At 41.9% G+C, this 144,179-nt stretch overlaps 2 protein-coding genes across 9 annotated transcripts in view; both read left to right on the forward strand.

Annotated features, from left to right (window-relative positions):
• Nucleotides 1–23,782: 23,782 nt before the first annotated feature.
• On the forward strand, nucleotides 23,783–111,869 carry SHLD1 (shieldin complex subunit 1). 8 transcript variants are annotated; one of them, XM_042931576.1, is made up of 5 exons: nucleotides 23,809–23,843; nucleotides 31,030–31,129; nucleotides 32,307–32,481; nucleotides 33,421–33,605; nucleotides 108,916–111,868. In XM_042931576.1, exons 4-5 carry the CDS (start codon nucleotides 33,428–33,430, stop codon nucleotides 109,356–109,358), a joined length of 621 nt encoding a protein of 206 aa, XP_042787510.1. In that variant the 5' UTR covers nucleotides 23,809–23,843; nucleotides 31,030–31,129; nucleotides 32,307–32,481; nucleotides 33,421–33,427; the 3' UTR covers nucleotides 109,359–111,868. The 8 variants fall into 8 exon arrangements, with proteins under 8 accessions (XP_042787513.1, XP_042787509.1, XP_042787517.1 ...); XM_042931579.1 differs by lacking the exon at nucleotides 31,030–31,129 and having other exon boundaries at nucleotides 23,783–23,843; nucleotides 33,424–33,605; nucleotides 108,916–111,869; XM_042931575.1 differs by lacking the exon at nucleotides 31,030–31,129 and having other exon boundaries at nucleotides 23,783–23,843.
• A 27,423-nt stretch (nucleotides 111,870–139,292) lies between these two features.
• The window catches only part of CHGB (chromogranin B), a 12,859-nt gene continuing 7,972 nt past the window's right edge, over nucleotides 139,293–144,179 (forward strand). Inside the window, exons 1-3 of the mRNA XM_042931572.1 lie at nucleotides 139,293–139,448; nucleotides 143,603–143,649; nucleotides 144,162–144,179. The exon at nucleotides 144,162–144,179 is cut by the window's right edge and continues 76 nt beyond it. Coding sequence (XP_042787506.1) covers nucleotides 139,400–139,448; nucleotides 143,603–143,649; nucleotides 144,162–144,179 — 114 coding nt within the window. The 5' untranslated portion in view covers nucleotides 139,293–139,399. The remainder of the gene's footprint in view (nucleotides 139,449–143,602; nucleotides 143,650–144,161) is intronic.

Raw genomic sequence — 144,179 nt, forward strand, 5'->3', positions numbered from 1 at the left:
CCATATAAATGAACTATATTTACCTTATAATTACTTCGAACCTCCCACTTGACCTTAGCAATAAATGCACAACCACAAAGATGGTGATATGTGAACTTATAAATAGAGATATGATGGAATGATATAAGTGATCAAAGAAGCCCTCTTAGTTTGCTTCAGATGTTCGTGAGAAGTTAGCCATTTCCTGCTCTCTGCATATTTCTGGTAAGAACATTGTCTCAGGTTTTGTTTCAGAAGCCCTGGCGGCTTCTGAAAAAAGACTGTGTCACTGGAAACTGTTGTGCTAACCAGATCCTGCTGTCCTTTCCAAGAACAGACTCTCCAAAACAATGTGTCCTAATGCTCTTTGGGTCAAAATTAACTATAAAAGTTTAGAATTATTGCTTCTATCGATTAGTGGGTAGGTGAGTCTAGAACAAAGACCAATGCATCAGCAGTTTTGTTGTGGAGTTTTGGTTTTTTCTTTTTAAATAAAGAAGGATACAGACTTTCAATAGTATCATTGTGTAGTGGCTAAGACCGTGAACTCAGGACCCAGGATTCAGAGTTCAAATCCTGACTTTCCCACTCACTATGACTTCGGGCAAGTTACTCAGCCTATCTGTGCCTGTTTCCTTTTCTTTAAAATGGGGTGTAATCCTGGTATCTTCCCCAGTAATTGTTACAAGGACTAAATGGGTGAATAATTCTGGAGTTCTGACCCCTGCTTGAAATCAAACCAATGAGACACAATCTGAAGCATTTTTAGAGATGTCAGTGTGTTACGAAGATGATTATTCATGTCCCTAGTCATCATCAAAAGGGACATCACCTTTTTTCTTGCTGAGTGACAGCAGCAGCAACAGCAGCTCAGGGAGAGGAGGGCAGGCAAATAGTACTCAGACTATTTGCAAATTGCATTTGCGGTATAAGGCTCAGGGAAGGAGGTGGTCAGTGGCAATACTGAGGTTTAGAGAATGTCAGAGGATTTCAATCATCCATGTTTTCGTAGCCTTTTCTAAGTTGTGTTTTTAAGTGAAGTCAAGTGTTAACAAATTGTTATGAAAATCACAGTCTATATCCATCAATCCACACATGCAAGCCAGCGTTGGCATTCTTGAGCTATCCTTCAAAAAGCAGCGACTTTCAAAAGAATAGCTGATATTAAAAAGAATAAGTGCCTGATGTAATCGTTCAAGAGGCATTAAATAAGCCAATTCTTTACTTTCCGTTTTTAAAAAGGGTTTCAAAGAAATCAAGAGAAGTTTAAATGACTCTGTAGAGGAATAAGCAAATTCCTTGATGTCAGCATCGGAGCACTTAATTAAATCATATGACTTTATTTTTAGGTTGATTGAAACATGTGTCTGCCCCACCTCAAATGACCATTTCAACCATCATCTCATCTTATCATCTCTCCTGTCCACAGAGCCAACACAAATATTTGCTGAATGAAATAATGAATAGCTTCCTCTATATAGCTGATCCAACAAAACACTTTATCAGGAAACGATTACTCTCTGAACTCTGAGTCTACAGATATTTTTGAACGGCGAGCAGATATTTGAGGGGGATTTAACTTAGCAACATAGATCCAATGAAGGCTCTGCTTGAATAGATTTACGGTTACTAATATTCTCAGAATGCAGAAACCACAAAGAACTGAAAAATAGGATTTTTTTTTTTTTTCTGATTGGGGATCATTTGCAACCTCACTCTCAACCTTTGTCATCTGGTTCTTCCCTTCTCCCCTCAATCCCATGCCACTTCCCCCACTTAAGGAAAAGGGTTTCCTTTTTGCTTTGTTGCCTTATTGACTACATTTTACAAAAATTGTTTTTAAGAAGAAGATTCAGTCTATCCTCTTCGATGAGATTTGTTTCCGGCTTCTATGAGGTTTCATGAAATCTCTAGAGCACTGAGCTCTGACCACATGAGTAGTTTGGAAAACAAGATGAATCGCGTTGGAGGAAGAAGGAAAGGCCAGTTCTGGATTAGATTAATGGGGTTGAGACATTTGTTATTCTTAATAAACAAGCTAGAGAAAAAAATGGTAAGATTCAGGAATTTTGTTAAGGTTATAGTGTTTGCTGGCAAGAATGACTGTGTCCTCTGACGTTTGTATCTACCCAAATATTCCAGTTACTCTCACTGTGACATAGGCTGCGTCAAGCTTAACGTAAAACAACTATCATTTTACTCTGGTTGTGGCTCTCATGGGTCAGGAATTCAGAGAGGGCACAGTGAAGACAGCTTGTCTCTGCTCCTTGACATCTGGGACTTCATTTGGGAAAACTCAAACAGCAGGGAGTGACTTGAGAGTTTGAGGCTGACATCATCTGAAGGTCTGTTCACTTATAAGTCTGGAGGTCCGTCCTGGCTGTTGGCTGGGAACTCAGCTGAGCTGTTGGCTGGAGCACCAGCATATGGCCTGTCCATGTCACTGCTTGAGCTCCCTCACCGCAAAGTGGCTGGGTTCTAAGAGTGAGCATCCCACGATGACGTGGGTGAAGCTGTGCTGTCTTTTATGATCAAGACTTGGAAGTCACACATAGTGTCAATTCCACCATAGTCTCAAACTCACCCAGATTAAAAGGGAGAGAATATAGGCTACATCTTCCCATGTCAGTTATACTGAGTGCCAGTTAAGAAGAGAGAGAAGGGAGATATTGTGGCCATCTTTGCAGAATACGAGGTGCCACATTGGGCATAAAGTATGTTTTAATTTTTCTCATATGGTAGTGTGGAGAATAAAGTTCTCTATGGCCCTTGAATCTAGTTGGAACAAAATTAATCATGTCCTTTTCTCTGTAGACTGGTGAGGAGGGAAAATAACACAAACCAGATAGAGAAAGTGGGATTAATTGATAATCATGAGTTCTCCTTGAAACCCAAGAATATACTAAAACTAAGCCAAGAGTGTTAGGGTGAGTGGGAGAAGATGGTTGATCAGGATCAACAGAAGCCTTGGAGAGAAGCTGGGGGAAAAAAAAACCCAACTTGGTAAAGCCAACTATCAGTGAAGCAAGGAGTCTCTCTGGAGAATCAACACCAAACTAGCAAATGAATCCTTGAGTTTAATGTGGTGGTTACGTCTAACATCCTTTCATCCCTCCCAGAACCAAATTTGGTGTTTAGAAGGCTCAATGCAACTGCTCTTTGCAGCCAACCCAAAGAGGTTTCTCTGCCCCTATTTCTCCTTCATCTTTTTCTTCTCCTGCTTTCTCTGGCATCCAACATTATCCCAAGTTCAATCTCAACTCCAAAAATGCACGTACTTCTGGTGAATTGCTGGGAGAGAGCACTTTTTCGCTCCACTGCATTTTTGTATTATAAATTTCTGCTGGGGGTGCCTACATAGCTCAGTTGGTTAAGGGACCCTTGATTTCAGCTCAGGTCATCATCTCCTGGTTCTCCTGAGATCAAGCCCGCATCAGCTCTGTGCAGGCAGTGCAGAGCATGCTTGGGACTCTTCCTCTCTCTGTCCCTCCCTTCCCCTCTCTCTTTCTCAAAATAAATAAACTTAAAATTTTTTTTTCAAGTTTCTGCTGGTAGACTTGAGATTCTCCCTTAAACACTAGGATATTTCTACCATCACCTGAAAATGTGTAGAGTGATAGAAGTCCTCCTTCTTAATTACTTTGGGAGATTTATAAACTGCAGTATGAAGGGAATGACCCTAATAGCAATGTGGTAGGCAGAATTATGGCCCCTCAAAGATATCTATGTCCTTATCCCTGAGACCTCTGAGTATGTTACCTTACATGGCAAAAGGGACTTTGCAGGGGTGATTAAGTGAAAGATCTAGAGATGGAGAGATTATCCTGGATTATCTGGTTGGGACCAATGTAATCACAAGTGTCCTTATAAGAGTGAGACAGGAGGGTCAGAATCCAAGAAGGAGATATGATGATGGATGAAGAGGTCAAAGAGAGAGAGAAAGAGAGAGAAGAAGAGATAGAGAGAGAAAGTTGAAGATGCTAAACTGCTGGAAGATGTCGGAGGGGCCACAAACCAAGGAATGCAGGTAGTCTCTTGAAACTAAAAAAGGCAAGAAAACAGATTCTTCCTGAGAGCCTCCAGAAGAAATCCAATCCTGAGACCCATTTTGGACTTCTGATATCCAAAGCTATAAAATAATAAACGTGTTTTGTTTTAAACCACTAATTTGGGATAATTTGTTATAGCAGCAGTAGGTAACTAATACAGATAGACAACTTATTTTTCTTGTTGTCATTTGTTTCAGAAACGACAGGAGGCTTTTGGTGAAAGCTGCTTGGGGAAGAAATGTTTCTACAAATCTGCATGGACTGAGTTTGAATCAATATGGAAGGAGTTTGAATGAAGCCTTGAACAGTAGCTTCCAGAAGCTACACAGGAAGATACAGAGAAGAACAAAATTTGATATCATGGTTCTCTTTTTGTAATGTTTATTTATTTATTTTGAGAATGAGCATGAGCGGGGGAGGGGCAGAGAGTGGGAGAGAGAGAATCCTAAACAGGCTCCACACTCAGCGTGGAGCCCGACACGGGGCTTGATCTCACGAACCTCAAGATCACGACCTGAGCCCATAGTGACCTGAGCCAATATCAAGAGTCAGATGCTTAAATGACTGAGCCACCCAGGCATCCCTGATATCACTGTTCTAAAAACAACTTTTCTCTTGCTTAGGACACAACTATTTATATGGAGTATAACATAAACATATTGTATTTGAAATATGTATTTAACATATTATCTTCAAACATACTGTATTTAACTGATTAAGTTTGTTATGACAATCCAGGATCATATTTATGTAAATGTAAATGTGCTTAAAATTTGTCTAGAAAATTATTGATACTTCTGATCCCAGGTTGTATGAAACAGTGATAAATGCCAAGTATCAATAGACTATTCAAGTCTCATGAGTAATGCTATGAAATTAGACATGGCTAACTGCTACAATTACCTGATTAAAGAATGGAATAGTTTATTTTTTCATATCTTTGTTAGGGTACATAAATAACACGATTCTCTCTTTTAAAATGTTTTTAATGTTTATTTTTGAGAGAGAGAGAGACAGAGCGTGAGCAGGAGAGAGGTAGAGAGGGAGGCATAGAATCCGAAGCAGGCTCTAGGCTCTGAGCTGTCAGCACAGAGCCCACATGCGGTTGAAACTCACAGACCTGTGAGATCATGACCTGAGCCAAAGTCGGACGCTTAACTGACTGAGCCACCCGGGCACCCCCTGTTTTTTTTTTTTAAAAATTTAATGTTTATTTTTGAGAGAGAGATAGAGTATGAGTGGGGGAGGGGAAGAGAGGGAGAGGGAGACACAGAATCTGAAGCAGGTTTCAGGCTCTGAGCTGTCAGCACAGAGTCTGACATGGGGCTCGAACTCACAAACCTCGAGGTCATGACCTGAGCTGAAGTCGGACATTTAACCGCCCGAGCCACCCACTAAATAACATGATTCTCTTGAGAATTGTCTGAATCATGTCTTCATTTGCCCCTTCAGATTTACTTGATACTCTTCTTCACCCTGCTCTGTGCCCTGGAAGGCTGGGCCAACATGGGCCAATTCAATAGGCTCCCTGGCTTCCTTGCCTTCTGGCTTGAGACTTTGGCAGAGGTGTCCAATGGGTGACCAAAGGGAGTAAGAAGGGTGAGGTGGGAGTATATGTTCTTCCGATATCCTCCTAAATAAACTAGTACTCAAATCCTTGATTTAGAGTCTGCTTCAGGGGATCCGATCTGAGAGAGCATGATATCTGGGAACTACCCCATCTTCAGGGTGGACCCCTGCAAGCTTGCTTGTACTTCCCATAGCTAGCTGGACCCAAGCTATACCCGTCAGCTTCTCCTTCCCTGGAATCTTGTATTGGAACAGAGAGGATATAGGTCAGTGTCTGCAGGAGGCTAGGGCTCTCACATATGAACTCAGGAGCTTTGCAAGTGTACCAACAGGTAAGGGAAGCAGAGAATGCCAGTCTGCAGGACGGGGCAGAGGGGTGGTACAAGGAGGCAGGGGAGAGAGAGAGTGAGAGAGAGGGAGAGAGAGAGAGAGATAGAGAGAGAATGGCCCTGAGAATCAGAGAAGAGATGTGGCTTCTTGATCCAGATCCTTCCTAAAACCCTCCTACACCTGGCTCCTGCTCTGTGAATTATACCGATATGGGTACAATATAGGTATAAATTCTCCATTGTCTCTCAAGGTAGCTCAAGTAACTTCTATAACATACCATCAAAGAGTCAATTAACCCAGCAAATCATCGTAAAATTACACTCACACTCTCAGCGAACCAGAAAGCTCTGCTCCACTACACTCCCTGTGAGAATTTCCTTCTTGAAGGCTTGAAAGCACAATGATTGTTAATCCCCCACAGGTGAATGAACAAAGCTTCAACCACCCTCGGGCATTTACAAAATCTGGCCTAAAGACCCGCTTGGCACATACAGCGAGGTGTTTGTGGTCCAAGACAACCCAGAAAGGAACAATTTATTCCCTAATTACTCTCCTGGAGCAGCACAAGCTCACCAGGGAGCCCCGATCTAGAGATTGGTGGTAGGAGGAGGAAGTTGGAGAAAGTCAAATACGCTTGAACAGGAACACACTGTGACACCAGTTCTGCAAACTCCCCGGTCCCTACTTACTGCCTGCCAGGGTTCTGAGTCCTCAGCTTTCTTGTCTTTACTTCCTGGGCCACCTAATGTGTGGGTGTCATAGGCCGCTCCCCATATGATACTGCTATTGAGGGAGCAAAAGTATCCCCTATCTGCCAGCCTGTCACAATTCATAAATTCTCATTATCAGGTTGTTCTTCTGGTTAAGCTATTATTTCTAGAATATCACTGCTAAGGCACAGATGTCCTATAAAATACAGAAAGAAGACTGGAAATGTCGTCGTTACCTTGCTGTTCAGGGTAGGGTGGCAGCAGAAAGATTTTTTTTTTTCTTAATGCTTTTTGGTGATCAGAGGGAGATACCAGAAAGGGATTGGAGAAGGAAGCATTAAAGGACCTTAAATCCCTTTGGAATTAGATTCATTTGTGGAACAAACATCTGTTGAGTGGCTGTAACAGGCATTGGGAATACAAAAGAACCAGCCTCCTGCTTTTATGAAACATAGAGATTAAAGAAAAAGATGGTTAGAGATCAAAGAGTCAGTCCAAGATGGTGGTTCTCAGCTAGGGGCCATCTGAGAACTCCTGGAGATGTTTTTGTCACAACTGGAGGAGTTGTTCCTGGCATCTATTGAGTAGACGCCAGGGATGCTGCTAAATGTGCTGTGACGTGCAGAACAACTCCTCCACAGTAAAGAATTATCTGGCCCAAGATGTCAATAGTGCCCTGGTTGATAAACCCTGTAGTAAGACAGTGATTCTCAAAGTATGGTTCCTGACAGGCAGCATCATCGTCATCTGGGAACTCATTAGAGATGCAAGTTCTTAGGCCGTACCCTAAACCTGCTGAATCAGAAATTCTGGGGGGTAGAAGCCAGCGTTCTGTGCTTTAACAAGCCCCCCAGGGGACTCTGATGCAAGCTCATGTTTGAGAACCACTAAATTAAGGAATGAAGGAACCTATCGTTACAAGTGAAGGCAAATGCTCTGAAGGAAAAGAACTCTGTACCAATGCTACTCAAAAAGTGGTTTACCCACTATTGGTAGCATCACCATCAGAGAGCTTGTTAGGAGAACAATTCCTGGGTCCCACCCTAGACCTGCTGAATCATGGAGAGATGTGTAGGGGTTAGATTGAGAGAGCCATTGTGGGCCATTCTAAGTAACTAAGACCTTAGATGATGGGAAATCAGAAATTTTTCGACTCTGGGTGGATCAAGTTCTGGCAATAAGCAGGATTAGGTTGGAGAAAAGATTAGAAGGAAACCAGATGGAAGGTTGTTGAGGTAGCTCCATGGGAGTGTGAACAAAGGCAGAGGTCGCAGAGATGAAATGAGGGAAGTACCAGTGGGAAAACCACAGGAGGAAGAGTGTATAGGATGTGATGACTGATTGGATTAGGGATGAAGGTATGCCAGGAATTCTTTTGACTGGAAGTAGCAAAAAAAATCCCAATTTAGAGTGGTTTAAACGGAGGAGTTAATTTTTCCCCATAGCAAGAAGTCTAGACCGAGGCAAATGCTGCCTTTGCTTCATGATTCAACAATATCAAGGCTGCTGTCTCTCTACTTCTCTTGGCCTTTTCTTAATAGTTGTCACCTCATGGTCACAAGATAGCTGCTGCAGTTCCAGATGTCTTGCTTGCATTCAGGGATGGAAGGAGCAAATAAGAAAGACAGGGTCTGTTCCTTTCAATAAAATAGCAAAAGTGGGGCGCCTGGGTGGCTCAGTCGGTTAAGTGTCTGGCTTCGGCTCAGGTCATGATCTCCTGGTTCTTGAGTTTGAGCCCTGCCTTGGGCTCTGTGCTGACCGCTCAGGGCCTGGAGCAAAAGCGTTTGTAAAATCATTCAGAGACTTCTAGTTATTGGCCAGAACTGCACCCCATGACCACCTATAGCTACAAAGTAGTGTGAAAAAACATTTATCATTGGCATCTCCATGGCAGAGAAAGAGGTTTGGAAGTTGGTATTAAGTCCTCCAATCTACAGCATCTGTAAGGGAGGAAGGAGTAAACTAGACTGACTCTGGCTTCAGCTAATATGGGGAGTCTGGCACTATTCTGTAGGATAGGAACATGGTGGGAAGAAACAAGTTTGGAATGGGAAGGACATTAGGGTAGATTGCCTACTGCAATAATTCTATCCACTGTTGTATATATAGCTCTTTGTTATGAGACTGCTACTTTTTAAAATGTTTTTATTTATTTTAGAGAGAGAGACAGCAAGGAGGGGCAGAGAGGGAGACACAGAATCAGAAGCAGGCTTCAGGCTCTGAGCTGTCAGCACAGAGCCTGACATGAGGCTCGAATTCACAGACCTGTGTGATCATGACCTGAGCCAGTCAGACGCTTAACTGACTGAGCCACCCAGGCATCCCTAGACTGCTATTTGTACCATCAAGAAGTAGAATTTACTTCTCCACCCTTTGAGTTGGGGTTTGGCTGTGGGACTTGCTTTGGTGCATGGGACATTAGCAAGGGTAACACAAGCAGGGCCCTGAAAAGCACTTATACATGGAAGCCTGATCTCTTTCAACCAGAGGAGGAACACTGAGACCATGATGTGCATAAGCCTTTAGAGGAGAACTGAAGTGCCCCAGCCAGGAGCTAGTATCAACCACCAGATACATGAAGCCCTTTTAGGCCAAGATGAACCACCAGAGACTATAGCTTCATGAGTGAACTCCGGTGAGATCAGCAGAATTGCCCAGTTGAATCCAGCCCAAAATGCTATTCAAAGAAATATGAGCAAATTAATATCCTGGTGAAAACATCCCAGGAACTACCTGAACTTAAAAAAAATTAATTTTAATTTTTTTAATTTTTATTTTAGAGAGAGAGAGCAAGCAGGGGAAAGGGGCAGAGGGAGAGAGAAAGAGAGAGACAGAATCCTAAGCAGGCTCTGCACTGTCAGCATGGAGCAGGACTTGGGGCTCAACCCCACAACTCTGGGATCATGACCTGAGCCGAAATCAAGAGTCAGACACTTCTACCAATTGAGCCGCTCAGGTGCCCTGTACCTGAACTTTTTGATCTGAAGCTGCAGATCGGGATGCAGGAGTTATCAGCGTAGAGGGAGTACATATTTGAAGTTGTGAAAAGGGATGAGATCGCCTTGGGGCACCTCAGAAGCACCAGTGAGAGGTGGAAAAGAAACGGGCATAGAGCTCATAAGAGCAATTTCCAGAAGAAAAGTATCAACAGTGCCATGTGCCAAGGAAATATTAGGAAAGATGAAATCTGAAAAGAGAATGTTGGATTCGGCAATTAATGATTGGTCATCAGAGATCTTGACCAGAGCAGTTTCGGGAGACAGGAGGGCCCAGAGGTCAGGTTGCAATAGGATTACAATGGGTTGAAGAGTAAGCAGCAGGTGGGAAGTAGACTGTTTTTCCTGGGAGTCTGGGCTGTGTAAGCAAATAGAGGGAGAGGGGGCGGGGTGGTAGCTTGATGAAACCACACAGTCAAGGGAGGCCTGAACCTTCTTTTTGAATTTCAAGATAGGGGAGGCTTGAAAATGTTTAGAAAGTGTTGGGATAGGGAGGATATTAAGAAAAGCCATAATATCCACTGGGACTTGTTTCTTGAGAGGCAGGGTTTCTTTTAATCAGGGGAAAGGACGCCATAACACACAGAATGAAAGAAAACAAACACAAAACTAGAGGGTAGGCGTTGTGGGGGTGAATGAGAGAGACAAGGTTGTAGATATGGGAGTGGGAAACTGAGGTACCCAGGCTTGACAGCATCCATTTCCTCTGGGTTGTCAGAGATCCAAGAGGCAGAAGACAGGCTTTAAAAGAGTAGCAAAGCTTTGGAACAGGCTCTATGGGCGTGAAGGAGGGAGCTGACCGGGCACCAGTGTGGGATTCACTGGGATGCTGAGATCCATCTGAGGTTTGATGATCACTCATCTGGCCACTACCTGTGCCAGCTGTGTAGCACTTGGCAGTCTATGTGTACGAACTAGCAATGTGAATACTGGCTTACTCCATGGATTTCCTCCTAACTTCATTTCCTGCAACACAAACTCTTCTTTTAATTTTTCTGATTATTAAGTTTTACTGGGCATGTGGCTTTCACGATCAAAGACTGCATTCACAAGCTTCTCTTGCAGCTAGTTGTGGCCACTTGACTAAATACTGACCAATGGGATATGAGTGCCAGTAAGTGTCCCTAAAGGACTAGGCATGGCCATCTTTCTCTCTTCCTGTTTCTCTCTGGTTGGAATGCAGATATAATGGCTTGAACCCAAGCAACTATTTTTGGTTATGAGGGAGAAGCTACACATTTAAATGGCAAAGCAACAAGATAGAAGGGATCTTGGTCCCAAATGATCACGGAGCCAATATATCAGCACTGGACTAGCTACTAGCCAAAAGTCATTTACATGAAGAAAAATATTCTATCACATTTAAGTACATTTTCTGTTTTATATAAATGAAACTAATTCTAAATTTCCATACTCACTGCTCTCTTGAAGAGCCTCACCTACACTGATATTCTGTCAACTCCAGATGCCTATATATTTCTCAACTCCCTATTTAAGTTTCTTCTAAGGTCTTTTTTGAACACCTACTACATGCTTTGACCTGGCATCAGCTCTCCTTATTCAAATCTCTGACCAAAGACTTACCACATTTGGGCACTTCTGTTTATATTTTACTTCTGATTAAACCTAAGGGGAAATACTCTCAATTCTTACTCAACTATTTTTAGTATTGCATTATTTTCACCGTGCTACAAAAAAAAAAAAAATCATGCCATCCTGTGTTACACATTTATTAACTCATTTATTCAACATTGATTTGAACACTTTCTATGTACTTTGAAGTGATGGACTTCACAGAGACACAAAAATCAGTGTGGTATCCCATCAAGAACTTGACCACCCAGCACAAGAGAAGAATATGAAAGTAACTAAAATAATGAAATTAGAAGTGATGCAGCCATATTTTGCATGTTTTGGAAAAGTAGGCAATATTTGAAATATTTTCCTAAATTTCCCATTGTGGTTTGTAAGACTGGATTTAGAACTAAAATTTCCTGATTCCCAATATTCTGGTCCTTGTATCAGACTCCACCCTAAGCCATGATTCCAAGTTTCATAAAACCATCTTAAAAAATTTTTTTTTAATTTGTTTAAAAGTTTAAAAAAAGAAAACAAGGGCTGTGAAAGAAGTAGGAGTTGATTTAAGTTTATTCATTTGTTTCCCAGTGTCAGGGCCCGAGGTAGATGTTGAGATAAAATTGAAACAAATGACTGATGTGGTCTTGTCCTCACAGATACTAAAAATAAATCTCCCATGTAAACATCAAGTGCTAACTGTGATGAAAACATTTCCAAAGGGAGGTCCAGAGAGGATATGATGGAGCGTTGGTCCTAGACAGGAAAAACATGGCAGGGGGTGGGCTGGGGAGGGGAGGTAGCCTAGCAAAGGCATGAGGAAAGGCCCATTAACAGGAGAGAATAACAAAGACACTGAGAGTTGGCTCACTTCCTGGAGCTCAGAGAGCAAGGGGAAGTGAACGTGGTGTAAGAGGAGATGGGAGAGGTAAGTAGGCGCCAGACTGCAGAGGCTCCTGTAGACCACATTACAACTTTGGCTTATTTTAAGAGCAACAGGAGGCAAGTGAAGTGGTTTGCTTTCAAACAGATCCCTCGGGCTGCCAAGTGAAGAGAGAAATACGGGGATGAGGAAAGAGTAGGAAGCAGGGAGACCAGTTTGGTGGCCATGACGGGAATGCATCCGTGAGGTGAGAATAGCCTGGACAAGGGTGTGCTGTGGGGGGAGAGAGACTGATAGGAGAAGTCTTCAGGAGGACTTAGCAATAGTTTGGAGCTGGGATATGAGTAAAGAGAAGTCAAGGAGGACACTTGGGCGTTTGGGTTTCTTCACCTGATGGATGATGCTATTATTCAGGGAAGAACACGAACCAGATTTGGGGATGAGGGCAAAATGAAACAGGTCTTTCTTGAGTCCAGTTTTGGACATGCTGACTTTAAGATGCCCTTGAAATACTCAAGTGAAAATGTCATGAAGGGGGTCAAAAAAATGGGTCTAGATTCACTTAGGAGTGGGACCTGGGTGGGAGAGAGGGATGATGAGTTACCTGTGGGTCGGTTCAAACTGAAGCTACAGGCAGGGATGAGACAACCCAGGCAGTGTGTGGGCATTAAGGGGGCAGGGGGTGGGGAGTGAGTGGAGAAACACCAGGGCTGGGTGGCTAGGTAGGGCAGCAGGAGCCCAGGTAGGAACTGGCTAAGGAAAAGGAGGAAAAGCCGGAGATGGTAGAGACTTGTAGGCCAGTCAGGAGAGCATTGTTTTCATTTTATTTAAGTTTATTTATTTATTTTGAGAGAGAGACAGAGAGAGAGAGAGAGAGACAGAGAGAGAGAGACAGAGAGAGAGAGTCACAAGTAGGCTTTGTGATTGGGAGTGGAGCCCAATGTGGGGCTCAAACTCACAAACTGTGAGATCATGACCTGAACCAAAATCAAGAGTCAGATGCTTAACTGACTGAGCCACCCAAGTGCCTCAAAGAAAACATTTCAAGGAGCGTTCAACAATGTCAAAAGCTGCTGGGAGAATGAATAAGATGTGGCCCAAAATCTGCCTGGGGAATCCAGTGTCATGGTGACGATTCAAGTTCAAAATGCTTTGATGGAATGAGAAGGGTGAAAGCCAGTCTGGAGGGAATTGAGGAGTAAACGGAGGTACGGAAATGGAGGCAGAGTATAGATAATTATTTTGAAAAGCTTGACTGCAAAGTGGAAGAGAGAACTAGGGCAAAAGCTAGAGAAGGATGTGGGCTTGAGGGCTTTTTTGTTTCTCTTTATGGTAGATTCATAAATAGAAAATCCATAAATTGATTCAAATACACACAGAAATTTAGAACATAATAAAAGTGGCATCTCAGATCTCTGGGGCGAAGACTTTTTACGAAATGGTGTTGGCATGCCTGAATAGCCATTTGGACATTCTAAAATTGGATCTATACCTCATATCACATATGAGTAAATTCCAAATGAATTGGATCTGTAAATGTAAAAATGAAACCATACAATTCTAGAAGAAAACGTGTGAATTCCTTGATATCTTGAGGGTGGGGTAAGGCTTTTGTTTGTTTGTTTGTTTGTTTGTTTGTTTTTAGTAATCTCTATACCCAATGTGGGGCTCAAACTCAAAACCCTGAGATCAAGAGTCACATGCTCTTCTGACTGAGCCAGCTAGGGACCCCTTTTATGTATGTATATATGTATATATGTATGTATGTATGTATGTATGTATTTAGTAAGGGAAAGGTATTTTTAACTCAAAATCCAGATACAATGAAAGAAGTGTTTGATAAATGTTATTATTTAGAAAGAAACCTTTGCATGCCAAAAAAAAAAAAAAAAAAAAAAGAACAACACAAAACACAGTAAGGAGGCAAACAAATTAAAAAAAAATAAACAAAGTTAAAAGGCAAATGACAAACTTTTGTCTTCTTGGGGTAAATATTTGCCTCATGCATTATATATATTATGCGTATTACCGGTAAAGCAATAGATATATAGATATAGATATAAATATAAAGAACCAGTGGAGAGGGAATAATTGGCCAGAGAAGAAAGGGGAAGCGAAGAGAAGGGAAGGGAAGGGAAGGGAAGGGAAGAGGAAGAGAAGATCAATAGTGTGAGTGTCCTGTGAACAGTCCAGGACAGAGGATAGGGCATAGAAAGACAAAAAGGGACTGCCAGCAACTTCTGTGTTAAATCGACAGGAAGATAATCTGGATGTGGCTAGATGTTTAATAACATTAGGAAGCCAGTTAGCAGCTGAGAGAGAGAGGAGAGAAATTTAAAATAATCATGGTGGAGGGCAGGAGCCTGCACTGACCAGAGAAATGCCCAGAAAGACCAAAGCCTGTTGAATGAGTGCACTTGGCGAAGGTGAACTTACAAAGGAGCCATTGTGCCCCATGAGTGGCTTTTCCCTGGCAGTCCTTGAGAGCTGAGTTATTTGACTTTTTATTGTCTTCTTGGGGCAAGGACTTCCTCCTGATTCCACTCTATCATCCTGGGAATTTTTTTCCTACAGATCCAGGAAGAGGGAGGAAATGAAGGGAGGCTCAGAAAGAAGCAGTTTAACTTATATGAAAAATATTTTGACTAACTCATTGAGTTTGTCAAGTAAAACAGTGAGCAATGTGAGACCTGGAGAGAGGCAGAGAAATTCAGAAGATTCTGAGAGAAATGTTAAGGACAACTGTTAGAAGAAGACTAGTGGTAAGTTTATCTTATCACCTTAATTCAGAGCTTGCTCTCACTGCATTTTGTTTTGTGGATGAGTGACGAAACCCTTGCTCAGAGCTCAAAGTCCTAACACTTCCTCGAGTTAATTTCTGAGATGGTTCTCTGAAGGGGATGGTACATAGGGTGTGTCTGTCTCTGCGATTTGCTAGCTCCTTCCTCCTTGCTTGCCACTCCTCCCTCCCCCCAGTTCCATGCTGTCTGCAGATTAAATAGACATTAAGAGTTTTCTGTTATGACAACCTCTTCACAGCCAGGGCTGGTGGGAACGGCCCTTAGTTTAGTGTTGCTGGCACTCAGGGGATAGTAGGTAATATGCTAAGAGAAAGAATGTGAGTGTAGTGAGTTCCTTTTGCAGAGGGGGGGGAAAGCATTCCTGTCTAGGACCTTGAGATCCTTAATCAGAGCAGAATACAGACTCATTCTCCATGGAAAGGATTACAAAATCCATGATGACAATATAATTTAAAAACAAAAACAAAAAAGCCAGTTTTCTGGGGGTCAGGAATCCATCTTGGAAAGATCGTGTCTGCATCTAGGCACTGACCATAGCCGGCTCTGTGTGTCTACAGAGTCTCAAAGCACAAGAGAGAAATAACGCCAGTGAGTCACCAAGTCTAGCTATTTGCTGGGAAGGTGACTTCAGAGGGAACCCAGCCAAAGCTGGAGGCATTTGTGCAGTTGGAAACTAGATTACCAGCCTGGCCCTGTTTATGTGGGACATACTGACCTGGGAAGGACTAGAGCTCCTTTAGTCCTAGGGGTGGTCAAAGCTGGGAATAGTAACTCTGATTCCTTTTAGAATAATCACATTCTTTGCAGTTTGTTTATATTAACATCTTTTTGTGTCTCTCTCCTGGGCAGGCCCCTCCTAACCTCCTAACTTGACTGATTGACCTTCTAGGTGTTACTCTCAATGACCCAACTTTGAACTAACTGCCCATGTGGCAAGGTGATGTGAAGATACTTTCATTCTGAAGGAAAACTCTAACAATACAAAGGAATGAATATCTAATGGTGGAACTTCAGGTACATAAAGTGTCCAAAGATGTTTTCGGCCAGGATGCTCTACCTTGTGCTGTTCAAATGATCGACTAGGTAGCCTCCTACTTTACCCTCTTGAGAGGTTGGCTCTGCCCTTTGGAACTTCAGAAACATCTGGCTTATTGTCTTTCTCAAAGGTTAGTGGATTTCAGTTCACTCCAAGGACTTACTGATAATGGGTATTTATAACTTGATATTATCAGTGGACAGTAGGTAAGTGCTTTTCTCATCACTTTGATAGCAAAGGGAGAGTACGTTTACATGCTGTCTTCAGGTATGGCGGGGAGGTGGATTTTACTACCTCCTTTTATAGAACAGGAATATTAGGAACCCCAGGAGCTGAGGCTGCGAACTCTCAGAGTGTCACCACAGACATGAAGTGAGCACTCTGCCTCTCTCATGAGTCTGTCTGGCTATCCACAACAAAGGAGGCAGCCAATTTAAGATAATAAACCCAACGAAGGGGCTGTCTTCACATTTTTATTTTCTACATCAATTGGTTTGGAGCATTTGAGCTTTGTAATTACACATTTCTCCTCGTTTATGCTTTTGCTAGTGATTTGCCCTCTCTTGGCCTTTAAACAAGCCAGTTTAGCAACCATGCATTCTGACTTGGGGTTTTTATAGCACACACAAAGGATATTTCTAAAACACACAAAGGATTTAGGTCACAGATATCCAGTATAAGGCTGTGTCTGCTCTATTTTAATAATGCTCTTAAAAAATAATTTATGAGTTCAATGTGCTCCGGTTCATTAGTTTAAATGAAAACTTAGATCATTCCCTAAATTATAAATTATTTTTGACTTATTTTCTAAAGCTAGGAATAGTACCACTGATTCTTTTTAGGATAATTGTATTCCTTTACAGTTTATATATTTTAAAATCCTCTTAGCCATTTACGAGCTTTGTCTCTGTGTCTCAGTTTCCTCATCTGTGAAACAGACATAATAATAGTACCTTACCCACAGCATTATTACTAAAATTACATGAAGAAATTCATGTCATTAATGCCCTCAGCACCGTCTAGAGTGCTCTACCAAACTTAGCTATTGTTAGCATATTATAATTATTTTGAATTACAGAAGTAATGTGTGTTGTTGTAAAAAAAAAAAAATCCAAAGAATTTGGAGGTTTATAAAGTAAAGAGTAATTGTGTCCACTCTTCACCAGCCCTACCTGGTCCTACTTTCTAGAGATAGCCACTGTATATCGACTGCAGTTTTTCTCTGCGCTGTCTTAGAACTTTGCTTGCCATCTAGCAACTGGCCATGGACATCCTTCCAGAGCAGGTTCCCTGGAGCCCCCTCTTTACATAAGATGGGTATTAGCTCCTCACCCGATTTGTCTGTGGCTCTGATATGTGTTTAGGTCAGCTTTGCACATTTCTGTGCAGTCAAATCCTTGCTCTTTCCTTACACCTTCTGGGGTATGTACAATGCGTAGGAAGACCTTCTCAGGGACCAGCATTTAGAAATACACTTCCCAGAACTGGAAGGGCAAAACAAAGACTTGCACAATTCAAGAGAAATTTTGGAAGATACATTACACATTAGTGTGAGTGTATTTTGCTTTTTACTGGAGAAGTTCAAAGACTGAACTGCTTTTATGTGTCATGGACAATGCTACCTTCAGTTAAAGATGAGAAATACAGGAATGAAGACATCTTCCAATCTGCACAGCCTCTTCGTGGCACCTGCAGGCTTTTTAGAGGTCATGGTGTGGAAAGAATGGGGGGGAGAAGTCAGTAATTTGGTGCTCAATGTAGTTCAACCTGTGATTTAAGCAGCATGGAGTGTAAGAAAGTGGCTTTACCTTATTTCAATTCAGAAGGTTGTTGTCAAAGATCATAACAGCAAAATCATTTGGAGACTCAAAAATTACCAACAAAGCCAGCTGAAGCCAGCAGCTCTTGGCAAGTTCTGTCAAGTTCTCCGCATTCTGCAATCCAGGCATTGAGACACTATCTTTGAGAGTATTTTCCAAAAAGACAAGTGGATATTTAAAAAGAAAAAAAAATTTGAGTGATTACTATATCTTCGACAGTGAGGTATTTCCATAAATATTTCGCTACTCATGTTTTTCCTACATTTTTCTTTTTTTCTTAGTAAACACATACTGTGTCTATGTAAAGTCAGCAGAACTAGCTGAAAAATATGAGGCCCACTCTTTCAAAATAATTTTGTTAGGAGTTGTGTGGGATTTTTGAAGATAAAAAGATAGTCTCCACCCATAATCTAGTTATTTATATTCTTCCTATTTTCTAGACTTTTTAGGGAATAATTTAGAAAAATACCAGGCAATTAGGAGTAGAATATCTTATATTTTGAGATAAGGACAATTCTCTGTGTGCTCTATCATGTTAATCAATTGGTGTGCTGCTCAGACATATTATTTTTAAAGGCACGGTGTAGCAGTGTCCTCCGATGCTCCATGCCTTTGTGTACTCCTCTCCCACAATGAATCAAGCCCTGAATGACTAATAGAACACATGGGAGGGGATAGTGTGTGACTTGGCAGTCTAAGTTTTTGAAGATATGGCAGCTTCCATCTTGGTCTCTTGGATTGCTTACTCTAGGACAAGGACTGGAATTAGGGCTAATGGGCAAAACCCAGCCTGCAAATTGTTTTTGCATGCCTGTGAGCGAAGAGTGGCTTTCTTATTTAAAAAAAAAATTCTTTTTTAACATTTATTCATTTTTGAGAGACAGAGAGAGAGATCGTGAGCAGGGGAAGGGCAGAGAGAGAGAGGGAGACACAGAATGTGAAGCAGGCTCCAGGCTCTGAGCTGTCAGCACAGAGCCAGAGGTGGGGCTCAAACTCATGACCTCAGCTGAAGTCAGACGCTTAACTGACTGAGCCACCCAGGCTCCCCTCCTATTTTTAAAATAGTTTTCTAGGGGCACCTGGGTAGCTCAGTTGGTTGAGCATCTGACTCCTGGCTTCAGCTCAGGTCTTTAGTCTCACGGTTCATGAGTCAGAGCCCCACATCAGGTTCTGCACTGACAGCACAAAGCCTGCTTGGGATTCTCTCTCTCCCACTCTCACTTCCCCTTCTCTGGCTCATGCTGTCTCTCTCTGTCTTACAAAATAAATAAATAAACTTAAAAACAAAAAAGCAAATACGGTTTTTTAAATTTTATTATTATTATTATTTTTTTTAGAGAGAGAGAGAGCGTGTGCACTGGGTAGAGGGGCAGGGGGAGAGGAAATCTTAAGCAGGCTCCAGGCTCAGCACGGAGCCCAATGTGGGGCTTGATCCCATGACCCTGGGATCATGACCTGAGCTGAAATCAAGAGTTGGACACTCAACGAACTGAGCCACCCAGGTACTCCTAAAATAGAGTTTATTAAAAAGGGGAGAATATGTGGCAGACTGGAGGTGGCCCACAGGGCTTAAAATATTTGCTGTCTGGTCCTTTACAGAAAAAGTTTGCCACCCCAGATCTGAGGAATGCAGGCAGCTTGCTGTGAACACACTTATCTGGAGTGCCCTGGGCCTCAGGTGGTCCTATGAAAAGGCCAATATGGAGAGGAACTGAGGCCTCCCATCCAGAGCCAACACAAACTTCCTCGTCATGAGTGAATCAGCAGGGAAGCGGAGTCTTCAACTCCAGTTCAGCCTTCAAAAGATTTCAGCCTTACCTGCTATCAGCCCGTATCCTCATGAGAGACACCCAGCCAGAACCATCTAGTCAAACCACTGCCAAATAACAGAAGCACAGAAAGCATAAGAGATAATAAAAGATCAAGTGTTATTTTAAGCCTCAAAGTTTTGGGGTAATTTATCATGCAGCCATAGTAAATAGAATATATTATGTATTGTCCCCAGGTAAAATGCTCATTCACTTCCTTTAAAAGTTCTTGGAGGTAGGAAGAATATAAACACATAAAAATCTTCATCACCCTATTATATCTGATGATTTCAAAGCTTTGCAATAACTACTAAGACCTCAGACATCACATTCCAATAAAGGTATAGGAATCAAATTATTTCTTTAGTATTTATAAATATCATCAATGTTTTCATCTATGTTCTCTACAAACTGCCTTTGTTCCCTGCTGACATCATACTTTCATTATACCTGGTGTTCTTCAAATCACTCGTTTGCAAGGAAAGTGAATTTAGAATTGCTAGCCATCAGTCTGTCAATGATGCCATCAAGCAATTTTGGTTTTTTTTCCAAGTAGTCCTGGAAGGCATTTATTGTTCCCTTTTCACAGGCAAGGAAGTTGAGGCTCACAGAGATTAAAGGGCTACAGCCACATAATTGGTTATTGAGAGCTAGGACTGAAGCTCAGCCTCCTGACTCTACACTAAGAGATCTTGTTTTTTCACCTCTGAGTATAGATAGTCCAGAGTGGCTTTGGGTTATAGGTCAGACAGTCTTTACCATTGTGCTAGTACTGACTCTAGAAATTAAGGGCCAAGCTTATGTTCATGATAAATATACACGGTCCAAGTGCTGGGTATCTATTGGCAAATAAAACCCACATCTTCACTTTCATGGATCTTCCGGTCCAGTCTAGGAGCTTACAGTCTATCTGATACGTATTTTTTTCCTTGGGCATCTATTTGTTGCTTAATTATGGGTTTATAATATTGCATGAATGAAAAGAAATAGGATGCCTTGAGACTCATCAATTACTTAACCCTTGAACTTTTGTAAGGTTTTCTTTCTTTCTTCTTAAAGCTAAATCCCCAGATGGGTGAGTAATTAGATCAAGGTTCAGAATAACAAAGACAGATAAGGTAACTGCAAACATAATCATCCCACGTTGAAAGAGCTATTCTGGTCTTTCACCTAAAGTGACTTCTTTCTGCTGAAAGAGATTTGGCAGCAGCTAGCTTAGCTGATGGCAGAAAAATCAACCATGAAATATAAAGGTTTCATAAGATTGTGACATAACCCAGTTTTTTACAGCCATTATATAATCAATGGCAAAACAGCAGGGGGACCAAAATAACTTATACCTTACTTTTGGAATGCAATAAAATCTCTATTTTGCTGTCTCCACAGATTTAAAGTCCCTATTTTGTTTTGATGATGACTTCAATTAGTTTTCATTTCTTATGCACTAACCAATTGAAAGTGGTAAGAAAGGATGGTCAGAGGCATGCTATATGGCAAAGACAAGTCATTTCAGAATTCAGAAATTTGCTCCAGGAAGCCCATCAGAAAGATAAAACTTATTATGGAAAGGCCACAGGAGAATAAAGAAGAATTAGTTTATAAGCAAACAAGTATGTTTTTTCTTTTATTATTATTATTTTTTTGTTTATTTATTTTTGAGAGAGAGAGAGAGAACATAAGCAGGGGAGGGGCAGAGAGGAGAGGGAGACACATAATCGGAAGCAGATTTCAGGCTCCAAGCTGTCAGCACAGCCCGACACGGGGCTGGAACCCATGAGCCGTGGGATCATGACCTGAGCTGAAGTCGGACGTTTAACGGACTGAGCCACCCAGGCGCCCTAACAAATGTGTTTTTCAAGGAAAGGGTGACAATGGCAAAATGTTCCAAGGTTTGTTTCACTGATAACAGGTCAGGAAGAAGGTATGTTTTTGAGACTTCTTGGAGAATATAAGGGTTGAGTCAGATGGCAGTGGGGAATGCAGGACACCTGGGAAGAGACTTATTAATTCATGCATATAAAAATGCTTTTGAGTCACTGGGCTGGGATCTGGACTACAAATATGAAATAGACACAGTCCTTGCCTTCAAGGCAGTTACAGTTAGTGGGAGAAACAGAAAGGGCAAAGGAATTTAATCATGGTAAATGGAGGAATGCAGGGATTCTTAGGAGGGATAACTAACTTTCATTTGAAAAGTCAGAGGTTTCCTGGAAGAATTCCCTAAAGCTGAGATCTGAAAGATGAGAAAGACCAAAGAAGTGTGTCCCTAAGGAAGCAAACTGTCTACGTAAAAAGCTCAGGGGCGAAAGCAGGCAAGCACAGAGTATTTAAGGAAAAGAAAAGAGTGTACAGGTGGAGGGTTGGAGGATAGTGGTGGGAGATAAGGGATAAGGGTCCTCTAAATCTAGTAAGGAAGTCTGAGCTTTAGCCCCAGCGTAAAGGAGTGGTGTGCTTAAACTTCATTAAAACAAAACAAAACAAAACAAAACAAACAACTGGCTGCAAGAGAGTTGGAAAGCTGTTGTCATCCAGGTGGCAGATAACAGTGAGCTATACTCAGAAAGTTGCTGTGTGGATGGAGAGAATTAAGAGATAGTCAGTAGATCTCTAAGAGAAAGAATCAGCAGGGTTATGGTTGTATACAGGACATGCTGAAAAGGAGGAAAAAAACGTTCTGTCTTTGGCAACTAAATAGTCCAACTCACTGAGACAGGAGACACTGGGGTAGGAGCAGGTTGACTGAGAGGTGGGAGAAGTTTGAAATAAAGGTGACTGAAGGATATGTTGATTTGAATCTCAGGAGGAGCCTCTCAGGAGGCTTAGAGGTTTGGGAATCATGAGCATAGATGGGAAGGAGAAGATTCAAGACAGAATCCTGAGAAAGGCCCACAACGAAGAGAGAGAAGAGCTTATAAAGGAGATTTAAATGAATTTTTTAAAGAGGAAAAAGAAAAATAGGAAGGTGGTATCAGGGAAACCCAGGAAAAAACATTTTCCAGAGGGAAGGCATGATCAACAGTGCTCAATGCCATTGGAAACCAGGCTGAAGCATCAGACAAACTCCAGTTGAGGGACATTCCACAAAATAAGTGACCTGGAATCTTAAAAAACATCAACACCAAGAAATACAAAAAAGACTGAGGAATGGAGATTCGAGGAGACCAAAGAAACATGGAAACTGAGAATGCAATGCATGATCTCAGATTTTTTTTTTTTTTTGCTGTATTTTCTATCATCTTCAATGGTTGTATAATAATCCAGATAATTTCATTTAATTATATTTGAGTTTGTCATTTTATGAAACAAACAGGAAAGTAACTTAGTATTATTCCAGGCTTTCTCTAATCACAATTTGTGTTACTTTAGAAGAATGTTTTTAGGGCACCTGGGTGGCTCAATTGGTTGAGCGACGACTCTTGATTTCAGCTCAGGTCAGATCCCAGGGTCCTGGGATGGAGTTCTCCCCACAACCTCCACACTTAGTGTGGAGCCTGCTCAAGATTTTCTCCCTTTCCCTCTCCTACTTCCCAGCTCACACACATTCTCTCTCTCTCTCAAATAATAATAATAATAATAATAATATTTTATAAGATATATTACATGAGAAAGGGTGAAAATTGAATCTATACACTTTGACTAGCAATGCTGGAAGAAAAAATGAAATTTACAGTTGCTGTGTTAGGTTTGTCTGAATATGTTTTTACTTCTGCTTCTATTTTTATTTGCCTTCAAATTCAGCATGTGGTTGGCCAAACCTCAGCATTATTTAAAAAATTCTTCTCAAGTGAAGGACTCCCTAAATTATGGGATTCTATTCTAAGATAGGAATCTGTAGGACGATATGAGTGTACAGGACTCTTTCAAGAAGATGGTGAAATGGGACAATGACCTTCAGTCTCCTTTCTGTGGTCCTGCAATTCTGGCACTGGTGTATGGCTAAGTCGCATGCAACATACTAAAATATTTTCATTCTCTTTGTCAATTTCTCTCTACTCTTTATGTTTTTTAAAACGTAGGCATTTAAATTTTTAAAATTAAAAATGTTTCCTGTCCTCTTCAACGTCCACCAAGAGCATTTACCAATAAGCCTTTGGTAAAGTTCAGTCAAGGGCGCAAAATTTCACTGGCTTGGCCAATGCCCTTAGCCAAGATGGCGGTAGCTACATTCTATTGCCCTTACTTGCCCTCAGCAAAGGTGGCTCCAGTGACTTCCTTTCAAACCCTCTTTTCCCATAACAAATATGGCGCCTCCGCTTCCGGATTTGGATGTGCTGCTGTTGCCGGTCGGTGAGTGTAAACGGGATTTTGCAGTTTTTCTCTATCAGTTGTCTCCGTGGAACAAGGAGTGCCCTGGGATTGGGAATCGGCAGGGGGTCTAGGCAATGTATCAGATCAGTCTCATAGTTGGGAAGTTATGGCGGCTTCCCCTGGCACACTTCCAATTTCCCCTACCACCCCTCCTCCACCCCAACAACACATGGCCTCTGCAGACACCTCTTTAGGGAAACCCCGTAAATTTGCAGGCAGTGTGACCGGATGCCCTTGGGTTCTTCTCCTTTTTAAAAAGCAGCTTTTTAAAGCAATAAATACATATCATAAAATTCGCCTGTTTAAGATGTAAAATTCAGTGGCTTTTCATATATTCCCAGAATTGTGCAGCCATCCCTACAATCTATTTTTATCTTTATTTTTTAAAGTTTATTTATTTGGAGAGAATGAGAGAGAGAGAGAGCGGGAGAGAGAGAGTGCACGGTCAAGGAGGGCAGGAGCAGAGAGAGAATCCCAAGCAGGCTCTGTACTGTCATTGCAAAGCCCATCAGGGGTTCCAGCCCATGAACCGTGAGATCATGACCTGTATATGACCTGAGTCCTGAACCAGAATCAAGAGCGGATGCTTAACTGACTTAGCCACCCAGGCACACCCCCCACCCCCACCCCAATCTAATTTTAGAACATTTCCATCACCCCAAAGAAATGCCCCTTAGCAGTCTCCATTCACTTTGACCTTCCAGTTCTAGGCAGTTACTAGTCTACTTTCTATAGATTTGTCAATTTGGACATTTGGTACAAATAAAATCATACAACATGTGGTCTTTCTTTACTAGTGTTAAAAGATAAACTGAAGCATATTTAAAATTCTAAGTTAATTTGAGACAAAAAGCAATTTGAATTGGGCAGGATCCAGTCTAGCAGATAGAAAGGAGCTCTGAGGAGTTGAACAAAATGAGAGACTTATAGGCAGAAGGGAGCAGGAACAAGAAAGTGATACTAGGCCAAAAAAGCAGGTTGGTTATCGCATGGTTACTCCTCTTTAGGGGATGGCAAGGTTCTATCTGGCAGATTACCCAACTAGTGCTGATGAGGCGATTCCTGATTGGTTGTGGGGTTTAGCACAAGCAAAACCATTTTGGATCTGCTGTCTTGTTTTTTAACACTAGGTTTTTATCACTAAGTATACATGTGGCATGTATTCGAACTTAATTCTTTTATAAAGCTGAAAAATATTCCATGTGTGCATATACTACATTTTATTCATCCATTTATCAATTGGTGGACATTTGGATTGTTTCCATTTATTGTCTATTGTGGATAAAGCTGCTGAGGGGTGCCTGAGTGGCTCAGTTGGTTAAGCGTCCAACTCGGGCTCAGTTCAATTATCTCATGGTTCATGGGTTTGAGCCCTGCCTTGGGCTCTGTGCTGACAGCTCGTAGCCTGGAGCCTGCTTCCGATTCTGTGTCTCCCTCTCTCCCTGCCCCTCCCCTGCTCACACTGTTTCTCTCTCAAAAATAAACAAACATTAAAAAAAAAATTTTTTAAAAAAGGCTGCTGTGAACATTTGTGTAAAGTTCGTGTGAACATATGTTTTTTTAAATTTTTTTTTTAATGTTTATTTATTTTTGAGAAAGAGAGACAGAGTGCAAGCAGGGGAGGAGCAGAGAGAGAGAGAGACACAGAATCTGAAGCAGGCTCCAGGCTCTGAGCTGTCAGCACAGAGCCCGATGCAGCGCTTGAACTCATGAACCATGAGATCATGACCTGAGCCAAAGTTGGATGCTTAACCAACTGAGCCACCCAGATGCCCCTGGATATATGTTTGTATGTCTCTTGAGCATATGCCTAGCAGTGGACTTCCCAGGTCCAAGTGTAACCTCGTTTAACCTTTTGAAGAACTACCAAACTGTTTTCCAAAGTGCTGGCAACTTTGTATGTGGATATCCACTTGTCTCAGTGAAAAGACTGCCCTTTCCTTTTCCTATGTCTTGGCACCCTGTGGAAAATCAATTGACCATAACTGTACATTTTACTTCTGGATTCTCAGTTCTATTCCATTGATCTATATGTCCATCCTTATGCCAGTACTCACAGTCTTGGTTAGTGTGGCTTTTTACTAACTTTTGAAATTAAAAAAAAAAAAAAATGAGTCCTCCAACTTTGTTCTTTTCCAGGATTGTTTTAGCTATTTTGGGTCCCTTGAATTTCTGTATGAATTTTTTAAGTACTTTTGTCAATGTCTGCAAATAGAAAAAAACACACACACAACTGAGATGCAACTAAGAATTACATTGATCTATAGATCAATCCAAGCCATATTGCCATCTTAAAATATTAAAATATTAGATGTGTTTCCATTCATTTAGATTTTTAATTTCTTTCAACTCTTTTTAAAAAGATTTTATTTTTAAGTAATCTCTACATCCAACGTGGAACTCAAACTTATAACCCCGAGATCATGAGTCATATGCTCCACTGACTGAACCAGCCAGGAGCCCCTCTTTCAAAATTTTTTTTTTTTCAGTTTTCATTGTGCCTGTCTCACATATTTTTATTAACTATATTCCTAAGTATTTTATTCTTTTTTGATGATTTTTTTTTCTTAAGTGTATTATTTTTGGGGGAGAGTGTGAGTATGGGAGGGGCAGAGAGAGAGGGAGAGAAAGAATCCCAAGCAAGCTCCGCACTGTCAGCACAGAGCCCCTTGAGGCCCTCAGTCCCACAAACTGTGAGATCATGACAGAGTCGAAATGAAGAGTCGGACACTCAACCAACTGAGCTACACAGACGCCCCTTAATCTTTTTTGATGCTATTGTAAGTGGAGTTATGTTCTTAATTTAATTTTAGGATTATTTATTGCTAGTGTATGTAAATATTTACACAGTATTTTTAGATATTTTTTATTGGCAGTGTAAAATCATTTGCATATAATTTGACTATATTGATCTTGTATCCAGTAATCTTGTTTAACTTGTTTCATGGTTCTACCAGTTTTTTAAGTGGATTCCTTGAGATTTTCTACCCACAAGATCACACCTTCTGCTAATAGAAATAGTTTTACTTCTCTCTAATATAGAAGACTTTTATTTCATTTTCTTGCCTAATTGTGCTAGCTAAAACCTCCAGTATAATGTTGAGTAGAAGTGATCAGAGAAGACATCATTGTCTTGTTCCTGATCTTAGGGGGAAAACATTTTACCACAAAATATGCTGCTAGCTATGCATTTTTTTTTCCCAAAAAATACCCTTTATCAGACTGAGGAAGTTCCTTTCTATTTCTAGTTGTTGAGTGGTTTGATCATGAAAGACTGTTTGACTTTATCAAATGCTGTGTGTGTGTGTGTGTGTGTGTGTGTGTGTGTGTGTGTGTGTGTGTTGTGGTTTTTGTCCCTTATTCTTTTTGTCCATTATTCTAATATAGTATATTACATTGATTCATCTTGAGATGTTAGAACAACTTTGAATTCCTAAGGTAAGTTCCACTTGGCCATGGAGTCTAATCCTGTTTGTATTTTGCTGGGTTTGGTTTCTTAGTATTCTGTCAAGGATTTTTGTGCCTGTATTCATAGTATTGGCCTGTAGTTTTTTGTGGTGCCTTTGTCTTGATTTAGTATCAGGCTGATGCTGAGCTTAGACTAAATTGGGAAGTGTTTGCTCCTCTTCCATTTTTTAGAAGAGTTATTTAGGGAAGGGAATGACAAGTGTAGTGGGAGGAAGTGGGGCTTATTGGAGAAGCTGAAGAAAAGCCATTATGCTTGAAGCCTGGAAAGCAGTGGGGCCTGGCATTGGAGGATCTGGGCTAGAGAGAAATTTCTGGATGGTGATTAATGTCTCAGAGGAGGAAAGAAGAGGAGAGAGCTTTGGGCTAAACATGGAGAAAGTCCAGTTGCGGATGGAGGATGAGCCACAGAGCAGGATGAAAGGAACAAAGGCAAAGAGATGGGAAGACAGGAGAGTGGTTCCCTGGAAAGCAAACAAAGAATGGCAGAAGAAGGAGTTTCTAGAAGTCATATGCTAGAGTGATTGAGTTGGTGGAGATGAGGAAATGAACCAATTTAGACTTTTGAGAATTTTGTGGATAGGAGAGGAGACTGGCTGTGGGGAGTGCAGGTGTCAAAGATTTCCTTTTCACTTTTCTTTCTTTCTTGACAACCTTTTTTTGAGAGAGAGAGAGAGAGCGTGTGCTTGCACATGGGAGCCAGGGAGGGGCAGAGAGAGAGGGAGAGAAAGAATCCCAAGCAAGCAACGTGGAGCCCAATGTGGGTCTCAACTCATGAACCATGAGATCATGACCAGAGCTGAAGTCAAGAGTCTGTTGCTTGACCAGCTGAGCCACCCAGGCACCCCACTTTCTTGACAACTTTTAAAAAAAAGTTTATTTAATTTTGAGAGAGAGAGGGGGAGAAAGAAGGAGTGGGAGAGGGACAGAGAAAGAGAGAGAGAGAGGGACAGAGGATCCAAAGCAGGTTCTGTGCTGACAGCAGAGAACTCCATGCAGGGCTCGAACTCACAAACCATGAGATCGTGATCTGAGCTGTAAGTTGGACAGACGCTATAACCAACTGAGCCACCCAGGCACCACTTCTTGACAACTTTTAATGTTGATATGATTTTATACCTTCAAAAAATTGCAAGACTTGTACAAGGAACTCCCAAATAGCATTTTCCAGATTCACCAGCTGTCTATACTTGCCCCATCAATTTACTTTACCATTCTCTCTCATACACACACACACACGCACACACACACACACACACACACACACACACACACACAGCGCTATTTGAGAGTGCTCTTTCCCCCTACCAATTAATGTTTGAGTGGCATTTCCAAAGAACAAGGACATTCTCTTACTAGGTTTTGTTGAAAATGGGAGCAATTTGGGCATATTGAAAAATCTAAGTGAAGATCCAGTGGGAGAGAAGTGAGAGAAGGGGTTGTTGTCACTGAGGGCTTGTTGAAGGGTCTAGAGAGCAGGATTTAAGGTGCAGGTGGAGGGGTTGGACTTTGCCACAGGAGGGATAGCTCTGTGTTGTGAAGAGGAGTGAAACAATGTGCAGACGTTGGAGACTTTGTTCTGCTTGACGGATGGTGGAGGAAGTTCCTCTCTGCTGGATTCTGTTTCCTTTGTCAGTTAGGAAGTGAGCAGATCTACTGAAAAGAGCAGGAAGGCATGTGACAGATGGGAAGCGTCTGAGTTGAAGAAGACAGGAGAAAGCACAAGAGTCAAGGAGAGGGGAAGAGGAAGTAATGAGATAAACATCTCAAGATTCATGTGGCCAAACAGCCCATTTCTAGTTGATGTTTATTCAGTCAGAGTGAGCCAGCTTGCTCTATTCAGTGACTCATGTCTAGCCCTGCAGAGTGGGGAGATAAACTGAGTTCATCTAGGCGAGGGTTTTGCCAAACGGGTGTGATAAAAGAACACAATGGTTCGGGAAGGGAAGTTTAGGGTACTGACAAGATAATGGACTATAAAATACACTGGATAAGAATGAAAGAAGTAAGATGGCTACTGAATGGGAAATAGAAGGGCAAATGGATAGGAGGTAGACTGGGAAGATGGAAGCCTGTAAATTGTTTTCTAATTATTACTATTTGACTTATTGGATCTAGATATTATTGAGCTTGCATTCTCTACTGAGTATTTTCCATCCATTAATTTCATATAATTCCTATGACAACCCTATCAGGTAAGCACAGGCATCAAGCCATTTTTATCGATAGAGGAAACAGACGTTAGTGACTTGCCCAAGGTGACACAGCTAAAAAGTGAGTCTCTAACTTCAGAGACCCTGTGTAACTCTGGACTGCTCTGCAGAGCTTCCCAGCTGTGCTCCTTGCTCCACTTTGACCCTCCTCTGACTCACGCTTCACTTAGCTAACAGTGTGAGCATTTGGAAATGCAAATTGATTGTACCGGGCACTAACTCAGAACCTTTCATTACAGGTCACTGGAAATAGGTAAAAAAAGAAGAATTAACAGATGAATAAAGACTTGGACAGGTGGATAGTTTTATGATAAAGAAAATCATAGTATGATGTTAATTGTGAAATCTAGACGGTAGCTATAGGAATGTTCATCAGATAATTCTTTCCAGTTTTCTTTATGTTTGAAACTTTTCACTGTAAAAACATGAAGGGAGGGAAGACCTTTGGCTGAAAAAAGAGATGAAGCTAAACAGCTTTTTATCTGAGGACCCTGACTGGATTTATAGGTTGGATTTACAGGTTGGTAAGAATCTGTAGTCATGGGAGAATGGCTGTCTTCTCTCGGTAAGCAGGTTTTGATGTACCGAGAGACGTCTTGTGCCTGTGCCCCTATGGTATTGGAAAAGAACACTTAGATTGTATAATTAAAGCCTTTTTTGTTTTTTTAAGTTTTATTTATTTATTTTGAGAGAGACAGAGACAGGGCAAGTAGGGAAAGGGCAGAGAGAATCCAAAGCAGGCTCCACACTGCCAGCGCAGAGCCCGATGGGGGCTTGAACCCATGAAACCATGAGATCATGACCTGAGCCGAAACCAAGAGTTGGAGGCCTTAACAGACTGAGCCACCCAGGTGCCTCGGCACTTTTTTTTTTTTTTTTGAAAGATCCTTTTAAGGAATCTCTACACACAATGTGGGGCTCAAACTCACAACCTTGAGATCAAGAGCCACATGCTCTCTTGACTGAGCCAGCCAGGCACCCCAAGTACTTTTAAGAGAGGAAAATAAGCTCTTCTGGAGAAGAAAGTGGAACCCCATGTTAAAAGTTTTAGGGCAGAGATAATCATTGCATCGTACTTGTCAGCTTAGGTGGTTACAGGCCATAGGAAGGGTCTCATCTGTACCTATTACTTGCTTTCTCCTGGGCAACTTCGGAATTCCAAAGAATGTTTTGCATGCACAGTTTCTTACTTTGCAATAAACCAGATTCTGCCTTTCAGTAGACTTTCTTTTTTCTTTCTTCCTTCCTTCTTTCCTTCCTTTCTTCCTTTTTTGTTTTGTTTTGTTTTGTTTTGTTTTGTTCAAATGCCCAGTTTGGAATATATTTGACATTTAATACCAGTGATTTCTAAAAGGAAAGACAGATATCACATCAATCTGCTGCTTGTATCACTAATGACACTCTTGCTTGATGGTCAATGTCAAGGCTCCTTTTCAGGCAGGCAGGATGTACTGCTGTCCTTCACTGAACTATTTTTTCCCTTCCAGAAGCCTCCAGAGCAGTGTTTGTTAACACGAGGGGAGAAGGAAGAGACACAGATGCCTGTGGCGGAGGTGTTTGATGAAACTTCAGGCTTGGTTGGCTAATGTAATATGTGTGAAGAGACAGGATGTTCTTGCTTCTTTGGGAACCTTGATCCCTCTGCTTCTTTCAGAAGCAATCAGCTGCTTGCTCTCTTGGCTCACTCTCTGCATGGGTGAATGTCCACAACAGCATGCGACCGTTGTCCTCAAACAAGAAGAATCTTGCCAGGCTTTTCTGTTGATATGTTTTTATACACACCCTATCTTTGCCTGATAGGGTGGTCCTTTAGGCTGTGCAGACACAGGAGGCTGGGAGGTCTGGGAGGTGGGTTCATTCCAGATTGGCATTTTCTAGATGAAGTTTCTTTGGGCAAGTTACTCGACTTCTCTCTGTGTCTGACTGTCTGACTGTAAATGAGGGTCGTGGTAGGATTGCCTGCTTCATGGGGCTATTGCCGATGAAGCTCTTCACACAGTGCTTGACACCCAACAAGCACTGGATAAATGTTATCTACCCTTATTATTATACTGTTCCTGTTATTCTGAAATTGCTTGTTTCATTCAAACATATGTCTTTGAGATCTTTCAGGTTCCAACTGTCATCTTAACAGCTGTACAGTATTCCATAATTTGGAATACCACCCCCTCCGAAAACTATTCCTTCTCTAACGCAGTTAGATAAAGCAACCCAGTCATTAAAGCTGCCATTCCTCATTGACTCTCTTTCTCTTTAGCCCCTTTACCTGTTCAGTGATGAAGTTCTACTCTCATTTTAGTTCCTACATATGTTCTTAATCTGCCCCCTGCTCTTGATTACCCTACCCTAGTTCACATGCTCCTTGTCTCTCACGAGGACCATGGCAGCTGAATGAATTCCTGTTGCTTCTAAGATTGCTGGCCACTGGGCTGAAGCCCTATAAAGTCATTTCCCATCCAGCTGCCAAATCTGCAGATATGACCGTGTAAACTCCTCTGCATGGCACGTGGCGGCCCACGGCAGTCATGACGCGTAGTGTTGGCTACAATATGATTTATTGATGACAGAAATTTATGAGGCAGAGAGTTGCAGAGGGTTTAGGCTCTCCCCAGGCCCGTAGTTATTTTATAGAGAGGTGGGCAGAGCTGAATGCACTGTAAAGAACCTTCCAACAGAGAATCCAGTACCCACAAGTAAATCGGGGTCTACCTGGGGAGGGAGGATGAGGAACACCTAATTTTAATTTATTTTTTTTTTTTTTTAGGAACACCAATGTGACAAGAAATGTCCAAGTGATGAACCCAATAAAGCACCTTTGTGGTCTCGAAAGCTCAGCCGGAGCGTTTGTGCATCCAAGTGGCTATCAACAGCCAAGCCTCGCTGTCCTTTCCAGAGCTGGGAACAGAAGAGCCCCACGGCCATCCAGCTGAAACCGCAAGGTTTGTCTCTCCCCAGTTACCCATGTGCTATTGTTCTTTGACTCTCACTTTAAACTCCCAGCACCCATGGCACTTGGGTTGCCCAAGCTGGTTCTACTTGCATTTGCACTGTCCCCCAGGCATTGGCCTGGCCTGCCCCATGCTTGGAGACGACCTTCTCCAGAAAACTTACTGTTGCTTTCTGGGTTCTTCTCTGTCTTGTCGTTGTGTTTACATGGTATGTTGGTGCGTTTGCATCATCCCAAACTGTGAGCAACTTGAAGGAAGGGTCTATTACATTCACCTTTGTATACCCAGGGCCTGGCGTGTTAAATCATTGACTGAATGCATGTTTGACTAGGCCACAGATAAAAATACACGTCACCCATCATCTCACTAGTCAGCAATTAAACCACTGAATTAATTACCATTGAAGTTTATTTGGGATTTATCCTTCCAGATGCTTTTTTTCTAGCTATAGATATGTGTATTTCTCACTTACACACACACACACACACACACACACACACACACACACACACACACACCCCACACATGATTCTGCATTTTATAAAGTCTGGATCAAACCCTACCTATTGTTTAAAAATCTTGTTTCCACGTAATGCATCATAGACAGTCTCTCTTCTCATTACATATTCTTGTAGTCCTTGGATTATCGTGTTGCACAGTGCTTCATCCTTATCAGACATGCGGTTTATTCTCCAGCTGAAATTGTTAATCTTTCTGTGTCGAGAGTGTTTGTTTCTCATGATGAAGAAACATGGTAAACAAATACTGGGTCTAAAGTAAGCACAAGGAAGACTGTTACTGATGGGAAAGTATTCTGGCCAAAGTATTGTTTGGCCTTTAAGGCGCTGGGACTTTAGTCCTTCAAGCTGTGACTGAAATGGGGGCGTCCTCTTAGGCAATGCCTCTTGTGTTGAATTATTTTTTCCACAGCAGGACTATGGCGACCCAGGAAGCGACTCCAGGCAGCCAGTCCGAGGAGAGCAGTGCCTTGGATTTGCCAACAGTTTATGACATAAGAGATTATGTGCTGCAGAGACCCCACCAAGAGGCCGACAGTGAGGCTTTTAGTTCTGTAGAAGCCCTTTCTAGTCCTTGCTCTTCTGATGCAGATCCAGGTAAGAAACAGGGTTTAAAACAAGCTAACACTGACACCCCCGCGCCCCCCACCCCCCATACATACAGGTATGTGGTTGTTTGTTTCTCTCTTTTCCAATAGCACCTCTCTGAGGAATGATTCATTGTCTAGGGTAGAAAAACATCTTATCTAAGCACAACTGTGGGGAGAGACTTCAAAGGACAAGCTCCCTGGTGTAACCACAAGGAGCTATTTCCTGGAGGCCTTTTTGTCTGAGGACCTTTCTCATCTCCATCCAACTGCATTCAGAGGCTCAACAGGGAGAGGGTGGAATTGAATTTTGTTTTGTTCTTTTAAAACTTCAGAAAGTTGGGGTGCCTGGGTGGCTCAGTGGATTAAGCATCTGACTCTTGATTACAGCTCAGGTCATGATCTCATGGTTTGTGAGTTCGAGCCCCACGTTGGGCTCTGTGCTGACAGCATGGAGCCTGCTTGGGATTTTCTCTCTCCCTCTCTCTCTGAACCTCCCCTGCATACACTCGCATGAGCACATGCACACTCTCTCTAGAATAAATAAATAAATTAAAAAATAAAATAAAAACTAAAACTTCAGAATGCAGTAATGTGGGCCTGTTAAATGTTACAGGTGACAGTAGTAGGGCACTCAGTATTCCTCGTATAGAGTATACTCTGCATTTGGGGAACAACTTTTCTACAAGTTTCCCTGACTGAATTGCCAAAAAGTTTACTATTTAAGCTTAATGATGATTGTTGACGTAGTTACTGACCATCTCTGGTTGTAAAGCCCTTGTCTTTCCCATTCTTTGCCCAGTCCAGACCTGGAGGTCCACAGACCTGGGCCCAAAGCTCTCCCACTTACTGGCTCTGGGACTTGGGGCATGTTTCTTAATGTCTCTGAGCTCTGTGTACTTGACATCATCACTTAGATTTCTGTTAGACTTCTGGAATTTGATATATCCTAAATCAAATTGCTAATTCCTCCACCCTCTCCCCAGTCCATTTCCCCTTGTATATACACACCTGTTTGTTGACCCTTTCTCATCTCTAAAAAGCATTTTTACCCATCCATTCACTTAGGCCCAAACTTTGGAGTCATCCTCAACCTCTCTCACATCCAGTCTATCACTGTCAGCTTTACTGCCAGAGTAAGATCTAGAATCTAAACCGTTTTGCCACCCCCTCTGCTGCCACTATTGCCTGTCTTCTGGATTATTGTTACAAACTCCTAACCAGCTCTTTCCATACCTGCCCTTGACCTCCTACACTCTCTTCTCAACACATCTACCAGAAGATCCTTTTAAAAATGCAAATCAGATCATGTGAGTCCTTGGTGCAAAACTCCCATGGCTTCTCATCTGTCTTAGAGCAAAAGCCAAAGTCCTATGGCACCCATGCCCTCTGGGCCCTGGGTCTGCCACGTCTCTGCCCTGACCTCCTACTGTTCTTGTCCTCACTGGGCGGGGCCTCTGCCTCCCACCTCTAAGAGCCAGCCACCCTCCTCCCTGCTGACGTTCTTTGTTGTACCTTTCCCTGGCTTTATTCTTTGCCTCGGCAGGAATGCCACTGGGCACCCTAGATTTGACTTTAATTGATTCATCTCCTGGAATATAAATTCCAGGATAGCAGGTACTCAATAAATACTTGTATGAGGAATGAATGGGTGAATGTTAACTGCTATTGGTATTTCATTAAGAGATATTCTTGTATGGAGGTAGGGCTGAAGCTGATCCCAACGTAAAAACATCTCTGGTCCCCTCTCCACTGCCCACACACGTAGCTTAAGGCTGGTTAGGAGTAACTTTGGAAAGTTCCATGTATAAGGAGTGGGAGTCATAGGCAGCACTGAATCAGGTGAAGCCTGAATTTAGCCCCATAGCACAATCCGTGTTGGAGGAGATTGTCAGATTGTATCTGCCTCCCAGAAGAAAAGTCAAAATGTGTAATTGATGGAGACATGGCCCAACTGTCAGCCATTAACGTGTGCAAAGTGCGTTATCAACTATTGTGCAGTGATATAAATCCTGAGCCACTTCTGCTAGGATAGAACACATGCACCCCAAACCCAAGTGGGTCCAGTCCAACTGGAGGCCCAGTTCTCACTTTGTCTTCTCCTTGCTTGGGCCTCCACCCCATTCCTACGTGCCCTGGGCCTTCATATGTCACCCTTCAGAGCATCCCCAAAAGACGATTTGAAACTTGGACTCAGAGACAAATAGCTTCAAGTGTCAGCTTTTCCGGGATGGTCTTCATTTAAGAATACCTAGCCTTAACCTTAAAGAATGGTTTAATTTCAGGAATCGAGGATAGGTAGAAGAGAGATTGGGAAACTCTGTCTGTCTGATGTTCCTAAAATGCATCCTATTTATGTTTTTCACCCCTACACATTCTCACACCCCCCCTCTGCACCCTACCCCCCAATTTGACCTTTCCAAATGGAGCCATTCCTAGCATCCGGGAGTCTTATCTCCTCCTTCTTCCCTGTGGCCATGCCTCCTGATCTGCAGCATGTGTTTAAAACACTAATGTTGGTTTGCATATACTACCCCAACGAAGGTTCTGTGGTTACTTTTCCCTGCAGAGCTAGACATCGGAATGTCTTAGAATACAGGAATAATGATCACTCCCATTTATGGCAGCCTGGCTGCCTGTCAGGTTTTTTGTTGTTGGGCTCCATGCTAAGTGGTTCACAAAGATTGCTACTTTTAATTCTTACCACAAACCTGAGAAGTAGAAAGCAACCCTATTTTATAAATAAGGAAATGTAGATGTGGAGACATTAGGAAGCCTGCCCAGTGTTACTTAATAAATGGCGGAGCTGGGCTGAGCCCAAAGGCACTGTTTTCAATCACATTTTTATTGGAAAAAAGTTGCTTTTTCTAACCTGGAAAACAACCAAATGGATGATATCACTGAGATAAGGAATTGCTCAGAAATTAATCTAGGCAAGTTTGTTCGCTTGACACAGCAAACAACTCATTTTTGGAGGGGGGCAGTTTTAGGGAGGAATATTAAGTTTTTGATACTATTTTATTCAGACTTACATATTTAAAAGCAATCTTAATTTTGTGTTGCAGTCCACCATTCTGCAGTACTTTTGTATGCTATACCATTTATTACTCACGATACTTGTTATGGTTGCTTAAAATTGGACCAGATCGGGGCATCTGGGTGGCTCAGTCAGTCACGTGTCTGACTTCGGCTCAGGTCATGATCTTGCAGTTTGTGAGTCTGGCCCTGCGTCAGACTCTGTGCTGACAGCTCAGAGTCTAGAGCCTGCTTTGGATTCTGTGCCTCTCTCTCTCTCTCTCTCTCTCTCTCTCTCTCTCTCTCCCCCTCCCCCGCTTGCACTCTTTTTTTCTCTCTCTTGAAAGTAAAAATAAATATTCAAAAAAAATTAAAAAATAAAATAAAATAAAGTAAAATTGAACCAGATCACCTAGAGCTTCCCAAGAACTGAGTGGAAATGATATCCGAAAGATATCTTGATGGGAGCAGGGATTACACTAGGATCCAATGGAAGGCAGCCACCTTTATATTTAGTAGCTTTGTAGCGGATAGCTTATGGTAGGCAGGAATAAATGCACTCAGGTGTATCCACCACAAAAGGAACTTAATTCTGATCTCACTAAGTGAAATTTACACAGCATGGGAAGCTATTTATTTTGTTGTAAACATTTCAGAGTTGCCTTTTGTGAGAAAGAGATTTTTACTAAGTAAATTTAGGAAAGATTGTCACTGGTAATCCGACCATTACCAGCCAGTGAAATGGCTGAGGTGGACGGTCCTACACTGTGGGGGAAATCACTGCCCTAACCACCCAGCCTGATTTGCTCTTGGCTGACCATCTTGCACCTCCAGTTTCTCAAAACTGTCTATGGTCTTGAGTTTTGATTTTCTATTTATAAGGAGGACCCGGGGTGGGGGGGTGCCTGGGTGGCTCGGTCAGTTGAGCCGCGATTTTGGCTCAGGTCATGATCTCACGGTCTGTGGGTTCGAGCCCTGCATCGGGCTCTGTGCTGACAGCTCGGAGCCTGGAGCCTGCTTCGGATTCTGTGCCTCCCTCTCTCTGCCCCTCTCCCGCTCATGCTCTGTCTCTCTTGCTCTCAAAAATAAACATTAAAAAAAATAAAAAAATACATAAAATCTTAAATAAATAAATAAATAAATAAATAAATTGGATCTGGGGCATCTGGGTGACTCATTCAGTTACAGGGCCGACCCTTGATTTTGGCTCAGGTCATGATCTCATGGTTCGTCATGGGCTAGAGCCCCGTGTTGGGCTCTGCACTGTCAGCATGGAGCCTGCTTGGGATTCTTTCTCCCTCTCTCTCTGCCTCTGCCTGGCTCTCCCTCTCTCTCTCTCTCAAAAATAAATAAACATTTAAAAACTAAAATTTAAAGAAGTATGTATAAGTAAGATCCACTTTCCTTCCCTTCACTGCATGCTCATAGGTAGTTATAATTACAGATTCTCTCCCCCACAGCCCTTCAGCAGATTTTGCCCACATTTTAATCTAGTTCTGATAACTCTGGATCTGTTGTTTGCTCAGAGACATGGCCTACCTTTACATTGGTCTCCGTTGGTGTTCTGATGGCTACTTTTCTAGCTCTGCTTTTTAACATATCCAGCTCCCAAGCCAACCTGCATTCTTGGCTTGCTTGTTTGCTGTTGTGTTTTGTAAGGAAGTTGATCTTCTAGAGATTGGTGAACACAGTCAAAGTTTTCCAGCTGATAGTCACCCAAGGTATCTCAGCATTGGGCTGCACCCAGCCCTGGTACTCCCTTACTGTTGGTTGCACTTAGATAGCCTGTGCTTACCTCAGAATATGGTTGAGTACCTCAAGAACTGATGGAGTATGGCAGGTTGCTTACAGAGGTCTGAGGGTGAACCCAGGACCTGGCTTCTCTAGCTACTGGGTGAAATAGGAGCCAGGAGCTGACCCTTAAGACCCTTAAGATTTAGTCAAATTAGCCCAGTTGTCAAAACCTATGGTTAAAATTCAGACACACAGTTAGCAAGGAGATGGGGTCCACGGTGATGGTATAGAATAGCCTACTGGTAGCAGAGCACAGCCCTGCAACAGGTAATGCAACGAGAGTACCCAGAAATCCCAGCAAGTGGCAGGCAGTGTGCAGGTGGCTTATCAGTGAGTGGGAAGGTCCCAACTTCAAGGTCGGAGACAGCATCACAGTTGTAACCTCTGGAAGAATAGCAGGCAAGGGACGAGTGGCCTCAATTTTAGGAGATGGCAGAGACCACTGGAAAAACCAGGTTTTAAGGACAGGGACCTGGGCTGACGCCTAACTTTTATAAAGGATCCCCCATTTCACCATGTAGCTGCCTCTGGCTTTGCCCATCACTGACCTGTTCTTCCCAGCCAGGCTTTTTGAAGGGGTTGCCCATATTCCATTCTACTTCCTCTTATGATTGTTCTTCAATTCTGGGCACATGTCCTTCACCCCTACTACCCACTAGACTAAGCCCGCCCTTGCTCAGATGCTGGTGATTTTGCCCAGGAGCTAAACCTAATGGACACTTCTCTGCCCTAATCTCGTATGCCCAACTGCCATATCACTGTTCATGCCCTGGAGGAGGATATTAGCAGCAAGGGACATGAGAGTTCAGAGCACTTTCTAGGAAATGAGTTGATAAGAATCGGAGAGTATTAGTCAGGAAAACCTCAAAGCCTTGGTCATTTCAGTCTGGGTACCCAAAAGCGGGTGAGTCTGGGCTGTGTCTCTCTAGATAAACACCGCTCCTCTGTCTCGAACTGGTGTCTTGAGCAAGCATTGTCTAGCTACTTCTTATGAAGTAACAGTAAAACAAACAACAACTTGTCACCTAAGCCAGGCATAGGAGTGCAGAACTCCCTCCCTTCTCTTCCTGGTGAGATCTGACAGAAGAGCCACACTGCCAAAGAGGTCTTCCTGAAACAGCATTTCCATCACGTTCCTCTATTTAAATCCCTTTGAGATATCATTGTACACCCCCACTTTCCTTCCAACTCCAAACAAGGCTCCTGTGCCTCCTTGTCAGGGCTCTGCATAATCTCATGTCCAAAGCATTTGTTCAAGATTAAAAAAAAAATTATTTTAATGTTCATTTGCTTTTGAGACAAAGAGAGAGAGACAGAGTGTGAGTGGGGGAAGGGCAGAGAGAGAGAGAGAGAGAGGGAGACATAGTATCTGAAGCAGGCTCCAGGCTCTGAGCTATCAACACAGAGCCTGATGCGGGGCTTGAACCCATGAACTGCGAGATCATGATCTGAGCCAAAGTCGGATGCTTAACTGACTGAGCCGCCCAGGCACCCCTGTTCAAGATATTTAACAGCCAGTTCAGCAGTATTTGCAATATTTTAGTAACTGGCAAGGCACCAGGTAACATACAGGTGCATGCCAGCCGAATGCAGGCCCCTGCTGGTGTCTAACTACTCATTAGCACAGGCCTGCTACTCCTGTTGGGCTTGTTTTTATGCTGAGTCAGGCCTTAATGCCTCAGCTGCATTGTTCCTGTCCTTGAAATGTGCTCCTTCCTTCCTGGTCAGCTCCAGGCCACTCCAGAAACTGTTGAGCTGAGTCCGTCAATTAGTCCCCCATACACACTTAGCGATGGGCTTGGATTCCCTGCCTCTTAGATACTTGTTTCCTTTCTCTTTTGTTACTGGGCTGGAGAAAAGCATAAACAGAATGCAAGTGCCAAGTGAGATGGTCAGTGGTCTCGGATAAACCCCTCAAAAACAAGGTCACCAGGGTTTCCTGGAGTGAAGTTCTGTGTGTACTGCTATAGGTTGAGAAAAGTCTGAGATCGGTGGCTGATCTCATCAGGGCCCTCTGCAGCCTCTGTTCTGGAGATGCATTCTATTAGATGCCTTCTAATACAGGACAGAGAGTTGCTCTGGAGTTGTTTGGCTTAGACGTTGCAATATGGAGTTGGTAAATGTTTCTTTTTGAGCCCTTTCCTCAAACTTTGACTTCTAAGAGCATTTGTTGAGAAAACCGGTTGCATGTGAACAACAAACTGAATGTTTGATGATTAAGTCTTGATGATTAAAAGCCCTAGCTGGTAGCCCTAGTTGTATGTCTAAAGTAAATAGTGATTTAATGTCTCCTTTTTTTTCTTCTGGAATCTGTCAAAATCCCAATCTTCAAAGACCATTTTGTAACCTATATAAATATATAGGCATTTCATCCAAGGAATTTGCGATTTAAGAATAGATAAATGTGTCCTTTTTCCTTTCTATGATTCCTATGGTATCTATTTGTAATTCTGGAAAATTTTATTTCCATAAGAAACTTTAAGCTCTTGGGGCGCCTGGGTGGCTCAGTTGGTTAAGCGTCCGACTTCAGCTCAGGTCACGATCTCGTGGTCCGTGAGTTCGAGCCCCGCGTCGGGCTCTGGGCTGATGGCTCAGAGCCTGGAGCCTGCTTCTGATTCTGTGTCTCCCTCTCTCTCTGACCCTCCCCCGTTCGTGCTCTGTCTCTCTCTGTCTCAAAAATAAATAAACATTAATAAAAAAAAAATTATAAAAAAGAAACTTTAAGCTCTTAAATCTAAAATTTCAAAATAGAATTTATATATAATAATTATAGAATTCTGAATGTGGTGTTGCCATCTTAAATAGGAGTCAGGATATATTCTACACATGTAAATAATGGTAAAGACATTTTTCTTAGAGGTGACATCCAACCTAGAAGTAACATCCATCCTAGCAGCTAATGACCCAGCACCCTTTAAACCTGACCTGAGATATAGGGAGGAAGGGAAAGAAGGAGATTGAGGAACTAATTCTCTGAGAAATCAGAGAACAAAATCTGGTGCTTACTATCCCATGTCCAGTTGATGGGTTTTATTTGGAAAGTTTGAGTGTCCTGCATGCCAGTGCATTTCTGATTTGTTACCACTCATTGGGGTGAGTTCTACAGATTCAGCCATTGTAGGCTTCATTTTCAGGTCCAAAACAGGATGTTGAATTCTTTGCTTGCTACTATTGGAAGGAAGCAGTGCGTCCTAATTGTGTGGCCCAAGCAGTGAAGGATAAACTCTCCGTGTATATGACTAAGGCCCACAGAATTACAGAATGTTACAGCCCCTGGGCCGGTGGTTTTCAAACTGTGTTCTAAGCATCCCTTTAGGAGCTATAAGGTCAGGACTGAACTTATGGGGGCCCTGGACTCTCCACTCTTGCTCTCCATATCAACTTATTTGCATCATAGGCTTCTAGATGAGCAGTCATTGGAAGAAAGGATGTCAGGGCCAAACAGTTTGAAAATTGTCAAGCTCACCCAGATGTGTCATTTTCTGCAAGAGAGTGTCAAAACCCAGGATAATGAAGAAAATCACCCAAGGTCACGTAGCAACCTGGTAACTTCTATTTTTAGGTGGCCCTCTCTACAGACTACTTCTAACTGTGACTTTTCTATCCCTTTTCTGAAAATAGAAGAATATTCTTCTCTAGTTTAGACTGCCAAATTGTAGATAACCTTAAATAGTCGTTAGAGATAGTAGTTTAAGAGGAGAGTTCTTTTCAAAGGCTCAAGAATGCTATTTGCCATCTGTGACATCTCTCATTGCTCCTCACTTTTGAGTTTCAAGAACACCTGCTATGGGAGAAGAGACTTGTTTACTTCTGTGTACTTTGCCTATAGTCACAGGGTTTTTTAAATTTTAGTGTTCATGTATTTATTTTGAGAGGGGAGGGGAGGGGCAGAGAGAGAGAGAATCGCAAACAGGCTTCATGCTCAGTGCGGAGCCCAATGCGGGGCTTGATCTCATAACCATGAGGTCATGACCTGAGCCCAAATCGAGAGCCACATGGTCTTCTGACTGAGCCAGCCAGGTACCCCAAGAAAACTATAATCTTATCACATTTTATAGCATTCTGAATTTTCCTGCTCGCAAAATAATGGAATTGAGTGGAAATTTTAAATAAATTCTAAAAACCGACAAACAAGCCAAGAGATTTAACCCTGTTTCTTCACAATATATTCAGTCGTTAGATCCAGAATTTTCTTCTGTAAAGAACTCTTCGAAAACATTAGGGAATGTTAAGCGCAGTGCAAGTGAAAACATGAAGAAGTTACCCGTGGGCCAATGCCATTTTAGAACATGAGTTTGAGGGAGAATGGGTTAAAATAATATTCTGTGTTTTCAGCCAGCAAAACCCAAACAGCTGCTCCGGGTCTAGATCCTGGAGATGGTGCTTGGCAATTGCTTGCCATGGGGCAGCGTTCGAGTCTACTGCCCTCTAGTGACTATTTTTTACATATTCCTGAGCGTTACTGAGAACAAGAATTTCAGTGTACCAGATGTGTTAAGCCTTTATAATTCATCCTTTGCAGAACTTTTGTGCCTACTAGAAATAAAACTTCAAGTTATTAGAGATTTTTTTACTCGAAATCTGAGACGCTAACTTGTCTTAAGGCCACCAGTGTTAAGTCTAGTTACTGCAAGTGCATTATATAATTTGAGGACACCTTTTCATTTATGTTGCTTGATTGATTGCAGGTGAAAATGTAAACATAAAAATAATATCTGATTTTTTGTGTGTGCATTTGCCAAGAAAAAGTTGCGTTCTTCTGCAAAGATAAGACCAAAGGATTTAAATTTGCTTTATTTGATGAAATTATAGTAGCATTAAAGGGTAATGAGATTTTAAAAATCTTTCGGGATTTCTGATCTGATAAGATGGCATACCCATGACTCTCTGCTAAGTACAACTATAAACCATGGAAACATGAGAGGTGATCAAGGAATAGTGGGCAGTGGAAAGAAGAGGAATTGGTTTCAGGCCCCAGGACTGAAGGAACAACACAGAGGCAAAGTGTCTTCTGTTCTCCCACCCACCAGAAGAAGGTGACCAGAACTTGGTGCATTTCAGCCTGCAACCTAGCAACAAGAAGGGGCCTGGGTAGGCTCATTTCTCCACAGTACTGACCAGTGGGTCATCCCACATCACTAGGAGAGCCCAGCACCCAACAAGGGGGCATCTATAGCAAAACCCATCATAGTAAGCGGCGAGAGGAAGCACTCTCCTCCATTGGGCCAGAGACTTCACTCCTCTGCTAAACCAGACCCAGTCGGCCCGCAAGCACAAGTGAGGGGATTCTGCCAACTCAAGTAGTGACCTGGGCCGAGAATCCCCTTTGTCTTTGTGGGCGTGAGATTCCCCTTGCTCCCTACCTTCTTACATTCACTGGGGCAGCTGGAGGCACTGGAAAAGGGAAATCCCACAACAACAAGCAGCCCATCTGGAAAACCTCCTCTTCCCAGGGGGCCTGAGATCAACCCCCTACCAAGAGACACCCACGGGCTGGGTCAGTCCTGCAGGCAGTTCCAGCAGGGTGCTATGGGAGCCTCAACAGTACCTGATAAACCAAGGAGACCAAGATAAGCAGCAGAGGCTCTGAAAATTAAACTGTCATTGGAACCATGCAAAAGTAGGCCACAACCTGCGTGCTAAACCTGAACAAGATGGATGTGTGCTAAAGTACAGGACTTAAATAGCGCCAAGGTCACTCGTCATACCAAGAACCAAAAATCACAACATGAATGAAAACAGTCACAGACACCAATCCTGAGATGAATCAGACACTGGAATTTGCTAAGGATTTTAAAGCAATCACCATAAAAGCACTTCAGCAATCAGTTATAAATTCTGTTGAAACAAATGAAAAAATAGAAAACTCAGTAAAGAAATACAAGTTATAAAAAAACCTAAATGGAAATGATGGAAATGAAATAGACCATAGCCAAAAAATTGATAAATTGGACTTCATCAAAATTTATTAAATTTGTGGGGTGCCTGGGTGGCTCAGTTGGTTAAGCTTCTGACTTTGAGTCAGGTCATGATCTCACCACTCGTGGGTTCGAGCCCCACATCAGGCTCTGTGCTGACAGAGCCTGAAGCCTGCTTCAGATTCTGTGCCCCTCCCCTGTTCACGCTCTGTCTCTGTCTCTCTCTCTCTCTGTCTTTCTCTCTCAAAAATAAATAAACATTAAAAAAAATTTTTTTTTTTAAATTTGGTCTCTGAAAGCCCACATAAAAAGGATGAAAAGATAAGGTACACACCAGGAGAAAATACTTGCAATTCTGTTATCTGACAGAGGACTAGTATGTTGAGTATAAAAGAGCTGTCAAAATTCAGCTGCAGAAAAGTAAACACTTCAAATAGAAAATGGGCAAAAGACATGAAGAGACATTTCTCTGAAGAGGGTATCCAGATGGCAGATAAGCACGTGAAAGTATGTCCAACATCAGGAGCCATCAGGAAAGTACAAATTAAAACAATAACGATACCTACAGAAATGGCTAGGATAACACCACCAAATGCTGGTAAAGGGGTAGAGAAGCCGGACCACTCACGCATTGCTGCTGCGAGTGTAAAATGGCACAGCTACTCTGGGAAATGGTTTAGTAGTTTCTTGTAAAACTAAACATGGAATTACCATATGACCACCTGGCATTTATACTCTTGGACATTTATCTGGCAAATGAAGAGTCACATTTGTGCAAAAGCCTATACATGAGTGTTCGTAGCAGGTCTCGTCTTAACACCCGAAAACTCGAATGTCCCAGATATCCTTCATCAGGAGATCGTTAAGTAGATTGTGGTGCATCACTGGTATGGCCAGTGAATACCGCTCAGCAGTAGAGTAATGAACCATCCAGACACACAACTTGGATGAATGAATCTCCCAGGGAATTCAGCTCATGGGGAAAAAAGTGAATTCCAAAACTTGACGTACTGTCGTCCATTACACATTATTTTTGAAGTGCAAACATTTTTAGAAATTGGAGAACAGACTAGTAGATGTCAGGGTTTGGAGTTGGGGTGGGCAGAAGGGAGGTGGCTGTGGTTCTAAAAGGGCAATGCGTGGGATCCTTATGATGAAAATGTTCTGTATCTTGACTGTGGTCATGGATGGGTGAACCCAGATGCGTGATAAAATTGTAGAGACATACATAAATGCATACAAGTAAACTGGAGAAATCGGAATAAGATTGTTGGATTTATCAATGCCAGTATTCTGTAGTTGGAAGTACATTGAGGGAAAGTAGGGAAATGTTCACAGGATTTGTCTGCATTGATCTCTAGCACAGCATGGGAGTCTTAAATATCTCAAGAAAATTTTCAACCAAAAAATCTGTTGGGCATCATAAAAATCCTGGCCCTTTTTCTTTAAATGCTTGTAAGCTCACCTTTGTTTTCTTTTTTTTTCTTGTGTTTCTCTGAAATAGTTGCATTTTTCTCTGAAACAACTGTAAAAATTGCTATACCAATAAACAATTCCCTAGCTTTGATCGTTTTCATTGTTTCTAATGTGTTGTTGTTATAAAGGGCTGTGTTCAACATCCTTCTGGTTAAGCCCTTGTATTTATCTTAAATTATTCTTCAAGCTAAATTCCTATAAGAAAAATTGCTCTATCACATTAAAACTTTTTTTTGACATGTATTACTAGTTTGTCCTTCCAGAAAAGGGAAGAAAACCATTTTTTCCAAGGCTCTTCTCAACACTAATATTATAATTTTTTGAAACTTTGCTAATTATGGGGGGGAAAAAGACTTTTGTTTTAATATGCATTTCTCTGATTATAGTGTAAAGAAATACTGTGTTTTCTTGGACATTTTCTTTTTTATGAATTGCCTGTTTTCTATTAAAATTGTCATCTTTTCTTACTAATTCGTAAGAGTACTTTATACATCAAGAATACTAACTCTTTAGCATTTCTTGCAATAATTCATCCCAGTTTTGCCTTTTAATTTTTATACACTCTCTGATTGAAATTTGTTTTCTCTAAAATGACCAAAGTAATGGGTACTTTAAAAAAGGTAAAATAGGTAGCGCCTGGGTGGCTCAGTTGGTTAAGCCTCCAACTTCAGCTCAGGTTGTGATCTCATCATTCATGAGTTCAAGCCCCGCATTGGGCTCTGTGCTGACAGCTCAGACCCTGGAGCCTGTTTCAGGTTCTGTGTCTGCCTCTCCATCTCTACATCCCTCCTCCACTTGTGCTCTCTCTCTATCTTTCTCAAAAATAAATAGACATTAAAAAAAAAAAAGTAAAATACCACAGATGAAAAGGAAGCAAAAAGAACATTCTCTATTCTTCCCCTCCCTTTCTACTTCCTGGTGGTAACCAGTAGTGTTGTGTATATTTTTAGGGAAGTGTACCGTAAATATATATATCTCAGTGTTGGTAAACTGTACATGTAAATGTGTGTATTTTAGTACGGTTGATTATGCATAGCTTTTAACCTGTCAAAGTTCAGGAAAAAAAAAAAAAAGAAAACAGAAGTAAAACCAATGAATCACTGAAGTAGTAATTAGTTTATTGTGCATACACTAAAAAGACACTTTGCAAATTGGGAGTGGTCAAACCAAATCACAGAATGAAGCTCAGAGGTATATTGTTATAAAGCAGCTTATGTAGTGTGGAGGCAGTGACTGGCTTTTGCAGTAATTGGTTACAATATTAGAATTTTCTTAAATGTAAGGGTTTGGTTAGTGGTTACCTCCTATGAATTTGGGGGAACAATTTAAGTTTTGCTTATGATTTTCAGACACATAACCAAGAAGTGTCCCAGGTCAAGTTAGCCTCTCTTATCTTGCAAAGTAAACTAAATTAAGCTTTACTTTACATGTATGACTAACTGGTTGTGTCCATTCAGGGAATTTTCAAGTCTGGTCTCTGTTTGTGTTTGATTTTAGCAAACCAGAAATCTCTAACAAAAACATACTGTTTTCCAACTTACCTTCTTAAAAATTTATTTATTTTTTATTGTTTTTAAATGTTTATGTTTGAGAGAGAGAATGAGCGGGGCAGGGCAGAGAGAAAGAGGGAGACAGAATCCGAAGCAGGCTCCAGGCTCTGAGCTGTCAGCACAGAGCCCCACACAGGGCTCGAACTCACGAACTGTGAGATGTTGACCTGAGCTGAAGTCAGACACTTAATCAACTGAGCCACCCAGGCACCCCTCCAACTCACCTTTTAAAATTCCATGTTCTATCACAATCATCTTTAGATGTTAATAGCTCAACCAAAGGTCTGTGTAGTATTCTGGAGTACAAATACACTATAATCTTTTTCACTGTCCCCCTGTTAATGACCATTAGTTTGTGTCCCAGTTTTGGCTACTACAAGTAAATGTGTTGTTTCTTTGTTGTTGTTGTTGTTGTTGTACAGATTTTAAATTCTTACGTAGTTAATTTTATCCATCAATGCTTCTGCTTTGGTATAATGTTTAGAAAATCATTCCCTCCCAAGATTATATAAATTAGGTATCTCCTGGTAATTTTACAGTTTAAATTTTTTTTTTTTTTTTAATTTTGAAATGTGTTTCTTGGTGTAGAATGTGAGGCAGGGTGATAGCTTTATTATTTTCTCAATGGGAGCCAGTTGTCTTAAAGCTACTTATTTAATTGTATCATTTTCACTTAAAAAGATCATATTCTGGGGCACCTGGGTGGCTCAGTCGGTTGAGCGTCCGACTTCGGCTCAGGTCATGGTCTCGCAGTTCGTGGGTTCGAGCCCCGCATCGGGCTCTGTGCTAACAAACAGCTCAGAGCCTGGAACCTGCTTCGGATTCTGTGTGTGTCTCTCTCTCCCCGTCCCCTGCTCATGCTCTGCCTCTCTCTGTCTCTCAAGGACGAATAAATGTTTAAAAAAAAAAAAAAGATCATATTCTGCATTCTTATTTTTGGTTTTGGAGCTAGACTGGTTTGGGTTTGACCTTGATTCTGACCTGGGGCAAGTTGCTACACTTTGCGTTGTTCAATTTCTTCATCTGTAGAATGAAAATGATAATATTGCCTGCTTCTTAGGTTGTCATGACAACTGAATGAGGCAACAGAGCTTAGAACATTTAGTAAAGGCTAGTGGTCGTTACTGTTGCTGCTGTTATAGCTAGTAGTGCCCCTGTGGATGTTTCTAGACTTCTACTTCTTTGTTGAACTCCTTTCAAGAAGCAACTATAAGCCTTACCCTTTATGGTGCTCAGTAAGGGGCAAAAAAAAAAAAAAAAAAAAAAGATTTGTACTGGCACAGAGCCTTTACAGGGAAGTTATTCTGATTCATACTGACCCAAAGTATCCACAGAATTACTTCCTAGAATTTGCTGTTAGTATAGATGTTTTCTGCTAACTCAGCGTATAGTTGTAGGCAAATTATCTAACCCTGTTCTCATATAATCTTTTCATTGCAAATGTAGATGTCAACGGATGCCTTCTCATTTGCAAAGTGCTTTGATTTGTATTTGAAGAGGCTTCCGTGCAGTTTCCACAAATCATCTTATGGTGAAGGATCCCCATTAATTTCAGGTGGCTTTAAGCAGAGCCACGTCTGTGAGAATGTGTTTTATGGCATGCTTTTTTTTTTTTAAAGGTTTTATTTTTAAGTAATCTCTACACCCAACGTGGGGCTCAAACTCACAACCCTGAGATCAAGAGCTGCATGCTCTACCGACTGAGCCAGCCAGGCGCCTTTATGGCATGTTTGTTAGAGGTCTATCCAACCAGTCAGTGAAACATTTTTTTATTGTCCTCTTTGCATCTATCACCATGCTCTAGGTTGAGGGTGACATAAAACATGAAATCGTGTGGGAGCACATGATTTCTGTATGCAGGGAGTTGAGGCTACTTGGGAAAATAAAATATGCAAACTTAAAATAAGAGGAACAAAATCAGGCAGGGTAGGTATCATAGCTTCACAGAACAAATAAATAGAATGAACAAACTCATTTAAGAAAATAACATCTCTTCAGGAAAGAGCAGATATCTTATTTCCCATGTCAGAATTCTCTATGAAAAGAGTAGCTGTTGAAGCTATTACATTCTGAGGATGCTAGAGAAATATTACTTAAGGAATAGAAATTAACATGTTATTTTACATTTACAGTTCCCCAGAGAAGAACAATAATACAAAATTTAATCAGATCTTGGAGGAAACATTTTTTATAACCATTTATTACTAGACCTCAGAGTTTCCTTATTTATTGTCAGTACTTTTAAACCTGTAGAGTTTTAAATTATGCTTTAAAGTTGCTCTGTCAGCCATAGTTATTAATAACATTATTAATATATTATTAATGAGATATAGAGAAATAGTCATAATAAGAAACAGGGAGTTGCTCATTTGTGATTTCAGCTGGTGCCTGTGGAATTTTTCCTTTCATGATGCATCTGAGAAGTACCCTACAGTTTCCCACTGCTTTATCTCTGGCTATAAATTCTCAGCTAATTGCCTAAATTTGAATTTGAGCTACTTTGTGAAGATGAGAAGATCATTGGTCTTTGTGACCAAGTCTGTGCCTTCTTTCTTCAAAGAATGAGTTGATTGAAATATGTTGTCTTTCAAATCTGGACTTCATGAATATAGATTATGTGGTAACTTCCTACAGGTCCAAGGCAATAGCAGCCTGAGCAAAAGTATGAAATGGCAAGATTTAGAAATTGGGAAAAACAAATTTGGAATTATCTACATAATGCTGTAAATGAGAATTTTTTAATGCATTCAAATGCATTTGATGCATTTTGCGGGCTCAGTATGAACCAATAATATCAGATAATCCTACCTTACTTATTTTACACAGTGAACACTGTTTAACATTATTTTCAGACATTCATATTACTCTCTATTTAATGTTTTTTATTCATCCAGTAAGCGTTGAGTAAGTGCATGCTCTGTTTTGAATACCGTGCCTGCTGTTGGCTATCCAGGTGCCTTACAGAATGGTGGAAAGGAAATGAGTTTCCTACTGCCAGTATGTCCATCCAGGTAGAATCTTCCTACTTGTAATCTGTTTCTGATTTCATCTACCGAGGAGGTAACGTGGCATTTACCCATGTGGTGGACACTCCGTAAACATTTCCAGGGTGTTAGAACATGGGAGGTGAACTGAAAGGTAACTGGTCTCTGCCAGTAGTAGGCTGTAAACCTACATATCACTTTTCAAATATTAACTCAACCTTCAACAGGCGTGAGAAGTTGAAGTTGTTTGCAACTAGCCAGGAAGTAGGAAGGATATTGAATTCATTTCAGCATATTAAGAACTGGGAAGAAACAGCCATAAAAAAGAATGCAATCTTGCCATTTGCAACAAAATGGATGGAGCTAGAGTATATTATGCTTAGAGTATTAGAGTATATTATTAGAGTATATTATAGTATATTATTATATTATAATTATGTAATATACTATTAGTATAATATACTAGTATATTATAGTAGTATATTACATAATTATAATATACTATAGTATAATATACTATAATATAATATTAGTATAATATACTAGTATTAGAGTATATTATTAGAGTATATTAAGTGAAATAAGTAAGTCAGAGGAAGACACCACATGATTTCACTCATACGTGGAATTTAAGAAACAAAACAAACGAGCAAAATAAAAAAAGAGAGAAATGAACAGACCCTTAACTATAGAGAACAAACTGATGGTTACCAGAGAGGAGGAGGGGAGGGGTGAAATAGGTGAAGGGGATTAAGAGTATGTGTATCATGATGAGCACTGAGTAATGTATAGAATTGCTGAATCACTACATTGTGCACCTGAAACTAGTCCAATACTGTACGTTAATTATATTGGAATTTAAAAAAGAAAGAACTGGGAAGGAAAAAAAAAACAGCTCTGGATTCTATTTTTTGCTCAAAGTTTAACAGGAAGCTTTCTTACATCTAACAATGTATGATGTGATTTAGAAAAAATTTAAACTATCTTTTCTGATGAAAGAAGGAAGCAGGAAAGAAGAGAGGGAAGGAAAGAGGGTTGGGGGGGAGAGATAAATATTCTTATTTTTCAAGACTGTTTTGAGGAATAAGGACAATGCATGGAAAGTACCGAGCACCATGTTCACGCACACTAAACACACTATTAATAGTATCTGCCATGATGATCATGTAAAATTGTATGTTCCAGGAAACAGTATTTGACTGAAGGCACATCTACATTTGTTTAAGAAGTCACGTTACAATGACTTTGTTACTCATGAACTTACAATGACTTGATATCACTGACCTCTCTGGAATTATACACCCCTGGCCATGTGACAAGACTCTGCCATTGTCAGAGACCTCTCTGCTCCCTGTTTCCTGGGCTACTCCTTGGACTCCTGGCATGTCACACATGTACATTGGACCCTTCTTTTGTTATTGTTGTTAAGTTTTTTTATTTATTTAAGTTTTTTATTTATCTCTATACCCCATGTGGGGCTCGAACTCACTACCCTGAGATCAAGAGTTGCACGTTCTTCTGACTGAGCCAGCCAGGCGCCCCAATATTTGCCCCTTCAGGCCGCTGTCACCAACCGTGGTTCTCTCTGAGATTGTGTTTGGGTTATCTGTTGCAGCCTAACTCCTCCAAAACATAGTGACTTGAAACAACAACCATTTTATTAACTCTCACAGTTGTGTGGGTTGACTTGATTCCGCTGGGTAGTTCTTATGCCCAGTGTGATGTTGGCTGGGGTTGCAATCACGTGGGAGCTTGAGTTGTCTGAAATGTTCAAGATCTTATTCACATCGCTGACAGTGGATGCTAGCCATCAGCCAGAAGCTCAGCTGGGCTGTCTACTGGAACACCTCCACGTGGCCTCTTCATGACCCAGGCTTCTCACAGCATGGTGGCTGAGTTCCTAAAGGGAGGATCCCAAGAGGGAGCCTTCCAAAAGAAGAAAAGCAGAAACTGTTAGTCTTTTAAAGGCTTGCCTCACTTCTGGTTTATTCTGTAGGTCAAAGCAGTCACAGACCAGCTCAGATTCAAGGGGTGAAGGAATCGATTCCACCCTTAATGCAAGAATGGTACATGCACACAAGGAGAGGACGGGGTTAATGCGTGGCCATCTTACTATAGAGTAAATACCACATTCCTTTAAATTTGTCTTAACTAAAGTTAAGTAATAAATAAAATAATTAACTAAAAGACTTAACTAAGTCTTCAGTTATTTAGTTATTATTTCGTTATTAACTAAAAGACTTAGATCATTTATTTATTTTTATTTTAGAGAGAGAGAATGAGAGTGAGTGGGGGAAGGGCAGAGGGAGAGAGAATTTTTTTTTAATGTTTATTTATTTTGAGAGAGAGAGAGATAGGGCAGGGGGAGGGTAGAGAGAGAGAGGGAGAGAGAGAATCCCAAGCTGACAGCGCAGAGCCCCAACACTGGGCTTGATCCCACGACTGTGAGATCATGACCTAAGCTGAGACCAAGAGTCAGATGTTTAACAGACTGAGCCACCCAGATGCCCCGAGTCTAAGTCTCTTAAAAGGACACTCACAGGCTCAAGGTTCATGCCCTGGAAGTAATTCTGGAAAAGGTGGCCTAACCTTCGGAACCCAGACCGATTTGTCTTGGATCCAGTTCTGCGGCACTGGGGCAACACTTGTGTCAGTATATAAACATGACACTAATCTTCAAGGAAGGAAAATTGATATCCAGTTCTGTGGGAGAAAGTTTAAGTCCATTTGTGATTATAGCTAGCTCAGTAATTCTCAACTGAAGGTGACCTGTCCCCAGGGGATGTGTGGCAATGCCTAGAGGCATTTTTGGTTTTCGCAACTGGGATGTGAGGCAGTGCTACTGCCATCTGGTGAGTAGAAACCAGACGACAGTAAACATCCTACAACGTATAGGACAGCCATCTTTCACAACAAAGAATTTTCTGGCCCCAAATGTCAATAGTCCTGAGGCTAAGAAACCCTGAGCTGGAGCAAAGGTTCTTCCTAGACTGCCTTGTAAGTTCATACAGAGTGCACTGCTTTTTATACTCCAAGGCATCATTTGTGCCTTTCATCTTGTGAAGAAATTTCGTATCTATATATTTCCAGATTCAAATTGTGAGATTTCTCTAAAGGCTCTCAAAAGCTGCAACTTATTTTTATTTTTAAGTTCATTTAATTCTTTTTTTAGTAATCTCTACACCCAATGCGGGGTTCAGACTCAAGATGCCAAGATCTCATGCTCCTCTGAGCCAGCCAGGTGCCCCGCTGCAACTTCTGTTTACTTTTGTATGTAAATAATTTATATACAGAGACTGGAACAAAGTGGCTGGTAGTCTACACATCCTACCTTTCTTTCCCCTCAAACTTTCAAGAACTGACAAGAAAAAATTACATCTGTGTCTATATCCGTCTGTGTCTATGTCTCTATCTCTATTTCCATCTCCATCACTATCTCTATCTCTGTCTTTATCGCTCTATCTCTCTCTATCTTCTGGAAAAGTAGGGGTGGTCACTATGGGCCAGAAATACTGAGCCTTTTTGAAAGGCTATATCAGCCAGAAGGGGTGAGGTTATGCCGTGGTAACAGAGCCCCCAATCTAAGTGATTGGAGAGTGCACAGTTGATTTCTCATTGATGCTGCATGTTCATTCGGGCGGTCAGGATGGTTGGCAGCCTTTCTCAAAAGTTGCCCTGGTCATGTGGAGGAAGAAAGAGAACTCTGGAGGGCGTCGCCCTGGCAGTTTAAAGGGACAAGCCCCAAGAAACCCTTCTGCTCACAACTCGTTGCCAGAACTATTGACATGGCCCCATTTCCACAAAGGAACCAAGAAGAGCAATCCTGTAAGTGCCTGGAGCGGAAAAATTAAAAATATTTGGCATATAGGTTTACTGACCCCCCTCAAAGGCCAACATGGACGGAAGGGATCTGACAGAGGGAAGAAGCTACAGCTCAAAGTGTGCACCAAGGAAAACCGGAGGAAGTAGTGGCTCCTGAAGGTATAGGGAGGGGGAGGGGACCCTGTACAGTAAAGCAAGTAATTAACTAGAGCTGTGATAGGAATAGCCTAGGAGGCTGGCAGCCACTCATATCCTGGAAACAGAGAAATCAGGAAGGCTCTATTTTAAAATTTAGAAATTTTTTAATGCTTAAAAATACCTGATGTGCTATGGAAATTACATAAAGTCTATAAAGTCCTGTGTTCAAAATCACTATGCCTACTACAGTGCCTGGTACATTGTATGTGCTCGGCGAATATTAGCTGAATTGAATGGCAACGCTAAAGCAGACGCTATTGTTGTTGATGAAAGGATTCCTAAATAATCATATATCTTTAGCAGCATCCACATCAACAACAACAGCACCCTGTTATCCTGTCTCATAGATCAGGTTGGTTTTGGAAGCAAGGCAGTGTCCTGGCTCCTCATGAGGTCACTCAGGAATACCTCCATCAAGCTGCCAGCATCAAAATAAAAGGCATGTCCACCACGGGGATTTAGATCCTGGCTTCCTTGGTTTCCTAGCCGAGTCCTCGTTTTTCCTTGCAGCCTCCTTGACCCACCCACCATGACTGCTTTCCTCACTCTCCCACTCTCTCAGCTGGTCACCCAACTTTCCTTTGATGGCCTCTGCCTGCATCAGGTCTCTGGGGACAGGGGTTAGAAGTGCATTCTGGAGTCAGACCACCTGGGTCCAAATCTTCCACCCACTCTATGACTTTGAGCAAGTTACCTACTTAAGCTTTCTGGGCCTCCTTTGCAAAACTTGAGTAATACTAGCCTATGTCGTAAGACCCTGTGGTGAGTAGTGAATGAGGTGACATTGTGACAGTTCTTGAATGGTGCCTGGCCCTTAGTAATACCTGATCCGTGCTATGGGTCATCATCGTTGCTGTCAGTGCCACATTTCCTCCAAGCTCTGTTCCCATCCAGCTCCCAGGGCTTCTCCCGGGAGGGGTCCCCATCTCTCTGCCCACTTTCGCTGAGCTGCATGGTGGTCTTTCTGATTTGGTGGGTTTTGTTTTGAGTCAATTTTCCAGTGCCTCAGAGTCCCAGGATATCATTTGTAGGGCTGGCTTCATGTCAGCTTATTTCTAGCTTTTAACCCACATTGCTTCAAAAAGGATTACATGGCTCTGTGCCCTGGTTTCCTTCTCTGTGAAACAGAAATAATGCCTTATTCTTCCCCTTTCCCAGGGGTTTTGGTTTTCTTTTTTCCTTGGCTCTGCCTTTATTTTATGCCAACTTGTCAACTTTTGTGTGTCCTTGAAGCCACCTTCAGTCCTTGATGGGAAGAGGTACAGGTATTAATAAATAAAGAAGCACATAAATAAAATAAAGAGTAGTTATGAAAGCGCTGGAAGAGGTTCAAAGCATCACACACACAAGACGTTTTTAGTCAGTAAGTGGCAGAGATTGGAAAATCCACTCTGTAATTTTGTCTGTTGAGCTTAGAAATGTTCAAATCATTGTAGACTTCATGTGATATTTACAGAAAATAGAATGTACGGAAAATGTGGAGGAGATACATTTGCTTTGGTCCTTTCAAGAGAGAAGTTGTGAAAGAGTCAAGCGGCAGAGCTGAGAATATGCTTTTAAAACATGTGACCACACGTTCTTAAAGGGAAGAATTAACACAGAGATGACAATAAATCTCTCACCCTGAGGAAGGGTTCACTGCAAAGGTCACACATGAAAATGATTACAAAAGGAGTGTAACCTCTCCTCTAACTAGCAGTCATGATCCCTGACATTTACTGTTTACTTGGCCTTATCCCAGTAAGCAAAGGTGGGGGAGGGGGGGAGGATACTATTTTTAGCCCCATTTTACAGTTGAGAAAACTGAGTCCCAGTTAGGTTATTTAACTGAGGCTGTGGTAGGAGTAGGCATCCTTTCTCCTGAGCTTGATCAGTGATCACCACTTGCAACATTGTTCCCTGCTTAACCGGGTGATTCCTTTAAAATTCTCTGTCAGCATGCTACAGGGCCAGGGCCCATGCCAAAACAACGTGAATTGGGTTACATTTTGCTCAGGCTCCCATTTGGCCTGTTTACCAGCCCTGGCCATTCCTTCTCACTTTGCAGATTTATTCGTCCTCAGCACATACTCCATAAGCCCATAACACTTGCAACTCAAAAGGGGCTGTATTTTATTTTATTTAAAAAAATGTTTTAAAAATCTTTGTAAATGTTTATTTTTGAGAGAGAGAGAGAGAGAGAGAGAGAGAGAGAGAGAGAGAGAGAGGCAGGCAGAGAAAGGGAGACACAGAATCTGAAGCAGGCTCCAGGCTCCAAGCTATCAGCACAGAGCCCAATGTGGGGCTCAAACTCATGAACCGTGAGATCATGACCTGAGCCAAAGTCGGACACTTAACCAACTGAGCCACCCAGGGGCCCCAAGAGGGGCTGTATTTTAATACAACATTCTTGAAAGCTTGAAGGCATTTTTGCTTTACCTTGGTTCAACTGCAGATCTCTTTGAGAATCTGATAGAATAAAAAGCTTTCCCCAGGGGGGAAAAAAAAAAAGGTAGGGAGCTTCAAATGTGGCATGGTTTCAGGGAAACTCCCTAGAAGCCTGGGCCTCAAATTTAACATTTAAAGGAATAAAACAAGAATCCCAAGAGCAGGTGGTGGTGGGCTTGCCGTTGGGGTGTTGGGAGCCTGTCTCCTGCCTCCTCAGTCAAAAGAGGATGCTGTTGGCCTCCGTGCTGGATTGATAAAATTAATGCAAAACATTAGCACAGAGCAAGAAAAAAAAATGACCAGTTTATACTGTCTCCTTTGTATTTTTTATGTGACTTCAACGGTTCCTGCAGGCCAGCTTGTTTGCTCCAGGTCTGTAACCTTTTGCTTTGTTAGAGCTGATCTGTGGCTGCCCGAGAACATGTCAGTCTTGGCCTGACATAAGGGGTACCCCAGGAATGTCATGGGGGGAGTTTCCCAGGATGAAGGTGCCCATCAGCCATCCCTGTCACCTAGTCCTGTCTCCCGGTGCCACTTGACGCTTTGTGACTGGCATGGAAACACCTGCTGGTGCATCGAACAGGAATTTGTGTCGAGAAGCAGGGTTTTGTTCAGTTTGGCACAAGAGGTTTCCTGTTGACTTCTGGAAGTGTTTGCAGGCGTGGGGCAAATGACAACAAACAACCCAAGAGTTCCCACTTACTCAAAGACTCCTTGGCAGTTTGTTTGCTGGAGAGGGCTGCGTGCTGGTGGCGAGCTAAAGCCTGTGCCCCGCAGGGGGATCTTGGTGGAGTCCTGGCAGTGGGAACCCAGGCGATGCTCCGGTGATCTGCGGAGAGAAAAACCAAAATGTTAACAACGCAAACCCCGAATGCCCTTGTTCCCTCCGGGAACATAGTATTGTCCCAAGCTCAGAAAGCTGCACCTTAGTGCCTAACGTTGGGTCTCATTGTCATGAAGCTGCAGGGTGGTAATGGTGTTTCCCCTTCATTCTCTTCTTTATCAACCAGTGCCCCAGGCCCCCTTTTGCATTGTTTAAGATGTTAGGCCCTTCTACAGCAGTACATTGCATCACTTTCTTTTTTATGTAGTATCTTTTTTTTTAAAAAAAAAGTTTATTTATTTTGAGAGAGAGAGGGAGCACGAATGAGTGCAAGCAGGGGAGGGGCAGAGAGAGAGGGAAAGCCAGCAGGCTCCATGCGGTCAGTGCAGAGCCCGTTGTGGGGCTCGATCTCACGAAGCACGAGATCGTAACCTGAGCTGAAATCAAGAGTTGGACGCCTAACGCCACTCAGGCGCCCCTTTATGTAAACCTTTCTAAAAATTGAGATGTGATTGACATATAAGGTTATAGTAGTTTCAGATGTACAACATAATGATTCAGTATATGTATCCACTGCAAAATGATCACCGTAAGAAGTCTAGGTAACATCCGTTCAATTCCTTAAAAAAAAAAAAGGGTAAAAGGTAGATTATTTGGGACAGACAACAAAATAGGGATGTAAGTACTTGAACTTTCTGATAAATTTGTGATCAGACAGAGGTGGGTCTAACATGGTAGGACTCATGGCTGGGCCTGGGTGGCCTCCGTTTCTCGGTCGAACGGGGAGAGAGTACAGCCTTTGGGGTTTGAAGGGCTTTGTGACTTTTTACTTGGTGTCCCTAGGTGTGTTAAAGAACTTGTCTGAGCCTCAGTTTTAAAATCTGTTTTGTGGGGATAACGATACCTACCCAAGGGAGTTGGGCACACAAAGGTGTCACACATGACAGTCCCACCCCACACTTTAAACTCTTTAAGCATCAGGCTCGGTGGTCTATGATGTATGCACTTACGGATTATATCTTCTTCCTCCCCGTTGGAAATGAAAAAATTTGCCTCTTCTTCCATTCTTATATCCCATCCCTTATGATGATTAAGAAGCAGTGATCATTTCCTGTATTACTGTGAGGAAACAGATTCTCTGCAATAAGTGCCCCAGTCTGTTTCCACTCTTACAGTCAGGCAGGCAGTTTTGGTAAACTACTTCCCAAGTGCTGAAGGAGTTAGATTAGGAGAAGCGTGGCGTTGTCCCAGGGACTGGTTGAGATTACTGGCCTCTGCTTCTGGCCATGGGCGGGGAGATTCAGCATCTCCCTGTCACTGCAGAATGATGGGAGAGTTGGCCTGCCCGTGACATGCTGCGGAGTCCACATACCAACATGCCTTGTCACAGCCCGTGCTTGTGTTTTGGTGTGAGCAGGACATGTGAACTAGGTAACCTGGGGCAGGGGAGGGTGCAGAGTGGTGGCTGTGATGGTTGCCACATGTATCTTTCTTTTTTTTTTTTTTTTTAATTTTTTTGGTAATGTTTATTTTTGTGTTTGTGTGAGAGAGAAACAGAGTCCGAAGCAGGCTGCAGGCTCTGAGCTGTCAGCACAGAGCCTGATGTGGGACTCGAACTCATGAACCACGAGATCGTCACCTGAGCTGAAGTCAGACGCTAAACTGACTGAGCCATCCAGGTGCCCCTATTGTATCTTTCTGTTACAAGACTTGCTTTTAGTGTCTGAGAGTAAGTGGTCTTGTAGCCATTCCCGGTGATTTTCTGTCCAGAGTTCTCATTTTGCTCGTGAGCACACTGGCTTAGGAATCCACTGGCTGGCAGCTGCGTGCCAGGACAGTGCCCACCTCTCTCAGCTGGAGCCCCACGGGGCTGTGCCTCTCATCAGTCAGCCTTTGCCTCCTGTCCCTCTCCTCTGCTGGGCCGAGGGCAGCTCTTGGCCACATTTGATTGTGCTTGAACTGTGATTCAAAACTGGCACGATGATATCATTGGTTTAAAAAATTTTTTAATCCAGAAATATAATATAAACTCTTGACTTCCGAAAATATTTCCGAAAATAATATCCATCCCTATATATCCCTATATATATAAAACACTGCATTATTCAAAGCAGCTTTGTAAGTTAGAGTCCTATTTTTGTGGAATGTTCCCATTTTGGCAAGTCACATGCCCTAGAATTATTTTAACATTGCTGGAAAAGAGGCTCCCCTTAGACTTCCTTTTTGAGGATATAGCCTTTCTTTGTAGGCTTCAGGATTCATGTTCCCTAGAAGCCCTTAGGGATTTCAGGCAAAGAGCTATAGAGAATAAATCCAAACCATATCTTTCTTTTTGTTGAATACTTAGGGCAACTTGTCTTTGAAGGCAGGTCCCCTTGTGATGAAGGCAATAGTGATCCTTTTTTTTTTTAATTGTTTTAAATGTTTATTTATTTTTGAGAGAGAGACAGAGACAGAGACAGAGCACAAGCAGGGGAGGGGCAGAGAGAGAGAGGGAGACACAGAATCTGAAGCAGGCTCCAGGCTCTGAGCTGTCAGCACAGAGCCTGACATGGGGCTCGAACCTACAAACTGAGATCATGACCTGAGCCGAAGTCGGACACTCAACAGACTGAGCCACCCAGGCGCCCCAGTAGTGATCCTTTTAAAAGAAAAGTTTAGGAAAATAAATAGTACAGAAGGTACACAATGAAATGTAAAAGTCTTGTGTCTCCTCAGTGCTTCTCCCTAGAGGTAATTGTGAATAACTTTTGTGTATCTTCCTAGATATTTTCTATGCAATTATAAGCATAAATATTGATATAGCTATACATACACATACGTACATATACACATATATTGCACACACAAAACAGCACATGTATCTGTTTTTTAGAAATGCAAATGGGATTTTATTGTACCTACCATTTTGTATCTTACTCTTTTCACTTAATGCTATATCAAGGCATCTTGCCATATTAGTACACGCAGATCTCATATTTTTAGTGGCTACATCGTATTCTGTTGTATGGTCGGACCATAATTTATTTAATGTGGTGTCTATTGATGGATGTTGAGGTGGTTCCTACTCTTTTAGTCTCACAAACAATCTTGTAGTGGGTTTTCTCAGTGATATCTTACCCAGTGCATTTGGTGAATGCATACTCTCATTAGTTGAATCACATCTTGAGAACTATATTGCTATATTTTAAGTATAGGTTTCTTGTGCTATGTACATAAGTAGAGTGTTCCTGTGAAAGCTTTCATCAGCCAAAATGGCATAAAGTGAAGATGCAATTATCATTAATTTATATGGAAAATTTTTTGAGCTTTCCCAGACTCCAAAAATAACCTCTTTTAGGCATTTCTGACACCTTAGGACACACCTTGTTAACAGATGCACATAATAAATTGAGATGAAGTACAGATGTCCACAGACACAGGTCAAAGTTATGGTGGCTCAACGCAGAGATTATGAGTGTAGTTCCCAGGAAGGAGCTTGGTGGGGCCACTCTGGCTTCTCAGGTACAGCTGCCTCGGTATATAAGCAGTGAATGCTATTTTGCCATTTTTGATCAAAGTGAAAACCCTCTTTGGATTTCTTTTGGTTAGTGAAAATAGGTACTAATGAAGGTCTTTTGTAAAAGCAAAGTGGTGAGACATGAACTTTGGAAAAGTAGGGGATACCTGTATTAGTGATTTAGTAGATTTTAGCAGAGAATATTTATAATGAAGCCTGGCAAAAAATCTCCTTAAAAAAGTCCAAGAGGGGCGCCTGGGGGGCTCAGTCAGTTGAGCATCCAATTTTGGCTTAGGTCATGATCTCACGGTTCATGGGTTCGAGCCCTGCCTTGGGCTCTATGCTGACCGCTTGGAGCCTGGAGCCTGCTTCGGATTCTGTGTCTTCCCCCTCTCTCTCTGCCCCCACCCCTCCCAGCGTTCACGTTCTGTCTCTCTCTCTCTCAGAAATAAATAAACATTAAAAAATATTTTTTAAAAAGTACAAGAAACACATTTACAAATAGTGGAAGTGTTATAGAAGCCAGTTTAGTTAGGTTAATCTTATTATTCACTAGGAATTAATTCATGGTAAGATATTTGTTTTAGAACATCAAATTAATACGCCATGAAGGAATTTAAGGGGGTGGCATTTTTTAACGAGTTGCCATAGTGGCAGATACAGCACTGTGGCACATACATCCTTAGAATACGCTTCCATAGGTGGAATTAAAACAGAATAATTTCTCATACGAGGAGGTGAGAAATTTTGGGGGTGGATTTTTCTTTCTAAAACAGTTTTCATAAGTGATTAAAATGACAGCTTTTAAAAAGTCATCAAAGAACTAGATGTATGCTTAATAGAAAGGATCTGAATGTTCATGTTTGCACAAAAATCGGCAATCCATTTTGATTCCATGAAATGAATATTTACTGGTTAGAGTCCATCTTGATGGCATTAACAGATATAGCTCTCTGTAAGTACATTCTTAGATTGATTTGCTCTGAATTCACAGTTAAATCCCTATTTCTCTTTATTTAAAAAAAATTTTTTTTAATGTTTATTTATTTATGAGACAGAGAGAGACATAGCATGAATGGGGGAGGGTCAGAAAGAGAGGGAGACACAGAATCTGAAACAGGCTCCAGGCTCTGAGCTGTCAGCCCAGAGCCTGACACGGGGCTCGAACTCACAGACTGCGAGATCGTGACCTGAGCCGAAGTCGGACGCTTAACCGACTGAGCCACCCAGGCGCCCCTCTTTATTTTTTTTTTATTAAAATTTTTTTTTAAGTTTATTTATTTTGAGAGAGACAGAGAGAGAGAGTGGAGGAGGGGCAAAGAGCGAGGGAGAGAGAGAATCCCAAGCAGGCTCTGCACTGTCAGCATGGAGCCCAATGTGGGGCTTGAACTCACAAACTGTGAGATCATGACCTGAGCTGGAACCAAGAGTTAGACGCTTAACCGACTGAGGCATCCAGGCACCCCTCCCTATTTCCCTTAAAATTTTTTTTAATGTTTATTTATTTGCAAGAGATAGAGACAGAGTGCAAGCTGGGGAGGGGCAGAGAGAGAGAGGAAGACACAGAATCTGAAACAGGCTCTAGGCTCTGAGCTGTCAGCATAGAGCCCGGCATGGGGCTCGAACTCGGGAATGGTGAGATCATGACCTAGACCGAAGTTGGACACTTAGCCGACTGAGCCACCCAGGCACCCCCTATTTCCCTTTAAAGGTACACGCATGTGATCAGGTGTCTGATTGCCATCATCCATGTAGCAAATGCTGTTTGCCTTGAGTGAGTGGGTCCCCGGTTCCACAGCTCAGCATACACCTGAGTGGAGTGCCATTCTTCCAGCAAGTATGAGTCAGTGCCATTGGCCCTTGGCATCGGCAGCCACAGCCCGGACAAGTTTTCTAACTACCACTATCGTGTTTGATAGCAACTGCATCCATCCTCCCTCATTTGTGTAGGTAACTCAAGTATTTACACCACATTTCTCAACCAGGGGTGATTTTGCCCTCCTCACCCTAGAGATGTTTGGCAATGTTTGGATACATTTTTGGTTCCCCTTCTCCTCCTCCTTCTCCCTCCCCTCCTTTTTTGAGGACCAACATAGATTGGCCCCACTTTTATTTTGCCAAGGAAACACGTTGAAAGCAGCCTATACCACTGATTCCACAAATCTACCTTCATTTCATAAAAGAAAAGCTAATTTAATTTCCGAAATAGAAGGAGGACCTAATCCCCAAAGAAAGATCAGCCTCGTGTGGTTGCTAGTTTTCTCACTTGGCCATGGACTGGTGAGAATTTCATCATGGCCTACCATGAGTCAGAGGCCAGTGCTTGAGATGCTTGGCATACATAGTGCAGAGAGCACTGCTTACAGTTCCCTGATGCTTAATAGGCAACTGGAAAATGGTAGTAGTATGAATCATAACTATTGCTTAGAGATGATGCTGCATGAAATTTAAGAGCCCTTCCTTCCATTTCTGAAAATTCTGGTATCATTGAACAAGTGAATGGATGGCCTCTTGTAAGACAGCAAGGCTATTCTTTTCTGTGTATTAAAAGTTTCCTTTGGTGGAGAGATTTTTGTAGAGTTTATGGATCATATTTTTAGTAGATTATACCAAGCTTCAAGCTCAGTTACACTGTTTCTCTGCCTTTCAGAGTAAATCATTACACCGATGGGAGGCAACGATGCCCTATGCGTCACTCTCACTAGGCATTATGCCTCAGCAATATACTGAGTTCTTTCAGTTCTCTCCATGTTGAATTGGGTTGTTTACCTGAACCTCTGAGGACTAGGCTCTTTAAAAATGCAGTGGATGTTGTTTGTTCATTCAAGAAATGATTTTTGAGTACCTACTATGTGCCAAGCCCCGTGCTTGACCCTGGGGATACACAGTGAACAAAACAGATAAAGGTCTTGTCTTCAAGGAGCTTTTACTCTAGTTACTGCCCTCATGATTGGAGGGGGTACACAAGGGGTAGAGAGATAACAAAACAAATAATCTATCAGCTGGTGCTACGAAGAAAGGGGATGAAATGTAAGAGATGGGGGTGTGATTTAAGCACCATGGCCAGGAAAGGCCTCTTGGATAGGTGACTTGTGAGGAGAGTCTGGAAGAATTTTAGTATTAATGGAGTAAATTAATACATTTTTCTTGCTTATAAGCTTGTAATTATGGGATAAAGAGCTTCTGTACTTTCCTATGGGTGGGAGAAAATGCAAATATTGTAAAAGAGCAGTTGGAAAGAGAATCATATATTTACGACACTATTTCCTCAGAAGAGGAAAAGGCAGAGAAACAAACAAAAAGAACTGAGTCAAATGGTTGTTTTGGACTTTATACCAAGAAATGAGCCAGCTTTTCTCAAAACACCTATTACTGCCTCTCTTTCGTGGCATCCTGAGTATTGATCCAGAAAGCATCTTTAAAGGTGTTAAATATTTATTAACACTGGAAAGAGTAAGTCTCATCTGTGAAATTGTTGTTTGGGACCCAAGAATCTTGAAGAAAAGTACTGAACACTCATTGGTGGTTTATTTAGGAATATCTGTATATTTTCTCTTAAACATTACTGAATTTAAAATGCCTCTAAACTCAGCCCTATAGAATTGATTCCTTAACATAATCCCAAAGTCAAAAAAGATTAGTAAGTTGTCTACTTTTAGCTAAATGTTTAACTTTTGAGACTGAAATTGGTAACATCTTTTTAAATACGTTCTGCACTTCCAAGATTACTTTTTTTTTAATTTTAATGTTTATTTATTTTTGAGAGATAGAGCGTGAGTGGGGGAGGGGAGAGGGAGACACAGAATCTGAAGCGGGCCCCAGGCTCTGAGCTGTCAGCACAGAGCCTGTTGCAGGGCTCAAACCTACGAGCTGTGAGATCGTGACCTGAACCAAAGTCGGACTCTTAACTGACTGAGCCGCCCAGGCACCCCTCTAAGATTATGTTTTTTTAGTGGCACTCACCACCAGAGGACTGGAAAGAGACATCCAGAACTAGCTCTAATACGTTGTATGGTGACAACAGCTACACTTGTGGTGAGCATAGCATAAGGTATAGAATTGTGGAATCACTATGTTGTACACCTGAAACTAATGTAACATTGTATGTCAACTATACTTCAATTAAAAAAAAAAAAAAGTATCTGGGGCTCCTGGGTGGCTCAGTCAGTTAAGTGAATCTTTCCCTCTCTCTCTGCCCCTGCCCTGCTCACTCTCTCTCTCTCCCCCAAAATAAACAAATGAACTTTAAAAAAAAAAAAAGAAAAAAAGCATTAGCTCTAATGTTCTTTTTCACCACTCATGCTCCTTGGGAGTTTCTGTGATTCTGGAATCCATCTGTCTCTAAGAGGGAGGCTGCTTTCTCTGCTAGCAGATGAGCTTGACAGTTTGACTGTACTAAGTAAGCCTTTTCAACCTTGATTCTTAGCCTTAGCTGCACATTGGTATCACTTGGACGGAGTTTTAATGATACTGATGTCTAGGACCCACCTCTAGAAGCTCTGATTTAATAAGTAAGGAGGGCAGCCTGGGGAAATCAGAATTTTTTAAAAGCTCCCTAGGTGGTTCTCATATGCAGCCAAGCTTTAAAAACCCCTGCTTTAGTGCAGCGCTTTTCAAAATGTAATGTGTGTATCAGTCACTCAGGGATCTGGTTAAAGTGCAGATTCTAACTCAGTCGAGTATGACGTGCAAAGACCAGGGACACCTGAGTAAGACTGTAGAGCAGAGGTTGCCAGACAAATCTGACCCAAGGGCTGATTTTGCATAGCCTTTTGGCCCTTTACAGGAAAAAAATTTGCTGACTCCTGCTCTAAAAGGACTTTTGATAAAGCTCCCTATAACCACTGAAAAATCCCTTCTTAGTAATATCCCACTTTATAGGACCCATGCACCACTTTTTTTTCCTATACTCAGGAATTTATTTTATATAAAAGTAATGGCGTAACTGGTAGATTACTTGCTGGTAAACTTGATCCTTTCAAGGCTTGTTTGTAAGCTTGTTAGGGAGATTTTAGGGCAGCCTTTACGTATCGCTAGTCTGGCTTCCTACCAAGGTGTGTCCCTTTCTGGCTCTCTTATTGAATACCCCAGTTGTTCAACAAGGACTCTCCACTCTGGCTGTCAAAACTCTGGCTGTGTCCCCCAGTCCTGTGTGAGTTCTAAAAGGTGACCAGGTCATAACGGCCCTGGCTTTGCCTGGCTTTATAGACTTTTGCTCTAAATATGCACAGCTTAGGGGCACCTGGGTGGCTTAGTCGGTTAAGTGTCCGACTTTGGCTCAGGTCATGATCTCACAGTCCGTGAGTTTGAGCCCCGGGTTGGGCTCTGTGCTGACAGCTCAGAGCCTGGAGCCTGCTTCGGATTCTGTGTCTCCCTCTCTCTCTGCCCCTCCCCCACTCATGCTCTGTCTCTCTGCCAAAAATAAACATTAAAAAAAATTTTTTTTAATTTTTTTTAATGTTCAGCTTAGTGTCCAGTGAAAGACTCAAAAGAATAATCTCTATGCTTATTTCTGGAGTTTTATCTCTGTGCGGCTCCCTCCTCTACAGGACTTGGCTTCATAAATTTCAGGCACCTCAAATTCCAATCTCTGTGCCCTGCTTGGATTCCCCCTCCTTGCACTGTGGTCCCTACAGTGACTCCACGCAGAAAGTTGGGGCAGTCGTAGGCACATTTTACTTGCTTCCCTTCTCTCTCCTGAACTCCCTGTGTTCAATAACTGAAAAACGTTGTTTTGTCCAGCTTTCCAGTTGTTTTACAGCAGAAGGGCAGGTCTGGTACCAGTTACTGTATCTTTGCTGGAGACTGTTTACTTGGATTTTTTTCCTTCTAATATTTTTCTACAGTAAGTAAAGGCAGGGGTCCTGTCACCATTTTATAGGTTAGATGACACAGAGTTGCCAAGAGTGCGTAAGAGGCTTGAAATCACACGCAGAGTTGGTAGGATGGCAGGATCCTGGATCACATGACTCAACCTTGCCTCACTAACCTAGATCCCACCTGCAGACCGACACATGCCAGTGGGTGTTACAGGCAGAGACCAAAGCAGTGGAGAAAAGAGAAGAAAGGGTAAAACAGGACAGTGGTGGAAGCGCGGGGAGAGGAAAGTTCTTTAGCTGTCTATCGGGGTAGAAATTGGGGCTTCTACAGTTACCCCAAGAGTTGCCTCAGATATCACTCACTGTCACTCATGACAATATAGAAATAATAGCCACCATTGGCTCCATCCTTACCATTTTGCTGAGAGCTTTCAATGTATTATCTCATTTATCTTCGTGCTCTACCCAAAAAAGACACTATTATCCTTATTTGACAGATTAGGAAACTGAGGCTCAGAAAGGCTCTTCTCTGCCCAGAGACACAGCTGAGACTGCAGCAGTGCTGAGACTTGAACCCAGATCTGCAGACTCCAAAGCCTGTGCTCTTCATCACAGGTTGCCTTTCCCTGACTTGTTGATTTGCCTGATGTTTTTCCTCCTTCCACCTCATTCCTTTAAGAGTACATTTATTTTCCTCTGACTTTAAACTAATACATGTTAATTGTAGGAGATACTGAATATACAGAACATTAGAAGGGAAAAAAAAAGCCATCTATACTCTCACCCTTATACGGATAATTATTTCCAGTCCCAAACTTGGCTTATTAACTGAAATACTCACCTTCGCTTTCATCAGTGAGTACCCAGTGAATGTTATTGATTTCAGATACCACAGGAACTGCATAGAATATTTAAAACGTCACGTAACTTGTTAAGAAAGTCAGAGCTTTGTGTTTATGTGTAAAGAACTACTGGATTCCAGTGGATACACAATGAGGACTTGATAGTCTCTTTAGGTGCTTCATGTATGTAAATGTTATGTTAAGTTCGTGGTCCTTACAGCTCCTTGCACTGTGCTATACCCATAGCCACTCAACAGATACCCTTTGATTGATTGATAGGCCTTCAGAGATGGCAAGTAAATTCCAATATTCGGTGAGCACCTACTGTGTGCCAGGCACTGTGCTAATTCCTGGAAATGAAGTGTGAGCTAGATACGGTCTCTTCTATCTTGGAACTTACCCTCTAGCAATAGAAAACCCAAGAAATCAGCCTCTGAAACGTTCCCATTAGAAGACATTCTCCTACAGTGGTATTTTTACTAGGAAAACTTGGAGTTGTTTGTCATGGGTAGGCTTAAAAAAGAATAGTTGTGAAAGATCAGGCTAAGTTCATAAAATAAAGAAGGGAAAATGTTACTTGAGGCTGACATTCAGTGATAGCTTAGCCAGCTGCCATACTGTTTCACAGGGAAAGGTTTTATTTATGTCTCTTTTGGTCTTGTCTTCTTTTCATCTCCATGTTTGATGTATAAGCTTTAGCCAGAGCCTTTGATTTACAGTGTTCTAGAGAAAGAGACCAGGGATGACAAAGCCTGCCAGGCCTTACCTAAAAGCCCCTGTGTTGTCCTAGATCGGAGCAGTCTGAGAGCCGCACAGAGGATTTCAGCAGGTGCTCAGGGAGAGCCTGCTGGGAAGGCAGCTTCCCTAAAGCCTCGTAAAATAAAGACCTTCCTAATCCTTCTTTGAAATACACAATTTGCTTGGGTATTGGATGTTATGGCAGCAATTTGTAGGCCTTTGAAAATTCTTTTACTATCTGAGTTCAATCAACAGAGAAAACTGAAAAATCCATTAATTATGAATATATTAAGTAAGGGGCTTTAAAATTTATTGAAAATCTGTAGCCAACATTTTTTAACCTCTAAAATACAGTTTACTAAAACTATAGTTACTGTTATAACATGCTGGATATTGATGGGTAGGGAGCTTAGGTATCTATCGGGAGTAATAACAAATTACCCCACGACTCAGTGGCTTAAAACAATAAACATTTATTATCTCATAGCTTCTGGGGGCAGAAGTCTGGGTGGCTTAGCCGGAGGGTTCTGGTTCAGGGTCTCATGAGGTTGCAATCAAGCTGAAGCCTTGACTAGAGCTAGAGAATCTGCTTCCAAGAAGATTCACTCATGGGACTCTTGGCTGGAGTTTTTGGCTGTCCACATGGGCCTCTTCACGGGACACAGGCTTGTGTCCTCAAGACATGACAGTTGACTTCTGCCTGAGTGAGGAGAGAGACTTGGAGGGGGAGGGGTTCAAAACAGAAGCCACAGTGCCTTTCAAAACCTAATCTGAGAAGTGACAGACCATCACGTCTGCCTATTCTATGGGTCACACAGACCAATCCCACTACAGCATGGGAGGAGACTACACAAGAGTGTGCATATCAGGAGAGGGCCATCCTTGGGAGCCATCTTGGAGGCTGGCTACCACATGGGCTATGTTAAGATGGAAAGTAAATTCCAATATTCAGTGAGCACCTACTGTGTGCCACAGTTCAGCAAAGTTCCATTTAAAAGTCTATCATGTTGGTTGTATCTTCTTGAGAGATATAAAAGTGAAAACCCAGAGCCATGGGGTTGTGTGTGTGTGTGTGTATGTCCCTAAGTCTCAGCCAATTGTACAATTCCTTGTCATATTATAGGGCCAAAGAGCTGACACCTGAGAGGCAGGAATTGATCACCAAAAGACTTTCGAGTTTGCGTGAATAAATCTCAACCTGAATAAGACCAGTGATCCAGTACAAAGGAGAAGCCCCATCTGTTTTGTTCACTGATGGGGGCACTGACCAGGCTTAAGTTGTAGGAAATCTGAGGAGGGAACCTTTCTTCAGTGCAACATCCTGGAAACACCTTCTCCAGGCCATGGTCTGTGCTCCTTTCAGTGCTCATTTTCCAAAAGGGAAAGAAAGGGACCCAGTACCATCTTGTTCGTGGAGCCCTTCCTTTATTCTCCCCCATAGGAGACCTGAGGTCTGGTCTTGAGCAAGTCACATGCTTGCTCTGTATTAAATTCTGTAACAGTACCAAAGTGGTAGGACTAGAAAGAAAGGTAATGAGTACAGTACGTGGCTAAGTCATGTTGCAACTGGCATTTTACCAGCTATTGTTCCAATGAAGAATCACCTGGGCATTCAAATGTGAAAGCTACTGGTTCCCAAACGGCCTTTTATTTCAACTCAGAGCCTTAAATGAGCCAGTCTTATGGCATGCGAGGGGAGGTACCTGATAATAGCAGTTTCTACAATAACAAGTAGTCAGGGGGAATTACCAGAACCTTTTGGACATCCTGAGCAATGTGCAAGCTATCTGCCTGTTTGCACTCAATGCTTTTTCCAAAGGGTTATGGTTGTAATGAGGATAATAGGTTTTCATTGTAAATACAGAAAAACTTCAAGAAGAAAGCTTAGGAAGAAGAAACTCTAGAAGGAAAAGGGTGGAAAGAAGTTGGGATGGTGTTCAAATATATCTAATGATATACTGTCTTAAAACTTCACGTTAGTTTACTCTGGTTGGTTTGCTGTATTTGCTTTTGATTGTTTCCTGCTCATTTGGATATTTCATATGTTTTTTTTTTTTTTTAAGTTTATTTATTTATTTTGAGAGAGAGGGAAAGAGAGAATCCCAAGCAGGCTCTGCACCATCAGTACAGAGCCCAATGCAGGGCTCAAACTCACAGAACCGTGAGATCATGACCTGAGCCGAAACAGAGAGTCTGTCGTTTAACCCACTGGGCCACCCAGGTGCCCCTTCATATATTTTTAAAAAGCAATGCAGAGGAGAACACAGTCTCCTGTTTAAAACCTGGAGGTAATCATTAATCATTGTTCCCATTTTTGTGATTTACTTGTAGCTTTTTATTGTTCACCAAAGAAAGATCATACTCTCTGTATGGTTTTGCATGCTGCCTCTTTTTCCCTATGTAGAATAGGGTCCTAGAAGTGGAATGCCTGCTTTGAAGGGCATGCACATGTCACATGCACATCTTACAAACAGTGCCACTGTGAACATAAATGTCCCATGTGTTTTGTGTTGCACCCTGCTCACACACACACCAGAGCTGACAATTCTGAGAAGAGGCAGGTTTGTGCTATGTGTCAGGGAGCAACCAGGCTCAACTGTTCTAATCCCTTTAAATGACACCCAGCCAGATGTCACCTCCTACCAGCCCCTTTCCCCACCCTTTCTCCTTCCACCTCCTCATGTTTCTGACTGTAGGATCATTTCAGGTTTCTGCTGGGAAACTCACTTTTTGTGAGCCACCTTCTTTCAGCTGGGTGGAGTGTGGGTATGTGGCACCTTTGGGTTTCATGCTCTAGCTGGCCTTCCTGCAAGTTGTCCACTGGAGGTGCCCTCCTCGCCTTCCAGCATGTAGTGGATTGACAGGTGTGCACTTGGGGATTCTGAGCCTGTCTGCTGATTCTTTCTTGAGAATAGACTCCTGGCAGATAAATTACAGGATTAAAGTATCTGAGTCCCTTGGCCCTCTGGGAAAATGACACCTGCTTATCCCCCACCCAGCAGGCTGGGAAGGGGCTCATCTCCCCACATCCTGGTAATATTTACTCATTCCAGCAGTACTGATGCCCACTGTGTGTCCTCACTGAGAATACCCTATGGGTTCAAAGTGTCATCTCATTGTTTTAATTTGCATTTATTTGCAAATAATTTATAATGAAATGTAATATATTTTTAATTTTTTTTTTTAACGTTTATTTATTTTTGAGACAGAGAGAGACAGAGCATGAATGGGGGAGGGTCAGAGAGAGGGAGACACAGAATTTGAAACAGGCTCCAGGCTCTGAGCTGTCAGCACAGAGCCCGACGCGGGGCTTGAACTCACGGACCGCGAGATCATGACCTGAGCTGAGGTCGGCCGCTTAACCGACTGAGCCACCCAGGCGCCCCTGAAATGTAATATTTTAAAAGCTGTGGCAATATACACATATTACATAAAATTTACCATATTTACCAGTGGCATTAGACTACATTTACGTATTGCGTAGGCATCACCACCATCCATCTCCAGAACTTTTCTATCTTCCCAAACTGAAACTCTGTCCCCATCAGATGCTAACTCCCCATACCTCTTTCCCCAGCCCCCGGCATCCACATTCTATTTTCTGCCTGTATGGATGAAATGCAATATTTTCATATGTATTGGCCATTCACATTTCTTCACCTGTCAATTCTTTTAAAATGTCCTCAGCCTATATTTCCTATCGGGACATTAGTCTTTTTCTCATGGAGTGGGAAGAGTTTCCTAGGAAAGTTGAGAGTGACTGGATCAAGGATTTTTCGTTTTTTAAGCACTGTTAAGATTGGTGGGTTTTCTCTGCCTAGTCTTGATTCTGGAGAGATTTGCCTTCTTTTATCCCCTCCTGGTTTCTAAGCTGCGATCTCCCAACTGTTTCCTCTCCTTAGAAATGGGCTCAGTATTTTTTTTTTTTTACAGCTTTACTGAAGAACAATTGACAAAATTGTATGTATCTAAAGTGTACAACAGGATGATTTGTTGTAAAATAATTACCAAGATCAAAGTAATTAACACATCCATCACCTTAAGTAGTTAACTCGTGTGTGTGTGTGTGTGTGTGTGTTGAGAACACTTAAGATCAAAAAATGCCCTAGGCTTATGGTGCTTATACAGCTATAAAGCCAAGACAGTAAACAACAAAACTAGTAAATTAACAGCATTAATTTAATGTTATGCATTATATTGTTTTGCTGAAACTAAGTCACAGTTTACCACATGAATGTGACCTGCAGTGACGATATGTAAATAAATAATTTTTGAAAAAAGAGAGAAAGAGAGAAGGAGAGAAAAAATGGCTCAGCAGGCCTCAGGGTGAGCTTTGGTGCCCCCACTGGTCCAGCCCGAAGCTGCTTGTTGCCCAGGCCTAGAGGAAACTGGGTTGTTTCTACCTCTTTGTTTTTTTTAATTGATTTTGAGGTTTTTTATTTATTTTGAGAGAGAGAGAAACAAACAGACAGATGGGAAGGGGCTGAGAGACAGACAGAGAGAGAGAAAGAGAGAGGGAGAGAATCCCAAGCAGGCTCTGTGCTGTTGGCATGGAGCCCGATGTGAGGCTTGAACCACAAACCTTGAGATCATGACCTGAGCCAAAACCAAGAGCTGGACACTTGACCAACTGAACCCCGCAGGCGCCCCTGTTTCTACCTCTTCTCAGGAGCACCCCATGAGCCCCAAACCTTGCTTCTTGCTTATTTTACCAGGAAATTCAAGCAACAGAAAAAGAACTTTCTCATGGCCCTGACACCTGCCCCTGTCCCCATAGGCCCCCATCTGTTAGAGTGAGTACATTGTCTCTGCTCCTATTTAAGGCTGGTCCCTCCTAAGGTATGCTGTCCCCATCTCCTCTCTCCCAGTCACGTATATCACACCTCCACTTATCTCCTCTCTCCTGCATTATTGATTTTCCCCTCTTGACTGGCTTATTCTTAGCAACACAAAACATGCTGCAATGTCCCTCATCTTAAAAAAAGAAGTCCTCCCTTGACCCCATATTGCTCTTGGGCTCCTGCCCCACTTCTCTGTTCCTTTTTCCAGCAAAGGGCTGTGAAAGATGTGTCTAATTTGTCCATACTCACTCTCTCCCTTCTTTCCTTCCCAATTCCTCTCCAATCCCCCCCAGCCAGGCTAGTGCCTCCCCTCCCCACTCCCCGCTCCCCACTGACCACCACCTCCCCCCCACCCCCGCCCCCACATACACTCCACCACTGCTGTTACCAACTTAAGTCATGTGGCCACACTTGGCAGCAAAGGAGGCTGGCAATGCAGCCTAGCTGTGTGCTCAGAGAAGGGGACACAGGATTGGGGGTGGGGGAACAGGTAGAGCAATGTGAGGGGGAAGAGGGAACTATTTCAGAGCCACTACGCGCAGTTCAATGGGGCCGGATGTGAATGCACGCTCTCCTCCACGGGAACCTTAACCGAAGAATGTAAAGAACACGGCGGCTATGAATAGCGCAGGCCCAGCCCGCAGGGGCAGGGCTGCTCTTTGTCTAGCGGGAGGGCAGAGCAGACCAGCAAAGGTGCTTTCGTCGGCTGGCTTCCGATCTTGACTTCAGAAGATGAAAGCTGCTTTTTTTGTTTTTATGTAAAGAATTGGATTCTTTATTTGTGATATCCATCAACCTTGCTATTCTATATTTCTATCAGGAAGGCAGTTTTCTCCACTAGCATTTTTTGTTTTTTATAAACAGCTTGAATTCGATCACGCGAAAGGGCTACAATTATACAATTGTTAACCAAGCACAACACATAGCTATTTTGCTTTACAACTTGCACCTAATATATCAGTACAGCTGGTTCATCAGTTGTCATGAAGGTTGCATTTTTTTTTTTTTTAGTAGCCCAACGCAGGGCTTGAACTCAGGACCTTGAGATCAAGACCTGAGCTGAGATCAAGAGTCAGAGGCTTAACCAACTGAGCCCCCCAGGTGCCCCATGAAGTTTGCATTTTTTAAGGGAAAAATGTATCTAGTATCCAGGAACAATTTTCTGATGAAATCTCCAGTTTTCTGCAATGTGGACTGGAGCTTGTGTCTTTCCAATTTTATTTGAAGATCCTAAAATTTAGATTGCCTTTTCCAAATCCTAATGTTCAGATTGCATTTTTCAAACCAAAAATTGTGGATCAATCCCTGTGGCCTGTATACATATCTCCATCTTCACGGTCATCAGAGGCCTTAGCTTCCTTTCCAAAACCACTGGACTAAGTGGGGGAGTAAGTCTCCCATTGTGGATCTTTTTATTGTTACTATTATTACTATTATTATTTGAGAAAGAGAGAAAGAACACGTATGAGCAGGGGAGAGGGGCAGATGTAGAGAGAGAGAATCTTAATCAGGCTCTGTGCTCAGCATGCAGCCCAATACGAGCTTAACTTGGGGCTCGATCCCATGACCCTACGATCGTCACCTGAGCCAAAATCAAGAGTCAGACAGATGCCAGACAGATGCTCAGCTGACTGAGTCACCCAGGCTCCTCTCTCTTATGGGGTCTTTAAGGATGATTCCAGCACAGCCACAGAAATTACAGAGAGGCCTATGAGATGAAAGGGTCTATTGTACTCTCAGGGCCTAGAGGAAGGGGAGCCACGTGGGAGGAGCAGCCAGGGAGAAGACTCAACCAGGCTGTGGGGGAGCACACCCCAGGGCAAGTGCCTTTGTGGTGGTCATGGAGGGGTTGACCAGCAAAGGTGGGAGGGCATTTTACTGGTGTGTTTGAGTGTCACTTGGTCAGAGTCAGGGGGGAGCAAGAAGAGGAGCTGTAGCAGGGACCAGCCTTATCACACTGGTGTACCTGGTTGCCTGGGCAGGTGCTCACAGCATGCTTGTGGGGGGGTGTTGAGGCATCAGAAAAATGGGAACTTACAAAAATTAACAGCACATTTAGCTAAGCCACGTCCCTTCCAAAGTGCTTCATCAAATCTCTCCTTCTGCTGTACCCAAAAGAGAGGGTGCACTCCTTTAAAACAAATGAAAGGATAAATACTCGCCATAGCGCCAGCTTTTCTTGGCTCCTGTTGTACGAATGGATGGAACGTCACTGATTAACAAGTGTCATCTCCGGCCACCCCTCTTGCATGGAAAAGCTGAGCGTTCACACAATCACGGCAGCCTGCCCTGGATGTGGAGTGACCAACTGTGGAAATGAACCATTCTCTGTAGTCCTGTCTCTACCATGCGTGGGACCCAGCAAGAGGATATTCAGGAAGAACGGAATAAGGCAGGGGCTGGTCAGTACAGTTCTAGCTGTTATGCAACCCCCCCCCCCCCCCCCCCCCCCCCCCCGTGTGGCTGCAGGCCCCCAGCCAGTGTTTTAGGAGCTTGTTATCGGATTCCTCAATACAGCCTCGGCAGGGCTGGCACGCTTGGCAGCCCACAGTGCAAATGAAAAATATAGGAGTCTGACTCAGGGAGCGTTTCCCTTCCTGTCTTTCTTCTGAAGGAAAGGAAAGTGATTGCTGTGGAAGCTATTTCTGATATTCATAGGAACATGATGGCCTGGCTCGGCTGGCCAAAGGAAGACAGACAGCCTCAGTTAGGAAGGTGAGGTGCCATTTAAAACCATAACGGAGGCACGTGCTGTTGTCACCTGTCTCTGGTGCTCCTCATTTTCCAGAACACTGTGCTTTTCATGATCTTATCTGCTGCAAGAGACCTTGTACAAACATCACTGATGGATATTTTCCTTGTGGCAGAACCTTTCATCTCAAGAACTGGTTATTATGCACCTTTCCATGTGGGAAGCATGGTTTGCATTTTCTGGGCCACTAGGGGTTGTGATTTAGGCACCATCGGAGGGAGCCCTGGGCTTTTCTTTATCGTCGGTGGGTGTGAACTTGGCAGCAGGTTATGTTTCTGTGCTGTTCACGGTTCTCTTTTATTGGTCTGTGATCAAGCCATTTATTATTTTCAGATGGCGACAAAAAGTAATTAAACTCTTTGTTATCAAAGCTCCTACAGGAAAAATTATTTAGCTTTATCAATCCTCTGTAACCATAGCCCTCCTTTTCCCATCTTGAAGTAACTATTTGTAGATGTTTTTTGATAATGTTTCTTAGGAATATAAGTGTAATTTTATAGCATGAGTGACTGTAATTTGTTTGGGTATGTTTTATGGTTTTTGTTTTTTGGTTTTTTTTTTTTTAGGATTTCTTCCATTCTGATACCTTTACATGATTCTGCATTGTCACTGAGGCAGAGTTTGTGTAGGGTAGCAAGATTTTCTTCAAACAGCTTTACTTCAGCAATCTACACATGTGTCTGTCCCAAGAATTTCATCACCAGTGTCTTGCCTTCTGCAAAGTCGTAAATGCTGAAGGCCCCTTCTTTGCCCCAGCCAGAGTGGTCAGTCTAGCACAGAGGCTGAGAACTGGACTCTGGTACTAGACCTCCCTGGGTTTGAATCTGAGCTCCACCACATAAGTAGCTGGAACCTTGAGAAACTCACTGGGCCTCTCTGGGCCTCATTTTCCTCACCCATTCAAGGGGATGCTTCACAAGAAAGTTTCAAGAGTTCAGTGAGTTATGTTAAAGCCTGTGGAATGGCGCCTGGCACGGGGTAGGTTTCTCATAAGTGCTGTAGTCTGTGGCTAGTCTGTCACACCACCTCCCCCATCACCATGACCTTCCGCACTCCCTTCCCCATCTCTCCCACAGGCAACTCCCTGTCTGCATTTACCTCTCATGCTTCCACCAGCACCTCCTCCCTGAAATCTTCGCTGCGGGACTGTTTCTGTTCAGGTCCTAGGGGCGGCACAGATAACACTGTCCAACCAGGTAATTTGAGGAAAGCTTAATAAAGAGGGCATGGGCAAAGGTGTGAGCATGCATGAGGAGACCACAGGGGAAGCACAATGCCCAGGCCTTGGCAACCCCGAGAGAGCATGCTCACAGGAGCTGTGTGGAGAGGGCTGCCTGGCAGGGGCCAGCGAGCTTGGTAGAAGGATGCAGCCAGCCCATGGCAACCGCCCTGGAAGACAAGCAGGGAGGTAAGGAATCTGACCTCACCTTTTTCTCTCCTTGATTCTCCTGCCAAGCGCCACCCCCTGGTTCTCAGCTCCAAGACGGAGAGCAAAGACACTCATCCGTGCCTGCAGTGCATGGAGTCACCTCCCAGGGCAGAGCAGGGCAGAGCAGGGCAGAGCCAGCTGGAGAGTGGATTTAGACCAGAGGAGAGGGGGAAAATACCAGCCTACTGCCCTGAGGCCCTGGTCTGCGGCCCCCACTCAGCTAGAGTCATGGCCCCCGGCGGTCTGGCCTTCATACATCACCCCTCGTGGAGCTCTGCCCGGTACCTACCGCTGTGGTCTCTAACCCTGCCACATGGCCAGTCTGCAGGCGGCTCAGCAAACACACCCGACCTCTGTGCCGCTCTTCAACTTGTCACAGGGTGCCCTTGCCTCCTTCTACGCCTGGAGAAGTGCAGCATGCTTACAGTATCCAGTCCAGATACCCTTGCTCTCTGCAGTCTTCACTGCCTCCTGTTAGGTTGCCTGTTAGGCTGGCTCTGCATGTATCCCTGCTGCACTGCATGTGCTTTAGAGCCTTACCTGTGGGACTGCCTCCTCTATAGACTAGATCACCCTCTCTTTTTTTTTTATTAAAAAAGATTTTTTCAATGTTTATTATTGAGAGGCAGAGAGAGACAGAGCGTGAGCAGGGGAGGGGCCGAGAGACAGGGAGACACAGAATGTGAAGCAGGCTCCAGGCTCTGAGCTGTCAGCACAGAACCTGATGTGGGGCTCGAACTCATGGACTGTGAGATCATGCCCTGAGCTGAAGTGGGACGCTCAACCGACTGAGCCACCCAGGTGCCCCTAGATCACCCTTTCTTTGAGGAGAGACTGTGCCATACTCTTCTCTGCATTCCTTTGTGGTGCCTCCAAGTGGTTGAAATAAAAATGCTCAAAAAGTCAATTGCATTGAAACGACTAGTTGGAAAGATGCAATAAATACCACTTAACGCGGCTAAAGGTGGTGTTAGTTATGAATAATGGATTCAGATTTTTTTTTAATTCTTTAAGTTTCTTTATTTTTGAGAGAGAGAGAGAGAGAGGGAGAGCACCCACGAGCTGGAGAGGGACAGCTCTGTGCTCTCAATGCAGAGACTGACATGGGGCTCGATCCCATGGAAGTGTGAGATTATGGCCTGAGTCAAAATCCAGAGTCAGACGCTTGACTGACTGAGCCACCAGTCACCCCTGGATTCAACATATTTAACACTGGCTAACTGTATCATATGTTGTGCATAACCAAGTCACTCTCTGACCCCCTGTCCCCGCATCCAGCTTTAGTTGCTGTCATATTCTTTGGGGGCACCCTATACGTCACTGTTTAGAATTTATCTTTGTAGTCATTTATTCCTTCTAGATCTTCTAGATCTTTAGCTCCATGAGGACAGGGACCATATCTGTGTTGTTCTTCACAACATCTCCAAACCTTAGAACAGTATATGGTACACACTAGATCCTTCACAAATGTTTGTTGAATGAATAAATGTGTTGGTCATAATACCCATGACATGTCATAACTTCAAGAGTCCAGCAGAGTGGGGATTCTAGTTTCATACCCTTCAAGTCATTTCTTGTGCCTCGAAGGGGTCATTTCTTTATGATCCTCCCCCCTCATCATTACAGCAGCCACCCTTTCCACTTGTACAGGAGCAGTCTTGTACCAAGGGCAAATTCCCTTTTCCTTCAAACTCCATAGGGAATATAATGTGTTTGGGGGAATTGTTTTTTCTGAAATTATCCTATTTCTCATTTCTCCCCTGATTGTGTTTATTTGTAGTTTATTAATCTGATGGTGCCAAATAAAATATATTTGATTGTTATTTGGGCCATTTCAAACCTATTCTTGAAAATGTGTCATAGGGCATTATCAAGTCTTGTAATTGAAAATTGGCATCATTTTATCTTATTGACTATTGTGACAGTCTAACCAGATTTTATTATCAATGAATGACTTCAGGGAGTTCTCTTTAAAGGTCACAAATGATGATGTTTAATATCCTCAAAAAAGATTACTTTTTGGAAACGGGAAGTAGCAACACAGCCTGGGAGCCTTAATTTATTTAAGCTCTATCATTGCTCAGTAATCTTTTCATCTGCCGTTTTTCTGACGTTTAATATTCTGAAAAAAAAAATGTTCTGGAGAGGAAATTAAACTTGAGGTTTGAGATAACAGGACTCTTTACAAAGCTTATATACTGGAGATATTAGAAAAAGATCCTGATTAAAAAAAAAAAAGCGGTTAGTTTTAGAGGGACTGTCTAAGTTGGATTGTCTAAAGTGAAAACCTGAAAAAATTGGACAGATGTACTTCATAAACTTGGAGAATATTAACTGTGGGGCCATGTTGTAACAGGTTTTACTGATGCTTCTGTTGTAAACTAGTTGCCTCTTTTCTGCCTGATAATGGACGTTTAAGTTTGGGGGTTTTGTGACAGAAGCAATTAAAAGCTCAACACTGTTATATTTTTCATTAATTTACCAGTGAGTGGTTGGTTTTATATAAATGATTGATTTATTTTGAAGATAGTTGCAGTTCTAAGTTGTGTTTTACTAGACAGCTTGTCCTTCATAATATAATTTGCCTTTAACTACAATATAATTTCTTCCACCCTTCTGGTTATCAGCCTTTACTTTAGGAAAAAAATACGCATAGGCAATATCTTGAAGATAATTTTTTAAAATTTATTTATTTATTTATTTTGAGAGAGAGAGAGCATGAGCAGGGGGAGGGGCAGAGAGAAAGGAGACAGAATCCCAAGCAGGCTCTGTGCTAACAGCATAGAGCTTGATTTCATGGCCTTGAGATCATGACCTGAGCTGAAATCAAGAGTCAGATGCTCAACCGACTGAGCCACCCAAGCACCCCTGAAGATAATATTTTTAAGGCGATGAAAATAAAATGGTTTGGGAGCTCTCAATCTTACATGACAGAAGGTCAGATTTGGACCAGGTTTGATATAGAACATCCTAATTAGAGCCAGAAACAGGCAAAAGCAGTGATGGGCCCTTAATACTCAGATAAGCAATATCTCCAAAAGCCAAACATTGATATCCTGCAATCCAGCATTTCTGCTCCCAGATAACATACCTAACAGAAATGCATTCTTATGTTCATGGAAAGACATGCCCTGAAACAGTCATAGTGGTGCCAGTTATAACAGCCATAATTAGTTCCTACCCAAATGCCCATCATCGGTAGAATGGAGAAATAAGTGGTTATGTATTCATGTGGTGGAATACCATACATCGTTGAAAATGAACAAACTGCTACCCTATATAACAGTGAGATGAGTCTCACAAAAATATAGGGTTGAGTGGAAGAAGTCAGATGCCAGAGAGTACCCACTGTATAATTCCATCTGCTTGCAGCAGAAAACAGACAAAGCAATCTAGGTGTTAGAGGTCAAAAAGGCAGTAACTGTTGGAAGGGTAGTTGCCGGAAGGGGGACACGAGAAGGGCTCCTGGGCTTCTGGCACTGTTCTGTTTCGTAATCTGGGTGCTGGTTAAACTGGGTCTGTTCAGTTTGTGAAAAGTAGCAGAGCCATTATTTAGGCACTTTTTTATATGATATTATAATTTAATAAAAAGTTACAAATATATCAACTTGCAAATTGGACATTGCTGTAATTTTCCAAGCTGACTCATTAGAAAGGCACAGTATACAGTGCAACTCTGACAAAGGTTCAAGGGCACACAAGTCCTGTACTGCACTGTCTTTAGGCAGAACCATATTATCTACCAAATGAAACCAAATGAATGGGACACTTCAACCTAGCCATGATTTTGTTTGCGGAGAACCATGGGAGCTTATCCAAACTCCCAGTTCCTTTAGGGGCCAGCTCTGGTGTTCCAGTTCAGGGAAATCTTTATGGCACCTCTGACCTCTGTTCTCTTATAAGCTCTGATCACAGCCACCATCGGAACTGGGTTAGAAGTCAATAGTACTCTAGGCGTTTTGTTTCTTTTGATTCTTTCTTGACTGCGAGTTTATCAAGGCCACCAGCTCCACCTTTCATTTCTCCATCCGGGGTCAGGTATTTGTGGACCTTTGATAAATATCTGACAAATGACCATTGCTCTTGAAGACACAAGAAGATGAACAGAGGCTCTGCCTAAGGCAGAGCAAGCATTTGCTTTTTTTTTTTTTTAAATATAATTTATTGTCAAATTGGCTAACATACAGTGTGTACCGTGTGCTCTTGGTTTTGGGGGTGGATTAAGTGGCAATAATTGTGTTGCTTTGAATCATCTCAATTTGATTTCTCAAATCCCTTTGATATCTTTTTCTCTCTCTTTAACATTTTCTTGTTTACATGGTTGGAAATTATGAAAAAGCACACAGAAGTAAAAGAGAAACACCCATAATACTTCCTACTCCGAAGAAAAACTCTTTTACTGTTCTGCTGTGTTTTTTCTTTTGCTTTTGCTAGAATGCCATTGCTTTCATGCTCCCTCCCCTCCCCGCTGCTTTCTTTCATTTCTGGAGAGGGATGGGAGTGAATCCAGGATAGAAACTGCTCCACTTTTTTTTGTTTGTTTGTTTTTTACTGCTTCACATTTTTAAAGGGTACTCAGGTAGGTTAGAAACTAGGTGTGTTACTGCCTCAGTTTTCCTTACTCTCCATATATGAAAGTGTGACTTAGCTTAAGAGCCGGGCTCTCATGCTTTGCTACAGAATAATATAACAGAAGATGTAACTCAGGCTTCTCTTATCCCCTGCTTAAGCTTTTTAGATTAGCTTGGCTGGTGCATGCATTATACTCCAAATCTCTAAAAAGAACTTAGAGTTTTTTCCAGGATAGAACTATTATGTTTACTAATATTACTGTCCTCAATCTCATCCCAAAAGCAGGATGAGAGCTTTTAAATGTCTTAGACTTCAACATCTTTCAGACCCTGAAAATCCCATGAATCCTATTTCTCTGCCTGAGAATCTGAACAAAAGAGTTGCCTCTCCAGGTAGCCATTTCTGGGCTTTTGTCCTGGGCTGAGCTGTTCTTTCTGTTTCTGGAACCAGAGGGTGATCACCTTCCCTCCATCAGCTCTGTGTGGCTGACGCGCCTGTCTTCCTTGTCATGACCTGGAGCTCCCCATCTGTCATGTGCCCGGGTACACACGCCATGTGGTGTTTGCACTCTTGCTTTTTCTCCTAAAATAGACTCCTGTGCTTCTCTCCTTCTTGACTTCCGGCTTTTCCTCCAGACTCCTCAAAGCTTTGTCCCTAGTTTCTCTTTAGAATCCTGAAGTATTTAAATAATACTCATTTAAATGAGATTATTCATTGGTAAGAAGAAAAATCACCCCCATAATACTGACAGTCTGTTTCTCTTGACCTTTAAAACAGCTTAATAGGCACATTGTTTTGTTTGTTCAGCTCTGCTCTGGTTGGACTCCATGTGACATTTGCATTATATCTAAGCCTGTACTTAACTGTGTTGCTATAAATGATTGTCCTGATCAGAATCCATCTAAAGGGAGTCCCCTGCTCTATAGTGTGCATGTGTGACAGAGAGACAGAGACAGGAAACAGAGAGAGAGAGAATAATTTTAGAAAATCTAGCTACCAAAATAGTTATAGAAAAGAGAAGAGAATGGACATAGTTTGGATTTGCACCTTTACCGTTTCCATCTTGACTAACTCTTGGCCTATGTTCAGTTACCTGAAGTGGCTCTATAATCCTCCTATAAGATGCCCCTGCTGTCCTCGGCCTTGAGGAGACAGGACTTCACATGTGTTTATACTTGATACCCTTCAAGTTGGTGACCCTTGGAATGCAGATACCTGCTGAGGGCAAGTTCACGTTCAAGACGTGATGTTTATGTTCGTATTGGAAAGGCAGTGCTCAACGTTTGGGAAAGCAAATGGGCAATTCCCACCCATGTCCGAGCCTTCTCTTGGAGGCCCAGAACCAAGCTGCCTGCCAGGAGGGAGGTGTATGTATGGTGGAGCCTTTCTGCCTCTGGGTGAGTGGTTCTCCTATCCTGTGAGTCCTTTTCTTCAAACATGAGTTTCTGAAGTTAAAAAAAATTTTTTGATGGAGAAATTAACAGTTTATAACTTTTATACAGAGGAATAACTGGGAACGGGATCATTTCTATCATGATACAGGAAAAAAAAAAAAAAAAAAAAAAAATATATATATATATATATATATATATATATATATATATATATATATTACAGACTTATCCAGCTGGGTTGTGTTCTAATTTGACTAATTCTTTGAGTAAAATAGCTTTCTTGGGTTTTTTTTTTTTTTTTGGCTTTCTCATTTTTAAATTAAAAGTAATGTGTAGTCATTATGAAGAAAAATCTACTGAGTATAGATGGATGAGAAGGGTAACAATAATGAAAACAACAGTTAGCATTTATCAAGCACTCAGTCGTGCTTCCCCATTTTGCTTCATTTCATCCTCCTCCAGTTCTGTGGGTGAGGTACCACTGTGCAAAGGTCTATGGCAAAATAAATCCGGTTAATGTTTCAACCCTCCCATCTTGAACTTATTGAAAACCAAGTACCCCTTTTCATGAACACCTGCTGCCATCTCTCAGGACGCAGGTGGTGTTCTGCAGATACTATTCGGAAAAGGAGAGGTCAGTGGTCTCACCAGCAAGGGCCTGAACTGGGACCAGACACGCTGCCTCCCTCTACCACCTACCAGCTTTCAGATGCTTCATGCTAGTTGTGTTGATGGTGATTTAATGCGTCCTTCCACATTAAAACCTAGAGCAGGATATTAATTCATTTTTTCTGGTTCACTAAAACCAGTTGCCTCAGCCCTGGTGTCCCACTAAAGATAGGACAGGGACCCCATGTCTAGGAAGTCACAATCGGACATGAAAACAGCCACACACAAGCTTTTAGTAGTGCAAGGAAGGAGACGCCGAATACCATGTCCTGAGCACTGTGGTCCCTGGGGGAGGGCCCAGCCAGCTCCACCTGGGGAACAGCGGGGAGGGGCATGGGCACAGGGTCCCCCAGGAGCAGTGGAGTCTCCAGGTAGAGAAGGCCAGCCAAGGGAGAGTTGAGACCATATTTGGCAGTGTGCAAGTGGCCAGGCTTTGAGCAGGATGCCCAGTGAGGAGCACAGATGGTGTTTAAAGTCAGCTCTGAGTCACTCTTTGAAATTACAGAAATTCAGGGGGAAGGATTTGGAAGCCCTCCAGCCAGATCTGTGACCTTCTAGTCTCTCAATAACCATTGGGTCTAGCTCATAAATGGGAGCTCTGTAAAATTGGAGGATATAGGAAAAGTGACAGAATGATTTCAAGAGAAGAAAAGGGTTCTCGTGCCTTAGTCTGCGAACCACTGGGTTTACCATCACTCTCCTGACTGGCTTTTTACTGGTGAGTTGCCCGCCTGTCCAGCTTTGACCAAGGTCCCAGTGCGATGGCTTCTCAAGTCTTGCCCCATCTCCACAAATGACTGGATAAAGGTTACATAAAACCCCCAAAGCAGGGCCAGAAGGTACTTGGCTTCTCAGTGTGAATGTGCTTAAGATGGAAACTGTATTTTCTGTCGAATGATTTTTTCGTTGCCTTGGCAACTCCTTGGTTTTTTTTTTTTTTTATGCTTTTGATTTCTCTCAACAACATGAGCTGCTTCCTTTGATTTAGCTCAGACTTGTGCACAGATTTCTATCTTATTCAGAGTCTCTAGCGTGTTTATGAGGTATAGATTTTTTTTGTTTTCCACAGTCTTCACAGGGTTGAAAAGTGATAAATAATTTCACATAACCGTTAGCCTGCCTGATTAAACACAAAAGGCAAGTCATAGTGATTTTTTTTGTTTGATGTCAAATACTGTAAAAATGATTCAAATTCATTTTTATAAGATATCACTAAATATTTTAATATTAGGCTTTTAAAGTCTGCAACAAGGTCTATGTGGAAAATTGTTTCCATACATTATAAATGCACATGGTTCCTTCTGTCTCCTCTTTGCTCATGGGCTCCGGCCCCATTGGCTTCCTGGTTGGTTCTTATCCTTGTTAAACCTGTTTCCATCTCAGGGATCTTCTGTTTCCTCTGTCTGGAACTTAGCTGCTCAGATACTGGCATTGCTTCCTTCCTTGTTGCATTCATGGCTCTTGTTAAACGCCACCTCTTCCAAGAGGACTTTCTGGACCTTCCTGTCTAAAACAGGATCTTCAGAGCGCCCAGGTGGCTCAGTCGGTTGAGTGTCCAACTCCTGGTTTTGGCTCGGGTCATGATCCCATGGTTCATGGGTTTGGCCGCACGTCAAGCTCTGTGCTGACGGTGCAGAGACTGCTTAGGATTCTCTCTCTCTCCCTTTCTCTGTGCCCCTCCCCTGCTCATGCTCGCTCTCTCTCAAAATAAATAAAACTTTAAAAAGTTAAAAAACAAAACAAAACAGTGTCTTCATTCATTGTTCTGGCCAGTTTGGAGATGAGGGGATCCCTCTCTGGAAAACCTGAATGAATTATCAGTCATCTTATACAAAGCCCACCAACCTATAAGCTGGACATTAGATTTTCATGCCACACCCTGAAATTATGAACACATAGCCAAAAATCACCAGATATTTGCAGGAATCCTCCATCATAACACATAGAGACTCAGACTAATAAGAAATGAAGAACTTGGAAGAAACAGAGACAATGATGAAACAGAAGAAATACATACACCCACACATGTACACATGCACAAAACAGAAAATGGGGCAGAGGAAATCATCATGGAAATAATACAAGTAATTCAGGAGAGTGAGAGTGACAGAGGGGACACCTAAGCCAATAGCTGGGGAGCAGGCCTGGAGAGCAACCTAGTCAATGGCAGCAGAAAGGTGGAGGGCTCTCAGGGGGAGGTGACCAGGAGTGCTGGGGAATCAAGAGGCTGTCCTGCCAGTTTGACACAGGAAAAATGATACCAAGAGGCTCTTTGAGGGTGTGGGTAGAGTTAGAGATGGTTACAAAGCCAAACAAGCAAATGCAGAAAAAAAGAACTATTAACTACAAAAACAATAATATTGTACAATAAAGGAAACATTCTCTTACTACATTTAGCAGTGATCAACTTTATATAGTTATAATAACATAAACACTGACTGTGGCTTTAATAAAAAATCGACATAGCTGTATTTAGAGAATGGGGGAAGGTAAGCCTCTGTGTACGTGTGCGTGTATGAGTGTGCACCTGAGGCCTGAGGATATGAACATAGAATGTGGATATGAACATAGGACGTCTAAAACCGATAAACTACATTATTGTTATATTAATTAGATATACAGAATTTTTAAAACGAGAGGGAATAGCAAGTTGAGACGTAGACTGAGGAATGGGAAGGAGGCTGGGGGAGACAGAGCACTATTGTTCATTGTAAGACTTTTAGCCTCATCTGACTTTTGAAAGCTATGAGCATATATTACTTTGATAACCAAAAATTAGTTAGGAATTAAAATATAAGCTTCAAGCAGCCCTCTGGCTGTGCACATGTCTCTGATAGAGTTTGATGTGTATTTGATTAATATGAAATTTAGTCCAGCATGTGGCTGATGTCCTTGGCTGGTAGGCCCATTTGTTTAACCAAGTCCATTTTCACTTGCACACAGAGTAATTAACTCAGACTCACTTTGTTGGAAGTCATGCTGAAGACATTTATCATTTCTTTCTACACCATGGAGGTAGATTGGACTATGGCTCAGGGTTGTTGCGGCTGTATGCTCATTAAAACTGGAGTAGATGCACGTGGCACTAAATTGAACTTTTTAATTACTGTAGGTTTAATGACATCCCTCTGCCATGCACTTAATCTTCAGCAAATATTTACCCTTCCCAAACTGGCAGATTTGCAATTTATAGCTTGTCATGTCAAATGAAGCATTTTCTCTTTCCCCTGCTCCTAGAAGGATCTCTGTTCAAAATTATAATCATTTAAAAATAGCTGACACATTGTCTTTGTGGGGAGCTTTCAACATTTCCATCTTATTTGGAACTGACCCTTCTCACTCCTCTCAATCTTTGTATTTATTGATATATTTATTTTGGATACAGTTTAATGTTTTTATTCTGTTATCTGGGTCATTTGCATAGAGCAATGGGTGAGTAGGGGGAGGGAGGGATGGATGGATGGAGAGATAGATGAAAGATGATAGATAGGTAGGTAGATAGATAGATAAATAGGTAGATAGACTGAGAGGCCAAACTGTACTAAGCGTGTGTGGAAATACAGTTTCAGATAACAGAGAACACATCACAAGCTTTAGTCTTAAGATTTCCACTTCATAAGAGCTATGTAGTAGCTTTCCAAGAAGAGGCTAAATAACCATCATTCTATGACATCAGCATAGTTTCCCAGACTTTATGATGAAAGTGGAATTAACAAGATGTTCCATTAGAAAGTCCTGAAATAACTTCAGGATACTTGTAGATGTTCTTTTAATTTGTACCATGGAACTAATGTGAGGAGCTGCAGCTGGAAGCCTGGTTATTGAAGCCTGGGTATGGATGTCGTAGGTCACTATTTGGTCATGGAAACTTTTCGACAACCCTCCCTTGTCAACACTTGAGAACACTTCCCAAACCAAAAATAAAATGGTCAAGTAAATTAATATATTTTTGAATTTTGAAGATGAGAAACTTTGAGACCTAAAATTCTAGAGGTGATGTCAGGATCAATGAGTACAGTCGATCGAAAGTTGCTCGTTGTGACATAAGCACGAAAATTTGTATGTCAAGACTGGAGGCCCCACAGCCATGAGCTTGCCTGTGCACCATATCATTATCCTCTTATGTGCCTTCTTAGTGTTTGGGGCCATACTTCCTGAGTTTGAATCCTGATCTTGCTCCTTACTAGCTCTGTGTCTTTGACCAAGTTTCTTAATCTTCATGCCTCAGTGTCATTCTTCATGAGTGTATCAGTTAGCTCACTCAATGCCTATTCCAGCCTCCTCTTCTTACAGAGTATGGAAGTTCCCCCTTTCAGAATCTCTTATAGCTAGTATTCTGGATGTGAGTTAGATCTGCTAATCAAATGCATTCCCATAAACATGTGGATTCAGACCTAGATTATGTGGGAAGAGGGATGGGGCATGGGACATTCATTTTTAGCTGGGGTGGGTAATGGCAGAGGCAGCATGGTCTGGACCTAGCAACTTTAGTGATGGCTTCCTGATTGGGAAGCTTCCAGGTTGTAGCAGAAACTAACTTGGAGCAGCATCTGTAGCAGCTCTCTAATTGTTTAGCTTTCAAATAATGATAGAGCCAGCAGCCTCTTTGGCTGATTTGAGTAGTAATTTGTAAAATCTCAGCCTAGAGTCCATTTGTGCAGCCCTTCCAACAGCAATATATACTATAGTATACTTTTTTTTTTCATTTTTTAAAAATGTTTATTTATTATTGAGAGACAGAGACACAGAGCATGAGCAGGGGAGTGGTAGAGAGAGGGGGAGACACAGAATCCGAAGCAGGCTCCAGGCTCTGGCTGTCAGCACAGAGCCCGACACGGGGCTCAAACTGCAAGATCATGACCTAAACCGAAGTCGGTCGCTTAACCAACTGAGACACCCAGGCGCCCCTGGTATACTTCTTAAGTAGCCAAAGTGATTTACATCAGCTGCACCTGAAGAGTAAGAACAATCCACTTACCTTATCGAGTTGTTGAGTTAATAAGAAAGCATTTACAGTGTTTAGAACATCTGGTGTGCTTTTTCTTTTTTAAACATGCCTAGGACTTTTTCTGGCCCTAGTCAATGGTACACCTACAACCATAATAACCAGATATTTATTAGCTTCTTGGTTCATTCATTCATTCATTCATTCATTTATTCATACATTCATTGAAACAAATATTTGCTGAAAATCTATGCTAATCAAGAGTTGCCCCAGCTGCCCTAGGATAGTGGTTACCAACCTAACTGAACATTAGAACCTTCTGGGAATCTTTTTTTTTTTTTTTTTTTTGAGAGCAAGAGACAGAGTGTGAGTGGGGGAGGGGCAGAGAGAGAGGGAGACACAGAATCTGAAGCAGGCTCCAGGCTCTGAACTGTCAGCACAGAGCCTGGCGCAGGGCTGGAACTCACGGACAGCGAGATCATGACCTGAGCCGAAGTCGGACGCTTAACCAACTGAGCCACCCAGATGCCCCTAATGTTTATTTAGTTTTGAGAGAGAAAGAGCATGTGAAGTGGGGAGGGGCAGAGAGAGAGGGAGAGCAAATCCCAAGCAGGCTCGGTGCTGTCAGCACAGAACCCAACTTGGGGCTTGAAACCAAGAAACATGAGATCATGACTTGAGCTGGAATCAAGAGTCGGATGCTTAACCGACTGAGCCACCCAGGTGCCCCTATCTGAGAACATTTTTTAAAAAACTTAATTTCTGTGCCACCTCTGGGACTTACTGGAGACAGGGAGTGTGTGTGTGTAGATATTTTCTTAATTGAGATACTATTTTCATAAAGTGAAGTACACAAATTTTATGTGTTATAGCTTGGTGGATTTTTCCATATGTATACACCCAATTAACCACTACCCAGGTCAAGATACAGAGAAACAGAAGTGTTCATGAAAGATTTATTGTGTGTATGGATTTGAGGGAGCTTTTTTTAGAAGCTGAAGTTTCAAATGCATTTGAGATTTTGCCACTCAGAGGTCAAAAAAAATTTAGTCCTCTGGAATAATCAGTATAATCAGGTTACTTTTCCCTTTTATTTTTCATAGTCCTCTACAAGTTTGTTGTCCTTTCTAGATTTATGGCAGAAAACTATTTCGTTTATACATGAAGTGAAATTAATTTCACTTAATTAAATAAGAGAAAATCGCAAAATATCAATAAGGCAGTAAATATTATCAGTGGTAACTTTGTGATTCAAGACCTCTGACTCTGTTTATCTTCTTATAAGTGATTGGCACAGTTTTTTGACTAAAAGAAAGCTTAACTGCTTTCTTAAAACTAACCTATACAGCTTCTTTCATGTGATCTCTTCCAAGAGAGTGAATATCATGAAAGTAAAAATAATTATTTTCCTTTTTTTTCAAAAAAGTGTTTGGAGCCAATGACTGCATAATTAGAATTGCAAGGCTGAGGCCACTAGAGCAGCAGGCATGAGCTGAGTTAGGAAGATAAAGTTAGTAATTATATGAAAAACAAATGGAAATAGTTGATTACAGAGAGAGAAAATGTCATCAGCAAAACATTGAGAGCATCTGCCTTTTTTTATAAAACCAACTAGAACAACTTTGATGTTGAATTGTTTTGCATAATTGGCTCATTACAGAATGAAACTTTCAGAAACAAAATATAAGGTGGACATGAATTATACTTTTAAGGTGATCACGTGTGATTTGGGATCAAGGTCTAGCATTGGGACCCTGTTTCAAGGATAGCTGGGACCCTATTAGTGAATTAAATAGACTCCCATCACCAAAGGAATAGAAAACATGAAGATTCTATGTAGCTCATTTCTCTGCCTTCAGGAAAAATCTCCATAAATTGACTTAGGTGATATGAATATTGTCCATTTTGAGCATTCTTAAAAGAATAAACTTTGGACAGGAAGGCAGTCTGGCTATGACATTTATTATTCTGTTGATCTGGCCAGGTAAGAGAATGTCTTAATTTCCTCACCATTTCCTTAGTGACCCTAGGTTAGAACTTCCCCTGCCTTCTTGTTTCTATTGTTGCTGTCGAGACATCAACCATCAACTTAATTGTCATTCATTTATAGGCAATCTGTCTTTTCTTACTGGGTGATTTTAGAATTTTTGTTTTTGCCTTTGATAATCTGCAGTTTTATCTCATGCCTAGCAATAAGGTTCTTTTTATTTATCCTGCTTGCAAAACCCTGTGATTGCTAAACTGGACAATTTATGCTTTCACCAGTTGTAAAACATTTTCACCCATTAACTCATTGTGCATTGTCTTTCCCCCATTCCCTCTCTTATCTCTGAAATTCGAATTAGGTGCATGTTGGACCATTTCACTTTGACTTATGTATCTCTTAATTGTTTTGTTTTCTCCATTTCTTTGTCTCTCTCTGCTAAATTCTGAGTAATATCTTCAAATCTGATTTCTATTCTCTAATTCTCTTTCCACTGGTGTTTAATCTGTTTTACCCATCTACAGAGGGATAAATACCTATTATTATAATTTTCTAGTTTTCTAAGTTATTTTTGTTTCTTTTTCTAATTTACCTGCTTATTTTTTTGTAGTCTCTTGTTCTTAACTCAAACTTTCTATTTCCTATTTTCTTTTTTTTTTTAATGTTTATTTTTGACAGAGAGAGAGAGAGCGAGAGAGAGAGCAGAGCAGAGCATGAGCAGGGGAGGGGCAGAGAGAGACGGAGACACAGAATCTGAAGCAGACTCCAGGCTCTGAGCTGTCAGCACAGAGCCCGACACAGGGCTCGAACTCACAAACCGCGAGATCATGACCTGAGTCAAAGTCGGACGCTCAACTGACTGAGCCACCCAGGGGCCCCCCTATTTTATTTCTTTGACATAGTAAACGTACTTGTTTTATATTCTGTGACCATTAACTGGTATCCAAAGTTTCTGTGAGTCTCAATCTGAGGCTGGCTCCAGTGCCTTGTTTTCAGTGTGTATTTTGTGAGTACCGTTTTTATTGTGAGCTCCTATTCAGTGGAATTTTATTTGAGGGGTTTCTTATGACATTTGAGTGAAGGTACATTCCTCTGGAGAGGATTCTCATCTGCTTTTCTAAACATATAATGGCACATTATTCTGGAAATATACTAAAATAAATTCCTGACTTGGAGGTCTTTAGACCACAAAAATAGTCTCAATTTAGGCCACAAACACATGTGAGGTCTGGCTCATAGTTAAATCTCCAGAAAGATGTTTTTTTTTTTTTGTTTTGTTTTTCCTTTTCTCTACCCAGGGCCAAAGCCAAGACAAACAAGTTTCCTATTGGGACCCTTTGCAAAGCTTTTTTTTTTTTTTTTCCTAGTTCATCTTTTCTCCAAGTGTGTGACTTCAGGGCTCTCAGCTTTATGCAGTGATGTCCTTTCAAGCACCCCATCTTGACTTTTGGTCTCTGAGGATTTCCTTTACTTTATTCCAGCTCAGTCATGCATTTTAAAAGATTAAAAAGAAAATTTACCCAGAATTTTTAGATATTTGGTAACAAGAAGGATTTTGTTACCACCACATTTTTTTTAGTCAAAAATATGTAACTATCTCTGCAGTCCTACTAGAGATGTCCTTGTAAAGCTAGAAATTCAATTCCATATTTGCCTCCACTACTAGCTCTTAATAATTCATGCTAGAAACATTTTCAACACAAATACATCCTAAACCCCTCATGTCTAATATTTTTGTCATTCAGTCAGCCCCAGCTTTTACTTCTCTACTGTCTATAAGACCTTTTCTGCATAGGTTGTATCACAGCTGGTTTTTTTTAAATTAAATTAAATTATTTTGAGAGAGACAGAAAGAAAACCAGCGGGGGTGGGGCAGAGAGAGAGGGGGACAGAAGATCTGAAGCAGGCTCTGCACTGACAGCAGAGAGCCCTATGAGGGGCTCGAACTCACAAGCAATGAGATCATGACCTGAGCCGAAGTCAAATGCTCAACCAACTGAGCCACCCAGGCACTCCAGTCATGCTGTTTTTAAGTGTTTATGGCTTCCCCAGTTTCTTCTTTTTTTTTTCTTTTAATTTTTTTAAGTTTATTTGTTTATTTTGAGAGACCGAGTGGGGAAGGGGCAGAGAGGGAGAGAGAAAATCCCAAGCATGCTCAGAGCCTGATGCAGGCCTTGAACTCACAAAACTATGAGATCATGACCTGAGCCAAAACCGAGAGTCTAATTGACTGAGCCACACAGACGCCCCCTATGGCTTCCCCAGTTTCTGAGCTTTCTATGTTTTCTGATGTTATTTGCTCCAGAAAAGAGGGCTCAAAGCTTTGCCCTTCTTCAACTTCAACGGTAAATGGGGGAGTGCAGGGGGAAAGGGAAAGATTAACTCCTGTGACTGTTCTCAGTGTATTTCCCAGTCTTACCTTGCCTTTTAAACTTTAACTTAGCCCTACAATTCTGACTCAGCCAGCAGTCATTCTGTGAACATTAGATCTTTTCTGCCTAATTTCCCGATCTCTTTTTTTTTAATTTTTTTGATGCAGTCTGTTTCTCCTTCTTCAATATATTTACTAACCTAAACTTTTCCCTGAAGCTTTTCACTTGATTCATAGTTTCTATCAACTATGAAACCACCACTGCCATCAGGCCCCTGGAGGTTGAGTCACTAGAATCCCACCCACACCCTGGTGCTGGTCCCCCTTGGGGAGACATGTCGGGGGACAGCTGGAGGCGCCCCCCCCCCAGTCTGGGCTTCTGTGTTTGACACTCCCCCACACTGAGGAACCTGCTGTTTCCACCCACACTGGGATCATATTTGCTTTGTAGAGCATGCACTTGGGGCCTCTCCGTAGTCAGTCCTAACCGTGAGATGGGTACTGTTTACTGTGATTCATCCCAGCAACTCTGATACCAGGATGAGGCACAGGCTGTTGATAAAGGTGATGTTCCTTCCAGTCAGGAATGAACGCTTGTTTATCTGGACTTTCCTTGTGATATGTATCTGCCACTGCACGGAGACATACAAGAGCATTTACAATTCACTTCTTAAAACCTTGGATGTTAAATGACAAATTTCTTAAATATTTACATGTAACATCACTGCTGCTGGTGCTGCTCTTGTCACTATGATAATAATTACCAAGTAGCTTTTATTTCCTGAGTGTGAACCGTGAGCTAGGCTTTATGCTAATAAATCATTAATTCTCACAACTGTCCTGCAAGGCATGACCATTATCATCCTCATTTTACAGATGAGGACATGATGATTCAGAGATGTTAAGTGACTTGCCCAAGGTCACACAGCCAGTAAGTGGCCATGCTGGGACTCAAACGCAAGCCTTCCAAACCCAGCCCATGCTCGTAAGCATTTCATCTATCAGGACAGAAACAGTCAGATTTCTGATCTATGACTATGAGCTGTTTTACAGAAGCCAGAACTTAAATTCACGTTAATTCTGTCCTTTACTTACTTACTTACTTACTTATATATTTATTTATAAAAAAGATAGAAATTCATTGAATATACCTTCAGGGAGCGGCAGGCAGGACAGCAGAGGAGAGGCTGTTGCAACCAGTTATGTCCTTTAAAGTAACAAATTTGAAAGTGTATAACACCATGCTGCCTGCCATTATGCACCATTGGTTTTGGAGTCCTTTGTAAGAACTGCTTTCAGAGCCAGTGTGTGAAACATAAGAAAAACAAATTTTTAACTATTTTATTATTTATTTTTGAGAGAGAGAGACAGAGACAGTGCATGAGCAGGGGAGGGGCAGAGAGAGAGGGAGACACAGAATCCAAAGCAGGCTCCAGGCTCCGAGCTGTCAGCACAGAGCCCGACGCAGGGCTTGAACTTACCCCAAGATTATGACGTGAGCCAAAGTTGGATGCCCAACCGACTGAGCCACCCAGGCGCCCCAAGCGATTTCTTTTTGGAGATAAACTTTGCTTTTTATTCCATTCCATGTTACCCTACTTGATCACCTACATTATTTATCAGATTTTACTCCTAATACCTTTTGACAATTTCCAAAAAGGTAATTCTGTCCTCTGAGGATGGAGATTTGCCACCAATGAGGACATTCAGAAGAAGCTTTCAGGGGGAGTGGAGACACTTCCTAGGAGGCTCCAGCATGTTCTCAGTGATGTCAGCATTTTGAAAATGAGAGCTTGGCCTCCCAGGATGATTAGTTTGAAGGGGAGAGCACTCAGCTATATATTCACATTCTGCTGTATTTGTTTACAGTTCAATCTGTTACTTCATAGATAAATTGATTTGATGTGAAGTCTGTTTATACAAATATGCATTTAAGGAAAATACTACTGTGTTTAGAAAGACATCAGACTTTCCTTGTCTATCACAGTCTTATAAACTCTGCTGATGTCAACACTGGAACTGGCTCTGTTTTGATAGGATTCTGTTCCTCTTTATATCTTCAAATTAGGAAATACTAACTTGTGGATTTGGACAGATTGTGAGTAGGCCCCCATTCTTCTTCAGGAAAAAAATCAGTTTGCTGCTTCCACAGCAAAGGGAGATGATCCCGCTGCTAAAAATGTCTCCAGCAACACTTCAAGCATCATTTTTAAAGTGCTTTTTTTTTTTTTCTTACAGTGAAGGTTAAGGTTAAAGTTTCAAGCCTCATCTTAATTAGCTGCTCGCATTCAACTTAACTCTGCCAAAGTAAACAGTCGTATTCAAAATAGCAATGTTACCATAGCAACCTAGATCAGAATCGTTTGATTTTCTTTTCTGCTCACGATTGTACCTTACTATCTAGGCCATGATGTGAGACAAATCTGCAGAAACATCCCGTGTAAAATGAGATTTAAAAGAAAACATTTAGGGGGGAAAACATTTTTAAATGATTGCTTTAAGTGTTACAGGAAGCTCCTAATTCCCAGTGGCTCCTGAAGGAGATTCTCTCTCAGGTTCCCTTGTCTGACAGCCTCACCACTCAGTCCCCTCTTGCGGTTCTGGGTGGTGAAGTACCCCAGAACCTGGACAGGGTCGGGGGATCGCCATTCTTGTTCCAGTTCTAGCTATCAGACTGTGGTCCTCAAAGTCTAGATAATTCCCCATGGCTTTTCTACTGTAAAGGGGGGCTCAGGTTCTGATCCTTTAATTTGGTTATTACTTAACAAAATGCAAAACCAAGCTGTTTTAAATCAAGCCTCGGGCTAAGCCTTAATCTTCTAGGAAAGAAGAGAATTGTTAAGCATTTTTAAGATCCAGGCCTGTGATTCCTAAATTTGTATTACCTGAATCATCTAGGGAGGCCCTCGAACTCCCCTGACTGGCTCCTCAGGGCCAACATGTAAAGCTATCATTGTTCCTAATTATGGCAAATGTTAGCCACATGAAGAGCATTTTAATTAAGAAAATTAATAAGCAGATTAGCCTTTTCCATGGTCTATTTTCCAGGCCCTTCATGAAGTGATTCTGGAGACTTGGTCTTTGTCTCAATTTTCTTGCCTGGCAAATGAGACTCCGGAAGCCAGATGTTTTCCCTGCCCCTGGATCCAGCTTGGTGCGTGACTTTTTTTTTTACTAAATGGAGTGGAGACACAGTATTATTTTTGGAAGCGACACTGCGAAAGTTGTTTTACTTGAGATCTGCCATTAAAGCAAAAACAAACCTCAAGATCTTTTGTCCAGCCTCAGACAGGGATAATCTAGTCATGAGATCAAGTGGAGAAAAGTCAAACAAAGATATTGTTTTCTCTGTAATTTATTTTGTGTGCCATTAAAAAGAAGGTAGAGGGGCGCCTGGGTGGCTCAGTCAGTTAAGCATCCGACTGGCTCAGGTCGTGATCTCACGGTTCCTGGGTTCGAGCCCCACATTGGTCTCTGTGCTGACGGCTCGGAGCCTGGAGCCTGCTTCAGATGCTGTGTCTCCCTCTCTCTCTGCCTCTCCCCCACTGGTGTTCTGTCTCTCTCTGTTAAAAATAAATAAGCATTAAAAATTTTTTTTAAATAAAATAAAAAGAAGATAGAAAAGGGACAAAGCCCAGTAGAAAAATGGTAAAGAATATGAATATGAATGGCAAAGAAGTGGGCACGAAGCGTATGAAAAGCAGCTTAGCCACATTGAGTGTTAAGGGAAATGTGAATCTGAGTAAGGAGATACCATTTAAAATGCCTGACAGTATCAGAGTTTGGCAAGGCTGTGGAGAAACAGGAAAATACAACAGATACTGCTGGGGGGATTGCCACAGCCAGTTGGAGAGCGATTTGGCAGGTTCTGGTGAAATTGAACACCCACGTTCCCTTGGACTAAGCAGTTCCGCTACTGGATGTAATTCCAGAGAGTGTCTCTGCAAGTACACCGGGAGGCAGGCACTGGGGGTTCACTGAGGCCTTGTTTGTGATGGGGAAAAAATCAGACACAATCTACGTGTCTACCAGCAAGAGAATGCAATAGACGAAAAATAATGCAGTATGTTCTTTTTTTTTTTTTTAAGTTTATTTATTTATTTTGAGAGAGACAGAGATGAGGAAGGGCAGAGAGAGAGTGAGAGAGAATTCCAAGCAAGCTGTGTGCTGTCAGCACAGAGCCCAGGGTGGGGCTCAATCTCACAAACCTCGAGATCATGACATGATCAGATGCTTAACCCACTGAGCCACCCAGATGCCCCAATGCAGTATGTTCTTATATTAGAATACTGTAAAGCAGATTCATACATAATATCAACAATGGCTGAAGTAAAAAGTCAAAGTTAAGTGAAAAAATGCAAAACTTTGTATATGGGAAGTAAAATTAAGATGATACTCACACATGTATTATGGGAACATTGGTATAAAGTATAAAAATGTGCCAGAAGGGGTGCCTGGCCGGCTCAGTTGGTGGAGCATGCGATTCTTGATCTTGGGGTCATGAGTTCAAGCCCCACGTTGGGTGTAGAAATTACTTAAAAATAAAATCTTAAGGGGCACCAGGGTAGCTCAGTCGGTTGAGCATCGAAGTCTTGATTTTGGCTCAGGTCGTGATCTCGCAGTTTGTGGGATGGAGTCCCATGCCGGGCTCTGTACTGACAATGCAGAGCCTGCTTGGGATTCTCTCTTCCTCTCTCTCTGCCCCTCCCCTGTGCATGCTTTCTGTCTCTCTCTCAAAATAAATAAATAAACACTAAAAAACACTTTAAAAAATAAAATAAAGTCTTTAAAAAATTATTAAAACATTTTAAACATGGGATGAAGGAATAAATTTCTATATAGAAATGGTCAATTTTAATTAAAAGATTTACTTCTTTTTTTGTTGTTTGTTTTTATTTTAATTCCAGTATGGTTCAATCTATAAAGAACTCACCAAACTCCACATCTGAAAAACAATCCAGTGAAGAAATAGGCAGAAGACATGAATAGACACTTTTTCAAAGAAGACATCCAGATGGCCAACAGACACATGAAAAGATACTCAATGTCACTCATCATCAGGGAAATACAATCAAAGCCACACTGATACCACCTCATGCCGGTCAGAGTGGCTAAAATGAACAAGTCAGGAGACTATAGATGCTGGCAAGGATGTGGAGAAACGGGAACCCTCTTGCACTGTTGGTGGGAATGCAAACTGGTGCAGCCACTCTGGAAAACAGTGTGGAGGTTCCTCAAAAAATTAAAAATGAACTACCCTACGACCCAGCAATTAGCACTGCTAGCAGTTTACTCACGGGATACAGGAGTGCTGATGCATAGGGGCACATGTACCCCAATGTTTACAGTGGTGCTTTCAACAATAGCCCAGTTATGGAAAGAGCCTAAATGTCCATCAACTGATGAATGGATAAAGAAGATGTGGTTTACACACTCAGATACCACTTCACGCCAGTCAGAGTGGCCAAAATGAAGAAATCAGGAGACTATAGATGCTGGAGAGGATGTGGAGAAACAGGAACCCTCTTGCACTGTTGGTGGGAATGCAAATTGGTGCAGCCGCTCTGGAAAGCAGTGTGGAGGTTCCTCAGAAAATTAAAAATAGACCTACCCTATGACCCAGCAATAGCACTGCTAGGAATTTATCCAAGGGATACAGGAGTACTGATGCATAGGGGCACCTGTACCCCAATGTTTATAGCGGCACTCTCAACAATAGCCAAATTATGGAAAGAGCCTAAATGTCCATCAACTGATGAATGGATAAAGAAATTGTGGTTTATATACACAATGGAGTACTACGTGGCAATGAGAAAAAATGAAATATGGCCTTTTGTAGCAACATGGATGGAACTGGAGAGTGTGATGCTAAGTGAAATAAGCCATACAGAGAAAGACAGATACCATATGGTTTCACTCTTATGTGGATCCTGAGAAACATAACAGAAACCCATGGGGGAGGGGAAGGAAAAAAAAAAAAAAAAAAAAAAAAGAGGTTAGAGTGGGAGAGAGCCAAAGCATTAGAGACTGTTAAAAACTGAGAACAAACTGAGGGTTGATGGGGGGTGGGAGGGAGGGCAGGGTGGGAGGGAGGGCAGGGTGGGTGATGGGTATTGAGGAGGGCACCTTTTGGGATGAGCACTGGGTGTTGTATGGAAACCAATTTGACAGTAAATTTCATATATTAAAAAATAAAAAAAAATAAAAATAAAAAAATAAAATAAAATAAAATAAAATAAAATAAAAAAAAAAAGAAGATGTGGTTTATATATACAATGGAATACTACTTGGCAATGAGAAAGAATGAAATCTGGCCATTTGCAGCAACGTGGATGGAACTGGAGGGTATTGTGCTAAGTGAAAAGGTCAGTCAGAGAAAGACAGATATCATATGTTTTCACTCATATGTGGATCCTGAGAAACTTAACAGAACCATGGGTGAATGGAAGGGGGGGGAAAGTTACAAAGAGGAAGGGAGGCAAACCATAAGAGACTCTTAAATACAGAGAACAAACTGAGGGTTGATGGGGGGTAGGGGAGAGGGGAAAATGGGTGATGGGCATTGAGGAGGGCACTTGGGATGAGTACTGGGTATTGTATGGAAACCAACTTGACAATAAATTATATTAAAAAAAGTAATTCCAGTATGGTTCACTTACAGTATTATATTCATTTCAGGTGTGCAATATAGTGATTCAGCTACTCCTTATGTCACCCAGTGCTCATCACAAATGCACTCCTTAAACCCCATCCCTAAAATGTTTCCTTCTTTAATAAGAAAAGAGACTTGAAGCAAATATGACAATATGTTAAAGGCGTGAATTTGGATATTCCAGTTCCTGTGTAATTTTCAGAACATTTTAATTTCTTAAGACAAATATAAAATGCCAAGGTAAAAGTAAGGCAGCTGACAGATCAGACAGCAAAGATGAGCCTTCTTAATTGCCCTGAGCACTTAATTTTAGGGCTTTTTGCCGATCACACAAATTTTTGGGTTTTTTCCCCCAGCATTATTTTCTTTCTCAGCAGTTGCCTTTTAGAGGACCCTAGCTTTTTCCCATTGCATCTGTTCGTCATTAGGATGAAGGGTGACAGCATAGGCCACCTCCTCTCAGGGTGATTCATCAGGATTAGCTTTCAGATATAAACAAGTACAGACTTAGGCTGAGGTTTCGGAAACACCTGACAGTATCATCCATCTTTTGAAGTGTTCATTTGGGTTAAATATCTTGATATCCACACCCCGCCCACACCCCTTTGTGAGTCTGTGGGTTTTGTCCTTTAAAGGAACAGTTGCAGATTCTAAAATGCACAAACCGCAGATGGCAGGCTGCTATCTGGCAAAAGGAGGCGTAAGCTTACTGATTTTTTTTTTGTCATTAATTTTATGTTATTAATAAGACAGAGAGTAAGGTACCTTAGAACTCCAGGGCTGCTGTTACTGTACAGTGGTGGAAAGCCAGATAAAACCAGAGAAAGATATCAAAGTGAATTACTGATGGGATGAAGTAAATTGAGGCCCATATCACTCGCAGGGCCGAAACCAAAAGGTCCTTGCCCAGCCAGGGGGTAGGTGAAAAATGATTCCTGTGGAAGCAGAGGGAAAGGAAAGGAGGACTGTCTCGGAGGACAGGAGAATAGAAAGTTTAGGGGGGTACCTGGGTGGCCCAGTTGGTTAACCAGCCCGCCCTTGATTTCGGCTCAGGTCATCATCTCTTGGTTCCTGAGATCAAGTCCCACATTGGGCTCTGCACTGACAGCATGGAGCCTGCTTGGGATTGTGTCTCCCTCTTTCTCTGCCCCTTCCCTTCTTGTACTCACTCTCTGTCTCAAAAAAGATAAATAAAATTTAAAAAAAAAATAGAAAAACAAAAGTGTGTAGGCATCTTATTATTAACCCACAGACCAGATTATTTCTGGCATCAAAACTCAGCCCTCCTGTGACATAGGGATGTATGACAGGAACTTATATGTGATGTATCATGATACACGTATACATGTAATGAATTATGTGATCAGGGCCCTTTTGAGAGTGAAAGAAGGTGCTATTAATAATTAGTTGGGACAGCAGGCATAAACTGGGGTCGTCCTGGGCAAACCTCCTAGTCACCCTAGTGAGTACTGGTCACCCAGTAATCATGCACATTTACATCTTTGTAAATGAAACTCATCAGGGGTGCCTGTCTGGTTCGGTCGGTGCAGCATGTGACTCTTGATCTCGGGGTTGTGAATTCAAGCCCCATGTTGGGTGTAGAGATTACTTAAAAATAAAATCTTTAGGGGCACCTGGATGGCTCAACTGGTTAAGTGTCCAACTTTGGTTCAGCTCATGATCTCACGGTTTGTGGGTTCAAGCTTCACATTGGGCTCTGTGCTGACAGCTCAGAGCCTGGAGCCTGCTTCAGATTCTGTTTCTGTCTCTGCCTCTCTCCTGCTTGCACTCTGTCTCTATCTCTCAAATATGAATAAACATTTAAAAATAATAATAAAATAAATTTTTTAAAAGAAAAGAAAATGAAATTCATTAAATAATAAAACATCAAAAAATTTTAAATGCATCTACCATGTGCTAGCACTGTTTTAGGCCCTGAGGGTACAACAGGTATCAAGAGAAACAAAAATCCATGAGCAGAAGCTAGACAATAAACAAATCACATGTTATTAGATGTTGGTATGTTTATATGGAAATATAAGGCAGATAAGGGAGACAGGGACAGCCACGGCCTAGGGGAGTAAGGGAAATAGAATTTTCTTTCTTTCTTTTCTTTTCTTTTTTTATCAATAATTTACTTTTTAATTTACATCCAAATTAGTTAGCATATAGTGCAACAATGATTTCAGGAGTAGATTCCTTAATGCCCTTTACCCATTTACCCATTTAGCCCATCCCCCCCCCCCACAACCCCTCCACAACCCTCTGTTTGTTCTCTAAATTTAAGTCTTTTATGTTTTGTCTCCTTCCCTGTTTCTATATTATTTTTGCTTCCCTTCTCTTCTGTTCATCTGTTTTGTATCTTAAATTCCTCATATGAGTAAAGTCATATGATATTTGTCTTTCTCTGACTAATTTCACTTAGCATAATACCCTCTAGTTCCATCCACATAGTTGCAAATGGCAAGATTTCATTCTTTTTGATTGCTGAGTAATACTCCATTGTGTATATATATCCATTCATCCGTCAATGGACATTTGGGCTCTTTCCATACTTTGGCTATTGTTGATAGTGCTGCTGTAAACATTGGGGTGCTTGTGCCCCTTTGAAACAGCACACCTGTATCCCTTGGATACCTGGTAGTGCAATTGCTGGGTCGTAGGGTAGTTCTATTTTTAATTTTTTGAGGAAGGAACCTCCATACTGTTTTCCAGAGTGGCTGCGCCAGTTTGCATTCCCACCAGCAGTGCAAAAGAGATCCTCTTTCTCCGCATCCTCTCCAACATCTGTTGTTGCCTGAGTTGTTCATGTTAGCCATTCTGACAGGTGTGAGGTTGTATCTCATTGTGGTTTTGATTTGTAGGGAAATGCAATTTTTAGTTGTATGCTCAGGGATGGTTTGGTAGACTGAATTATTGTTCACCAATACTCTCTGCCTCCTACGGGAGAATTTTGCATCCTCATTCTCTTGAGATTAGTTAGCATTGGCCAATGATATGTGAACAGAAGTGACAAAGCCCTCCCAGTCACTGCCTGCTCTGTCATGCTCTTTTCCCTCTGCGCAGTCACTAAGCAATGTTGAGATAGTGGCTGCTCCATTGGCCTAGGGTCTGGCATAAAGGCAAGGATGATACAGACCTGCTTATATGACACAGAGCTGTAAGTAGTGAGAAATAATCCTTTGTTCTTTTATGCCCCTGAGATTTGGTACTCGCTTGTTATGTAGCATAACCTGACTGATACAGAAGCCCTCACTGAAAAGATAACATCTGAACAGAGACCTGAGGAGGTGAGGGAACCAATCATACAGATGTGTAGAGAAAGCATGTTCCACACAGAGGAACAGCAAGTGCAAAGCTTCTGAAGAGGGAGCTTGCAAGGATCAGAAACGAAGCCAGACTTCTCAAGGCAATGATGCAGAGGTATTGCACCAGTCAGATTTTCATGCACCCTGTGGGGCTGGAGACAGGACTTAGTCTTGTTCACCCGGCGATGCTGCCACTCCTTTTTATCTCTGCAGAGCATGGAGTGGAATGGCAGGAGTGATAGGGACAGACGAGGGTAAGAAGGAAAAGAAAGATCTGGGCAGAGAGATGCAACCTAGCAGAGCAGGGCTCCAGATCATGGGCACTAGCCACTCATATATTATAGATCATAGTGTCACCCACATAGAGAGCCTGTGAGGCCTCTGAAGTCTTACTGCTGTCATAAAGGAGATGAGTCTGTGAATCCAAAGTGTGCTAATCAGTGAGCACTAATAACCACGACACGCCCCTTCCCCACTCACCTTGTTCTTACACCCCTGACTTTCTTAGAGCCACACAGACTCCAAGGAACCTCCAACAGACAAACCAAGGCAGAAGGACCACTCTTAGCAGACTGTGCACTGCCCTGAAAAAGGGCTGCTTTCCCTTTGAGCAACATGAAAGGAGACTATATGAACCACATGTTCCTTCTTTCCTTAAATCCTGATAATTCTCTTTTTTTTAAATATAAAGCCTTCGATTTCTTTTGGCTCTGTGCAGCCTTGAAACCACAGATCCTCCCAATTAGTAGTCACTAGTAAAAGAGAGTCTGAACAAATAAGGCAGAGTGGGCGGCTATTGAGGCTGATGCATGAGGGAGACAGAATTCAAAATATCAAATCCATTTAGGAAAAAACTTGTTAAAGTTGAAAGCTAAATGTTTCACAGAGATAAAATCCTGCTGTGCATTTATCAACCACAGAAGTAGTCGTGGAAGATTCTCTGGAAGAAACCCCCATTAAACATCTGGGTTTCTAAAAGCTGATGGCATCTCACAGAATGCAACCATTCATCTCAAATCCTCATGCAAATTGATTGCCTAGAATTGCCATCTATGACTCCTAAACATATAAAAATGGCTTTAGATTTGTGAGAATCTTAAACATCTATGTTATCTGTTTTCTCTCTCATCAAAAGAGAATTTAACAAATGGATGCTCTGGTAGATAGGTGACCTTGAAAATGCATGCAAAAGTATGGCCATACCAAGTGCCACCTTCCTCCCTTTCTTCTTGTCAATTCCTAAAGAAATTGGAACAAAAAGGGAACAAAAAGGGAAATTCCACTCAATTTAGACAATGCCAAAATGATTGGGACTGGGGCCCTTGCTGAGAAAAATAAAATGCCATCTCGAGGTCTGAGAAGGGAGGAATGCATGGTACAAATGGATGCCAGCAAGAAAGGCATTGATTGTGCAGGGATCAATAGCAAAGGTGCCTTGGGAAGCCCAACGCAATTCAATATATTACAATGCAGTGGGATTCACCATTCACTTCCCACTCTTTCCAGAATCCATCCTTTGAGCCACTGTTCCTCTCAAGGGATAGGAGGCATAATTGTGATTTTGGGGAGGATGACTCTTTGTTGTATGGGATTGTTCTGTGCATTACAGGATGTTTCCATCCTTGATCCCACTCATTAAGTACAACCATTTTCCAATCACTAACACAAAAACATCCCCAGACTGTCCCTAGAGTAGATATTACCATCCCAAGTTGAGAGCCTTACAAGTCTGGCCTGTATTAATGTAAGATTAAAGTTTGAACTTTAATGTAAGTTTGAACTATTAATGTAAGATTGAAGTTTGAACATAACTGTGAGGATGCACCACTGAGCAGGAACTGAGTTATCAAAGATCATCATTCTGTACACATGTAGGTTCATGAGGAAAAGAAAAGCAATTAGCTCTATTTGCTGGAAAAGAAATCCCAGGTATCAGAAAGGCCACAACAGCCACATGATTAGAGAGATGGCTTTGTTGTTGTTGGTAAAGCAGACTTTAAAAGGAAATCAAAGACTGAAATGAGGTGGAGACAGTGTTCAAAAGAACTGATAGAGTAAATAACTCAACTCATGTTGTCATTGCTTTTCTGGAAAAGGGAAGGAGGGTTTCTTTAAGATGAGTTGCAACCTGCTTGATATTTACATGAAAAACAGAGGAGCCACACTAGTTTTTTAGGCTCTTTAGGCTCAAATCAAAGTTATTGACCAGTTCCTTAATAAGTACATGCTATGCTACTTGGAGGGTTCTGTATAAATGGCTACCTCGATGGACAGTTTCAGGAACTCTCCAGCCTTTTCAGTGTTACTGCTGAGGACCTTCCCTCTCTCTTTCACTCTTCACATTGACCTTTCTCAGCCCCTGTCTTCCTGCCTTACTTCCCCAGGACCAGATCATCTTTGTGGAAGCAAGTGGGAAGGGACACCTCATCTAGCCATTGTGGGACCCCTTGCCCACCCCCTTCTCCCCTTGGTTCTCCAATAGTACCGTTTATTAGGCAAGTACTGTTCACCAAGCCCTGGGCTAAGGCTTTTGTTTGTTTGTGTTAGTATTAAAGTAGGCCACCAAAGGAAATTTTAACAGTTATTCTTCCAGAGGAGGCATTTAATGACTTAATTAAATAATTCTGTAATTATTTAATTATTTTTCTTGAAAGACTCTCAAACTCATAGAAAATTTGCAAGTATAATACAAAGAATTTTTTATTTTCTGGAATTATTTGAGAGTAAGTTGCCAGCCCGATGCCCACCACCCTGATTTTCCAATAAACAAGGACATTCTCCTACATAACCGAATGAAACTATCAAAATGAGGAAGTTCACAGGGTACATTACTACCATCTAATCCTCAGGCCCCACTCAGGCAATCCCAGTAACGTTCTTTATAGCAAAAAGATCTAGTTGAAAATCATGTGTTGCTTTCAGTTGTCATGACTCTTTGGTACTCTTCAGTGTACCGTCTTTTGCTCCGTCTTTTCTGGGTTTTCATGACCATGGCACTTCTGAAGAGTACAGGCCAGTCAGTTTGTAGAACATCTGTTGGTTTGGTTTTATCTGTCGCTCCCTCATAATTGGGTTCAGGGGCTGCACCTTCGGCAGGACTATCAGAGAAGTGGTATTGGGTCTTCCTCCTGCATCTGGTCAGGTGGCAACAGGGTTTCGATTTGTCCCATTACTGGTGATACTCACTTAGGTCACTTGATTAAGGTGATATGTGCCATGATTCTCCACTCTGAAGTTATTTTTTTCCCGTTTGTAACTAGTAAGTATTTTATGGGGAAGTGCTCTGAGACTGTTCCTCAGCAAACTTGCAATTATTTTATGGATTTATGGTTTTATATTTTAATAAATGGGTTACCATCAGTTACAGGTACTCTCATAATTTATTTTGATGCTTAAGTTGTTCCAGATGTGGCCAGGTGATCCCTTTGGAGCTGGCCTCTGCTCCCCCTTGACAAGCCTCCATCAATATTTGAGCATTCTAGATAGTAAGATGCACCAGGCCCATCTTGTACTGTCCTTAATCAGCCTGGAATCGGCCATTCTTCAAGGTGGCTGAGTGCTTTGTTTTGGGGCTACTTGTGTGGTGGACCAGTGAATGCTCGTCCATGTGTGGGCTGCGTGTGTCTCACACCATATGTCCACATCCTTCTTGGGTGCTTTGGATTAACTACTCCTCTGTTCCTTGTCTTACCATAGAAGTTCTAGAAGAGAGATCATTTACTAAAACTCTTGTAGATGAGAACTCCAAAGCTCAGCAAGGTGGTATGGTGTCTAGCTGGTAGCAAAACTGGAGTCAAAACCGTAAATCTCTTCTCTTTTTCTATAACCATCCACTGCATCACACAACTTTTTTAATCGTTAGTGAGTGCAAATATTTTTATCATAGCTACTAGTTGAGTTAATGGGGTGAGGGGTGTATGTGTGGAATTAAAGCTAGTAATTTATTAAAGCTTATATCAGAGCAAAAAAGGAAAATATATTTTGATTTAATGTATACAATTTTAAAAATTAAAACTGGTTGGTGTATAAGGAATTCTGTAAATTATTTGTGGGGAATCTTTTCTAGAACACATTGTCAGCTTGGGATTCTCTGTCTCCCTCTCTCTCTGCTCCTCCCCCGCTCATGCTTGCACACATGTGCATGTACGCTCTCTCTCTCTCTCTCAAAAATAAATAAACATAAAAAAAAGAAAGAATTAAGGTTCCCAAAGAGGTACAGAAAGTTAGATCACGGACTAGGATTTGGCTCCAGTTCTGGCTTCTTATTGTCTATTATTAAATCAGTTTATTTGCTACTCCTTTAAAAAACAGAAAGGTGGTGATTTTAATTGAGAGAGAAAGAGTCCATAGGATTACTGTAAGGAGTAGAAAAAGAAAATGTCTGAACTGTGTAAATGCCCAGCACTGTCTATATTATTAGGGGTCTTTACTGTATCTGTGCCATGGATCCTTTTGGCATCTGGTGAAGCCTTCCCACCCTTTCTTAGATAATGTTTTAAGTGAAAAAATTGAAATGTATGGGATGATCAAGGGAAAAATATTGAAATGTAGTTATTAAGTTAGTTAAAGAACAAATTTACAATATTATAATGAATATTTTTTAATTAATGTTTAAATAATAAGTTCTAGTATCAGGACCAATAACTGTGTCTTAGTGTACTTGGGCCACCATAACAAAATACCATAGACCGGGTGGCCTAAACAACAGAAATTTATTTTCTCAGAGTTCCAGAGACTGGAAGTCTGAGATCATGGTGCCAGCATGGTTGAGGTCTGGGAAGGGCTTCCTGGCTTAGAGAAGGCCACCTTCTCATCGTGTCCTCTCATTGCCTTTCCCCAGTCTTGCACCTGGACAGACAAGAGAGAGAAAAAAAGCGAGAGAGATCTCTTCCTCTTTTTATAAGGCCACCACTCCTATCAGATTAGGCACCCACCCCTTATGACCTCATTTAACCTTAGTAACCTCCTAAATGCCCCATCTCCAGATCCAGTCACGTTAGGGACTAGGGCTTCAACTGTGAATTTTGGAGGCCACACTTCAGTCCAGAGCATAGTGATGGCATAAATGATATTTTGAAACATCTTCTGCAGACTGTAATGTGGTATGAAAATAGCTGTGAGCTATTAGCAACAAAGTCATACGTACTGCTGCTAGTAGGTTTGTTGCTTACATTTATTATGGAAGGGAATGCTTAATTTTTGATCGAGGTGAGGGTAGTGAAAATAAAGATACAAGTTTTCTCCCTACCCAAATTCACAACTACCCTGAACTTCTGTACAAAGACCATAGATAAGAACTCCTGAAACATGCACATAAGATGTTCTTGTTTGGAGCAAACAAGTGGCATAACCCCCAGGATGGTGGGGATCGATCCCAAAATCGGCCAGTCCTGCCCAGTACCAGTCACCCAGGAGCAGCAGGTGACTTGAAGAGACATCATCTGCTTCTGGCCTTTTTGAATGTGTGTTCAAGTACTGGAATGTGTTTTGTCTTGCAGATACCAGTAACCTAAATTCCGAACAAAATGATTCCTGGACCTCTGAGAACTTCTGGCTGGACCCTTCTGTGAAGGGCCAGGTGAAGACCAAGGCAGAGGATGATGGGCTTCGGAAATCCCTGGATAGATTCTATGAAGTGTTTGGCTGTCCACAGCCGGCCTCTGGAAATGCACTCTCCGCAGCAGTCTGCCAGTGCCTGTCTCAGAAAATCAACGAACTGAAGGGCCAGGAGAGCCGAAAGTATGCCCTCCGCAGTTTCCAAATGGCCCGGGTCATCTTCAACCGGGATGGCTGCTCGGTCTTACAGAGGCATTCCAGGGATGTCCACTTCTACCCATCGGGAGAAGGAAGTGTGTCTCTGGATGATGAAAAGCCAACCCCGGGACTTTCAAAAGATATCATTCATTTCCTCTTGCAGCAGAATGTGATGAAAGACCTCTAAGTAGTGCCTGGTGGTAAGAGCAGGCAGTGTGGAGGGTGGTCCGGTGGCCAACGCTGTTAGTGCACACCCACTTCCCCTCCAGCCCCTCTTGCCGGCTCTGTGTGTCCAGCCCCCTGTGTGTCTGGCCCCTGTGTCCACACCACCTCCCACCCCACCCTACCACTCCCTTTGACTTAAGGCCAGTGACTGACTGATTGTGGAGCCCAGAAGCACATCTTCCTTGCCCCAAGGAAGGAAGGACATGCTCTGAGGCATAAATTATTCTCCAGAGCTCCCCTCTGGATCAGGCCAAGACTGGGACTTCACACGAAATCACTCCCTCGCTCAGCACCTGCCGTTTCCCTGTCCTCCCATTCATCTACTGGTGTCTCCCAGGGGCCTTTCCTTAATACATCTCTTGTACCTGGATCCTTGATTCAGAATCTACTTCTGGGAGAACCCAACCTAAGGGAACAGGCTTTCTTTGTTACATGAGTTTTTTAAAGGATTTAAAGCTCTGCGCCAAAGCAAGTATAAGAATTGTACCAAGTTGTAGAACTGAGACCATGTGACTGCGCATGTATTTCCCAAAATAACATAAAGATTTAAATACGGTTCCCAAAAGTGCATCACATCTTCCTCATACCCTTGCCTCTCCAAAGCCAGAATTCCCTGTTTTGTCATTCTAACAGGGTGTGGAAGGAACATTTGGATCATCTAAAATAAGAGCTAAGATTTGCAAATTAAAAGAAGGGGGGACGGGGCTCTCGGTCTCCACCAGATTGGCAGTGTGGAAGGTGTGAAGAAAACAAATGTGCGCCACCTACCGAAGGACGCGGCTCGAGGCTGACGGGACGCGGCCTTGGCAGTTTGTGGTGGAAGAGAGTAAGGAATCCTTTGCCCAAGTGGACTCCTCCCTGTCATTTTTGCCTTCTGCCTGTACCCTCTGTCACCCTATGAACAGTTGGCCCCTCACCCCTGTCCCGTCCTTGCTCCGCCAGGGAGTGGCTTTAAATAGCCAGCGCGGCTTGCGCTGGCAGAGGCCCTGCTCCACGGCCCTGTCCTGAAACCCCCTTTGAGACTCGGGTGGTAGAATGACGTCACCTGGCACCGAGCTCTTGGAAGCTGTAACTGGAGGCCTCGTGCTAATCCCTGCCTCGACAGCCCTTCAAATAAATTACGTTGGCAGAAAGAGGGCTATCGTTCGTTTGGGGGAACAACAAGATGAGGCTGGGAACACTGTGCAGTTAGATTTTGAGAAACTCGAGGTGAAATTTCATTGGCCTAAGGCTCCATAAGCTTGCCAGAAAGCGGAGTTTGCAAACGGATCGGCCTCGAGGCGCGCATGAAGAGTGAGTGAGCCCTCTCAGGCAGGTCTCTTGGGGACTCTCCGAGCAAGAGTGGGGATTTTGCTTGAAAGGTCAGGGATTACATACCAAGGCTTCCAGTGCCGGGAAGAGCAGAGGTAAGAAACAGTGTTTCACACTGCAGTGCAGAAGCCCCTTGGAAGAGACCTAAATGATAGGAACTAGGAAATGGGGAGGTCTTTGAGAGATACTGAAGGAAACAATACTCTGCGTTTTCCTCTGACAAGCAATCATGTGAGTCTTTCCCCAGGAGCTTCTCCTATGCAACACCCCCAAATTACTCGTAAACCAGTGGGCCTTACAATTGAAAATGTGCAGGTTGAATTTTAAGGTCCGTAGTTTTATTGTTTTTTAAGGTGGAGCAAATTAATAGACGCAACTGAAGAATGCTGTAGATTTCAGAATTATTCATTCACTGAAAGGAATATTGGAGATTAGTTTCCATGGCCACCAACAGAAGGAAACTGGATTATTTTATACTGTTTTTATAACACAGAAGATAGAAGCTATTCCAATCTCCATGCCGGAAGCAGCCGCTTCTGTTTGGCACCGAGATTTTAGTATTGGTAATTTTGTAACCTTTATTATCATCAGTGCTGAGGGTGCTCAGTAAAAAGAGGTAGATCCTGAAACCAGAGCATTTAGAAACCTGGAAGCCAGAATCACCTTAGGGTGAAGGAAAAAAAAAAAAAAAAGAGGAAAAAAAGAGTGTGGTGTGTGTTTGCTTGTATCTGAGTAAGTGCTTGTGACAGGTCAGTACAAGATATTTGATTCCCTGCAGTCTCGCTCTCTAATTTGATCTTCTTCACAACGTTGGGATGGCATTTTCCATTTATCCCTGTTTACCTTTAATAAAGACTAAGAGATAAGGGTGTTAAGGCTCTGGCCTTTGGCATTATTGTCTGTCTCTGCCCTCCTGATCACTTCACCGTCTTATCATCCCGTGAACATTCTCACTGGCCTATGATATCATCTGTGGCCCTTTTCAGAGGTCTCTGCGAGGGAGGATTTGCTCGCAGGAACATCAGAACTCCAAAGAAGAGAAACTGCTACCAGTGTCTTGTATGTGTATGACTGTTACTTCACTAGTCGTTTCTTTACATGACCTACGTGAGAACACATGCTGTAGATCTTATTACCAGCAATTAGCACAAGACAATATGGAGATCACCAGCCAGCCCAGGTGGCTCCTTGCTGAGAGAGAATTTTCATCTGGAGAACAGATGGGGATGGTTTGCTCAAACTACTCGTTTCCAAAGCTGCTGGTAGTATACAAAATAACTGTAGGTGCCACATGGACGAACAATGTTTATCTTCATGGTTATCTATTTTGTTTAATGTGTTAGAAAAATATATAACTACCACGTTGAATCTGTGCTTTTACAGACAGCATGTAGGACAAGCCTAATATATTTAAAATTTTAAAGTGAATTAGTGAAAAAGTTAATGCTGTCGACAATATACAGATATGTCAAAAATTATAAAGGTGGTATACCAGGAAATGATTGAAATTTGGGATATAAGGGGAGAGAGAATCTATTCTACCTTCTGTATCCCCCGTCTCTCTCCGGGAATACTGCAGGAAGCTTCCATCAGGTCAACCCACATCTTCCTTTGCTTCTATTTAGTTTTTAAGTTTTTTTTTAATGTTTATTTATTGAGAGAGCAAGAATGATCAGGGAAGGGGCCCAAAGAGAATCCCAAGCAGGCTCCTCACACAGCGCAGAGCCCAACTCAGGGCTCGATCCCATGAACAGTGAGATCATGACCTTAATAAAAATCAAGAGCTGGTTGCTTAACCAACTGAGCCACTCAGGCGCCCTATCCTTTGCCTCTCTTTACCCTGCAGCTGTGTTGCAAACCCTTTTAAAAAGCAAACAGATGTGAATAGCCAGCAAATTAAAGAGAAGGGACTAGCCTTGTCAAATATGAAGACGTTTTTAACTTACAGTAACTAAAGCAACAACAAAACCAAAGTAGACAAATCAAAGAAAAAGCATTCAGCCCATAGACCTAAATGTACGTGTAAATGGAGTATTTGATGAAGGTAACATTTCAAATTTGCAAGGGAAGGTGGAGTTTTTAGCAAATGGTTTTATTTATTTATTTATTTTTTTAGTTTATTTATTTATTATTTTGAGAAAGAGAGCATGCAAGTCAGGGAGAGGCTGAGAGAGAAGCCCAAGCAGGCTCTGCACTGTCAGTGGGGAACTGATGCAGGGCTTGAACTCACGAGCCGCGAGATCATGACCTGAGCCGAAGTTGGATGCTAAACTGACTGAGCCACCCAGGTGCCCCTTAGCAAATGGTTTTAGAATAATTGGCTCCCCAACTGGGGGAGGAGAGTAAAAAAAAGGCTAAATTCTTCGCCTCATTCTTGATATCCAAATGAATTTTAGGTGGATTAAAATTTTAAAGTAAGGGGCACCTAGTGGCTCAGTTGGTTAAGCTTCCAACTCTTGATTTTAGCTCAGGTCATGATTGCACGATTCATGGGTTTGAGCCCTGTATGGGGCTCTACTCTGGCAGTGTGGAGCCTGCTTTGGATTCTCTCTCTCTCTCTCTCTCTCTCTCCCTGAGAGAGAGGGAGAGAGGGTGTGAGCTGGGGAGGGGCAGAGAGAGAGAGAGACAGAGAGCGAGACACAGAATCTCGCTGTGCTGAGCTGCCATCACAGAGCCTGACTCGGGGCTCAAACTTGCAAGCCACGAGATCATGACCTGAGCTGATGTTGGACACTTCACTGACTGAACCACCCAGGTGTCCCCCCCAAATTTTTTCAAGGTAAAAAGATAAAAATCATAAAATTCTAGAATAAAAAATGAATGCTATAGATACATGCAGCTGCACTAGTAGTGGCTTCAGGCCCAGTGTCTCCCAGCCCTCCATGCAATGACAGATGGTGACTTAGGGCACCCCCTACATCTGCCCAAGGATACCCATGTAGGCATCACATGCAGGGATCTGGTGGGAGCTTAAACAAAGCCAGAACATAGTAGACCAGAACAGCATTGCAAGGGCTCAGAAAGTTGTCATTGAAACTACAGACTACAAAAGTAAACCTTAAAAACAAAAACAGGGTGGCTGCCGACTAAAATAGAAGATTTATATAAGATTAAGAGTCTCCTAGGATGCCTGGATGGCTCAGTCAGTTAAGTGTCCAACTTCAGCTCAGGTCATAACCTCATGGCTTGTGAGTTCAAACCCTGCATTGGGCTCTGTGCTGACAGTGCAGACCCTGGAGTCTGCTTTGGATTCTGTGTCCCCCTCTCTCTCTGCCCCTCACCCACTCACCTCTGTCTCTCTCTCCTTCAAAAATAAATAAACACTAAAATAAAAGAAAAAAAAAAGAAAGATTAAGGGTCTCCTAACGTAATATGCAAAAGTTCAGAACACAGTAAAAAATCACTTGTCTTACCAAGAACCAGGAAAATCACAATACGAGTGAGACAAGATAGTCAACTGACACCAACAGTGAGTTGAATCAGATGTTGAAACTATCTGGCAGAGATTTTATTTTTTCACATTTTTATTTTTTTTTTTTGAGAGACAGAGCATGAGCTGGGGAGGGGTAGAGAGAGAGGGAGACACAGAATCTGAAGCAGGCTCCAGGCTCTGAGCTGTCAGCGCAGATCCCTACATGGGCTTGGAACCCACAGACTGCAAGATCATGGCCTGGGCTGAAATCAGACGCTTAGCTGACTGAGCCACCCAGGGAACCCTATCTGGTTGAGACTTTAAAGCATTTTAAAATGGTTTCAACCAATAATTATGAAATCCCTTGAACCATATGAAAAATTATAAAACCTCGTCAAAGAAATAGAAGTTATAAAAAAGAACCAGGTGGAAATTACAGAACTGAAAGCACAACCACAAAAAACAAACAAAAACACCCTCACTGGATGGGTTCAGTGGTAGAGTGGAGATGACAAGAGATGGGATCACTGAACTGAGAACTGATCAGTCAAATGTACTCAATCTGACAAACATAGAGGAAAGAGAGTGGGGGAAGAAAAGGAATCTGTGAAACAGTAATAAAAGATAGTGACATGGCTATCACCAGAATCCCAGAAGGAGATGAGCAAGATTGTGGGGCTAAACAAATATTCAAAGAAATAATGGCTGAAAACTTCCATCTGGCAAAAGATGAAAACTACAGATTCAAGGGCTATGTGAACTTGAACTAAGATAAATCTAAAGAAATGCTCATCAAAACAGCATAATTAAACTTCTGGAAACTAACAAAAAAAAATCTTAAGAGCAATCAGAGAGAAATGATGCATGCCTTAATTATAGGCAAACACCAATTCAAATAAGAACAGATTTTGCATCTGAAATCATGGAGGACAGAAGGAGATGGTACAACATTTTCAAGGGCTGAAAGAAAAAAAAACTGGCAGCCATATCTTTCCCAAGCTTGTCCTGTTGTAATTTACCATGGAACATTCTACTCAGATGCATCCTTGTCACCTTAAACAAAATGTATTAAAAAACCAAAGGTATCTTCTTTCCCACAGGCTAATAATACTCCTATTTGATGCATGTAATTCATCAATGGCATTAACATTTGCTAAGTCATTCAGGCTTGAAAAACTTTGGATTCATCATGACTTTTACTTCTAAACATTCCACTGTAGCACACAGTGGTTGTTAAGAACTGAGACCTGGGAGCTCCCCTGCCTGGATATGAATCTTGCTTCTACCATTTATTAGCATGTGTCCTTGGGCATGTTACTTGACCTAACTGTGCCTCAGTTTCCTCATCTGTAAAACAGAAATAACAATCATGTCTAATTCAGGATACTCACATGAATTCAGATTTGTTATGGTATTTAGAATAGCACCCAGCAGGTAGCATTGGTTTTTTGGGGGTGAGGGGTTGCTTAAAAATTGAAATTCTTACATTTGCCTCTTCTTTCTCTTCTCACTGCCATCGCCTGCTCCAAGCTTTCATCTCCTTAAGGACCTCCTTAAAGTTCCTGTTTTCAGCCGTTCCCCACACTGTTGCTACCATATTGGTCTTCCTAAATCTAGTCAACACTGGATCCCATCCCACCTCCCACAGAAACTTCCCAAGGCCCTTAATACCAGCAGGGTGAAGCACAAACCAGGTCCATACTATTCTAACCTAGGTGTTCTGCCCTTTTCTCAGCCCTCAGACCTTATACCCAAGATCCATGGCCTCCAGAATATCCCATCCCTTCTCTAGCCCTGACGGCTCTACCCAACCACTCATTTATACTTTAATCTTACACAGTAGGACCTCCCTGTAGCTATTAACATATATACATCTTCTTTCCCAAAAGAGATGGGAAGTTCCTAAAGGTCAGGGAGCTTCTCTTAGCCGGACTAGACACAGACCAGTCCTGGGTAAATACTGATTATGAAATGAGCTTGTTCTGTAGTCTCTTCTTCTGTTTAGCCTCCTGGTAGAGCCAGCTTGACAACTCTTTCCCTTTCCTGCAACTGAAACCATATAATCTTAAACCAGGAGTAAAGGACAGGGAATAGGAGGTGGCTTTATCCCTTTTGGGAAACATCATGGCTGGAGAGAGAGTCCAGTTGTAGGCATCAGAGGCAACAATGCTGTCATTAACAAGGAACTCCTCCAGGAGTTCAAACTCCTCCAGGCCTCATTTCCATCTGCAAAATGAGGACATTAGCAAAGCTCCAAGTCCCTCTCAGGCTCAAACATTCTGTGACAAACCTCCACAAGGGTGGATTCGGGAAACTGATTTTCAAATTGATTGAGCTGTATGGCGTGACTGCATGGAGAGTTAAACTGTTTTTCATAGCAATTTATTTCCTGAGTTTAGCCTATCAGCCAGTATTTATTAAGCACCATTTACTCAACATTTACCCTGTGTTGAATCCTGTGGAGACACAGAGTGGTATCTCACAGGAACCTTGGCTTCAAGGAGTTTATTATATAATCAGAATTTATTATATAATAAAAGCTCACCAAGCTCATGATTTAGCAAATTGCTTTGTTTGTTTACCCACGACTTCTTCTGTAAAATAAAGTTTGACCTGAATCATTACATATAATCCCTATGCAGACTGTGTATTCTGTGGGTCATTTCCGTATTATTTTATTTGAAACACATACATATTGTATAGGTACTATATACGCTTAGATATAAGTATATGAGATGTATTGAAAATGTACATATTTAAAATATCTCCCTTGGCTAGATTTTTTAAAACTTTTTATTAAACTAAATGATATAGATTTTCAAACTTTCACAAAAGTAGAGAGAATTGTGCTATGTGCCCATCACCTAGCTTCAACAGCCATTAGCTTTCTGCCATTCTTTTTCATCAATCTCCTCCACCTGCTTTTTGTGTGTGTGCTAAAGCATTGCAGAAGCTATCAATGGCGAAGGACTTTTTGCTTAATTTCCAGTCTCTCATGTACCACTCAAGCACACAGCTTGTGCTCATGCACACGCAGCTCACCATGCAAGTTCAACAATACCCAGACTGGGCTCTTCCCAGGCCAATGAGACACTAATCCCTGCTTGGATGGCTATGACAACACAAAGTGTTGTAACAGTTTCTAAATACATAGTGTCAATGTCTGCACTTATCACGGACCAATAGCACACAATCTGCAAACTGGCATTGATCCACAGACCACAACTTGAGTAGTACTACACTAGAGTGTTTTTGCTTTTAATTTTTATTTTAAGGAGAGAGAGAATGTGCGCAAGTGGGGGAGAGGGGCAGAGGGAAAGAGAGAAAGAATCCCAAGCAGTCTCCATGCTCAGCTCAATGCACAGCTCCATCCTATGACCCGGAGACCATGACCTAAGCCGAAATCAAGAATCAGCCATGCAACTGACTGAACCACCCAGGTGCCCCTACGCTACAGTATTTTAAAGCAAATCCAGGGCATTCTTTTATTTCACCTGTGAATTGAACATCTGTCACTAATGGATAAGGACTCAACAAAACCAAACAAAGCATCACATGACCATTAATATTCAGTCCATGTTCAATGTTTCCCAACTTTCTCAAAAATGCCTTCTTACAGCATTTGAATCTGGGTTAAAACAAGGATCTACAATTGCATTTGTATCTTTTTTTATAATTTAATTTTTTAAAGTTTATTCCTTTTGAGAAGGGGGGAGGGACAGAGAGAGAGGGAGAGAAAAAGGATCCCATGAATCATGAAATCATGAGCTGAAATCAAGAATCAGACGCTTAACCAACTGAGCCACCCAGGCACCCCACATTTGTATCTCTTAAACCTCTTTCAGTCTACACTAGCCTCCCTCTCTCATAAAAACTATTTGGAACTACCATCCAAATAAATTGGTTTATCATTAAATGCAAAAGTTTTCCTGACCCGTAATGTTTCAAATGTTTTTTTTCCTGCATTTGTTATAGTGTGAAAGGGCTTCAAAACAAATGAACTCTACTCTCCCCCTAAAAATCCATAATCTATGCTATGGATTGTTATGACCACCTTTCCCACGCCCCAGACTTGTTTTCATGGCTACAAAATTATTTAGATTACTGCATACACAAAAGTGTCAATCACTCTGTCTTCCCTCTGATTTTCTTTGTCCCCAGTGGGAGACGCTTGTGAACAGTGTTAAGTGAACCATGGATTTTCTTTGCCTTGACATGCCCAAAGCAGTGTTTACCAGATACATTCACCTCTCTGGGGACCTGTGCATACAGGATAGTGGCTTGAGATACTCTTTGATTATTTGATTTGGACCAGATCTATCTGTGGGTTTCAGAGTGGCATCTTTTTCCAGACACACTTTCCCTATCGCTAAGGATGCAGAAACTCAAGTAGCTTTGGTTCTTTACTGGTCAACACTTCACTTAGAATCATAGACTTTGAGGGGTGCCTGGGTGGCTCAGTCAGTTGTGTCTGACTGGCTTGGGTCATGATCTCATAGTTATGAGTTTGAGCCCCACGTCAGGCTCTGTGCTGACAGCTCAGAGCCTGAAGCCCACTACAGATTCTGTCTCCCTCTCTCTGTGCCCCTCCCCTGCTCACACTCTGTCTTTCTCTCTCAAAAATAAACATTAAAAAAATTTTTAAAAAATCATAGACTTTGAACAGCAAAGGAAACTCAGCAATCATGTAGTCAAGCCCTTTGCAGGGAAGGAGATAAAGACCCCTTTGTCTAGTTATCTAGATATCTAAATGCCCCCTGGACAAGAGTCTCCCAGGTCTCTGACCTCCAGGGGTGACTCTGTATACTAAGAGATATCACTTTCTGTGCAGAGTTCTGGATTGCACACAACAAAAGTGGACTCTAGCTGCCTTTAGTAGAAGGTTGGCTAATGGGTGGCAAACAGAATTGACCAGAAGTCTGGATAATCAGGTTTTGAAAATGGGCAGCATCTGAGGGAGGATGGGCAGCAGGAACACAGCTGAGGTCATACTTCAGGGACAGACTGGATGGAATGTTCCTAAGTCTGGCCCTGCTGCCACTCTGGCTGTTGGACACGACTGCAGCTGTGGCCAGGAGCCTAGGTGCCACTGCTGCACTAAATTCTGCACTGTGCTCGAGTCTAAATTAAGCCCTGGGTCGGAACATCTGATTTGCTGAGGCTGGATCATGTGACTGTCCTCTAGCAGTCAGGGATCAGGGAAAGGGCCATCAGGTGTGGCTCCCTTGTATAGTAGGGGGTGAATCCTGCTTCTCACCATTTGCCACATCATAGAGGAAAGGAATTAGGATGCTAAGCATTCCCTGAAAACAGCAAATGGCCCACCCATCTCCCCATGTGGACTTCTGTTAGTATATAGACATAGACAACAGTAGTTATTTTATTTCAAAAAAATATGGAGAGATTTCCTACCCTCCAAAATGGATTACATTGTCAGAGAAACAGCACTTTTTTAAGCACCGAGTTTGTAAAGTCTTTAACCTCACTGAAGAGGTAGGTTAACAGTTTCTTCTGTGCCTTGGTGTTTCAGTGATTGTCTCTTGGCCTAATCTCTGGGGGGGGAAGCCAAAGACCAATCTGTCCACTCAACTTTCACTCAGATGCTCAATGTAATCACAGTGGCTTCCAGGGGCATTAAAACTTCTCCGAGTTCCATTAGTGACTGGACTTGCACTTGAAAGTATCCCATGCTGCTACATATCAGACTGGGGCAAAGATGAACTGGGACATAGGAGATTTGTTCAGGCAACAGCCAGGATTCTGCCTCTGTTCCCTCAGTATTTCTAACAGCTTTCAAATTCCATAATGGGAAGCAGTGGTGTGTGGTTAAGTAATATGAAGCCAGAGCTGACACTGTGACAGCTGTTCCCAAAGGCACAGGATTTCTTTGTTACTAGGAAAAGATGCCCTTGAGTTTTCTGGGCTGAGGTAAGAGTGTTTGGCAGGCCCTATCTTCTCTGCTTTCTGATTGCCTTGACGGATTACAAGATGGAAAATAATGAGCCAGAGGGACGTTCAGAGCATTTGTCCACTGCCTATGTGGCTTAGTTTTAGATCCCCTCAGAAACAGATTCTGGGGCACAAATTCAAGTGCAAGTAGTTTATTTGAGTGGAGGAGTGGGGAACTGAGATGGGAGAAAAGCAAGCCAATAGGTGGTACATTATCAAGCAAGTTGCTACTGTGCACAACTGGAACTCAATCCTACCGCAGAACTCAGGGGGCCAGGGCAGAACGCAAGCCTCAGTTATCCTGGACCAGAAGAGAGAGAGAGTGGGGGGGTCTGTAAGCACCAGTTCCCATCAGTCTTTGGTAAAAGGCAGCAACCAGGAAGGCATTAAATCTCCAGCATGTCTGGCCTGCTGTGTCTATGGGCAGAGCAGACCCTGGCCACCCAACAGAGCCTTCCAGTAAAGAGGGCAGATGCTGGCCGTTGGAAGTCAGGCTGGTATACATGCAACGTCAAAGCCCAAGGAGATAGGGCCAGGGCATCTACAGCATCTGCTACTCTGTGTTCTCTCATCCTCCAGACTTGTGGGCAAACTTTCTGTTCCCCACCAATTCAAAGCCCAAAGTAAACTCTCCCAGAATCGAACAGGGGATGCACTTCCTCTGCCACCCCAAACCAAATTTCTAATTGGTACAGATTACTTATTTCACCATTTGCTATTTGGTAGCTCTCCACACATGTCACAGGGTCATTCTGCATCTAGTCCTCTTTAACCCTGCCTGGTAACGTGTTAGCAGCTCACACTGACCATGGCCCTGCAACAACTGAACAAACTTCACAGACTGACCCTTCCATTCAGTGAACATCTTCTTGGATACTTGGAATCACGGCAGTCCACAGCCAATGTACTTTGTGTAGGTTCTCGTCAGCTTTGATGTTTTGGAGAGATTTACAATTTGCTAAACATAATGAGTTTGGGGTGTATAAAGAACTGTGATTCTAGGGGCGCCTGGGTGGCTCAGTCGGCTAAGCGTCCGACTTCGGCTCAGGTCATGATCTCACAGTTTGTGAGTTTGAGTCCCGCATCGGGCTCTGTGCTGACAGCTCAGAGCCTGGAGCCTGCTTCAAATTCTGTGTCTCCCTCTCTCTCTGCTCCTCCCTGCTCACGCTCGGTCTCTCTCTCCTTCAAAAATAAATAAAAACATTTTTTAAAAAAATTTAAAAAAAAAGAACTGTGATTCTAAAGAATATATGTTGCTCGTTTCTAGGGAAAGAGGTCAGGTTCCTCAGGACTATGAATAGCACTTGCTTCAACTGTGGTTCAGCCAGCTGTGAGCTGGCAACTTGGAAATGTCTGTGAGAAAGGCAAAGACGTCAGGAAAGCAGAAACATTTACTCACTTGTTGTCTGGTGTATGAACATCCTCCTGTGGTTTACTGAATGAGTTGAGTTGTAAGACCATCTGAGGCTTGTCATGTGATCTTGTACTAATGAAGCTACCTATATCTTGAAGTAACGGCTTTCTGGTTTTCATCATTTTTTTTCTTTTTTCAATCTGAGTATCAGTCTTTAGTAGAGAATGAGAGATCTCAGAATCAGCTGGCTCTATCGAAAGGACCTTAAAAGATCACGAGGCAGTTTCTCTGCCTTCAGGCAACATCACACTTAAACCATTCCTGACAGGATGCTGCTTCTGTGTGGTCTGAAAACTCTCTTGAAAGAAAAGTGGGAGAAATGCCACAGCCGCCTGTTCTCAATGTCTCTCCTTAATAAACTCTGGGCTTATCTTTGTTTGAACTTTTGCTTCATGTTTTTAACAAATGTCATGATGATCTCCTAAATCCTACAAAGAGATATTCTGCAAAACATCCCAGTGACCTATGAGCATCCTACGCTAGATGACAGTATATAATTATAGGAAGTCAAAAGTGGTATTTGGGGGAAATTTAGTCTTCTAGAGAATCAGTGAAAAACATGTAGGATTTGCTTTGAAATGCATCAACAAATAAGATGGAATGATGGATGGATAGATGGACAGACAGAAGACACAAGACATAGTAGAGCAAATGTATGGTAAATGTTATATGTATAGTAAAGTAAATGTTAATGGTATAGTAAATGTTAATGGTAAAGTCTAAGCAGTGGGTATAAAGGTCTTATTTGTAAATTTTTATCAAGTCTTCTGTATGTTTGAAATTTTTCACAACAAAATGTTAGGAAAATATATGCAGGATATATTTTGAGTATTTAAGTGTCTACCCACGTACTTTTATTTATAACTTGGAGATTTAAATAACCACAAACTTTCTTGAAGATAATCTGTTTTCACAATTGAAAATATACTTGAATATAAGAGATAACTTCAATGGCTCCTAAGGGGTAGAACTAATGAAACAATCAACAGATCGTTAATGAGTACCTCCAAATTACTCTGGGAGATATGAATATATAGATATGATTCCCATCTTCAAAATTTTAAATTCATGTTGGGAACATTCTTTTTATATTGATCTATCTAGATATATATCTCATATACCTAAACTCTTCATTATACCTAATCTATGTCATCTGCATCATCAACACCAGCATTTTTCTGCCCAGATCATAAAATTTACATTTAGACCATCAACATTAGCTATATCAAATATGTCATCCACACCTATGTTTAGACCAATAGCATTTATATTTCCTCTTACATCATCTACTCTGTCTGTATTTACATATTCTTTACCAACATCTATGTTTGTGTCTATATTACCTACAGCTACACTTTCTTGTTCATCGTCTACATCATCTACATCTATGCTCACATCCACATCAACGTCTACCTCGATTTACATCTACGTTGTCTAAATTGGTGGTTCTCAACCAGAGCCGCTTTGTACCCAGGGGACATTTGGCAACATCCAGAAACATTTTTGATTGTCACAACTCTGGGCGGGAAAGGCGTGCCCCTGGAATCTAGTGAGTAGAGGCCAGAGATGCTGCTAATCATCCTATGATGCACAAGACAGTCCCTGAAAATAAAGAATTATTCAGCCCCAAATGACAATAGTGCTGAGGTTGAGAAACCCTAATCCACATTATCCACATCAACTACATCCATGTTTACAGCTATGCCAATCACATCTACATCTATATTGACATCTACTCTATGTATATCTATATTTATATTGACATCAGCTACATCTGCATTTATATCTGTGTCACTGACAGCTACATCACATCACAGCATCTGCAATATCTACATCAACATCACCTACTTGAACATATACAACATCTACATCTATGTGACGTACATCTTTTACTTCTACACCTACCTGTATATCTAACTAGCAGCTCAGAGCTTATTTGTTACATCAGAATGAGAATTTTAATTCTCCCCTCCTCTGGCCACATAAAAAATGTGAGTGGAACAGAGGTCGACCATTACTGATCACACTCCTTAAAGTATAAGAGGCATGAGCTCTTTACTGGCTTTGTCCTGGCTTCAAAGGACAACTTTGATTTCTGCTAGTAGAAGTCAAAGAGGCTTCCATTTTGAGTTGGACTGAAATGAGAAGTTAAGCTTGTGCCTGATGAATTTCATCCATGCCCTCTCTTTGCTTGCCAGTCTCCAGAATCAGAGGTTCATCTGGTACAGACACTATTGTCCATAACAGGGTGATACAGAATAACTTCTCAAAAGAGCAATCAGTGCCGATAACTTGACATGGTTTGATCACATCTGGTTCAACCTGAACTGATCTTGGTTGGAACACAAGCAGTTGGGACAAGGGAAACGGCTGATGCTATGTGGTTGAGTGCTTTACCTATAGCTAAATAGTTAAAAGACCTCGGATTCTGGACCAAACTACCAAACTGCACCTCAGGTTGCCACATTCATTTAAGCCTCCTTAGGCATATAAGTGGACTTGTCAGCTAAGACAAAAGTGAAATGATGTTTCTAGGTGAAATCGAGAACATGGGGGATAAGACAAACAACAGCAAATCCCTGTGGCTTCTGTAGCCTGTGACATTTACCAAATAACTTTGCTTCCCTGCGAACCTCTACCTCTTGGAGACCATTATTTTTCCTCTGGGAGTAAGATTGGCCCTGGGCAGAATTTCAAAACAGACTCTCTCCACCGTTTAAAATCCTCAACATTGTAGTGTTTCTAAATTCTCAAAAACATATGAATCCTGGGGACTTGGAAGTAAAAAATCCAAAATTCCTTACTCATTATTATGGATTTATTTAAAAAAAAAAAAAAATATATATATATATATATATATATATGTATATATATATATTAAAGTAAACTCTATGCCCAACGTGGGGTTTGATCTCATGACCCCAAGGTCAAGAGTCACATGCTCTACTGACTTAGCCAGCCAGGTACTCCTATTTATTAAAATATTTTTAATAAATAAGAAATACACAGCTTATATATGTAAAAAAAATTGTAGCCCATAGCAAATATCCAAACATTATAAAATGCCAGTGAACATAATTGAGTAGTTCTTAAATAATCTAACATTTGAATGTAATCCAGCAATATAGACATCATCACCCAAAAATCACAATTCAAAATCACTAATTTATGGGCTTACTTTGCTTTCAAAAGTTGTTATTTCTTAGGATCTGTATAAAGTATACCATAATAAGTATAAAGGTATTGATATTTATTTTGTTTGCAAGAGTGTCTCTCAGTTAGCAGATAGGACCAGGAACACAGTACACACAGTAACAGCTACACACAGGCAGACCCATCAAACTGTGACTTCTCTGTGACATTCTCCAAAAATGTTTACATTAACCTTCAACTCCTGGGCTCTGGTGGCTCCTGGTCTTTCAGTGGATCCCTTTAGACCAGTCATATCTCTCTGCTCATTGTTAAGCTTTAATTCATACAGGAGAATTGTAATACCGTCTCCTATTTTCCCAATTTCTATTTGGAAAGTATATAAATTGTCTAAGAAACGCTGGGAAGGAATTCCCTCATGGAAACATTACTTAGCAGCTCCTCAGTGGGTACTACCTCTTGTACCCTCTGACTACCCACAGCCCCTTTCTACCCGATCCCACTAAACCTGCCCTTTCTCCTATATCATTTAAGCTTCAAAGATACACACTCCCCACCAGCAAAACTTCAATTCTCTCTGGGTTGGTGTTAGGCTTCAGGAGGGAAGCAATCTGATTGAACGATTTCGTCCTGGGATGTGAAGAACTAATATATCTCCCATGGGGGTTAGAAGCACAATCAAGAGAATGGAAAACTTTCTGCAAGTGTGGGAAAAATAGTACAAGGCATTCTTTCCAAGGATCACAGAAGCAAATGCTTCCAAGGGACACAAAGGTGATAAACTGTGGGAACTGGGCTAAGAATTAAACCAGAAGTGGTGGAGACTGGGAGTGGCCAAACAGGAGAGTGCAAGCCTCAATTAAAAGTATTCGCATTCAGGGAAGCCTGGGTGGCTCAGTCAGGTAAGTGGTTAAGCGTCTGACTTTGGCTCAGGTCATGATCTCACGGTTTGCGAGTTCAAGCCCCGCGTCAGGCTCTGTGCTGCCAGCTCAGAGCCTGGAGCCTGTTTTGGATTCTGTCTCCCTTTCTTCCTGCCCTTCCCCCACTCTCATTCTGTCTCTCTCCCTCTCAAAAATAAATAAACATTAAAAAAAATAATGAAAATAAAAGTATTCAAATTCAAATATTTAAAACAACCAACTGGTATAAGTCAAACCATCCACTGAGGCCCAGGCTCTGCCAGTTTGGGATCTCTGCACTGAATGCTTCAGTGGGGCCTAGTGTCCCTGGGGTAGGTGCACCCTGCATTCGCAGTCACACCTCAAAAGACTGAGGACAGTATTTTCCCAAAGGCTAGAATGCAGAGTCAGTGAAATACAGGCATAGCCTTTTACTAAGTATGGACCTAACGGAAATCAATTCCAGTTGCTAGGCTGACTTCAGCTCTCAACAATTAAAGTCACAGATTAAAAGATCCTAATCAAGCAAGCTCTGTGCTGTCAGCACAGTGCCTGATGTCGTTCTCAATCTCACAACTGTGAGATCATGACCTGAGGTGAAATCAAGAGTCTTACGCTTGACCCAGCCACCCAGGTGCCCCTCTCCCAATTTGCAAACTCTCTCTCTCTCAAAATAAATAAATAAACATTAAAAATAAATCAATAAAAGATCCTAACCAACCACAATTTAGAAGCAATAATAATTTTCAAAAACCAAGTAGGCAAAATGACATTTTTAATCTTAGACTTTTAATAAATTGAATAATCATATGAGAATATTATATCTCATATGAAGGCTGTGTTTTTGTAAACAAGGTAATGTATAGAACCCATTATATTCTCCACCATTCAACTATTGCACTTATGTTAGTAAGTTCCTTTTTATTAGATAACTGGTTGACTATCTTTATCAATATACAAGTTCAAACACAATCCTAGTATTATATAACCTAGAAACATTTTTACATGAATCTACTTGAGGTGGGGGGAAGGGGACTCATTGGTAATATAGCTGCAATTGTTCAATGTGATCTTCCCTTAAAACGCTGGTGGAATTATTTTTTTAAAGTTCATTTATTTATTTTTGAGAGAGAGAGAGAGTGGGGGAAGGGCAGAAAGAGAGGGAGAGAGAGAATCCCAAGCAGTCTCTGTGCTGTCAGCACAGAGCCTGACATAGGGCTCAAACCCACAAACTGTGAAATCATGACCTGAGCCAAAACCAAGAGTCTGACACTTAACTGATTGAGCCACCCAGGTGCCCCTGGATTTATTTTTATTTTTAAACCAAAGCTTGTCTAAAGTGTACAAATGTGTAGAATGTTATGTGACTATTGACTGTTTTTCTAGTAGCTAGATCTTTATTTCTTTAAGTTCAAACCATGATGCCAGATAAAAGGCACGATTTGGGGGGAGAAAAGATTCTAACCAATGTAAACGTCAGCCACTTGGATCTCTTCTGACTGTGATGGTGGTTTCCTTCCACATAAAGGGTCTCAGTTCTCTTATAGCATTTTTCTTAGCATGTCTGTATTTAAAATTCCATTTTAAAAATGACATCTGGGTCTTTCTACCAGATCAATACTTTTTGCAGTGCAAAAGGTGTTGAACTCTACTTGGATCCTAAAATCTCCTTGCCTTGCTTCCTTGATGTAGATAATGAGGATTTTAATATCTTATCACTGTCTCCATCATTTATGATTGTTGAGATGGTTCTTGCCCACTTGGGAGAGAACATGAAGGTGAGCATTAAAAGCTCGACAAGCTTGTTTTTTGGGGTTTGTTTTGTTTTGTTTTGTTTTTGAGAGAGAGAGAGCAAGCATGAGAGGGTGAGAGGGGCAGAGAGAAAGGGAGAAAAAGAGAAGCTTAAGCAGGCTCCATGCCGAACACAGAGCCCAACACGGGGCTCCATATCACAACTGTGAGATCATGACCTGAGCTGAAATCAAGAGTTGGTTGCTTAACTGGCTGAACCACCCAAGTGCCCCAGACAAGCTTGCTTTTTAAGTCTAAGTTCTGTTATTAATTTCTGTGTACTCTTGTGCAATAACTTGACTTCTCTGAATTTTGAAGTTCTTATCTTCAAAACGAGGATAATGAACCCTACCTCATAGGATTATTTTAAGGATTAACAGAAATGATGCTGACTGTAGGAATGGAGGAAGCATATAAAGCCCTCAATAAATGAATGACAACAGTTCTTACTTTTCCTCTCCTTCAGATATCTCGTGCACATCCCACCTCATTCTCTTTGTTCATGTAGTTCTGTATTAGTTTCCCAATATGGTAACCTAGTTCTTAATATGGTAACAGATTACCATAACCTTAATGGCTTAAGACAACAGGCATTTATTGTCTCACAGTCCTGGAACTAGGAGTCCAAAATCAAGGTGTCAGTAGGGCCATGCTCCCTCTGAATCCTGTAGGGAAGACTCTTTCCTTGCCTCTTCCTACTTCCCAGTGGTTTACAGCAATCTTTGGCACTCCTTAAATTGTATCTGCCCCACTTCTGTGTCTCTCCTCACATGCCTTCTTCCCAGGTCTTTTCTCTCCATACCCAAATCTCCCTCTCCTATCTCTTGTAAAGAAACCAGTCACTGGATTTCAGGCACACCTGAATTCAGTATGACCTCACTGTAACTGAACTAACTACATCTGCAAACACCCTATTTCCAAAATAAAGTTAAATTCTGAGGTTCCATGTGGAAATGAATGGGGGGGGGGACATTATTTCACCCAGTACATTCACTTTGGCACATCCAAATCTCATCCTCTGTGAAGGCCTAGCTCATTTACCATCACCACAGTCCTTGACTGTGACAGCTGCTATGGCCATCCCATCATATGAAACCTAGGATCGGGTCTGCTCTGTGCCTGCTGGTATGTTCCTGGGTGTTTAGCAACCACCTCTCTTGGGGAAGGGAAGATCTGATATACAGAGGGAGACAGAGACCAGATATATATAGAAATCATATATACATATGGTTTCTGTGCTGTAATATGCCCACCATGGCTGAGTTCAAGCTGCCAATGTAATGTCAGCCAACTCTCTTGAAATTCCTGAAAATTTAACAATCACCTCTCATGAACTGAACAAGCTAGCTCCAGCATGAGTGGCACAGTGCCTTGTAACTGCTGTTTTGTCTTTAAAGTTATTCATCATCCTATGAAATAATAAGCTTCTCTGGCATATGTTTACTTAAAAGCCAGCTTAAAATCAGCTCTAGTGGAAGCCTTGGGGCCCCCCTGCCAATTGTTGGAATTCTTTATTGGCCCTACTTTATATTTCCTCTAAGGAAGCACTCAGAACCCTGTATTATAGTTATTTATTTGCACCTCTGAACTCCTGAGTTAGGACAAACCTCCTGATAGGCTCGTTGGGGGAAGTTATGGTTTGTCCTAACTGTCCGTGAGTCCCAGCAACTCACACAATGTTAGACTCAGCAGTTGCTCAATGGTCAAATTGAGGGAAAGGGTCAGGGCCTATATCTTGTTTCGTCTTTCTCAGTGCTATGCTCACAGCAGGCACTGAGTGTGTATCCTTCCCAGAACTAAACAATGTCATTTTAGTGTCCCCAAAAGCAGACCACCTACTCTCCTGTTGGTTGGATGTCCTCCCTAACAATGGTTCCATATCTGGTTATGCATCATTCATTCATTCATTCAACAATATGCACTGAGCAGCCACTATATGCAGGTATTGTTCTGGGTACCAGGAATAGAGTATAAAAGGAAACAGGCCAAGCCTTTGCCATGTGGACACAGTAAACGCAAAGGACCTGAGGCAGAAGGATGCTTGGCATGTTTTAAGAACAACACAGAAACTAGCATGGCTGGAGCAGAGTGCATGGGGGTGCATGGCAGGAGAAGTGAGAGAGGTAAAGGGAGCCAAATCACAAAAGGCTGGTGGCCAGTGTAAGATTCTGGCTTTGTGCGTGAGCTGAGAGACCTTGGGGCATTTTGAACAGAGATACGACATGACCTGAATAGACATTTTAGTCTCACTGTCTGGCTGCAGTATGGAGGATGGACTATTGAGACAGGGGAGAAGCAGAGAGACCAGTGAGGAGGCCATTCATTTATCTAGCTGAGAGAAGATGGTGATTTGCAGCAGTGGTGGTAGGAGTTAGAGTTGGAAATCAGCAGTTAGATTCTGGACATATTTTCAAGTCTGAGTCTTCAGGATTTTCCAAAAGATCAGCTGTTGGATGTAAGAGAAAAGAGGAGTTAAGGGTGATGTTCAGGCTTGTGGCTGAGTACCTGCAAGTATAGAGACATCCTTTACTGGGATGAGGTCCCAAACTCTTATCATACATTAGATAATCTTGGGTTATAGTAGAGGTGGCTCAGGAAGGTCAGAGATGAATCAGAAACAAGACCAGTCACAAGAAGTCAGACTCCAGATTGGGCTCGACCAACAAGAAATGTGGCCTGATGCTGAACTCTGTGCTTCTCTCTTAATAGGGGCAAAGGGAGGTCCAAAGACTCAGGTAATGTTGAGCCCATAGGCACAGAGTAAAGTGTGTTAGCTATGCTCAAGGTTGAGCACAGGGTAAAGCGTGTTACTTGTAGACTGAGAGCAACAGGCAGTCAAAAGACACTTCAAGATCAACACCTCCTTACCCCACTAAGGTTGGGCCAGATGCTGTCAAGGTCTGAGATTAAAAAAAAAAAAAAAAAAAAAAAAAAAAAAGGACTTGCACCCTCCTTCCAGGAGTTCTGGAAAGTCTTCCAAACCACCAGTGTTCACATAAATGTTCACTTCAGCAGCAGCCCCCGATCCCAAGAATGTTATCATGGGAGCTATTTTTTTTTATGGTCAGTAAGAGAAGAGTTGGTCCACTGAGTGGGCCTTGATTCACAGGTAATGTATGAGCTGAGGGATCCCAAGAAGGTTCTTAACTGAAGTGGGTTTCTGGGGAACCTCTGCACTGTGGTGAAATTCCACTCATAGACTTCCTCCTCTTGGATGTCTTCAGGGATGAGTTGTTCTTCTTTTCTTTTCTTTTCTTTTCTTTTCTTTTCTTTTCTTTTCTTTTCTTTTTTCTTTTCTTTTCTTTTCTTTCTTTTCTTTTCTTGTCTTTTTTTAAGTAGGCTTCATGCTCAGCACAGAGCCCCACACAAGGTCTGAACTCATGACCCTGAAATCAAGACCTGAGCTAAGATCAAGGATTGGATGCTTAACCAACTGAGCCACCCAGGCGCCCAAGGGACGAATTGTTCTGAAATGTCCCCAGGGGTAATACTGGTTTGGAGTCTCCCAGCATTCATTAGCACTTTGTAATAGAATATTTTGTACAAATTACCTCTTCAATTTTAAATCTGGTATGGTAGGATGTTAATCATGTACTGGAAAGACAGACAAAAGATGGAAGCTGAGCCATGTGAATGCTTACTTACTCTAGAGCAGAATGACAAGAAGACAGAACATGGTGCCTGAGTCAGTTCCCCCTCACCACCCAAAGTTCTTTTGGTTTTTCTCTTTAATCTGGAGGGATAAGGAGAAATGGAAAAGGGGTATGGAAAGGAGAGGACTGGGGGCCATTGACTGACTTGGCATTTTGATGCCTGCTCTGAGGCTTGAGTTACCTCCAATGTGCCCTTTTCCCCCAAATGAGGAAGTAGCAGCATCCAAGAATGCCACCATGTGGGTTTACCTAGAGCAGGGGTAGGAACTTGTGCATATGATACTCTGCCTCTCATATATTCTTCCTGGGTTTTTTCTCCCTCCACATCCCCACTGTCAAAACAGTGTCCAGAGTATCATAATAAGACAATGAATTATTATGCAAACAAACCATTGCTCTAGATTTTGAAGAATGTTGTCTATCCATTTCATGAAGTCCTTGGGTGAATTCATGAGTTGAAGGATTCAGGTTCACTTTTCAGTGACTAAACCATCTCCCCTGAGGCAACTCCTGTGCTGCTCTGACCTTTCTCCAACATTTTCTTAGGCTATAGATTCAGTGAGGTCTTTTGGATGCCCTTTTATTTCCTCTTCCATCTCCAGGCCAAGAACTGGCCCATGTTCCAGGAGATGCAGGTCCAATGAACTGAGGCTTCTGCTTTAGTGTGCAGGACTTAGGGTACTACTCTGTCCCTCAGGTCATATTCCAGCAAAAGTTCTTTCTCTTTTCCTAAATTAGCTATAAAGTCTGCTTCACTATACTTCTAGGGGGAAAAGACCAAATCCCGTAAATATTCCAATGCTTATTTTCATACCTGATAGGATAATATGCCTTCTGAAAAACAAAAAGATTTGAGTTGAGAGTGGCTCATCCACTGGTACTTTATAGTTCCAGGTAGTACCATGTTTATATGGTATTATTATTATTATTATTATTATCATCATCATCATCACTATTTGGTGCTCTTTTCTCTGCCTTATGACTGAGTACAAAAGAAAGAAAAGGCAGCTACGGAGAGTGAAAAAGAGGTGAAGAGCAATCCTTTAATAAAACCTATGAGAAGTGACCCACTATATATATATCTTTGTTACCCAGAACAAAAATATGGACAATTACATCTTGGGAGGTTTGGGACTATATATATGAACTTAATAGTAATGGCTCCTGGAGGACCATTATGAATTATTGGGAAATAAAATATTCATAGGTGTTAAACCGAAATTAGCCTACATGGAGTTTTCCCAGAGTTTACATCCACAGAATACATTTTTGTAGAGAAGAGACCTGCCTGGGAGTTGATGTGCTCTAATTTCACCATAAATAATTAAAAATTCAGCATCAGCAGAAGAATGACTCCTCCAAGTGCAAAGAAGGCTTATTAAGTCTGCCAGATTTTTCAGAATCACAGAGGCAGAACCAACCTACATTTCATGACTCCTGAGGATGAGTGCAGAGAGAAGGGCCAGGGGAATGCAGCAGACAGCACAAGAGTAAGACCTTAAAACACCCTGCAAAGGACTGGTCCAGTAACAGCCACGCTGGCCCGAGGGTGGTATGACTTCAAGGTTATGACCACCATTTCTGGCTTGGTGCTGGAAATTCCAGAAACCGAAATACATATTTTTGAGAACAAATTTCAAAAATGCCTATGAAGAGTGCCACAGACAGAAGACTTTCTGATGGGAAGAGGACAAAGAGACTGTGGGCGTCAAGGCATCAAGGTGGAGAGAAGTTGCTACTAAGAGTGGGAAGAACCCAACAGAACAGGAGGCAGGTCCTGACATCTCTGCTACCCACTGCTTGGCACAAGTGCTGGAGGACGGGAGGGTCACACCACCTATGTCCTTCCACCAGGTACTCCGTTCATACCCCTCAACAGTTACTCACAGATTCCCTCCTGCTTCTAGGCTTGGAGGAACCTCAAAGCAACTCCAATCTTTTGCATTAGTTCTATTTTAGGGGATGTGAATTTTCTCCTTCACTCTGAACCCATCTGCTTTCATCTTTTGGGGATTCCTCATGATTTCTGGCCCAGCAGGAGCATTCCCTCTTATACTGCAGCACTCATATATGTAAACAATGTGGAAGCATTTTTCAATCTTATATTGCACGTATATCATTTTGAACATGCTGAACTTGGAAGGTACACTCAGGAAACAGCTTCAATCTTCTTTCACAACTGCCTTCAAGCATGCTCTGTCAAATCTCCTTTCCTGGTCCTTGAACAATATCTTAGGCAGGAACGACAGCTTTTCATTAACTCTGGACCATTACAACAGTACAGACTTCTATTTTTCACCCACTTCAAAGCTCCTTCAGCGCCCAGCTGCTGCCTGACTCAGAACCAATCATGGAAAAGAGGGAAAGGATGGGCTCATTCTTTTGTTCTCCTGGTTTCTTTCTTTCCTATCATAACCACCCCACCCTCCACCCCCTCCACCTAACTCCTTCTGGTTTGGAACAGGGTGGAAGATTAAAGAAGCCCAAGAAGGGATCAGAGGTTGCCAGTGTCCTCTGTAGTTCCCCAGAGGATGTCCAGATGCTGCCTTGCCCTTTCATTAGAGACCTTTATCAATTCTTTGGAGTCCTCATGGCAACCTCCTCACTCCACCAATTCCTGACAGAGGTGATGCTCCCTGTCTGGCCTTTTACAACACCTCTCAGCTACCATAATCAGTACATACCTGGAGTTCCCTTGCTCCAGCAAGCAGGGGCCTTTTTGGGTGCATGTAGTCTACTTGCCAGGGAAGAGCTCTAGATATGCAGATGCTCCAACCACTGTCCTCCCTGACCTGCCACTGCAAGCTGCTCCAGCTGACCTCCCACTGCCTCCATCTTCACTTAACTCTTGAACTCTCATTTGAAATTGCCGTATGGTCCCTTCCCACTCTCCTCTAGTAGCATTATAGCTGCAGCTCAGTAAGCATCCAGCCAGGAAATGAGATGTCATCTCTCTTCCTTCAGACAGCCCCATTTTTTGTGAACTATTTTCTAGGGGTCTTTCACCTGGCTAAGGTAGGAAGAACCATCATAAAACAGTACAGGGCTCCGTAGCAAATAGATTCCTTCTCCAACCAGTCCCTCTTGCATTTCTAGTTCTCCTTCACACAGACGTTGTGACAGTCACTGTGCCACTTCACTGTGCCTGTGTTAGTGAATCTCATAGTGAGGTGCCTGACTCTTCTCTTTGGATCATGGGAGCACTTAAAATCCATGTTCTCTCACTCTGAGGCATTAACCAAAAGTTGGACATACTAAGAAAAATTCTATTGAACAGCCTGCAATGGGTTTGTGAATATATGCATCATCATTCAATTTCCTCCAAAAGTTGACCCTGAAACAAAAATATGACTGGAAATAATTTATTTTGGAGATAATTCCAGGAAACAGTGACAAGAAGTAAAACAGGGAAAGAAAGAGAGCTGTAAAGAGCTTGCTATCAAGGAAGTTTCCACTGTGGGTAACTAAAGCTGAGTCCCACCAGGAAACTCTCAGAGCCTGTGTGGAACACATACCTCAGAGGGATCTGGGAGTCTGGGGGAAATCTCAGAATTCTAGAGATGTACATTTGCAAGGCAGCAGTCTCCATGGTAGTGCCATTTTCCTGGCATGTCATGCTCTCTCACCCTCCTCCGCAGTCCTGGAGTCTACCCTACACCTCTCCCACCTTTTTTCCTTGACTGCCTGGTGAACTCTGCTAGAGTGGATGGAATATATCTCCTTTTGCCATTAATGTTGGGATTGACCACATAATTTGTTATAGACAAAGTAATATGCATGTACCACAGGGCTTGACATGTAGTAAGGATATATATGCACAAATGAAATTAACTGATGAGTTTTGAGGGAAAACATAAATTCAGTGACTGTACTGCTAGGTGGTTTTGACCTATATGCCATTCATTTGTCTGTCTGCTTTCTGATTCCATGCTCTGTTCTGTATCACTAGAGGGACTGTTCCTTGAAAATTATGTTGCTCAGGCTTCCCTGTCAGTCATACCCAGGTATGTTCAGCCACTAAGAGGCATATACACTGAAAGAAAAGAGAAGCCAAAATAGTTCTCCCCCTTTCTCTCCACTGGAAGAGGGGGATGCATGGGTAGCAGAGGCTGCTTCTCTTCTGTGGGTCTAGTTCTTACCAGACAACCCTTCCTCCATGGCTCAAATTCTGCCTTCCTAGCCTGTAGAACTTTCCATTCTTACCAAGTGATTCATGTTTCTGGGCTCCATGTGGACACATTCTTTTTTATCCTGCCATTCCCGAGGGGTGTAGCAGCTGCCTGTATTTACCAATCTTTGGGTTTCCTCTTCTTTCCCTATTTGCTATTTCAGCTTTTTTAATTCCTGTGTATTATTTCCTTTATTAAATTCCTTCTAGGGGTACCTGGGTGGCTCAGTTGGTTAAGTATCTGGCTCTTGATTTCCGCTTAGGTCATAATCTCAGGGTAGTGAGATTGAGCCCCACGTGGGTTCCACATTGGGCATGGAGCCTGCTTAAGATAATCTCTCTTTCTCTCTCTCTTCCTCCCTCCCCTGCCCACCCTGTGCACATATTCTCTCTCTCTCTCTCTTTCTCTCTCTCTCTTTCTCTAAAAAAATAAACAAAATAAATTCCTTCTAGTCATTTCTTTTTACTGGCTGGACCCTGATGGATAACCTATTTCGGAAGCCATGTATAAAACCATGGTTTATTCTAGACACTGGTTCCTAAAAGATATATATTTCCCCCTTATTTTTCTTTGAGAGCATTCCTGAGAAATGCTCTTCCCCATGGGTTCTTTTCTTTTCCTGTGGTAATAGTATTTATACTACTTGAGATAAGGTTATATCCAGAACATTATCAGTAATCAAAAAGCTAAGTCTGCCCAATATGGTAAAGATGTCAGCTGCTCCCAAATTGATCCATAGATTTGATGCAATTCCTATCAAAATCCTAACAGATTTTTCTCATGCAATTGATAGAAAACTGATTCTAAAATTTACATGAAAATGCAGAAGGCCAAGAATAACAGATACTCTCCTGAAGAAAAACAGGGTGGGAAGACCTTTTCCACCAGATATCAAGACTTCTTAAAAAGCTGTGGTGATAGAGAAAGTGTGATACTTCTCCAAGCATAAACAAATAGACCAATGAGATGATGAACTCTAGGGTTGTGTGTGTGTGGTGTGTGTGTGTGTGTGTGTGTGTGTGTGTGTGTGTGTGTTCAGTGACACTAAACAGCAGGTGGGTAAGGATGGTCAGTAAAAAAATTCTCAGAACAATTAAGTGGCAAAGCGGTAAAAAGTGTGACTGTACCCCTATCTCATTCCATGTTTATTGTAAGCCCTGGTTCCTAAGGAAAATATGTTTTCCTCTGTCATCCTGCTTTGAAAGAATTCCTTAGAAACGCTCCTGCCAAATGGTTTTTTTTTTCCTTAGTACATCGAGATCTAAATGTGAAAGGCAAAATAATAAAAAGTTTGTCAAATAATGAGAACAAAGAAAGGTAAGTCTGAATATAGGAACTGGCTGTGGGCCAATTCACAATAATGAAAAGACTTTTCTTGATGAGTAATAAACTCAGCCCAAGCCCTGTCTGAGAAGCCACAAGATGACATTAATATTTTTAACCCTGTACTTTATGAGAAAGCAAGATAAAAGGGAAATTGATGAAATACTGGAATGTAGATGCTCCTGGAAGGTGGCAATGTTTAAGTACTATTGGCAATCAGTGCATTTTAAACAGCAGTTGGAACCCTTATATAATTTCAATAATAGTAGAAGAATTTCCCCCAGATCAGCACTCAAAGAAAGGCCTTTACTCAACACCTTCTTTTTCTGTACCCACTTCTTTACAGAGGTTTTATAAGACTCTTTTGTGCCAAGAATATTCTTTTCTGTTTGTTTGAAAATAATATCAGATTTCAGAAAAATGCAAAAATAGTATTAAAAATTCCCATATACCTTTCACCCCAATTTCCCAAATGTTGCCCTGCTTGCCTTAGTATTCTTTCTTTCTTTTCCTCCTTCTAACTCTATATTTTTCTAAAACATTTGGGGGTAAGTTGTATATATGACACCTTTTATCTCTAGCTACTTCAACATGCCTTTCCTAAAAACAAAGACATTCTCTTACATAATCACAAGAACAATTCTCAAGATCAGGAAATTAACACTGTATTGTATTGTAATGATACAATATTTATCATGTAATCTACAGATCTTATTCAAATTTTACCAACTGCTCCACTAATATCCTTTTTAAGACTATTCTCTTAAATATCCTGCAGCCATGGTCCTGGGGAAACCATTCCCAGCCTTTTCAGGAAGATATAGTTCATGCATAAAGAATTTGAGCCTCATTGATTTTCAGGAAAAAGACACTGAAACTTCCTTTTAGTTGTACATGCAGACATCTGCCTTCTCTAAAAAAGACCCCACATGATGGTTCACTCTATTCCTCAAAGCCTGTGTTATCAGAGAAGATTCTGAGCTGTTTCTCTTTGGTGCCCATATGCCTGCTTCTTTTTCCTGATTCCTCATTAGATTAAGAGAAGTCACATTAAAAATATCCTGGAAGTGCAGCCGCTCTGGAAAGCAGTGTGGAGGTTCCTCAGAAAATTAAAAATAGACCTACCCTATGACCCAGCAATAGCACTGCTGGGAATTTATCCAAGGGATACAGGAGTACTGATGCATAGGGGCACCTGTACCCCAATGTTTGTAGCGGCACTCTCAACAATAGCCAAATTATGGAAAGAGCCTAAATGTCCATCAACTGATGAATGGATAAAGAAATTGTGGTTTATATACACAATGGAGTACTACGTGGCAATGAGAAAAAATGAAATATGGCCTTTTGTAGCAACATGGATGGAACTGGAGAGTGTGATGCTAAGTGAAATAAGCCATACAGAGAAAGACAGATACCATATGGTTTCACTCTTATGTGGATCCTGAGAAACATAACAGAAACCCATGGGGGAGGGGAAGGAAAAAAAAAAAAAAAAGAGGTTAGAGTGGGAGAGAGCCAAAGCATAAAAGACTGTTAAAAACTGAGAACAAACTGAGGGTTGATGGGGGGTGGGAGGGAGGGCAGGGTGGGTGATGGGTATTGAGGAGGGCACCTTTTGGGATGAGCACTGGGTGTTGTATGGAAACCAATTTGACAGTAAATTTCATATATTAAAAAATAAAAAAAAAATTAAAAAAAATAAAAAAAAAAATAAAAAAAAAAATATCCTGGAAGATGTTTTCACCTTCCTCTCACATAAAACAGAATGCCTTCCTATTTCAATTTTAAAGCCAGAGAGGATGAACAGTGCTTATGAGATATACTAGATTCTACAAGCAGGTTATTACATTACCTGCCCCTGACACTAGGGCTCTGTTGTAAAGGAGTAATTAAAGGCCAAAGGGTAATAACCTAAATGAATGCCCATCAGAAAGGGAACTGGTTAAATAAACTCCAGTTAATACAGTCAATGTAATATAGTGCCGCCATCTGAAAGAAGATGTAGCTATATATGCTCCAAAATAAATTAAGCCTAAACAACAGAAAGTGGTTAGGTAGAGTAGACTCTGCAGGGGGTTAATTAGGAATGCGGGGAAATAGAAGTAGAAGGGAGATGTTTCTAGTAAACTCTTTTGTGCCATGTGACTTAAAATTTTTTTCACTGTGTGTGTATGTTATGTGTTCAGAGAGAGAGATAATCACAAATAGTACATAGGTAGGTAGGCAGAAAGGTAGATAGATACGGATAGATGGAAAAATGGGTAGATAGATTTAAGACTAAAATTTTAAAAGAACAGCAGGTTCCATATTCTCCCTCTGCACCTTTTATTTTTAAAGCCATCATTGCTCCTTCCATGTCCCCCCACCGTTTAGTACTCTCTAGTTAGCAGGAGTCTTATTGATACTTCACTGGGTAGTGGCGACACAAACCAGACTTAGTCCTAGATACACTCTCAACAAAACTGCACACGATACACAGCCTCATTGAAGGTGGCGTGGACCGAGATGAGGAACAAGCTGGGGCAATCTATGCGGGACCTCTGCCTCTCCCCTCGCGTCAGATTTGCACTGCCTCCCCTCAAACTTTCATTCCGACGTCCGCCTCACTCCCACACCCGCTCCAGACCTCGAGCACCCGGGAGATTGGACTGGCGTAGATTTCCTCCCACTTGCGCTGCGGGCCCCGGGGCCGCCTCCTGACGTCAGCGCTGAGCGGAGGGGGCGCAGCCTCCTGGATTCCCGCCCCTCCCGGCCCTGCGGCCCTGGCTTGCCCTTTAAAAGAGCGGGGCCTGCGCCAACCGCGCCACACCGCGGGGACCTGGACGCACAGCTGCTTTCCCGGAGCATCTTTATCTCGCCTTCCTCCCGCATCCCACTCACCGGTCCAGTCGCCATCCTCTTCTCCGCGCAGATTCGGGAGAGCGGGGCCATGCGGCCGGCCGTGTTGCTGGGCCTCCTGGCAGCGACAGTGGTGGCCGGTGAGTGGGCTCGGCGGGCTGTTCAGCACCGCGGACAGCGCTAGCCTTGGTCCTCCAGGGCGCTCCGGGAGTCTTGGCTTGTAGACACTGGGGGAGAGGAAGGGTTGGTTGAGTGGAAGGAAGGTTTTTCCATCTTGGTTGACATTCTTAATTTCTTCTCTTGGCTGGGTATTTTCCTTCAACTCCCCGCTTCATCGTCTGACTTGGAAAAAGCCAGAGGTCTTCTTAGCCCAACCAGAAGAGTCTCAGTCTTTTCATATCTGAGTTTTCCTGTAGATAGAAAGAAAACGTGCAGTGTCTCCGCGGAAACCCCACATTTTGTGCTACCTCCTAAAATGTCACTCTCTCTGTACCTGTCTAGACGCTGTTAAAGCCTTAATATGTAACTGGAATGGAGTATTTCTTTGTTTTTTTTTAAAGCCAGAGGACTACAGAGACACAAGAGTCCATGTATTATATATTAGTTGGCACCTGTGTAATTTCCTTTATTATTATTATTTAAACATGATGAGATGAAAGTAAGTCTCGTATGTGTTCTTATATCTTTTAATTAACATGTCCATCTATATGTGTGTGTTCATGTATATGTTATGTACAAACTTAATGTAATTTTTTTTATTTTATAGTTCCATTTCTGGGAAGAGGTAATTTCATACCCAAATTAATCCATTTTTAAGTTATGAATGGAAAGTGCAGTAGATATTTTGTCTTTTGTACTGCAGGAAAATAACAAGTATAAAATAACCACAAAATATCCTTGGAGAAATTAAAAAAATCATTTTAGTCAATTTGGGAGGATGAAACTTAAAGTAGTAGATATCTGACAGTGTCTCTTTATTTGTGGAAGACTGCAGGATTAATCTTTCAAACTACTTTGAATCTTGAAGAAATGATCTCTGGAGATTGGAAAAAATGTGTGGGGTGTGTGTGTGTGTGTGTGTGTGTGTGTATTTATGTGTATTGAAGTAAAATTTCTATGAGTATTGAGACCATTGGGAGGTAAATATGCACCACCAGATTAAACTGGAGGTTTTCTGTGGCTATTTTAATGACTCCATAGGATATTGTTCTTTATCTGAGATTGAGATTCTTACCTGGAATTGAAGTATTGCCATCCATGAATATAAAGCTTTCATTGACAGCAATTGTTGGATACCAAATGTAAAAACATAAAATGAAAGCCAGTGGTAATTTATTTTACTGCAAGCTACAAGCATTTCAAATTTTCTAACATTCTTGTCACTCTTATAAATTACCTATAAATGTTCTTAATTTAAATATTTTCAGAAACAAATTGCTTAAAATGCTATTGCTATGCTATATACATTGTGCTAGAGACAACAAAACAGAGATTTATTTTATTATAGTGGTAAAATACTTAGAGCTCTCCTATGCAAGAGAATATTTTAAGATGGGTTCATATTTTAATATCAGCTAAAATGGAGACATCACATTCTTCAAAAAAATTATTGAGCTATAATTCACATGCCATAAAACCCACATTTTTAAAGGGCAGAATTGAGTATATGCTGACATTGTGTAATCACTATCAAATGTCAGAAGTTTTTCATTACTCTAGAAAGAAACCCCTGTGCCCATTCCTGCCATCCACAAATGCCTGGAAATGAAACATGGTAGCTTTCAAGCAAAGTTTGTTATTTAGCAAAATCACAGGGATGAAGAAAACCTCAGGAAACCATTTGGTTCATTTCCTCCCCTTAAGAGCTTCTGAAGGGAGATCCATACCTTTCCATAGTAGCTACATGTGCACTCTAAAAATTAATATAAGTGAAGTTACTACGTGATATCTATATTATACTGGGTAAAATGGTTTCTTCATTCAGATGAAGTTGCTTAACTTTTAAAAATTTTAGCTGTATTTTTATTCTGGAATCAAACCTTAGTTTGATAGTCTTATGAAATATCATATGTTTCAAGTTATTCTCAGGTTTATCATACAATATTATTTGAAGATTTTCTATCATCTGATTACTTCACTTTTATCATAATTATTGGGTTTTCTTTGGTGCCTCCTGAATCTTTATACAAAAATAAGTTAAACTGCTTTAGGGGAATCAATGTGTGTTTAACTATCACTTTGCTGTTACAGATTCCATTGGAAAAAATACAGTGGAACTTAGGTGTCTCATCAAGGTGCGTAATGCACTTTTATAAGGAGACCTTAGTTCCTTTCCATCAAAAATAAATCTGAAGAGCCTTAATCAGAGAAATAGGACTGTTTGCAATAACAAACATGAGCTATAAATTGTTTAGAGTGAGTGCTTGCTTCAGCAGCACATATACCAAAAATTGTTTAGAGTGATAAAAGAAAAATATTTATCTCCTCCCAAATATGATAACTGCTAATACTTTGGCAATGCCAGTAGTTAATAAAAGCACCTATTTTACATATATGGAGAAAAAAAGAAAAGTTATTAGCAAGAAACTGCATTACCAAAGAAGGTTTAGTAATGCTAGATTTTAAAAAGGCACCTTCTAGTTTATTAGAGGAGTAATTCAGTCATTTCTTTCTAGAGAATTTTACAGATTCAGGTGCAAAGAATAAATGCCAAAGTAAAAATGTTTCCCAATAACAACCATTTGGGAGATAAAATAATGATCTAGCCAGTATATTGGGCCCTGGGTGCCAAAGGTAGGACATCTGGATCTTGTCTGAACTATGTTTTAGAAAGATAGTGGGGTCTTTTTACCTTGTTAGGCACTTCTCAAACATTTTTCAAATGGTTTTAATATGCTGGATAGCTTTGGACTTCTTGAAACAATTGAAGTATATCCCAAGTCATGCTTTAAAAAAGAAAATTAAGTAAGGTAAGTACATGAAATAGGTGTTTTATTCCTAGGTTGAGCCTGGGATGATGTGTAACTGATTAGAGACAGGTAGTTAAAGAGACTTGGAGAGTAAACATTTGGGGAGGAGAGGTCAGATTGCTGGTTAAAAATAAATTGCATTTGAGTAGCTTTCATCTCTGATGTCTGAGTTTTGCTCTTCCTTCAGCTAGCTCTTTTCTTGTCTCAGGGACCTAGAAGAATTTTGTGCACTGAGCTTCTTCAGCCATAATGGCAGCTGTACACTCCAGGGAGTGTCAGGAGAACTGTGGAGATGGGCCTACATGTAAATGCTTTGAGCTTCTCCAATGGAAAGGGCTTAGACAGAACAGAGTCAATGCGAAAGATAAAAGAATCAAAGCAGCTTTGTAAGAAAAAAAAATGACATTGGAAAATTAAAAGCACTTGAAGCATTTCCTAAGAAGACAAAGACACTTTAATCGCTGGTTCAAAACAAGCAAAATTTTATGAAATTTAATTTAAATAAATTAAAATTTACTGTTTAAAAATATTCTGATAAGCCAGTTGTTAAACACCTATTTCATATATGATATTATTAACTAGAATCAGATCCCTCCCCTGCTGTTTACAGCCAACATGGGGAAAGGGAAACACAACACTGATACACATGCGTAAGCAAGCTTGTTCAGAAAAAGGACTGGGGGTAAAAACAAGGTAATTAGTTATGTAAAATAGTCACAACCATGACTTCAAAAATGAAATGAGTTGTGGGGAGGATATTTTGGTGGGGACAGCAATAGGTAGAGGGAATCACAAATCTTTGCCCATTTTGGGTAGGCATAAGGGTTGAGGAGGGTACCCTGGTTTCATTTAAAGTAGGTTTTCAATTTTTTATTGAAGTATAATATCCAATTAGAAAACTGCACAGATCATAAGTATATGGATTAATGAATTTTTCTCTCATTGAGCACATCTGCGTAATCAGTACCGCAATCAAGAAACAGAACATTGCCAGTATCTCAGAAGCTCTCCTTGTCTGTGGTCTGGATTTGATTTATACTGCATATAAGATAGTATTCATTTCTAAATCATGTTTAAGACATTGCTAGGGAAAACAGGTGTGTGTGTGTGTGTGTGTGTGTGTGTGTGTGTGTGTGTACATGAGCAACTGGGGCAATTATGGCTCCTGGACCAATCTTACCCAGCTATCTCCACTCTGCTCAGCTGTGACTCTGCCACTCTTTCCAAGTAATGTGCAGGGAGTGGGAGTGATTTTGTGAGTTTGGGGTCACACAGCTTCCAAAAATCAGCTCAAGTCATTTCCCTTTTCTTTTTCTCCTTCAAAGCAGTCAGTTCTATGCCAGTGGATAACAGGAACCACAATGAAGAAATGGTAAGTTGAAATGGAAGTCTAGAATGTAGACTTTCATCTAGACTCTAGATTCTCCCACTCCTTATCATACCAAACAAACAAACAAAAGAAACAACAAGAATAAAAAACCTACAAAATAGTGTTACAAAGCCAGGTTTTCATCCCTAAGGGAATGGGGGCAAAGGATGTCCCTCCTGCCTTGGGATCTCACTTCCTTCCCAGTGTCTTCAGTGCTCCTGAGGATAGCTGTCACCACTATTTTCCTTTGGATCTGCAAGAAATGGTGGTGGGGGGGGGGTGGGGAGGTAGTTCTCTTCTCTTGTGTAATCTTGACCCAGTGCCATTGTGCAGTGTTCTGTGGAAAAGCCTGGGATATTTCATGATGGTCCTGTAAATCTACATTTCTGCCCCAAGGATCCCACACCAGTATAGGCCACAGAGCCGACCCTCTCTCTACAGCAGCTCTGGTTTGGGTTAGGCCATCATCCCAGTGACACCAGCTTTTGCCAACCTGCTTTTGGGTTTCCCCCCAGGTGACTCGCTGCATCATC

Source organism: Panthera leo, chromosome A3 (genome assembly GCF_018350215.1).
Source record: "Panthera leo isolate Ple1 chromosome A3, P.leo_Ple1_pat1.1, whole genome shotgun sequence".
In the NCBI taxonomy this organism is placed as follows: Eukaryota; Metazoa; Chordata; class Mammalia; order Carnivora; family Felidae; genus Panthera; species Panthera leo.

What these genes read in the sequence shown, in the direction of transcription:
- SHLD1 (XM_042931579.1), top strand. Translation starts at nt 33,428, where the DNA reads ATGGCGACCCAGGAAGCGACTCCAGGCAGCCAGTCCGAGGAGAGCAGT. An exon ending in CTCTTCTGATGCAGATCCAG is followed by an intron (nt 33,606 to 108,915) that starts GTAAGAAACAGG and finishes TTTGTCTTGCAG; the next exon opens with ATACCAGTAACCTAAATTCC.